Source organism: Ahaetulla prasina, chromosome 7 (genome assembly GCF_028640845.1).
Source record: "Ahaetulla prasina isolate Xishuangbanna chromosome 7, ASM2864084v1, whole genome shotgun sequence".
NCBI lineage: Eukaryota > Metazoa > Chordata > Lepidosauria > Squamata > Colubridae > Ahaetulla > Ahaetulla prasina.
The window spans coordinates 41,286,374-41,426,754 of record NC_080545.1 but is presented as its reverse complement, the minus strand read 5'-3'; the positions used below and the strand labels follow the sequence as shown (position 1 = coordinate 41,426,754).

General features: G+C 43.4%; 3 protein-coding genes across 7 annotated transcripts; all 3 read left to right on the top strand.

The window, feature by feature from the left end:
• Nucleotides 1-18,436: 18,436 nt before the first annotated feature.
• LOC131202510 (uncharacterized) lies at nucleotides 18,437-19,597 on the top strand. Its single transcript, XM_058191595.1, has one exon. The coding sequence runs from the start codon at nucleotides 18,437-18,439 to the stop codon at nucleotides 19,595-19,597; it is 1,161 nt and encodes a 386-aa protein (XP_058047578.1).
• Nucleotides 19,598-29,809: 10,212 nt separating this feature from the next.
• Nucleotides 29,810-115,056, top strand: SCAF11 (SR-related CTD associated factor 11). 5 transcript variants are annotated; one of them, XM_058191216.1, is made up of 15 exons: nucleotides 29,810-29,949; nucleotides 48,677-48,757; nucleotides 49,323-49,483; nucleotides 53,588-53,665; nucleotides 54,011-54,102; nucleotides 55,059-55,123; nucleotides 56,636-56,682; nucleotides 60,668-60,774; nucleotides 63,414-63,500; nucleotides 64,206-64,297; nucleotides 67,915-70,716; nucleotides 80,610-80,953; nucleotides 103,734-103,952; nucleotides 104,590-104,709; nucleotides 112,117-115,056. In XM_058191216.1, the coding sequence occupies exons 2-15, from the start codon at nucleotides 48,697-48,699 to the stop codon at nucleotides 112,243-112,245; spliced, it is 4,404 nt and encodes a 1,467-aa protein (XP_058047199.1). In that variant the 5' UTR covers nucleotides 29,810-29,949; nucleotides 48,677-48,696; the 3' UTR covers nucleotides 112,246-115,056. The 5 variants fall into 5 exon arrangements, with proteins under 5 accessions (XP_058047199.1, XP_058047198.1, XP_058047200.1 ...); XM_058191215.1 differs by lacking the exon at nucleotides 29,810-29,949 and adding an exon at nucleotides 29,957-30,270; XM_058191217.1 differs by lacking the exons at nucleotides 29,810-29,949; nucleotides 48,677-48,757; nucleotides 49,323-49,483 and adding an exon at nucleotides 29,957-30,270.
• Nucleotides 115,057-127,573: 12,517 nt separating this feature from the next.
• Nucleotides 127,574-129,103, top strand: LOC131202535 (endogenous retrovirus group 3 member 1 Env polyprotein-like). The gene has a single exon (XM_058191643.1). The coding sequence runs from the start codon at nucleotides 127,574-127,576 to the stop codon at nucleotides 129,101-129,103; it is 1,530 nt and encodes a 509-aa protein (XP_058047626.1).
• The last annotated feature ends 11,278 nt before the right edge of the window (nucleotides 129,104-140,381 follow it).

The following is a 140,381-nucleotide window of genomic DNA, read 5'->3' as shown; positions in this document are numbered from 1 at the left end:
TTGCTGCTGATAGAAAAATAGGTCCGTAATAAGTTTGTATTCTAAAGTAATATAATAATATAGTGAATTAAGTTACCCAAATGGGTATTTCAAGAATCCTCAGTTGCATCTATCTTAGTTTAGAGTTATTTGAAGTTTACAGTCTTACAGTTGTTTGCTCTCCTACGTGTAGAGCACAAATTGGTAAACTGAAATACTGTGAGAAAAAGGAAACAATTGAGCATAGCTAACAAGATAGCTCTGCATGTCTGTTGATGAAATAGATGGAAGACTAGTTCTGTACTTTTTAATGAAACTTCCAGAATCACAGTCAGCCCCAAGAAAAGGCAAAGAACATGTCATTGAGATGTCATTGATGTCATTGAGAATATTCCACCCAAGCATTTGTTTACATTATATTAGATCTGAGCTTGTACTCTTATCACATACAAAACAATTTCTCTTACCAACACAGATTTTAATAATTAAAGCACATGATTTATTATTATTATTTATTGAATTTCTAGACCGCCCTTCTCCCGAAGGACTCAGGGCGGTGTACAGCCAGGCTAAAAACATACACAATATACAATATTAAAAACTGAATTAAAAAACTTATTACACAATTGGCCGAAAAATTAAAATAATTAAAATCTAAAAACCCCAATTTAAAATATAAATAGAATTTAAAATTTAGAAACTAAACAGTTTAAAAAGTTTAAGCTAGCCCCGCGCGAATAAACAAATATGTTTTCAATTCGCGGCAAAAGGTCCGAAGGTCAGGTATTTGGCGTAAACCAGGGGGAAGTTCATTCCAAAGAGTAGGAGCCCCCACAAAGAAGGATCTTCCCCTGGGGGCCGCCAGCCGACATTGTTTGGCGGACAGCACCCTGAGAAGTCCCTCTCTTTGAGAGCGTACGGGACGGTGGGAGGCATGAGGTAACAGCAGGCGGTCCCGTAAGTACCCAGGTCCCAAGCCATGGAGCACTTTAAAAGTGGTAACCAGAACCTTGAAATGCACCCGAAAGGCAACAGGTATCCAGTGCAGTCTGCGCAGGAGAGGTGTTACATGGGAGTTATGTGGAACTCCCTCTATCACCCGCGCAGCTGCATTCTGGACCAACTGAAGCCTCTGAGTGCATCTCAAGGGGAGCCCCATGTAGAGAGCATTGCAATAATCCAGGCGAGAGGTAACGAGAGCATGAGTGACCATGCATAAGGCATCCCGATCAAGAAAGGGGCGCAACTGGAGAACCAGGCGAACCTGGTGAAAGGCTCTCCTGGAGACGGCCGTCAGATGATCTTTAAACGACAGCCGTGCATCCAGGAGAACACCCAAGTTGCGCACCCTTTCCCTTGGGGCCAATAACTCGCCCCCAACAGCCAGCTGCGACTGCAGCTGACTGTATCGGGGTGCCGGCATCCACAGCCACTCCGTCTTGGAGGGATTGAGCTTGAGCCTGTTCCTCCCCATCCAGACCCGTACGGCCTCCAAACACCGGGACAGCACTTCGACAGCTTCGTTGGGGTGGCCCGGGGTGGAAAAGTACAGCTGAGTGTCATCAGCGTACAGCTGATATCTCACCCCGAAGCCACTGATGATCTCACCCAACGGCTTCATGTAGATGTTGAACAGGAGGGGCGAGAGAATCGACCTCTGCAGCACCCCACAAGTAAGGTGCCTCGCGGTCGACCTCTGCCCCCCTGTCATTATATAAATAAGCCATTTTGTTACTTGCACTTTTAAATAACTGAAAATCACCCAAAGGGTCCAACAGGAAATCCTAAGTCACCTCCTTATTTTGGATTAAATCACCTCCATTCATCTATAGCTGAGTCTTAAATAATTTTGTAGATAATATTACCCGTGATGGTGAACCTATGGCATGTGTGCCCAAAGTGGCACGTGAAACCATGCCGCGTGGCACACGGCGTCAGCCATTCTTCTGGGTTTCTGGCATGAATGCGATACTACAATCATCTGGCCTTTGTGCATGCAGCAGTGCCAGAAACCGGAAGAGCTGGTCTTCCATTTTCCAGCATGAGCATGTGCGTCGGCCAGCTGATCAGCACATGCGCATGCACAGCAGGAATCGGAAGATTTGCTGGCTGGAGTGCATGTGCGCGCCAGAAATCGGAAGTTCATTTTCTGGCACATGCATGTCACATGGGCAGCTCCTCTCCACTTCCTTGTCCAAGACAAGTGTGCATGTGCAAAGTGCTCCCTTTTCGGCACTTGGTGCTGTACCTGTGTGTGCACACGCTCCTTTTTTCGCACTCGGTGCTGAAAAGGTTCGCCATCACTGTATTACCCACATCCACTTTGTTATAGCTACACTGTGATGTAACTTGTTGTGACCCAGACCCAAATAGGTATTAGGAAACTCAGTCTGTGAAAAAACAAACTTTATTCGAACAGCTGAGAATTACTTCATTCCCAGCGTAGTTCAACTAAAATAAAACAAATTCCTCCTGATGCAAATTCCTCAGTCCTATTGCAAACCTTGGTCTAATTAGGCAAACTGCCAAAGGCCTTTCTTGGCAAACATTCAGAAGTCACAAAAACAAATGCAAGATGTAGACAAAGCAAAAGACGAAGCTACCAATGTTTTCTGGCAAAACCCAAATGCTGTTGCTGGTATGTTTTAAGCCGTATGGGAGGGGCCAATCATCTCTTGGCCCTACTCCCGAGTTGTCCTTTTTGCTTGAGCTGCTCTTGCCTTCTGGCAGCTCTTCTCATGCGTGCATTAAGAACAGGCTTCTCCTGTTCCTCTGCCTCATTACTATCAGTCTCTGGAGGCTCTGGAATCTGCAACTCATTCCCCGATGGCCCTGGCCTCACCTCAGCCTCATCGCTGTCCGACTCCGTTGCCAGCTACGCAGGCTGCTGGCGGACAACACCACTTGTTTGGGCATTAAGCGGAAGTCCAAAGTCATATTTTGTACTTCTGAAGTTACCCAATGGATGTCATAGGAATTTTAATATATCCCGTTTGTTTCTATTTTCATTTTTATACATTGCAACCTGAAGAAAGAATTATAAAAATTATTTTAATGGTTTGGTTAATCTAAAGGAAAACCCATTTGAATAGAATTTTTTTTTTTTATTGGCCAAGTGTGATTGGACACACAAGGAATTTGTCTTGGTGCACATGCTCTCAGTGTACATAAAAGAAAAGATACGTTCATCAAGGTACAACATTTACAACACAATTGATGGTCAATATATCAATATAAATCATAAGGATTGCCAGCAACAAGTTATAGTCATACAGTCATAAGTGGAAAGAGATTGGTGATAGGAACTATGAAACGATTAATAGTAGTGCAGATTCAGTAAATAGTCTGACAGTGTTGAGGGAATTATTTGTTTAGCAGAGTGATGGCCTTCGGGGAAAAACTGTTCTTGTGTCTAGTTGTTCTGGTGTGCAGTGCTCTATAGCGTCGTTTTGAGGGTAGGAGTTGAAACAGTTTATGTCCAGGATGTGAGGGATCTGCAAATATTTCCCGGCCCTCTTCTTGATTCGTGCAGTATACAGGTCCTCAATGGAAGGCAGATTGGTAGCAATTATTTTTTCTGCAGTTCTAATTATCCTCTGAAGTCTGTGTTTTTCTTGTTGGGTTGCAGAACCGAACCAGACAGTTATAGAGGTGCAAATGACAGACTCAATAATTCCTCTGTAGAATTGGATCAGCAGCTCCTTGGGCAGTTTGAGCTTACTGAGTTGGCGCAGAAAGAACATTCTTTGTTGTCCTTTTCTAATGATGTTTTTGATGTTAGCTGTCCATTTGAGATCTTGCGATATGATAGAACCCAGAAATTTGAAGGTTTCTACTGTTGATACTGTGTTGTCAAGTATTGTGAGAGGTGGAAGTATGGAAGGGTTTTTCCTAAAGTCTACCACCATTTCTACGGTTTTGAGTGTGTTCAGTTCCAGATTGTTTTGGTTGCACCACAAGGCTAGTCGTTCGACCTCTTGTCTATATGCGGATTCGTCATTGTCTTGAATGAGACCAATCACTGTTGTGTCATCTGCGAACTTCAGTAGCTTAACAGATGGATCATTGGAGATGCAGTCATTGGTATACAGAGAGAAGAGAAGTGGGGAGAGCACACAGCCTTGGGGGGCCCCTGTGCTAATTGTACAGGTATTTGATGTGATCTTGCTTAGCTTCACCTGCTGCTTCCTGTTTGTTAGGAAGCTTGTGATCCACTTACAAGTCTGTTCCGGTACCTGTAGCTGGTTTAGCTTAGTTAGAAGAATGTCTGGAATGATGGTATTGAATGCTGAACTAAAGTCTACAAAAAGGACCCTTGCATAGGTCTTTGGAGACTCAAGATGTTGTAGGATGTAGTGCAGAGCCATATTAACAGCATCATCTGTTGATCTATTTGCTCGGTATGCAAATTGCAAGGGGTCTAACAGCGGATCCGTGATGGTTTTCAGGTAGGAAAGCACTAGCCTTTCAAAGGTTTTCATGACTACAGATGTTAAAGCAACTGGTCTGTAGTCATTCAGTTCCTTGATGGTGGGCTTCTTGGCACTGGGATGATGGTAGGCGTTTGAAGCAAGAAGGAACATAACACATCTCTAGTGATTTATTGAAAATATGGGTGAAGATGGGGGCCAATTGGTCAGCACAGACTTTTAAGCAAAAAGGAGTTATCTTGTCTGGGCCTGGAGCTTTTCCTGGCTTTTGTCTGTGAAATAGGTCCTGCACTTCCTTTTCTGTGATCACTAGGGGTTGTGAACCCAATGAAATGGGGTCAGTTGTAGGAGGCTTGGCTGTTGTTGGTGTGTCTGAGATGGGGGTTGTGGAGATAGGTGGCTGTAGTTTCCTTTCAAACCTGCAGTAAAACTCATTCAGGTCATCTGCCAGTTGTTGATTACCTTCAGCCTGGGAAGGAGGTTTGCCATAGCCGGTGATATTTTCCACATGTTTGCTGGTTCATTTGCTGAAAACTGATTCTTTAGCTTTTCAGAGTAGCTTCTTTTTGCTGCTCTTATCTCCCTTGTTAGTGCATTTCTGGCCTGATTGTACAGCATTTTATCATCTTTTCTGTAGGCTTCCTCTTTGGAATGTCGTAGCTGCTTAAGTTTAGGTGTAAACCAAGGTTTGTTGTTACTGTGTATTCGCAAGTTCCTTGTAGGTACACATTGGTCTTCACAGAAGCTGACATATGATGTTACAGTATCTGTGAGTTCATCCAGGTCTGCAGAGGTATCTTTAAAAATATTCCAATCAGTGCAGTCAAAACATGACTGTAGCTTTAATTCTGATTCCTCCGTCCAGGTTTTCACTGATTTAATTATTGGTTTTGTGGTTTTAAGTCTTTGCCTGTAAGCAGGTACAAGGTGAATCATGCAATGATCAGAGTGTCCTACAGCTGCACGTGGTAAAGACCGATAGGCATCTTTTAGTGTTGTGTAGCAATGGTCTAGAGTATTCTTGCCTCTGGTGGGACAATTGACATGCTGAAAGTATTTTGGTAGCTTTTTCATTAAGTTTGCCTTGTTTAGATCTCCCAAAACAATGGCCAGTGAATCAGGGTGTTTGGCTTCAGCCTCCATGATTTGGTCAGCTAGAGTTCGTAATGCCTTGTTTACACAGGCTTGTGGTGGGACATAAACAGCAATTAGAAGAAATGAGGAAAATTCACGAGGCGAATAGTAAGGTTTGCAGTTGATAATTAGAGTCTCTAAATTGTTGTCACAGAATTTGTAAATTATGTTAAAATCTTGACACCAGTTTCTATTAATATATAGGCATAAGCCTCCTCCTTTCTTTTTACCAGATGTTTCTGGAATCCTGTCTGATCGTTCAATTTGAAATCCTGGAATGTTCAGGCTGCTATTTTCAATTGATTCATTTAACCAGGTTTCAGAGAAGCATAGGACTGCTGAATTGCGAAAATCAGAATAGTATTTGTTTAAGAGGAGTATTTCATCCATCTTATTTGCAAGTGAGCATATATTTGTTAGGAAAATTGAAGGCAGAGGAGTTTTAATGCGAGTTCTTAGCCTATACATGTGCACATAATTCATAAATAATTCAATTTTAAAAAGCAACAACTATTTTTCTGGCCTTTTACATGACCTAGTTGCATCTATTTACTTTATTTTTATCTTTTTTTTTTAAATTTGAATTTATATCCCGCCCTTCTCCGAAGACTCAGGGCGGCTTACATTGTGTAAGGCAATCTTGTAACTTAATATAGTTTTTAAAAACTATATTAAACTTTTTCAGCAATCTACCCTGCTGTTGGCAGTGTATAAAAAATACCTGGGTACGTAAATGAAATTTAAGTTTGTAAACTAAATATTTACTTTTATAAATTCTAAGCCTCTAAAACTTACCAATAACAGTAAATTCAATTGGGTTTTTTCTTAGAGAAATGCTGAGTTAGCTACTTTCAGTTCAGTTCTGCTTTTTTTGTTCTAATGCTGATTCTGATTGATTCTAGCAAATCTTACAAGATTATATTCATTTTGTATGGCCAACTATCTCAACAGGTGATGTGGGTGGTGTACAACATTAAAACAAAAAAATATTACAATAATACAAAAAATAAAATAGCTACCAAGAATGAGAAGATTAGTACAATAGAAATCAAAGAAGCAATATATCACCAATATTCTCTTTAATTATACATTTTTTCTCCAAGATCAAGGAGTTGCAGTGTGTGCTTGGCCTCCCTGGATCTCTATGTCCTAATAAAGTGTGCCTCCTTTGATACAGGAGTCTTGCATTTGAGATGTAATAATTTTACTTTCAGCAATTTAGAAAAAAGAAGTAATTTCTGAACATAGTTTTGCTGATATATCTAGTTGAGAAGAAATATTGTAGAATGACTGTGGAATGTGTACAGGTGATCCTTGACTTACGGCACAATTAGGACTGGAATTTCATCACTAAATATTATCTAATGAGTCATGCCTGATTTTGTGACCTTTTTGCTGTGGTGATGAAGTGAATTATGTGGTCATTAAGTGAATGTAGCTTCCCCCAGTGCTTTTGCTAATCAGAAGTCCTCTGGAATGGTTGCATATAGCAATCACAGGACCTAGGATGGTGCAACAATTATAAATACATGCCAGTCTTTTAATTTTTAAGGGTGCCTTTTTACATTTTTATAATGGTTATTTTCATGTATGGTTTTTATTGAATGTTGTATGCCACTGAGAATCACTTTTGCAAGATAGGCAGCCATATAAATGTGAAAAATAAATAAAAGCTGCCTGGAAATTTGAGAACTTGTAATCCTAATACATCTGGAGGACACCAGATTGGGGAATGATATTGAAGTTTATGTGATTTATTTTATCAAAGTGTTATACACTGCCATCTTGTGGCACTTTCATTATAACTGCACTTTAATAATGAAGTGGGAAAAAACCAGTCTAAAATTGGACTGTGTTAAAATCCCAAGAACACGATTTTATTTCAATACTGCATTGTTGAATCTACTGTACTAAATGCAAATATCTCCCTGGTTTCAATGGAGCCTGATTATTCTCTGGGGCCTACCATATGCTGACATCTTGATTTTAATGAAAGTAGTTAACCCATATAGAAGTTGGAATAGTTAGCGCTTCTGTTTTGGAACTTTTCATAATTTTCATAATCAAGGCCAATAGCACAGAATTTAACAAACCCACTGTAAATTCAGAAATCCAAAGGTGGCTATATAATCACCTTGTTTTGCATTTGAGGAAAATGCAAAAATTTTACAGAATTAGTGATGAAAACCATGTTCTCGAGGAGACTGTTGCTTTCAATAATCAATAACAATGCTCCATTATGATAGCTAGGCCTGCCCAAGTAAATCAGAAATTATCTACTAGCTAAATCCAACTTCTTAATGAGACTTTGTGGAATGATAAAAGTGCATTTTTAAAATTAGATTATATGAGAAGGCTCTTTTTGGACAAAAACTGAATGCTATCTATTCAGGCTTCTGAGCTTTCTCTAAGGTCCTATAACCAAACTTTGATTTGTCAAAGTGAATTAAAATGTACAGTGATACAAAGAGAAGACTTTAATCCATTCTCTTTCTTTTTTATTGCTTGAAAGTAAAATCTTCACTTTTAAGAAGTATATCTTGCTTTCAAACATCAGCTGGATTTTTCTCTAATAATATCACAATGAAATCTCATAGTATTGCTTTCATAAATACTATAGGCAGAAGGAAAAAGTGGCTGTTCCCTTAGACTTATACAGTACTGACTTAAATCTCAACCTAAAGAACTGCTTGCATTGCAGTGTCACATTGTTCAGGAGATTGCATCCTGTCAACATGAGTTCATTGGCTCCTTTTATGTTTGATGACCTACAAGCCTTGCCTGGTCTGAATGGGCAGAGCTTCTACAGTAAGTATGCTGGCAATATGGTTGCTGGGTTGCTATGTTCTGAATGGTGTGTACCCCTCTCTCCAACTGTACTCAGTGGGTGCATAAGGCAGAACAATCACTGGACTGCGGTGCTTAACTGGTCCTCACCTCTTCTTACTTAATTGGAATCTGGGGCTGTTTAGTTACTTTTTTTCTCCGAGGACATAGAGCCAATACATTTAGGATGGTGTACATTAAATGCCAAATTACAAAATGAAATCCTGATGTTTTAGTAATTAGGCAATAGTATCTGAAAAAGGGTTATTACACACCTCATTTTTCAATCATCATAAGTGCTTATTACATATATATTTTATTTCAGGTCTTTATCGCCCTAAAGACAAGAATGCCTTTCAAACGAAATATTATGCTTCTTAATAACAAAGTGCTTTGTTTTCAAGGACTCATCTATTTAATAGTATTTATTTAATAGAGTTTATAAATCTAGTGCAGGGGTCTGCAACCTTAAACACTCAAAGAGCCATTTGGATCCGTTTCCCACAGAAAACACTTTTGGAAGCCACAAAACCCTTTTTACATCTAAAATGAAGATAACACTGCATATATCATTTTTTACCTTTATGCTTATAGTCTAGTTAACTTAATACTATTTCTTCTGGGCCTTAGATGGAAAAAGAGCTTTCCTATCACTTGCTGGAAATGTCATGGGTTAATTTGGGAATTTCTGTGAGCAAATTCTAATTTACTGGAGTTGTGTCTTTGGCTTAACTGTAATGATATATTCAATTAAATTTGAAGCCTTTTATATAATTGTTTCTTCCACTTCAGGAATAATTATAAAAATGATGATTTCTCACTCATTTCTTTACTAGTAGTAGAAATAAAATAAGCAGCCATAAATGTCACCTAAAGTTGGAACCCTATATTTGGATTCTGATGGATATTTATTGTTGTGAATGCTTTTGCAAAACAGTGGCTGGGAAGACTTGGGAAGTCTGGGAAGATTATGTAAGAATACATAATCAAGAAATTATATTTGAAATAGGTGCTTTGTAAACTTATATAAGTTTACAAAGCACCTATTCAAATAAAATTTCTTGATTATGTATTCTTACTTGCCCCCTTGTACTGTACCACTGCATTTTGAATTCAAATGCAAAAAAAAAATATTTTGGAGAGCACAGAAAAAGAAATGCTACACTCGCTTGCAATTCTTTAAGGCAGCTGCATTTTTTTCCCCTGGGATTATGCAGTTGCCTTTCTTCCCCAAAAAAGGCCATATTTTGTTTAAAGAATTACAGACAAGTGCACCCCTGTCCACCATAGCAATACACAGCCCTACGCTTATAATTTTTCTACTTTTTCAAGACAGGTGGACGCACTTCTAAACAAAACACTGGCTTCAGATAGTTCTCTTTTTCACATTGTAGGAAAGTTCAGAAATGGCTCAGTGAGTTAACAACTGACGGGCTGATTTTGGGCCAGTCATTCCCTCTCTCAGCCCAGCCTACCTCACAAGACTGTGGTGGGGAAAATAGGAGGAGGAGGGATATTTCAAATGTCTGTGTCTTGAATTACTTATAAAAATAATGATGGAATATAAATAAAGAAATAAATGATTTTTGTGGAGGATGGTGTTTTGCTTTGTGGCAAGTCAGCTTCCCATTTTTTAAAAGGTTTAAACATATTTTAAAGAATATATAAATAAGGTGGAGTAGATAAATTGCCAAGCAACTAGCGAGATATGTATAGGCGTACATTGGCCCTCTGGGTGGTACAAATGGGTACCACAGGCCTCATAATTGGTAGAGCATATAGAGATCCAGTAGTCATTAAATCATCATTCTTTTTTAATACTGCAAATCCACCCTTCTCAGAAGACCCTATCTGTGGGGAGCCTGCGGGAAACCATCGGGACCCCTCCTCCCCGGGCGCCTCAAAGCAATGACACCCGCTTCCTTGGACTCACCCACTGTCCGCAAGAGCTTCACTTCCCAATTCAGCCTATTGCACAGAATGACAGTGAGCGGCCACAGTTCCACGCCCTTTCCCCACTTGGCTCGAGACCGGCTTGAGCCATACTCCAAGTCCCATCACCACAGCAACTGGCCCTTTTGGGCCAGGAAGGATAAAAAGATGAAGCACAGCACGGCCCACCAGGGAGAATTATGTGAGCTGACCTACAACTTTATGGCTGCCATCTGGGCCGGAACATGGTCACCTTTAGATCTAACCTGTGCTGGTTAGAGTAAATAGTTAGATTAGGAATTAAGAACTATACCCTTAAAGCAGGGGTGAAATGCTCCCGGATCGGACCGGCTCGCGCAATCCAGTAGCGATGGCGGCTGCTGGTTCGGAGGACCGGTAGCAAAAATCCCTGGCCCCGCCCCCCCTGCCTCTGTTGAGCCGCACCATCTGCAGAGGTTGTTTTTTTTTTACTTTTAAAAGTCAGTTTTGCTTCAGCCGAAACAGGCCTTTAAAAGTTAAAAAAAGTCTTTGAGGATCCCGCCCCTCAGCTGAGATCGGCAGAGACTTTAAACTTTTTTTAAAAAATTTAAGTCTCCTCTGGCAATCTCACCTGAGTTCCTCATCACTTGTACTCTTACTTGTAGAAAACATGTTTTCTACAAGTAAGAGTAGAGATTCTAAGGCACTTACCTGATTACTGATGAACGCATGGCTCTTTTTCCAGCCCGAAAGCAGTTTCACTTTCAGCCAGACAGAATCAATCGCTTAGCTAATCTATTTCCTCGGTGATCAACTGGCTGGCTTTGCTGGCTGAGGAACTCTGGGATTTGAAGTCCACAATAAAATAAAATAAAATAATAAAATAAAATATTTATCCAGCTTTCTGAGATTTGGTGTGTTTCTGTAGTGTTTCACTCTGACTACACAAACACACAAAATCTCAGAAAGCTGTATGTAGCATTTTGTGTGTGTGTGTGTGTGTGTGTGTTGTGTGTGTGTAAAGTGTGAAAGTTGGTTTTTGAGCTTTTTGTGGCTGTGTGAAGTGTGAAATGCAGCTACTTTTACATTGTGTGTGAGTCAGTTGTGTTTGTGTGTAAAGTGTGAAAGTTGGTTTTTGGTACCTCTTATTGTTTTTTATACTTTGTTAATTATTTTTATTATTTATTGTTATTGGCCACGCCCACCCAGTCATCTGACCACCAAGCCACAGCCACCAATTAAGCCATGCCCACAGAACCGGTAGGGGAAATTTTTAGATTTCACCCCTGCCTTAAGGGATTGTTTTCTGGGAAATGTAGTTTATGTCACATGGTCACATCTGTGTTTCTGATTGGCCACTGGATCAGACTTCTGATTGGCTGCGGGGCAAACTTGCTATATGTATGCTAGTGGGGCTTTTTGAATTCCAGCCCTACTGGGAGCTGCTTGCTTCCTCAACATGGGATAAACTACCTCGTTTCACCTGCGTGAATGGGAACAGATTATATGCACCTCAGAAGAATCTCTTCAGTGACTGTGAGTTATTGTTTTGAGAATGCCTGACAAATAAAAGTAATCTGCATGAAAGCTTTTCCGTGGAGTTTATCTGTCTGTGCCAAGCAGTCTGCCACTTGAAACAGAACAGTGAAACGAGAGATGTGTCAGCCTCCCCTCGCCTATCTTCACTGTGATTCTAAGTGTTTTAGAGTAGTAAAACAGCTAAGAGTGCTTAGCTGTTTTACTACTTTGTAGAGTGTTTATGATCTATTTCAATGTTTATTGCTATTTTACTGTCATCATGATTAATGGGGTTGGGGCTCTCTAAGAGCGTTGGCTGTCATTTGACAGGAGGAGGGAGTCATAAGGTTATTAGTTTAAGTGTTTAATTGCGTAGTAGGATGTTTAACTGTTTTATTACTTTGTTAAGTGTTATGCTAGATTAATGGGGGTTGTGGCTCTTTAAGCTTCGGCTGCCATGAGTCGTAAGATTCAAACTGTTAGATGCGCAAAACCCAGCAACGGACTCTGCATACCAGACAGAAGATAACACCGGAAGAAGAACCCCAAGTGATCCATGAGGAGAAAGGCATTGGCCTAAATCTGTCTGACTTTTGGAGGGAGGAGGGATGAGTGAGGGGAAATGTATCTGTAAGCCACACCTATTCAGTTCTAGCTTTCTTCTATTGCAATCAGACTGGCTCAGTAAAAGTACCTTTCTCCATAAACAAATGGAGTCACGGTTTTCCTTTCTTGACTATTGATTGGAGGCAATCTGACAATGTTTGCATCCTTCTCTTTGCAAAAAATAAGAAAGTCTCCATTTGAGTTTAACTGAGAGAATTGCCTTGATATTGAATGGAGAGAGGTCCCCAGGATTTGCATGATAAACCCAGCTTCTGCCACTAGGCTGGCTCACTCTGCATTCGAAAGCCAAGTTCCTGCAGGACGCATTTGCATTAGAATGCTCATAAGGCAAGACCAGAAATCCTAGCCAGCAGTTCAACTAAAATTACTATTAAGCTGTTTCCTTGACTCTTGCTTGAAGAACTGGCAAAGCAAACCCCCCTCAGAATTTGCACAGTCCAAGTTGGGACCCCAGTCATGGGAGAGTACCCCCTTAGGGACCCCAGAACCGGACAGCCAGCCCTGCAATCCTCATCAAAGGGAAATGCCAACACCCAGTTTAGTCTAGCTAAACAAGCATTAGTCTAGGCTGCAATGTCCTCTGGTGACGAATCTGCGAACGACAGGCCCGTATTCAAACTACTCGCAAGCAGTACACCCTAGTGGTTAAAGAATGAATTGCACCAATATCTCCTAAAGCATCCAGGAAATCCTTTTTGCCAATCTTAGGTATAAAGTTTTCTCCAGTCATGGCAGATGTCTCTAATGTGCTAGAAGAGCTGCCAACCCCAACCTCAACACAAATGTAGAATTTGATATCCAATACTCAGAAGAGGCAGAGGCATCTCAGAAACCCTATGACTTGAGGCAGCATAGAAAACTTACTGAAGCCATGCGGTCATGCCTGTGGGAGGATTGGGACAAACACTATCGACTGCAGCTCTGCAACACACTCAAAGATGAGTTTTCCCCTGAGTGCATCCGCTCATTAAAGGATGATATGGATGGGCTTTTTCATACAGGTTGTGAATTCTACCTCATCTACATCCAGTCCCAGCTAAGAGACCCAAGGCTCAAGAGACCATACAATGTCTCGAGATGATAAACAAAGAGCATGAGAAGCTCTTTCAAAGCAGTAAACAATCTCCAAGCCGATATTCAGTTGGAGGACACACTGAACGAGAAGGCCACCTCATCTACATCCAGTCCCAGCTACGAGGCCCAAGGCTCAAAGAGAACATACAATGCCTTGAGATGATAAACACAGAGTATGAGAAGCTCTTTCAAAGCAGTAAAGAATCTCTCCAAGCCGATCTTCAGGCGGAGGACACATCGAGCAAGAAGGCCAAATCCAAAGTCACCTATCATTCGTATGCGCCATCCCAGTGGTCACATGTGGCTGCCTTACCCTTCTAAGAAAGCCTCCTCCTTCCATCTCAAGCCACTCCGGTCTCAGGCGAATACCAGCGTTTCACAGCAATCTTCTGCCACAGGCTCCTCCGATTCTTCCAAAGCGTCTTCTTGTCACAGCCAGTCATCCTGGGCCTCAAGGGCAGAGAGTCTTGCCACCCAAGCTGCACAAGCACGAATTGAAGCTGCAATGACCACTGCAGCTCTACATGTGGGAAAGGCAGAACAAGTCCAAAGGGAAAAAATGGCCAAAGCTCAGGCCAGCCTTGAGTTTCTTCAGCGCAAACAGAAGGCAGTAGAAAGGACAGCACAGGCTGCAGCTTTACAGGTGGAGGCTGAAGGCACCAACCCCAGATACAATTCTGGAAAGCTAGAAAGAGAAACCTCGTACAGCTATGCCAAGGCCTATGTGGATGACTGGAACACACTATGGCATGAGCAGCAAGAAGTGGCACAATTGACCACAAAAGTCCCAAAACCAAATGAACGAGGAGTAGAATCTCAACCACCAGATCTGCAAAATAGTCAGAAAGTGACATTATACAATCCGGACCATGAGACACCCACCCTCAGATTTAGAGAACTTACCCCAACAAACCAAGACACATGGGGTAATCGGTTTAGCCCATCAGCAACAGCGAAGGCTCCTCAGCAGGTAGGCACACAAGAAGTCATGATTTCCAAGCTTTCCTGTGGTTCAGTGATGAACAGCACAACCAACTGATAGCAGAATACGGAGTGTGAGTGCATGTCTTTGGGAATGGCTCTTCCCCTGCAATCGCCAACTATGGTCTGCAACACACCGCTCGTGTGGGTGAAGCCAAATATGGCGCAGATGCCAGATGCTTCGTGGGACTTCTACATTGATGATGGTCTAAAATCTGTACCCACCCCAGCAAAAGGCATAGACTTATTAAAAAGAACATGTCAGATGTTAGCAGTAGCCAATCTCAGGTTGCACAAAATTGCATCCAACAGTGAAGAAATGCTAGAAGCCGTCAATCTTGAAGACCACACCAAGGGACTACAGGACCTCGATTTTAGCATCGATACCCCTCTTATCCAACGCAGTCTCAGTCTGTGTTGGGACTTGAAGAAGGGCATCTTTACCTTTAGAGCCCCAGCCCAGAAGACCCTCTTCACAAGGAGAGGAGTTCTGTCAACAGTGTTCAATCCTTTAGGGTTCGCTGCACCTGTAATGATCCAAGGAAGGCTCTTTCTGCGCACACTCTCCCAAAGCACCAAAGATTGGGACATTCTGATTCCACTAAAACAGAAGCAAGACTGGGAGATGTGGAGTACCTCCCTGAGTTGTCTCCAAAGCATCTGTGTGCAGCGCACATATGTTCTCATCTCACCTGCTGCCGCACCAAAGAAAGAATTGCATGTCTTCTCAGATGTTTCAACGAACGCAATAGCAGCCGTGGGATACATAAGGGTCTATGGCGGAGAGAGCGACATTCATGTCGACTTCGTCATGGGAAAGGCGAAACTAGCACCACAACAAGGTCACACCATACCAAGGTTGGAACTCTGCGGTGCCGTACTAGCTGTAGAACTCACAGACCTGATAACGAAAACGATAGACCTTGAGCTACAACCCACCACCTTCTACAGACAGCAAAGTGGTACTGGGCTACATTCACAACCAAAGCAAACGCTTCTATGTCTATGTAAGCAATAGAGTGGAAAGGATCAGAAGATCTTCAAGTCCGGAGCAGTGGCAGTATGTGCTAACAGACCAGAACCCAGCGGATCATGCTACATGCTCTATCTCTGCATTCCAGCTGGCAGAATCCACCTGGCTAAAAGCTCCTGAGTTCTTGGCTCGCCCAGACACCCTAATGTCACAGAGACCAGAACACCATGAGCTTCTAGATTCAGGTCAAGATACCAACATTTGACCTGAGGTGCCCAGCAAATCACTCAGACAGGATAAGGCAGCGACCGTCCAGGCCACCTGCTTGTCAACAATGGTCAAGGAGACAGAAAACAGCCCCTTAACCATCCCCTAGAACCAGCTCACTTCAAACACTTTGTTGTGACCCAGGTTCCTGGACCCGGACTCCTAGACTTGGATGATTCAGAAAGTGAGGGAGAAGACCTGGCAAACCCTGCTTCTCTTGGGCCCTCTCCCTCCCTGGCACCCACTCAAAGGGAGGAGGAGGGGCCGGCAAGGCCTGATTCTCTCGAGCCTTCTTCTGATTTGGCAACGCCCTAAGAACAGTTTTGGACTGATGCAAGACTGCGCAGACGTGACCGGCGCGCGCAGCAGAAGAAGCGTTGGGAAAAAGCCAAGGAATGATGGTCATGCAGTGACATCTGCAGAGACTATAAATAGGAGGCGGGACTTCCTGGTTTTTTTGTCTTGGACAAAGCAATGAATTTACGCGGGCAAACTGTATCAATGGAGGGAAGCATATATTCGTGAGTAATTCTGGCCTTATCTATAATTTCCTCGTTATCTCCAGAAACTTGGCAGGCCCGTGGGTAGACGTGGCCAGGACATTTATCTATGTAAATAAAGTAGAAGAGGAGGCCTTTGACTGACTCTTTGTTGGGAGTATTGGGGGAGGGAAACAGAACATTTTGTCCAAGACCCCGACTAAACCATCTTCCACCAAAGATGGACCAGCAGCAGATACAGCAGCAGTTACAGCAGCTACAAGCGGCTAATCAACAGCTCCAGCAGCAAGTGGCTCACTTGGCAGGCCAACTTGCTGCCGGGAATGTGCCTGCAGCCCCCCCCCCCCCGTCCTCCCACTCCTCCTCCTCGTCGCAAGTGCCCAATAACCATGCCGGATAAGTTTTCTGGGCAGCCTGAGATGTTCCCGACCTTCTTGGACAGTGCCAGCTCTATATGGCTATGTGGCCAGAGGATTTTCCAGATGACCGGGCTAAGGTGGCCTTCATGATTAACCTTCTTTCCGGCTCGGCTGCTCGATGGGCCACGCCCCTCTTGCTCCAGGACAGCCCCCTGCTGGCAGACCAACAGCGTTTTGGCAGCACCTATGCATCATGTACGAGGACCCCGTTCGGATGCTGACGGCAACCAGCCGCCTTAAGGAACTCCGTCAAGGGAAACGCCCCCTGCAGGAGTACATCGCCGAATTTTGTCTTTTGTGCCAGGACTCTGACTGGAATGATGCAACGCTGGTGGACGCATTCCAGGAAGGACTCTCAGAGAAACTGCAAGACGAGCTGGCCCGGGTGGAGGCGCCGCAGAGCCTCAACAACTTGGTGCCCCTTTGTCTCCGCCTCGATGCCCGTCTGCAACGGCGACTGTCCCGTCGCGTCCCCCGGGACCCGCCGTCGACATCTGCACCCCCACTTCCTGCGCCACCAGCACCCCGGGCTGCCCCAGGTTTTTTAACCGCTGCGGAAGAGCCCATGGAGTTGGGAGCGGCCAGACCTCGCCTGACAGCCCAAGAGCGGAACCGGAGGTGCCAAGGGGGATTGTGCCTGTACTGTGGGGAACCTGGCCACTTCGCCGCTTCTTGCCCCAGAAAGCGAAGTGGGGCACGCACGCCGGTCCCCGAATCACAGCATGACCAATCAGGAAACGGAGCAGGCCCGACCTCGGGGAAACCCTAGGTCGGGCACGTACTAAGCCCCCACTGGACGTTGCAGAAGTAGACTCTGGGCCCCCTCGGCATCTGATTCTGGACACACGGATATGGTTGGGGAACCAGTTGGACGGGCTCCAGGCGCATGCGCTGGTGGACTCAGGGGCCACAACAAACTTTATGGACCAGGCCTTTGTGACCCAGTTTGCGGTCCCCGTGGTTCCCGTGGACCCTCCGATGCGTGTAGAGACAATTGATGGACGAGAACTGGTGTCCGGCCCCATTAAATTCGCCACCCAGCCTTTGCGCCTGGCTATTGGGGACCATGAGGAGGCGATCCAGTTTTATGTCACGGCGGACCTTCATTTTCCCTTGGTCCTTGGGTTGGCCTGGCTTCGGATCCATGATCCTCAGGTGGCCTGGTCGCGGAACGCCATCTCTTTCCCAAGTCTGCAGTGCATGGACCACATCCGCCACACCTGTGCCGGCCAGAACGTCCCCACCGGTGCCATCACCTTGCCTCCTGAGCTGACGGACTTCGCCGACGTGTTCAGTGAGAAGGAGGCGGACCGACTACCCCCGCATCGGGCCTACGATTGCCCCATGGACCTTCTGCCCAACGCACCACTGCCTGTGGGACGCCTGTATTCCATGTCGGAGCCCGAGTTGGCCGCCCTCAGGGACTTCCTGGACAAAAATCTGGCCTGAGGGTTCATCCGGCCTTCAAAGTCCCCTCTCTCGGCCCCGGTCCTCTTCATGAAGAAGACAGGGGACTTGCGCCTGTGCTGTGATTACCGCCGGCTAAACGCCATTACGGTGCGAAATCGCTACCCCCTGCCGCTCATCCCGGAGCTGCTGGAGAGGTTGCGGGAGGCCACAATCTTCACCAAGCTCGATCTCCAGGGGGCCTACAACCTGGTGCGGATGCGAGAAGGAGACGAATGGAAGACAGCATTCGGCACCTGATACGGACACTACGAATACACTGTCATGCCATTTGGGTTGACCAACGCTCCTGCCGTTTTCCAGCACTTCATGAACGACGTGTTCTGAGACATGTTGGATCGGTTCGTTGTGATCTACATCCTGATTTACTCCCGGTCCAGGGAAAGCCACCTTCGATATGTCGGTCTGGTTCTGCAACGCTTGAGGGAGCAACAACTCAATGAGAAGCTGGAGAAATGCATCTTCTTCTGGACTTCCATAGAATTCCTTGGGCATATCATCTCGCCCGAGGGCATAGCCATGGACCCACGCAAAGTAGAAGCTTTGTGTAGCTGGGAAGCCCCTCGTCGGGTGAAGGATGTTCAGCGCCTGCTGGGCTTCGCCAACTACTACTGGACCTTCATCCCGGGCTTCGCCACACTGACGGCTCCACTTACCCAGCTCCTCAGGAAGAAGGTCGCGTTCCAGTGGGGTCCCCCGCAGCAAGAAGCATTCACAGCCCTCAAGAAAGCCTTCGTCACGGAACCCGTGATGAGGCATCCCGACCCTCCGGCCTTTTGTGGTGGAGACAGACGCGTCCAATGTGGCTCTGGGAGCAGTGCTGCTACAGGCTCCGACGAATGGCGGCACACTTTTTCCCTGCGCTTACTACTCCCGGAAACTCAATCCTTCCGAGCGCAACTACATCATCTGGGAAAAAGAGTTGCTGGCTATCAAGGCTGCATTCGAGGCTTGGTGACACCATCTGGAGGGGGCCCAACATCAGGTGGAGGTCCGAACGGACCATCGGAATCTCGAGCACCTCACCACAGCTCGGAAGTTGAACCAGCAGCAGATCCGGTGGTCATTGTTTTTTGCCCGGTTCAACTTCCGCGTGATCCACATTCCCAGCGGTCACAACCGGAGGGCGGATGCCCTGTCCCGCAAGCCAGAGTACCTCTGTGCCAAGGACCCCCTTCCTCCACGGACGGTGCTGCCGGCAGAAGCCTTGGCCGCAGCACGGGAACCAGTGGACTTGCAGGCCCAGGTGCGAGAGGCACAGCGCCAGGACGCCTGGTCGCAGCAAAGGAGAGCGGAGGTGGGCCCCGCGTCTCCTTGGACCTTGGAGGAGGACTTATTCAAGTTTCGGGGGCGATTATATGTGCCCACAGGACCACTCTGAGCCCTCGTCATGACCCAGTGCTACGACAACCCTGCAGCAGGACATTTTGGGTTCTTCAAGACCCTCCACCTGGTGACATGGACCTTTTGGTGGCCCCGAGTGCGGCATGATGTACATGCCTACATGACATGCTGCGTACCGTGCCGGCAAGCCAAGGCCGCCACGGGGGCCCCTCCCGGGCTCCTCCAGCCCTTGCCGACACCCGACAGACCCTGGGGGGCGATCTCCATGGACTTCCTGACGGACCTGCCGCCATCCTCTGGGTTCACCACGGTGCTGGTGGTGGTGGACATGATCACCAAGATGGCACACTTCATCCCATGCCGCGGACTGCCCACAGCCGCAAAAACGGCCCGTCTCTTCCTGCAGCACATCTTCCGCCTCCATGGTCTACCGGACAGGGTGGTTTCGGACCGCGGAGTTCAGTTCACAGCTCGCTTCTGGAAGAGCCTGATGGCCGCGTTGGAGGTGCAGGTGTGTCTGTCGTCATCGCATCATCCGGAGACTGACGGGGGTACAGAGAAGATCATCGGTATCCTGGAACAGTATCTCCGTTGCTTCATCAACCAGCAACAGGACAACTGGGCCGATTACCTGTCCCTGGCGGAGTTTGCTTTTAACAACTCTCATCACACCTCTACTCAGATGACCCCGTTCTTTGCCAATGTGGGGTACCATCCGCGGCTCTTCCCTCTGGCACCACTGGACTCTCCTGTTCCCGAAACGCAGACCTTCCTGACGGAATTGCATGCGGTCCAACAGTTGGTACGTCAGCAGCTGGATCGGGCAAAGGAGGACTACAAACGGTCCGCCGACCGCTCCTGACGGGCAATGCCCCTGCTGGCGGTTGGAGACCGGGTGTGGCTCTCCACCAAACACCTCCTGTCCGACCGCCCGGTAAAGAAGTTGGACCACCGATTCATCGGCCCGTTCCCTGTCGAGACAGTCATCAACCCAGTAATAATAATAATAATAATAATAATAATAATAATAATAATAATAATAATAATAATAATAATAATAATAATAATAATAATAATTTAATTTGTATACCGCCCTTCTCCCGAAGGACTCAGGGCGGTGAACAGGCAGATAAAATATAAATACACACAGTAATTAAAAACATCCCTTAAAAAACTAATTTAAATGCCCAAAATGTTAAAAAACGTACTCCCCCTTAAAATAACACAGTTTTAAAAACCCATCCAATAAAAATAAAAATCAGGCTAGTCCAGCCATATCGACTGACCCTGCCACGATCCATGCAGATCCACCCCGTCTTTCACTGGTCCCTTCTGGTTCCTGAGGCCACACCGAGTCCCCTTCGGTGCCCAACAGCACCCGTCACTGTCGTCGAGGACGGGTCGGAGGAATACGAAGTCCACAGCGTACGAGACTCCCGCTGGCTGAAGGGTCGTTTCCAATATTTGATTGCATGGAAGGGATACGGGACTGATTTCTCCTGGGTAGATGCCTCCGACGTTCATGCCCCTGACCTGGTACAGGCCTTCCATGAGCAGAATCCAGCCCGACCACATCCCAATCGTCAGCCTGGGGTAAGGGCCCTGCGGTGAGGGATAGTGTTGTGACCCAGGTTCCTGGACCCGGACTCCTGGACTCGGATGATTCAGAAAGTGAGGGAGAAGACCTGGCAAGCCCTGCTTCTCTTGGGCCCTCTCCCTCCCTGGCACCCACTCAAAGGGAGGAGGAGGGGCCTGCAAGGCCTGATTCTCTCGAGCCTTCTTCTGATTTGGCAACACCCCAAGAACAGTTATGGAGTGATGCAAGACTGCGCAGACGTGACCGGCGCGCGCAGCAGAAGAAGCGTTGGGAAAAAGCCAAGGAATGATGGTCATGCAGTGACATCTGCAGAGACTATAAATAGGAGGCGGGACTTCCTGGTTTTTTTGTCTTGGACAAAGCAATGAATTTGCGCGGGCAAACTGTATCAATGGAGGGAAGAATATATTCGTGAGTAATTCTGGCCTTATCTATAATTTCCTCGTTATCTCCAGAAACTTGGCAGGCCCGTGGGTAGACGTGGCCAGGACATTTATCTATGTAAATAAAGTAGAAGAGGAGGCCTTTGACTGACTCTTTGTTGGGAGTATTGGGGGAGGGAAACAGAACACACTTCTCCAGATGGAGACCTCTCGTATTGGGCATAGCAGTGATCATCCGTTTCCTGCTTCGTGAGACAAGCTTTCCAGATAGCTATCTCCAAGCAGAGAGAGGAATTCTACGAAGTGTGCAGCAAGATGCATACCTGGTAGTATTCGAGTGTCTAAAAGTTAAGAAGCCTATCCCAAAGTCTAGTGCACTTCTGAGGCTGAATCGTTCCTTCACAGCCATGACTTACTTCAAGTAGGGAGGTGTCTAGATAAAGCTAAAATAGCCCAAATATCAAGCACCCTGTCATCTTTCCCGCTCATCAACATGTGATGAACCTGCTGGTCCAACACCACCATGAAACCATCCACCATCAAGGCCGACACTTTGCAGAAGATGCCATCAGAGCTGCTGGACTCTGGATCATGGGAGCCAAGAGGCACATTGCTACTGTCTTACACAGGTGCCTGCATTGTCACAAACAACAGGGTGCGATACAACACCAACTGATGACTAACCTGCCACCCGAGTGTCTTAGTCCCGGACCATCATTCACCAATGTAGGTCTAGATGTCTTTGGTCCTTGGCCCATGACTGTCCATCGCATCAGAGGTGGTCAAGCTAGCAGCAAATGTTGGGCCGTTCTCTTCACATGTCTTAGCATTCGAGCTGTTCACACTGAAGTCATCAAATTCATGGACACCTCCTGATTTATCAACGCTCTAAGAAGGTTTCAAGCCAGTCAAGGTATTTAGCTCTGAATGGAATGAACTTTGTAGGAGCCTGCAAGGAACTACAGATCGATGAAGGCACCCACCTCAATTCAGCAATTGACTACTACTTAAAGGCCCATAATTGTGTATGGACATTTAATCCTCCACATACATCCCATATGGGAGGAGCATGGGAACATATGATCAGCATAGCCCACAAAATCCTGGATTCCATGTTGACGAAGACACCCAGGCTGATGCATGAGATCCTCACCACCCTCATGGCAGAAGTGGCAGCTATTATTAACGGTCGACCTTTGGTTCCAGTTTCCTCGGATCCTGAAAATCCAACTATCCTCACCCCAGCCATGTGACTGGCCAAGACAGGTGACTGGCTAGCACCATTAGGGAACTTCGTTCCCAAGGACGTGTATAAACAACAATGGAGACAAGTTCAACTGCTTGTCAACACCTTCTAGAAGTGCTGGAAGCAAGAATACTTGTCTACCCTTCAGGATCATCGCAAATGGAATCAAAGAGCCTAACCTCGAAGAAGGAGATCTTGTCATGTTAAGAGACAAGGATGCACATCGGAACTTGTGGTCCATGGGGCTTGTGCATTAAGTCCTACCCAGCTCTTATGAACTAGTTCGCCAAGTTGAAGTTCAGATCGCGAAGCCACAGGAGTCATGCCGTGACCCACAGACTTCCACCAAGAAGCTCTACACCAGGCCAATCACCAACCTGGTACTGCTGCTAAGGAAGAACAAACTTGAAGATTGAACCTCAAGCTACGCACGTCTTGTGTCTACCTCATTGTCACACTGTTTGATGCTATGCCTCTGTTTACTTTAATTAATAGTTAGTTAATAGTGGAAATTTTATAATTCCAGGCGGGGAGTGTGCTGGTTAGAGTAAATAGTTAGTTTAGGAATTAAGAACTATCCCCTTAAGGGATTGTTTTCTGGGAAATGTAGTTTATGGCACGTGGTCACATCTGTATTTCTGATTGGCCACTGGGTCAGACTTCTGATTGGCTGCGGGGCAAACTTGCTACATGTATGCTAGTGGGGCTTTTTGAATTCCAGTCCTTCTGGGAGCTGCTTGCTCCCTCAACATGGGACAAACTACCTCGTTTCACCTACATGAATGGGAGCAGATTATATGCACCTCAGAAGAATCTCTTCAGTGACTGTTAGTTATTGTTTTGAGAATGCCTGACAAATAAAAGTAATCTGCATGATACCCTTTCTGCGGAGTTTAGTTGTCTGTGCCAAGCAGTCTGCCGCTTGAAACAGAATATGGCCCACAGGGCTGGCCCGGAGACAGCGAGGGGCTACTCCCACTACCTTGGCCTTTGCCCTGGAGGTGGTGAGTGCATGGGGCCTGGAATCCCTTGTGACCATCTTGCCCCGTAGGCTGACCATGTTCAGAGTGCTTCTCTTTCACCCAGGACACCAGTCCCTGCACACTCGCTGCTTCCTGCACGAGCACCCAGGGGAAGCGTCCAGCCAGGCTGGGTTGGACCTGAGGCTGCAGGGGATGCCCCTTCGCCATCTCTAGGGTGGCCCGCAGGCCAGTTCTAACCATATCATGGGTCAGATCTTGTCCATGGGTCTTGTGTTTGACATGTCTGTTGTAGTCCACCAGCAGCCGGCGGACCTGGCAGTGGAGTCGGACAGTGAGGAGGCTGGGGAGGACAATGAGCCAGTCCTGGAGTCGGGAGCGCCCAGACGAGGGCTCTGCATTGGAGGCAGAGGTGGAGCCAGGGCCATCTGGGAGCAATGCGTGGACTCCGGAGCCTCCAGAGGTGGACAACAGAGAGGCAGAGGAACAGGAGGAGCCTGTTCCTAATGCTCACATGAGAAGAGCTGCCAGAAGGCAAGAGCAGCTGAAGCAAAAAGGATGATTTGGGAATAAGGCCAGAAGATGATTGGCCACTCCCATGAGGGTTAAAAGAGCAGCAACGAGCTGTTGGTTCTTTGTAGAAAAGCAATGTTGATTCCATTGCTTCTTGTCAGCATCTCTGGAACTTTGTGGAGGTTTTGCTAAGAAAGGCCTTTGGCAGGTTGCCAAAGACAACAAAGGTTGGTGATAAGGCCGAAGGACTATTTATGAAGAATTTGTTTTGGACTAAGCTGAGAATGGATTAATTCTCAGCTGTTTTAATAAAATAAGTCTGTTCAAAACTGAATTGTATTTGGTAATCGCTACTTGGGCCTCAGTCACAATGATGTCTGTGTTATAGCTTCCATTACCTCCAGCATTTAGGATATAGTTTTGACAGGTCTAAAAGTTTCTGAAATAGATTAAGTGACACCCTCAGGTGTTCATATGTTTTACACTGTAGAGAAAAAAAATGGCATGTTGGATAATTAAATAACAATGAAATACAAAAATTACAGACTGCCACTTGAAAAATAATTTGGAGTCTGTTTCTTTTCAAAGTAAGACTTAGACTCAGTGATCAAGCTAAAATATAATATCAATAGCTCTTAGACTTATATACCGCTTTACAAGTGCTTTACAGCCCTGAGCAATTCACAGAGTCAGCATATTGCCCAAAACAATTTGGGTCCTCATTTTACTCACCTCGGAAGGATGGCAGGCTGAGTCAACCTTGAGCCTGGTGAGATTTGAACTGCCAAATTGCAGGCAACCGGCAGTCAGCAGGAGTAGCCTGCAGTACTGCATTTTAACCACTGTGCCACTGTGGGTTCTGGTGGTTGACGGTTAATTTCATCTGGTGGTCAAGGCACCAAGCTAAAAAGCAAGAGACTGCGAGTTCAAGTTCCACCTTGACCATGAAAACCAGTTGGGTAACCTTGGGCAGTCACTCTTTCTCAGCCGAACTCACTTCACAGGTTTGTTGTTGTAAGGAAAATAAGAGGAGGAAGGAGTATTAGGTTTGTTCACTGCCTTAAGTTTTTTTTATAAACAATAAAAAAATAAAATAGCATTCAAAATAAATAAATATTAGCCTACCACTAGATTGGGAAGTTTTTCTTCCAATTTACTTGCATGTTTTTTAAACTGGGACAATTTTAAAAGACATTACTGGAACAATAATGAAACTTTCATCCACTTTTATAACTGGGGAAAGATTAGTTTATATGAAGTGTGATACATCTTCCCGCAATATTTTAAGCCTTTCATAGTTTGAATAATTACATTGAATCACAAAGAATTTTTCTACTGTTTTTCATTAACTTGACCCTAAAGCCCGTCCAGGGTTTAGGGAGCATTTAACCTAAGACATGGATCTAGACCAGGGGTGTCCAAAGTTTTTTGAGTGAGGGCCAAATACAGAAAAATAAGCAAAGGCCCGGGCCACGGGGGGGGGGGATTTTTGGTACCAGTTCTGTGGGCGTGGCTTATTTTGGGGTGTGGCTTGGTCATGTGACTGGTGGGCGTGGCTAACTCCTCATGTGACTGAGTGGATGTGGCTATGGGCATAGAAACTACTCAGAGGGCTAAAAAAAGTAATTTTTGACCAGTCCTCACACTTATGACCATCCTCACATTTATGCCCATTGCAGCATTTTTAACAACCATATCACTCATTTCACAACTGCTTCTCTTCACCACGGTTACAAGATAGGGTGCAAAATGTAAAGATAGTTGTAGGTGTGAGGACCAGTCAAAAGTGTGAGGACAGGTCAAAAATAACTTTTTCAGCCCTCTGAGTAGTCCCTATGCACAAAATGCTGCAACAGGCATAAATGATGACCGGTCATAAGTGTGAGGACTGGTCAAAAGTGCGATATAGTTTTTGTCTGGAGACATTCTGCACACTTCCCCCCACCAACGCTGTTCGGCCCCTCGCCGCCCTCACCTGTTTCTCGATGCCGGTCTTCTTCTTTTCCGCCAGGGGAGTCCCAGCTGCTTTCTATCAGTCTGCAGGGTGCAAAACTGTCACGCTGGGAGATCCTGCAGCATGCAAAGAAGCCCCCAAGGGTCCCTCGGTTTGGGCACAGGTTTGGGAGCAGAGCCCCCAAAGGGCTTTGAAGCTGCTCCGAGGGGCAGCTGGGGCCCATGTACAGAGTGCACACAATAGCCTCAAGCCACAAGAGTTTTGCAGCCAGCCAGTCCTTCTCAGAGGCAGACAAAATGAAACAGAAACAAGCCAAGCGGGTGAGAGACACCTTCAAAGGCAAACAAACAAAAAAACTTCCCTTTTGGGAAGAGGCAGCGCTGTGCTAGGAAGGCCGGCTGTTCTCCCCCTCCGAGGGCCTTGTGGGTCAGCCAGGAGGCTTTGGCCCCTTGGAGGAACGACCTGGCAATGCCCCATGGGGCACAGGGCCACCAGCCGCCAAGCTGCCTTGGGCCCAAAAGACTCTTTGCGAGGAAGGGCTTCATCCCCTTGGGCATCCCGGCATCCCAGGATGTTGCCATCTTCCCCAGCTGTGGCAACACTGCGGGGGTGGGTGGGTGGTGGGTCTCTTCGCCTCTCCCAGAGCCTCCTTGGTCACTCAGCTTCCCGGACAAGGCCCCAACTCAGCTGCGCCTCACCAGGCGCCGAGGGATTCCCACCAACTGAGCTGCATCGCTGGGAGGGGAGGCGGTGGCTGAGAGGACAACCCGCCCGCCGCCCCCACCCAGAGGTTCTCCGGGAGCAGAAGCGTCCCGTTCCGCCGGGACCTCGGCAGCCCGGCAGCGGGGCCCACTCAGCAGCTCAACCTCCCATCCTCCTCCGCTCCGCTCCCCGCCCGTCCAGCCCTGCTCTGCCGACCCGCCCGGAGAGCCTACCTGCGCGGGCGCCACGAGCCGAGGGCGCCCGAGCAGCGCCGAAGCTCTGCCGCCCGCCCGCCTCCTCCTCTGTCTGGTGGGCCGGGCTGGAGCCGTGGCGCCCGGCGCCTACAGCCCAGTGGCGGAATGGCCAGCCCGCAGCCCCGGGTGGGTGGGGGTCGCCTCAGCGGAACCTCCCCGCATCTGCAACCGGGCGAGCAGCGGCGTTGCCATCTTCCCCAGCTGTGGCAACACCGCGGGGGGCGGGGTGGGGTGGGTCTCTTCGGCTCTCTCCCAGAGCCTCCTTGGTCACTCAGCTTCCCGGACAAGCCCCCAACTCAGCTGCGCCCCCCCTTACCAGGCATTCCCACCAACTGAGCTGCATCGCCGGGGGAGGGGGGGAGGCGGTGGCTGGAGAGGGACAACCCGCCTTCGCCGCCCCCCACCCAGAGGTTCTCCGGGGAGCAGAAGCGTCCCGTTCCCGCCGGGACCCTCGGCAGCCCCGGCAGCGGGGCCCACTCAGCAGCTCAACCCTCCCATCCTCCTCCGCTCCGCTCCCCCGCCCGTCCAGCCCTGCTCTGCCGACCCGCCCGGAGAGCCTACCTGCGCGGCGCCGCGAGCCGAGGGCGCCCGGAGCAGCGGCAGGAGCTCTGCCGCCCGCCCGCCTCCTCCTCTGTCTGGTGGGCCGGGCTGGAGACATGGGCATCCCGGGCGCCCCCTACAGGCCAGTGGCGGAATGGCCGGCCCACAGCCCCGGGTGGGCGGGGGTAGCCTCAGCGGAGCCTCCCCGCATCTGCAACCGGGCGAGCGGCAGCGTTGCCATCTTCCCCAGCTGTGGCAACACCGCGGGGGTGGGTGGGTGGGTCTCTTCGCCTCTCCCAGAGCCTCCTTGGTCACTCAGCTTCCCGGACAAGCCCCCAACTCAGCTCGCCCCCTTACCAGGCATTCCCACCAACTGAGCTGCATCGCCGGGAGGGGAGGCGGTGGCTGAGAGGACAACCCGCCGCCCCCACCCAGAGGTTCTCCGGGAGCAAGCGTCCCGTTCCGCCGGGACCCTCGGCAGCCCGGCAGCGGGGCCCACTCAGCAGCTCAACCCTCCCATCCTCCTCCGCTCCACTCCCCCGCCCGTCCAGCCCTGCTCTGCCGACCCGCCCGGAGAGCCTACCTGCGCGGCGCCGCGAGCCGAGGGCGCCCGGAGCAGCACCGGAAGCTCTGCCGCCCGCCCGCCTCCTCCTCTGTCTGGTTGGCCGGGCTGGAGCCGTGTGGCGGAATGGCCGGCCCGCAGCCCCGGGTGGGCGGGGGTAGCCTCAGCGGAGCCTCCCCGCATCTGCAACCGGGCGAGCGGCGGCTTCCTTGGGGGCCAGGACGGGGGCCGCACCCCACTGTCCACCGAGAATTTGCTGCGGGCCAATAAAAACTGACCCGCGGGCCGCAGTTGGCCCGCGGGCCGTAGTTTGGACACCCCTGATCTAGACTAAGCCATGAATTTCTCATCTCTGACCTACAGATAACTTTCAAAACAGCCTGTAAAACATGCAGTAGTATAACATGAAATTCAGAATGTGATATTCAGAGTGTTTGTTGTGTTTTGTGTTCAAATCATTGTTTTAATTCCATTGCCATTTGCAAAGGTGTTAGGTAAGATGTCAGTTATATATATAGTAGTATGATTTCTCTCCTTATAACTACTGGAATGAGAATTGGTAGTTTGAAATCATGGCATGTGTCATACATTCATTTTCAAGGTACACAGCAATTTGTCAGATAAATACAGAATTATACTCCAAGATCTCAGTCTGAAACATGCTAATTTAGAGTAATTTCTTTGAACATAGTGGGATTTCTTGAAGAAAAAATACTTTGGCCAAATAAATTAGTTTTATACACTACGAGAACTCAATTTTTCAATCTAGGTAACTGTTTCTTTTGTTGGGATTGTCAGCTCTATCCTTGAACTAGTTTTTCAGTTCATCAGCTTCCTATTTTGGTATTTTGTAACTGGAAGTGGCAGCAACAATAGAAGCCTTGCTTCCTTAAAGCTAGCAGGGCAGACACACCCGCCTCACATTACAAAAGCACCAGTCTTTCCTGGGTAAAAAACATGGAACATGAAATTATTTGTTATGACAGCACCTAGTATTTTCTTCTCTCCCTATGAACTTGGAAGAGAAGGAAGGTTGGCAATGACTTCACAATGGAAATGTGTTGTTAGTTAAGGAATAGCATCACACATAGACACGGGAGACCCAAATGCAAAGTCATTCCTCCAAGGGTACAACGGTCACTTCCTTTCAGCTCAATTTCTCTCACTATCTTAAACTCCTGAAAGAAATAACTCTTTCAGTTGAAACAAGACATTAAACCTTGGTTAAAGCTTTGGAGCAGCATTTTTCTGCCGATGGTTCAAGCTACATGGCTACATGGCAATGATACCGGTCAGAGCCCAAACTAACTGTTGACATCAAGATTGGGGAAGATGAATTCGGTAACAGGTCAGATGAGAAAGTAAAACCTTCAATTCGGTATCAACCCCTGGGGGATTAGAGAGACCTGCCCGTGCCGTTTTTAAGGCTGCGAGAAGAAAGAGGTTTGCTGCTAACCCGAAGTCCGTAACCTAACCTTCACCCTTGGATCCCACCGATCCCGATACATTTTTCGAGATCAACTCAGGTCGGATGACCACCGGGTCACTTCCTAACTCGGAATTTACGGACACAGTCCTCTTCCCTTTGGGGGCGCTGGAGAGAACGCTCTACGCTCGCCGCTGCCCAAGTCTTCCGCATCCTCTCAGCCAGGAGCCTGGAGGACCTTCCCAGAATGCCTCTGGGTAGCAGGGGCTGGTTGGCTGTATCTCTTTGGCAGGTTGCGTCGCGCGCCTGCCAGCCGATTACGCTGTTCCTCTTCTTCTAAAGGTGATTGGGTGTTATCTCCGAGCGGCATTCTTTCCGTCAGGCCAGCGGGACGTTTTGCTCTCCGTTTATCGTTGCAACCGAGGGAGGGGTGACTGCGGGAGCGGGTTCTGCAGCGAACGGGCTGGGGAAGCGGCCTGCTTCCTTTTCCTGCTGCCTCGTGTGGCCTTTTTCCCCTGGAGATCGCAGGGCGCCACGGAGACACCGCGGCCCAGGCTCTCTATGTCGAGGCCGCACTAACGGAGACTGGCTGTTTGCTCCGCTGGATCTCTCGTTCGGAGGTGCCGTCTAATCAGACGGCCTCCGTGCTCGTGACAAGAAAAGGTAAGGGCTAGATGTGTCTGTGGGGGGGGGTGCGTGTATTCGTGTGCCGGAGTGAAAGGGAGACAAAGGTTTGTCCTGAGGCCTGCGATCTCGCCGCTTCTCGTGGACAGACTTGGGAGAAAGTAGACCCCGGGTCCACCCGGAAAGCCTCCGAGGCATGGAGAGTCGTCAGATAGTCTCGTTCGCGGGAGTTCCTTGAAAAACGCCGTTTCTGGACAACGGCATTGTTGGTAACATAGTCTTATAGTTTCGACGCAATCGGCGGAAATTTTGTTCGTTTGACGAACGTCTATAACAAAGTTACGCGCAGGCTTCCTGGGCAGATGGGTTCAATCAAATGCGAGACTCTGACCTCCGATACTTGAGAGCGACGGTGGTAAACTAGTTCTAGTGAAGTGTTTTAAGATAGCCTGAAATTTCTTTTGTTTACAACTGGTTGCGTGCAGTCGCCCTGATTTTGCACAACAGTAAGTTTGCGAAGATTGAGAGTCTGAAAATGGGTTCTGTGAGGTGGCTAAAGGAGAAAGTCTGTGGAGATTCTCAGTTATCTAGGCCACAGTTCTCTCAAAAGTGCTTTTTCAAAAGGCAACTGGCCTGTTTTTCTTTGAGGAAAAAGAACAGTCACAACTGATGAAGCTCCTTGGATAAGAAGTGAAACCTCTTACTCAAGGAAAAATAAGCCATTTGCCTTTGAAAAAAGACGTTTGCTTTTTAAGGGAGAAAGGTTAGGCAGATCCTTTAAATCTTAATTGTAAATCTGGAGGGAGAAATGCCTATCCATATTTTATCCCTTTCCGCATGGATGGCAGTTACTCAAGTCACAAGAAATGACTTCGGGTTTTGAAAGGACAATGAACGTTACACTTCAGAGAATACAGAATATATTCTTTTACCTTCATATAAAGAATTGCTTAATAATGTTTCCATTATTTGATGGGACAAAGTAAGTCAGTAAGCCTGAGAGGAAGATTCAGAAGGTAATGTTAAAGAATGACATTCAGGAGTTTTGACGGTTAAGGATATAAGAAAAGTGATAGTAAACTTTCGGTTTCTTTTTCTTGAAATACTTCTGTTAGAGGGAACTGATTCTTGACAATTAATGTAAATATTTGGCATATTTAAGCATATTTAACGCTGATGTGTAGGATGTGATTTGCATGACAATCCAAGAGTTTTTATTATAGCAAATTATAGAATACACAGTGACATTATTGATTTTGCTGTATTGACGATTATACTTGAAAGATGTCAGTTCATATATTTTGAGTCTTTCAGTGTAAGATAAGGGCAGCAAGGAATCATGGTTTGCTCAATTAATTTGTATACTGTAAGCATGCAAGCATTGTAAGCCACTTGAACTTTAATTGTCTAGTTCAAATAACAAAATTACATTTTCACTGGCTTTTTGGATGAGTGCAGTTTAATGGTATATATTTTTATGTTCAGAGTTATTTCCAAACATGTACAGATAGACTTTTTATAGACTATAGATTATCTACAGTGATAATTTCTGTGATAGGAATTACTGTTGCAGAATTCCCCAATTTGGTATATTTGATTTACATAGTCAGTATTTCTGGAGCTGTTCTAATTATATTCTTATCTGAATATCAGCAACAGAGCAAATATTGTTATGAATTCCTCTAACTATGGTAGCCACATGATAGCTGGTGGTAGGAATAAGTAAACTTTGTAAGTGAATAATTTGCCTCTTGTTGCAGATTTTTTCGGGGCGTTCAAAAGCCGCCCCAACTTTATTCTGGAATTTCGGGGTTGAAAAGTGGAGGAGTAGCACTGCATTTGTAGGCATCAGCTGTGCCTCCTGAAAAGCCGCCTGCTCCCCCCCACCACAGCTACCTCTTCCAGAGCCTTCCTGACTACAGTAGTAGCTCCAGCAAGTGTGGCTGACTCCTACAAACTTTCCCCCCCTCCTTTCCCCCCCTTCTCCAACTCAAGGCACTTTAAATAATGTAAAGCTAGTAAAGGAGTGAAACAAGGTATTAAGATCAGATCCTTCAATATTGCATTCCACATCATAAACATTATGTCAGCGTTCCAGAAAACCCCGCCTGCAGAAAACCAACACCTTTCAAAGTTCTTTTACAAGCATAGGTAAACTGGCACAGTTGGATGAAAACTGAAACTAGGGATTCCGGTTCCTCCCTCAGTAATAACAAATCCCAAAATCTCCACCCTCATGACCCCTCTGCCGGTCACATGCTCTAATCCTCAACCATCCCATGTCGAAACATCACTCCAGCCACTCCTTCTCCAGATGCGAACCCAACCTGACCTTGACTGGCAGGAAAAAGTAGTTATGACTAATCATCCCTTGCACTACCACCTTCCTCCCCTCCTTTCCCACAGAGGAGAATTGTGGCAGCATATGGAAGCCTTCGGCCTAGTATGGCTTCCAAAGCTGACAGGCATCTCCCCTCGCAGAAGAAAACACATCCTTGAAAACAAAACAAACAGAAGCAAAAAATGGGGTTAATCACCATTACGTCCCCTTCTAACCCCCTCCTCTCCCCCCCCCCCGGAGGACCTTTTGGTTTGTCAGGGAATTTATCATGAAATTTTTTGACTAGAGCATCGGCATTAACATCCCAGCTTTTTACCCAAGTAGCTTCAGACAATGGGTACCCTTTCCAGTGGACCAAATATTGTAAGCGACCTCTGTAAAGTCTAGAGTCAAGGATTTTTTTAATTTCGTAGTGAGTCTCCCCCTGGATTACCAAAGGAGTGGGGGGAGCAGCTGGTAAGGGTCTCAACCTAGATTCCCTAGCCAGTTTCAATAAGCTGCTGTGAAACATTGGATGTATTTTTCCTAATTTTCGGGGGAGGCTAAGTTGGATAGCTACCAGGTTAATTACCTTTACAATGGGGAAAGGACCTAAAAACTTAGGACCAAATATTTACTAGGTAATCATAATCTTAAATATTTAGTAGACAAAAACACTATCCCCCACCTGAAAAGGGGGTTGAAGGGTGTGGTGTTTGTCGGCTTGGGTTTTGTATTTTTCAGCTGCTTCAGCCGAAGCTTTTTTTGTGTCCTCCCACCCCTTTTTCAATGAGTTCAATGAGTTCAATGAAACGGAAGTGGGAGGTTGTATGGGGAGCTCAGGCATCGGCACAAAATCCATGCCGGTGGTTATCTGAAAAGGAGTTCACCCCGTGCTACTGTGTACCGCAATATTATATGTTACTTCTGCAAAAGGTAACAGGTCTGCCCAGTTTTCTTGCTGGTAGTTTACATAACACCAAATATACTGTTTGACCATCGAGTTCAATTTTTCTGCCGCCCCGTTAGTATGAGGATGAAAAGCAGAGCTAAGTCCCTGAGATGACCCAATGGACTGCAGGAACTCCTTCCAGAATTTAGCCCTAAATTGGACTCCGCGGTCTGATATTATCCTCTTTGGAATGCCATGTAGTGTGTAAATGTGCTTCACGAAGAGCTTTGCCAATTTCCTCGCCAACAGTAACCTGCTGCAGGCGGTGAAGTGGGCTTTTTGGAAAACAAATCAACTATCGTCCATATCACTGTATTCCCTCCGCTGGCAGGGAGCTTGACAATGAAATCAGTAGCAATTTCTTCCCAGGGTCTCGTGGGCTCGGCCACGGTTTGGAGAAGACCAGGCGTTTCCCTGGTCTGGATTTCATGGTGGCACAGCTCTTCATATAGTCTTCTACATCAATTTTCATTTTTGGCCACAGAATTGTCTCCTAGTTAAATGGAGGGTTTTCAAAAACCCTGTCGTGTCCCACTCCTCCGCTGACGGCCGGTTCAGGGAAATCCGAATCAGGCTTGCCTCTGCAGCTCTGCCCAAAGTCCTACCAAGGCCTCAGAGCAGGCAGGAGACCAGTAAGTGACTTCAGCAAGATAAGTTCGACTTTGCCTGACTCAGAGACTGCCAGAAAGCAGATCCTTTATATAGGCCATGGGGTGTGGCTCCATGACTCAGCACTCATTAAGGCCTGCCCCTCCCTTCCTTCTGTTGCCTCCGCCTATCCAATCTTCTGATGCGAGGGTCACTCCAATCAGCTGTTGTTGGAAGTAAACTTTCCTCAGGCTCACATGCTGTGGAGGAGGGGGAGGGGTCTAGCTGCTCCGTTTGCCTGGGCATGGAGCCAGGGCTGAGGCCGGGGGATGCTCCCTCCTCTGCAGCCTGCTTGGGCAGGGAGCCAGGGCTGGGACCGGAACCTCCTCTGCAACTTGTCTGGGCATGGAGCCAGAACTGGGGCCGGGAGGCATACATTCCTCCGTGTTCGGGAGCAGATAAGCAGACCCCGGCTGCGGTGAGAGCGGACAAGACACAACAAACCCGAAGTGGCCTCCAAGCCGAGAGTCATGACTTTTGTGCAGTACCATGAGCTGCATAATGGATGGTACATAAATCTTGCTCCCCTTCCAAGCTAGTCCTTCCCTTAGAGTCAAGTTCGTTAGGTTGTTTTTGAGCTAGGCATCTGCCGTAAGGGCTGATTTTAGTTCCGTCAATAACCTGCCCTCTGGGATGTTGGTACCATGGTGTGTTTGTGCCCGAACACGAGCTTGGCCCGCTGGTTAGGATTCAGGAATCATAGCATGGACTATCTCCTCTCGTTGGCTGTCAAATTGTGGCTTTCTCAAGAGGGCGTCATCTAGTAGGTTCTGTCCCCCTGGGATGTATTTGAGGTTGAAGTGAAACCGCTTGAAGTATTGAGCCCATCTTCCCACTTGATTGTGGGGCCCCATTTGTCGAGCCAGACTAGACCTAGTTTAATAGATTCTGACATTTTTGGAATTACTATGAATCTTATAAATTCATGATGTTTTCCAATTTCTAGGCCAATCAATTCTGTAATTTGGGTGGCTGGGACTCCGCCAATTAATGTTCCATCGACTTGGTGGAACTTTATTGGGTGTTTTAAGGGTAATGTTGTGATACCTAGTTGGTTTACAACTGACATCCCTATTAGACATCTGGTACAGCCAGTGTCTATAATGGCTTGTACCTCTTTCCTTTCCCCTCTTGTTGGAACTATTAAGTTTATTTTGATAGCGAAGGGGAGAATGGGTGCATTCACCATCGGGTCATCTTCTCCGGCAGAGTCGTCGGGAGGTGTCTTAGCTGACAGAAGTGCGTCGGTTTCTTCAGTGGGGAGGGGAAAGTCCAATGCTTGTCTTGCAAATCGACTGGTGTCTGGATTTCTTCTTGGAAGTTTTTTCCTTCGGGTCGCAGTTGCTGGATGCTGTTGTGGGATGAGTGCTGGAGCCAGGCAAGCTGAAGCTTGGTGTCCTAATTTTCCACAGTGGTAGCATTTTATAATCATTGGTGATTGATGGCTTGCAAGTTTTGAGAGGGGAGGCCTGGATGATGGTCTTCAGGGGGGGGTGTTCAGTCGAGGAGTGGGCGGGCCGGGGGTTCATTTCTCTGTCCAGAGCTATGGACATGTTGTACCAGTCTCGTAATTGTTCCGGCACTCCCCTTATGCTACAGGCTTTTCTGACCTCTTGATTGATTGCCTCTTTGAAGTAGTGGAGGAGAATGCGGTCTGGCCAATGGCCGAGGTTTCCTGCTACCCGCCTAAAGTCCCATACAAAATCTTTTAATGGTCTTGTTGTGACCCAGGTTCCTGGACCCGGACTCCTGGACTCGGATGATTCAGAAAGTGAGGGAGAAGACCTGGCAAGCCCTGCTTCTCTTGAGCCCTTTCCCTCCCTGGCACCCACTCAAAGGGAGGAGGAGGGGCCGGCAAGGCCTGATTCTCTGGAGCCTTCTTCTGATTTGGCAACGCCCCAAGAACAGTTTTGGAGTGATGCAAGACTGCGCAGACATGACTGGCATGCGCAGCAGAAGCAGCGTTGGGAAAAAGCCAAGGAATGATGGTCGTGCAGTGACATCTGCAGAGACTATAAATAGGAGGCGGGACTTCCTGGTTTTTTTGTCTTGGACAAAGCAATGAATTTGCGCGGGCAAACTGTATCAATGGAGGGAAGAATATATTCGTGAGTAATTCTGGCCTTATCTATAATTTCCTCATTATCTCCAGAAACTTGGCAGGCCCGTGGGTAGACGTGGCCAGGACATATATCTATGTAAATAAAAGGAGAAAAGGAGGCCTCTGACTGACTCTTTGCTGGGAGTATTGGGGGGAGGGAAACAGAACATTTTGTCCAAGACTCCAACTAAAACATCTTCCACCAAAGATGGACCAGCAGCAGGTACAGCAGCAGTTACAGCAGCTACAAGCGGCTAATCAACAGCTCCAGCAGCAAGTGGCTCACTTGGCAGGCCAACTTGCTGCCGGGAATGTGCCTGCAGCCCCCCCCCCATCCTCCCACTCCTCCTCCTCGTCGCAAGTGCCCGATAACCATGCCGGATAAGTTTTCTGGGCAGCCTGAGATGTTCCCGACCTTCTTGGGACAGTGCCAGCTCTACATGGCTATGAGGCCAGAGGATTTCCCAGACAACCGGGCTAAGGTGGCCTTCGTGATTAACCTTCTTTCCGGCTCGGCTGCTCGATGGGCCGCGCCCCTCTTGCTCCAGGACATCCCTCTGCTGGCGGACCAACAGCGTTTTTGGCAGCACCTGCGCACCATGTACGAGGATCCCGTTCGAATGCTGACGGCAACCAGGCGCCTTAAGGAACTCTGTCAAGGGAAACGCCCCCTGCAGGAGTACATCACCGAATTTCGTCTTTTGTGCCAGGACTCTGACTGGAATGATGCAGCACTGGTGGACGCGTTCCAGGAGGGACTGTCAGAGGAATTGCAAGACGAGCTGGCGCAGGTGGAGGCGCCGCGGACCCTCGACAACTTGGTGCCCCTTTATCTCCGCCTCGATGCCCGTCTGCAATGGCGACCGTCCCGTCGCATCCCCGGGACCCGCCGTCGACATCTGCACCCCCATTTCCTACACCACCAGCACCCCGGGTCGCCCCACGTTTTGTAACCGCTGCGGAAGAGCCCATGGAATTGTGAGCGGCCAGACCTTGCCTGACAGCCCAGGAGCGGAACCGGAGGCGCCAAGGGGGATTGTGCCTGTACTGTGGGGAGCCTGGCCACTTCGCCGCTTCTTGCCCCAGAAAGCGAAGTGGGGCACGCATGCCGGTCCCCGAATCACAGCGTGACAAATCGGGAAACGGAGCAGGCCCGACCTCGGGGAAACCCTAGCTCAGGCACGTACTAAGCCCCCACTGGACGTTGCGGAAGTAGACTCTGGGCCCCCTCGGCATCTGATTCTGAACACACGGATATGGTTGGGGAACCAGTCGGATGGGCTCCAGGCGCATTAGCTGGTGGACTCAGGGGCCACAACAAACTTTATGGACCAGGCCTTTGTGACCCAGTTTGCGGTCCCCGTGGTTCCCGTGGACCCTCCGATGCGGGTAGAAACAATTGATGGACGAGAACTGGTGTCCGGCCCCATTAAATTCGCCACCCAGCCTTTGCGCCTGGCTATTGGGGACCATGAGGAGGCGATCCAGTTTTATGTCACGGCGGACCTTCATTTTCCCTTGGTCCTTGGGTTGGCCTGGTTTCGGACCCACGATCCTCAGGTGCCTGGTCGCGGAACGCCATCTCTTTCCCGAGTCTGCAGTGCGTCGACCACATCCGCCACACCTGTGCCGGCCAGAACGTCCCCACCGCTGCCATCACCTTGCCTTCTGAGCTGACGGACTTCACCGACGTGTTCACCGAGAAGGAGGCGGACCGACTACCCCCGCATCGGCCCTACGATTGCCCCATGGACCTTCTGCCCAACGCACCACTGCCTGTGGGACGCCTGTATTCCATGTCGGAGCCCGAGTTGGCCGCCCTCAGGGACTTCCTGGACAAAAATCTGGCCCGAGGGTTCATCCGGCCTTCAAAGTCCCCTCTCTCGGCCCCGGTCCTCTTCGTGAAGAAGAAGACAGGGGACTTGCGCCTGTGCCGTGATTACTGCCGGCTAAACGCCATTAGAGTGCGGAATCGCTACCCCCTGCCGCTCATCCCGGAGCTGCTGGAGAGGTTGCGGGAAGCCACGATCTTCACCAAGCTCGATCTCCAGGGGGCCTACAACCTGGTGCGGATGCGAGAAGGAGGCGGACCGACTACCCCCGCATCGGCCCTACAATTGCCCCATGGACCTTCTGCCCAACGCACCACTGCCTGTGGGACGCCTGTATTCCATGTCGGAGCCCGAGTTGGCTGCCCTCAGGGACTTCCTGGACAAAAATCTGGCCCGAGGGTTCATCCGGCCTTCAAAGTCCCCTCTCTCGGCCCCGGTCCTCTTCGTGAAGAAGAAGACAGGGGACTTGCGCCTGTGCCGTGATTACTGCCGGCTAAACGCCATTAGAGTGCGGAATCGCTACCCCCTGCCGCTCATCCCGGAGCTGCTGGAGAGGTTGCGGGAAGCCACGATCTTCACCAAGCTCGATCTCCAGGGGGCCTACAACCTGGTGCGGATGCGAGAAGGAGACGAATGGAAGATGGCATTCGGCACCCGATACGGACACTACGAATACACTGTCATGCCATTTGGGTTGACCAACGCTCCCGCCGTTTTCCAGCACTTCATGAACGATGTGTTCCGAGACATGTTGGATCGGTTCGTAGTGATCTACCTGGCAACATCCTGATTTACTCCCGGTCCAGGGAAAGCCACCTTCGACACGTCGGTCTGGTTCTGCAACGCTTGCGGGAGCAACAACTCAATGTGAAGCTGGAGAAATGCGTCTTCTTCCGGACTTCCATACAATTCCTCGGGCATATCATCTCGCCCGAGGGCATAGCCATGGACCCACGCAAAGTAGAGGCTTTGTGTAGCTGGGAAGCCCCTCGTCGGGTGAAGGATGTTCAGCGCCTGCTGGGCTTTGCCAACTACTACCGGACCTTCATCCCGGGCTTTGCCACACTGACGGCTCCACTTACCCAGCTCCTCAGGAAGAAGGTTGCGTTCCGGTGGGGTCCCCCGCAGCAAGAAGCATTCACCGTCCTCAAGAAAGCCTTCATCACGGAACCTGTCCTGAGGCATCCCGACCCGCTCCGGCCTTTTGTGGTGGAAACGGACGCGTCCAATGTGGCTCTGGGAGCGGTGCTGCTACAGGCTCCGACGAATGGCGGCACACTTTTTCCCTGCGCTTACTACTCCCGGAAACTCAATCCTTCCGAGCGCAACTACACCATCTGGGAAAAAGAGTTGCTGGCTATCAAGGCTGCATTCGAGGCTTGGCGACACCATCTGGAGGGGGCCCAACATCAGGTGGAGGTCCGAACGGACCATCGGAATCTCGAGCACCTCACCACAGCTCGGAAGTTGAACCAGCGGCAGATCCGGTGGTCGTTGTTTTTTGCCCGGTTCAACTTCCGCGTGACCTACATTCCCAGCGGTCACAACCGGAGGGCGGATGCCCTGTCCCGCAAGCCAGAGTACCTCTGCGCCAAGGACCCCCTTCCTCCACGGACTGTGCTGCCGGCAGAAGCCTTGGCCGCAGCAGGAGAACCAGTGGACTTGCAGGCCCAGGTGCGAGAGGCACAGCGCCAGGACGCCTGGTCGCAGCAAAGGAGAGCGGAGGTGGGCCCCGCGTCTCCTTGGACCTTGGAGGAGGACTTATTCAAGTTTCGGGGGCGATTATATGTGCCCACAGGACCACTCTGAGCCCTCGTCATGACCCAGTGCTACGACAACCCTGCAGCAGGACATTTTGGGTTCTTCAAGACCCTCCACCTGGTGACACGGACCTTTTGGTGGCCCCGAGTGTGGCATGATGTACATGCCTACGTGACATGCTGCGTACCGTGCCGGCAAGCCAAGGCCGCCACAGGGGCCCCTCACGGGCTCCTCCAGCCCTTGCCGACACCCGACAGACCCTGGGGGGCGATCTCTATGGACTTCCTGACGGACCTGCCGCCGTCCTCTGGGTTCACCACGGAGCTGGTGGTGGTGGACATGCTCACCAAGATGGCACACTTCATCCCATGCCGCGGACTGCCCACAGCTGCAAAAACGGCCCGTCTCTTTCTGCAGCACATCTTCCGCCTCCATGGTCTACCGGACAGGGTGGTTTCGGACCGCGGAGTTCAGTTCACAGCTCGCTTCTGGAAGAGCCTGATGGCCGCGTTGGAGGTGCAGATGTGTCTGTCATCATCGCATCATCTGGAGACCGACGGGGGTACAGAGAAGGTCATCGGCATCCTGGAACAGTATCTCCATTGCTTCATCAACCAGCAACAGGACAACTGGGCCGATTACCTGTCCCTGGCGGAGTTTGCTTTTAACAACTCTCAGCACACCTCTACTCAGATGACCCCGTTCTTTGCCAATGTGGGGTACCATCCGCGGCTCTTCCCTCTGGCACCACCGGATTCTCCTGTTCCCGAAACACAGACCTTCCTGACGGAATTGCATGCGGTCCAACAGTTGGTACGTCAGCAGCTGAATCGGGCAAAGGAGGACTACAAACGATCTGCCGACCGCTCCCGACGGGCAACGCCCCCGCTGGCAGTTGGAGACCGGGTTTGGCTCTCCACCAAACACCTCCCGTCCGACCGCCCAGTAAAGAAGTTGGACCACCGATTCATCGGCCCATTCCCTGTCAAGGCAGTCATCAACCCGGTAGCCTACCGACTGACCCTGCCACGATCCATGCGGATCCACCCCATCTTTCACCGGTCCCTTCTGGTTCCTGAGGCCACACCGAGTCTCCTTCGGTGCCCAACAGCACCCGTCACTGTCGCCGAGGACGGGTCAGAGGAATACGAAGTCCACAGCGTACGAGACTCCCGCTGGCTGAAGGGTCGTTTCCAATATTTGATTGCATGGAAGGGATACGGGACTGATTTCTCCTGGGTAGATGCCTCCGACGTTCATGCCCCTGACCTGGTGCAGGCCTTCCATGAGCAGAACCCAGCCCGACCGCATCCCGATCGTCAGCCCCGGGGGAAGGGCCCTGCGGTGAGGGATAGTGTTGTGACCCAGGTTCCTGGACCCGGACTCCTGGACTCGGATGATTCAGAAAGTGAGGGAGAAGACCTGGCAAGCCCTGCTTCTCTTGAGCCCTTTCCCTCCCTGGCACCCACTCAAAGGGAGGAGGAGGGGCCGGCAAGGCCTGATTCTCTGGAGCCTTTTTCTGATTTGGCAACGCCCCAAGAACAGTTTTGGAGTGATGCAAGACTGCGCAGACGTGACTGGCGCGCGCAGCAGAAGCAGCGTTGGGAAAAAGCCAAGGAATGATGGTCGTGCAGTGACATCTGCAGAGACTATAAATAGGAGGCGGGACTTCCTGGTTTTTTGTCTTGGACAAAGCAATGAATTTGCGCGGGCAAACTGTATCAATGGAGGGAAGAATATATTCGTGAGTAATTCTGGCCTTATCTATAATTTCCTCGTTATCTCCAGAAACTTGGCAGGCCCGTGGGTAGACATGGCCAGGACATATATCTATGTAAATAAAAGGAGAAAAGGAGGCCTCTGACTGACTCTTTGCTGGGAGTATTGGGGGGAGGGAAACAGAACAGGTCTTTTGCCTTGTTTCATTGCTTTTAAGATTGTGTCGGTGTCTGCGATACGATCTTCATCTTCAAATCTGGTTCTGAGCAGTGCAACAAAACCTGCAGTGTCATTCAGTTCTGGAACATTTTTGTTGTGGAGCTGGGCAATTCATTCAGAGGCGTCTCCCTCATTCATCACCTCAGAAATGGCATTTATTAAGTGTCTTTCTGATTGGTATTGGTTTCTAAATTGATCTACGTGAGCCCAGATTCTGCTGAGGAAGTAAGCTAGTTTGTGTGGTGTGCCGTCAAAAGTTGCTCTGAAGAGGGGTGGGGTTGATCGGGGTGGTGGTGGAGAGGGTGGTGGTTGGGCTGCCGGCAGTTGGGGAGAAATTTGCGGGAAAGCCACTGCGGGTTGCTGGAAGAGGCGCCTGTTGAGGGGGGTTGCCGAGTGGGGTGGAATTCCCCCCGGCTGCTGGATCAAAGTTCCTTGTAAGGTATTGGCCGACGGGCCATATGAGAGCCAGGAAGATCCATGGAAAATAGGAGCAGAAACAGCTGGCTGACACTGGCATTGGACCCATCCTTCTCCGGGGTAGAATGCCCAGCCTGGGGGGATGAAAGCAGAAGGGGGGGAGGGCTTGGTCTGGGAGGCAGAAGGCATCTGGTGGGGGGGGTTGCGCCCCCCAAGCCATTTGTGTTGGGTGCATTCCAGTCATGTAAATTCCCTTCTGCACATGGGAGGTAATGGAATGCCCTCTGGCATCGACGGAATGGATTTAGCCTCCCTAATTTCCCCCTCTTTGCGAGGAGGAAAGGTGAACCTAGGTTGGGCTATGTTCCATTTTTCTTGAGGGAGGCAGGGGGGACTTACATGCCCCCCAACTTTCAACTGTTCAGACCTTTCCAGGAGACCTATAAGCGATTGGGATTTCAGGGGGGTGGACAGACTCCAATCCATTGAATCTCCCAATCCACCAGGTTTTCCAGTTCTCCATTGTGATTGGAAAGTAGGTTGGGAGAACTTCGCTCGGCCGGGAAACCCCACTCTTCCGGAGATCTCACCTCTGGTCCCCTTTCAGGAGTCGGGTCAGAATGGAAACTTCTCCAGGAATCAGATCCCTTGGGCCCTGCTTCTAGCTCTCGAGCAGTTTCTGCAGCTTCAAGGCTCCGCACCACCTCTTCCGATGGGGAGAATCTGATATCGATGAATTCCTGAGCCTCTAGGACTTCTTCTTTTCTTTCCATCTTTTCGCTGGAGTTTTGCACTGCCTCGGGGTTTTGGCGGATGCTGGGGCCCAGCACCCCTAACGGCCCCCCAGGGAGGGGGGTGCTGCCATGCTCAAAAGGCATTTTCGGTTTAATGTCAACGTTCCAGAAAACCCCTCCTGCAGAAAAGACTCCAAAACCGACATCTTTCAAAGTTATTTTACTAGCATAGGTAAACTGGCACAGTTGGATGAAAACCGAAACTAGGGATTCCGGTTCCTCCCTCAGTAATACAAATCCCAAAATCTCCACCCTCATGACCCCTCTGCCGATCACATGCTCCAATCCTCAAACATCCCATGTCAAAATATCACTCCAGCCACTCCTTCTCCAGATGCGAACCCAGCCTGATCTTGACTGGCAGGAAAAATATGTTGTTATGTCTAATCCCTTGCACTTCCACCCTCCTCTCCTCCTTTCCCACAGGAGAATTGTGGCAGCATATGGAAGCAGCATATGGCTTCCAAAGCTGACACATTGCAGAAGTAGGTCTATGGGCTGAATTATAAATATTCACTTTTTGTTCGAAGAAAGCATTGAGTTATATCCCACACTTGCTTTCTTGCCATGCCACAAATAGTTGCCAAAGTTATGATTGGTTTTTTTGAAATCTAGAAGTGAAACCATGAGCACCATGATACTATGGTCCAGTAGCACCGTGAGACTATGGTCCTATTGACCATTCTCATTCACATAGTTTTATTCCAAGCATTCTGTTCGATTTCAGGTTAAACAACATGCAGTATAGAAAAGAGGAAACAATAGTCAGCAAAATAATAGATAACAGTTCAAGTTATACTGGCCAGATCACTATTCCTCTCTATATATTATTATTATTCATGCTACTACAATACCCCTATATTGGTCATTTATGACAATCACAGCATCCTGTAGTCATTTGATCATCATTTGTGACCTTCCTAGGCAGCTTCTAACAAGCAAAGTCAATAAGGAAGCCAGCAAGAAATTGCAAGTCACAATCACATGATCTTTCACTTAATGACTCTGAATGATTTACTTAATGGCTATAACTAGGATTGTCTTTAGTAAGTGAAGTGTTCACTTGATGTTTTGCTTAACAACTACTTATTCACTAAATCAGTGGTGTCAAACTTAATTACATTGAGGGCCAGATCAGCATTGTGGTTGTTCCCAAGGGGGGAGGGGGGCATGGCCAAGGTGGTCACAGCTGATTGGGAGTGGCCCAGGGGCATGACCAGCTCAATGTCGCTCACATGAGGGGGTGCCTGTGGGGGTCGGGCAGAGTTGGGGACCGAATCCAGGGAACTCTGGCGGGTGGGGCAGTGGCCAGGGGGCTTGTTCCATGGGATAAGGTGAGGTAAGACGGGGTGGAGCGGCTGCATCCGAAAACCGTCAGCCATTGTGTGCTCGCTGCCCTTTGAACACACAGGCCAATGGTTTCCGGCTGCAATAGCAGCCTGTCAGCCCCTCAGCTAGCACACTCTGTGGCTCTGGAGCGCGCTGCCACCACCTGCTGGTCATCTTCTTGATCCCCTCACGGATCTTGTCCTTGGCCTGCATGTGGAGCGTGTTCCACTTCCTCACCTGATGCACCTCAGCCCCACTATGGACTGCTGCCGCCACCACTTGGCAGACCCGCCCAGCATGAAGGAGGCAAAGCGGCCAGCTAGAAAGGCCAAGTAGAAGCAGAGACGGGGGCGGTAGACATGCAATCCCACCTGGGCCTAGGCCAGGGGTCAGCAACCTGTGGCTCCAGAGCCGCATGCAACTCTTTGGGCCCTCTGCCGCGGCTCCCTGTCACCCTGCTGCGGCAATAGTGTGGTCGGACCCTTAGTGCGGGAGCAAAATGCCCCTGCATTTGCTTTTACCAGGCGCGGCAATAGCATTCTGCCTGGTGCATTTACTGCTGCCACCAGCAAAGACTGCTGGGAGAGAATGGCAGGTGTGGATCTTGCAGGGTGGAGGCCATCCCCAAGCCTGGCCTTATTCCTCCCTTATCAGCGGGGCCATGAGAAAGAAGGGGACAGCATGGGGAAGCGCTCCCCTGCCTGCCGAGCACAACAGCCCAGCCAAGGGGGTGGGGGGAGATGGTCTGGCAGAAGTGCCCCCATTGGCAAGTTGGACAGTGGAGAGGCGTGGTCCAGCTGTCACAGCAGAATGCGCCGCTTTCTATTTCCTGTGCCTTCTCCGATCTCAGCTCTTTTAGAAAGAGCTATATTTCTGTTTGCTTTCATTTCCCCAGGCAGCAATGGATGGCGCCATGAGGGGGGTGGTGAACAGAGGCATCAGGGCTGCTCCCCCCTCCTCAGCAAGAGAAGCTCCTCCACCTATTGGAGGAGCGCGGGGAAATGTGGGCAAGTGCTGGAGGGTCAGAAGACACGTTCCAAGATTGCCCCAACACACATATCCAGCGCGCACTCCTCTGTCCCGAAGTAGTATTGAGCAGGGTGAAGGGAGGAGGGAAGGAGAAGCCCAGCTGGCTCTCCTTTGGCGTGGGTGTGGGGGGGAGACCCAATACCACCTCCATGGCATGCAGCAAAAGCGCGCTTCACAATGAGGGAGACTGGATCCATTCCTCCTCCTGGAGCCCATTCCCTGCCCCACTCGCCCCTGGCAACTTTCTCTCTCTCTCTCTCTTTCTCTCTCTCTCTCTCAGTAGAGAGCAAACCCGAAAGTAGCTGCCCGCTGTTTCCCGCCAGTCAGGCAGCGAGAGGGGGGGGGGAGACCGATTGAGCGCAATTCAGCCCTCACCAAAGATGCTCACCCATCAGCCAGTCTCTCTTTCTGTGTGTGTGTATGTGTGTATGTGTGTCTCTGTCTGTGAGTGTGTGTGTGTGTGTGTGTCTCGCTCTCTCACTCCCTGTCCCTGTCTCTTCTCACTCTCGGAAAGCCCTGCAGCCTTGCGTGCTCTCTTTGGGCTTTTCACCAACTGGTTTTTTTTCGTCCTTTTGGAAAGCCAGGCTGGTGGAGCAATGAGCGCAACCTGCGGTGAAGACTTCCCTCCTCATCTCGTGCTCTTCTGACCAGCTGTGGTGGGGCCAGGAGGATGCACATGAGAGAAGGAGGGGGGAGGAGCAAAGCCTCTGCCGCAGGAGTTACCTATTTCCCATAGAAAACACGGAGTCACAAAACCTGGGTAGGCGTGGCTGGGGTAGTCATGTGACTGGGTGGGAGTGAGTGATATCAGTTGGCCACCCCCACCCAGGTTTTGTGGCTCCCAGTGTTTTGTTTACTGTGGGAAATCAGCCCAAGTAGCTCTTTGAGTGTTTAAGGTTGCCGACCCCTGGCCTAGGCGGCCATGGCACTGAGGGGATCTGGCTTTCCCCACTTGCGGTGACTGTGTTTTGCCTGCTGGGCCTGGGCGTGCTCTACCATCTCTATTCGCCCTTTCTAGCTGGCTGCTTCGCTTCCTTCGCGCTGGATTGGCCTGGTGCTCCAGGCAGCGGCCTAATAGACCTGCATGAGCTACTGGCAGCCTGGGTGGTGGCAGCGGCCCACAATGGTGCCGAGATGGACTGGATGCGAGAGGGGAATACGCTCCACATACAGGCCAAGAGCAAGACCCGCAAGGGGACCGAGGAGATGACCAGTGGTGATCTCTCCAACTGCAAACAAAAACAGACGGCATGGAGTAGGCGCGCTGATGCTGTCCGTCAGAAACCGCCCTATCCCCTGCCTTACTTTGTCTCGGCCCACAATGGCAGTAGCTGAAGGCAGAGGTAGTGTTTTGTCTGCCAGGCCTCCTGCCAGAAAGCTGGGCCTCCTGCAAAAAAGTGACTTGGAAAGTGAGGGGGAAGGGCCGTCAGGACTTACCTCGGGAGCACCAGCTTCCCTGGCTCAGCTCCAGGAGCCAGAGGCAGGCCAGGTGGAAGAGATAACGAGGCCTCCGTCCCCTGACTCTTCCCCCCCGGTCACGCCTCCAGACCCAGCTGATGGCAATCAGGCCTGGCTGGACCCTAGGTTTCGGAAGCAGGAGAGGTGGGAACAACAGAGGCAGGGGTGGGGCAGGCCGAGGAAGTGCTGAGTCATGGAGCCACACCCCCCAGGATATAAAGGCAGCAAGAGCTGCTGTACCTCTTCATAGCAGGCAAATGAACTGTTTAACTAAGAGCTGAAGTATTGTTTGTTCCTGGGTAACTCATCAGCGTCGAGGGAGATAACAGAGACAATTGGCATACGCTCGCTATTTTGCTGCCAGAGCTGATAGTGTCAACTAATTAAGCCATCGATCGGACAGAGGTGAGGGGGGACAGAACAGGTGGATTCACCGGGCAGCCACCTACCCTGTCCCAGCTACGTGGGATGGAACAGGCACGTCCGATGGTCCATACCACGTGCCTCTCCTCTGATTCTGCCTGATGCCAGTGCTACCACCACCACCATGCCTGCTTCTTGGAGGGTCAGCCCGTTGGGTTGCAGCAGGCTGCGAAATCCTTGCAGCTGGATATCTCCCCGCGCGCACACACGTACACACACATGTGAAAGGCCAGCAAGCGGGGCATGGAGACACTGGTGCGAGCACGGTGCTGATCTGCAACCTGGTGGTATCCATTCAGACAGTAAGCCTTAGATCTGCAGTGCCGCCTCAGCCCCCTCCTCTGGGCGTGCACATAGGAGGTGAGCATGTGAGGGCAGGCAGTCCTGGGTGAAAGAAAAGCACTCAGGGATGCCAGGCTCCATGCGCTTGCCACCTGTGCACACACCGAAGGGTTTCTAAGGCTGGCCGCGGTCCGGGCTGGATGTCATGCCACCAGGTTGCAAATCAGCACCACACCAAGGCCAAGCTGAGGCCCCACGGTCCAGGCCTTCGCTGTTTCTCAGGCAGCCCCGCTGTTTCTCAGGCAGCCCCGCAGGCCAGATTAACCACCTGCCTGTAGGTCTCGAGTTTGATATCCCTGCTCTAAATAAATAAAGTACATGTTTTTTTTTATATTTATACATTTCTCAATGACATGTTGAAGTATGTAATCAGTAAGCCCTGCTCACCCCCGAGATAAGGTATTTCTCAATTTATATTCATTGTCACCTTACTGCCCTTTCAATATGCTGTCTACCTAACTACTTTCCAGGTTTCTCAAGTTTAACAAATAAACTCCTGTAATTTTTGTATTCATTCCTATTGTATTTTTCTTTGTGGAACAGTACAGTAATGACATTCTTAGGCATTAAAGCCAGCTGGATGACTTTGGGACAGTCTCTCTCTCTTAGCCCACCCACCTCACGAGGTTGTTGTGGGGAAAATAGGAAGCAATAGTATTAAGTAGTCTCGCTGCTTTGAGTTACATATAAAAAAGGCAGGATAAAATATAATAATCATATTTTGTGAAAAATGGCACAATAGCACTTATACTGAAAGGAAATTTATCATGTGACTATAGTTTTAGCAAATTACACTTTAAGAGAGAATCTGAATCATTCTTATACCTTGGTAGTTTGGTAGGTAAATTTATATGGACTTGATGTACACATTTGTGTACACATATTCCTAAATCTATAGGAACAATGTGATTTATATATTTCTTACTCAGTATTAAAAAGTGTCATTATATTATAAATACAATAATTTGCTATAAAAATAATATCTGTAACATATGGTGTCAAATATGATTTGAAGTTGATTTTATAATTTAATATATGATGTTGGTCCATTTAAACCACTTTATCAGGAAGCATTTAACCTTTGGTGGCCCTATTTTGCAGGTAGTATTTCTTAAGCAGAAATGAAGAATAAAAAACAATCTGTTCAAAATGCAGACGATGACAAACATGAGGCTGCAAAAGGTAGCTAACTTATTATTTGATTTTCTGAAAGAAATGAGATTTGAAATGCTCCACTATATTTCTAGATCAAATATATGCATTATTTTATTGATATTAACATCTTTCTAAAACTTCTGGATTTAGCTATTTATTTCCTACAAGTCCCATTTTATAATTAACAATGTTGATAGGAACTGGAGGTATTATCTCAGTCAGATTCTAGTTGAGAAGTTTCCTGCTTCCCAAAATATTACAATTGTTGCTGTTATCACAGATTAACAATTGAAAAGGGCTATGTGTCACTAGGAAATAATTCAGTAAAAATATCTTGGACGTCTACATTTGGTGCTTATTCTAGAAACACAGTACATATTAACTAAAATAATTGGTTCTTCCTTAAATTTTCTGGAATTCCTCCTCCATGTAAAGATGTACTGTTATCTAAAAAAATCAAGTTCTGACCATAAATACATAGATACTCATTCTATATAGTGAATTTCAGATTAGCTGTTTAATTTTTTCTTTATTTTCCATATTTTTATTGTATAACTGTAATTTCAATCTACTTATATGCATTTCATAACAGGTGAGGAGAATGAAGAAAACTGTTCTTGCTCCTCTGACTTTTTATCTGATGAAAATGATCGCTGCCCAATCTGTCTAACTTGTTTGGCAGAGCAGGAAGTTGGCTTTCCTGAAAATTGCAACCACATCTTCTGCATGGCCTGTATTCTTAAATGGGCTGAAGTAAGTCTTAGGAGCTGCAAACAAAATTTAAAAATAGTTTACTTAACTTTAAAAAAAAAATATAAAAATAATAAATGGGGGTTTTTTTGCTTGACATCCAAACAAATACTCCTGAATTTACAACCATTTCTTTAACAACCATTTGAAGTTACAACAGCACTGAAAAAAATGAGTTACGACCAGTCCTCACATTTAGGAGTGTCATAAAGGCCCTGCAGTCACATGATCAAAATTTGATCAGTTGTTGAAATTTGCACTCAGCATATACTTAAGATGGTAGCAATGTCCTGAGGTCACATGATCACCATTTGGAACCTTTCCAGGGAGCTTCCACCAAGCAAAGTCTATGGGGGCAGGCAGATTCACTTAATAACTGCAGTAAAAATCATAAAATCCAATTAATATATGCATATACTATATTGCTATATATATTGCTTAGTAACAATTATGGTTGAAAATTGAGGACCACCTATACTCATGCATAGTATTTTGTAAGCATTAAATTTCGATATATCTTGAAAGGCTGCTTTGGAATATAAAAAATATTTCAAAAGCAGTATAGACAATATATTGAAAGATCAAGTCCAGTTTTTAAAACAGCTTCTCATACCCAGCATTCTTAAAATAGCTCTTTGAAGAGTAGCGTGAACATAAATTGTGCCACACTCTTTGCATACAGCTATAAAAGGGCCTTAATCTCTTAAGGCAATTCTTGTAAACCATAGTATCACATCTTCCTCTGTTCTGAAAAATATTATAATACTTTTTACTGATCCCTCGTCACTTTTTTTTCCCATTGCTTAAAATAAGCTCTCATTGATCCAGTAGGACAATTCTGTTTTATACATATAATTTTTATTAAAGATATTTTACTAAGATAAAAATAATACCCATTTTAGAAAATAAAATAATGAATAGGTAAGAAAGTAAGAGAAAATTAGAAAATATAAAAGGGTGAAAGAAAAAGAATAAAAAAGCAGTTTCCGATCTTCTTAACAGAGGCTTATAAATGCATTTATATTTTATCCTCTCTATCCAAGATTACATCATAATTTCCTTCTTTTCATAATCTATTCTTAGTAGGATTTAATTCTGAATAAATATTCATATGATTGTATACTGTCCCTGCAGCTTGCCATGTATTTTTTATTCATTAATTTAAAATATTTACATGACTGCTCATTTACTCAAGATGTTCTGCTCTCATAAATACTAAATAGTGATTACCGTATATACTCGAATATAAGCCGATCCGAGTATAAGCCGAGGTCCCCAATTTTACCCCAAAAACTGGGGTAAACTGGGGACTCGAGTATAAGCCGAGGGTGGGAAATGAGGCACCTACCGGTTGGGGAAACCCTCCCTCCCTCAGCTGAGAAGGCTGGCGGCTCCCCCGCCCCGCCCTCTCACTGCACCGGCAGGGCTTCCCCGCGCCGTCCGGTAAAATGTGAAAAAAAAAAAAAAAAAACTCGAGTATAAGCCGTATATACTCGAGTATAAGCCGAGGGGCTTAAAAAAAAACTGAGTATAAGTCAGAGACCAGTATAAGTTTAGGACGTTTTTCAGCACAAAAAACGTGCTGAAAAACTCGGCTTATACTCGAGTATATACGGTAATACTTATTGTAAACACAAACACCAAACTCGTTCCTTTCTTTTGCTGTATAGCACTAAAGAAGTACTCTCTCTTCTTTATAGTTGGAGATTAAAATCCTGAGTTTCTATAATTATTTTAAATGCTGTTCCAAACAGAAATATAGCAGATACATAACTGATATCTAGCTTGTACAAAGGATTGATGTAATGGAAAAATATTGAGCCATGTGACACACATCCTCTTTATTGCCAAAAAACAGCTAGATACAGGTGTATCATTGTCCCATTAAAAATTACATTGGATCATAATATTCTTTATAATATTTTGGATTAATCTGCAAGTTAAATAAGATGCTAGAGCAATACTTTCATTTGTATAGAACAAATAATAATTTTTAGTTGTTAGCAAAAAACATAAGCTTCAATCTAAGCATTCTCTAACTGCAGCAACAGCAAAACTGTTCCATTTAGTCTTTAGCTGTCATTTAGAATAGAATTTTTTTTTTATTTTTTATTGGCCAAGTGTGATTGGACACACAAGGAATTTGTCTTGGTGCATATGCTCTCAGTGTTACATAAAAGAAAAGATACGTTCATCAAGGTATAATTTCCATAATTTATCCAGAACACTTCAAAAGTGTTTCCCTTTCAATACTACTGTAAAAGTATTTCTGTTCAGAAATAAATCTTTTTTAATTTGAGTTTATTTTTGAGCAACCATGTATTTTTTTCAATCCCACTAGGTAGACCAGACTAGAAAATCAACTCCATAGGAAGATTATATTTTATTGAAACAGGTTGAAATAACAGAATCTCTTGCAAACATGGTTCTGTTTTACACCACCACTACTTCTTAAGCCACAGTGAATCAGAGAGGAAACTGCCTGAGTCGTTTCCCAATGCTCTTGTGCTCTCAGGATTTAAAGAATATTTCAGCCCTCTTTCCTTATGGAACAGTTCTTGTGTAACTCTGTCAAGGTACTCTCCCTTATTCTTTACAATTAATTGCAGCCAAATTGATGCTGCAATCTATGCCGGATCCCATATTCAATCTGGAGTTAGGTGCCACAACACTCAAATAAATAAATTGTTTGTGGTTATGTACGTATGTTCTTTAATTTTAATTTTTTTTACTAATTAGAAAAGCAATAGAAAAAACAAAAAAGGAAATGAATATGTACATACATTAAAAGCATACATTAATTCCTAACTCATAAGTTGTTATTTATTCTTGTGAGGAGTTAGTATTGTTGTGTAACTTCTGTAAGCAAAAGGATGAAATAAAAATTAAAATATGAAGGACTCCATAGGAAAAAGCATTCAAGTAAACCTACTTTTAGTTCTTTCATTTTTTCTTCTTTTTCCTAATCACTGACTCCTTTTTATATATTTTTATACTATGCTTTAAACATCTACAATTCTATTTAAGTTATTTTAATTATTTTTTTAACAGTTTCTTCAAAAACCATATTTTAAGTGCCATAGTTTGCCTTGCCATGTAATATATTTTTATATAAGGAATCCATTTCTGCTTGAATTAAATAAGTAAATAAATAAGTAAATAAGTAAATAAATAAATTCTATTGCTCTTACCTAGTGATGAGTGGATTAACATGTATGTAGTTCTTGCTTCTGTATGTTATCTTCATCCAGTTTCAATCAAGCCTAGACAATTAATGAGCATATTAATGTTTCCATGTAAAACATTTGGTTAATTACTTCTTTTTTGAAATTACTTGATTTTAAATTTAAATAAAATAAATCTGCTTGTGTTAAAAAGATTTGCAATGTGCAGGTTCACATTGTGTACTTCACAGGACTGTGAAGTATGAACTTTATATTATTTAATCAACTTTCCATATTTAATAGAGGTATTATATCTATATGTATGAGAATCTAACAAAATCTAACAAAAAAATATCCATTTTTCCTAGAAGGAAAAGTTACTTAAACTTTCCAAAATAATAAAAATGAAACAACTATTGACTTCCACCTGCTCAAAAGAAATTTTGTAACTGCTGAACATTTGAGGGAATTATATTGTTATTCTGCTCATGGAATGGTTCTTAATTTTGCGCATTCTGTGTTAAATCAATTCAAGGATCATCCAAGTATTTGTGGGTTATCTGTGTGGGTAAATAATAGGTGCATTGCTCAAGCAGGAGTCTGTTCATGTAAAGTAGCATGTTAGTATATGTAAATGATAATATTTATTTTATACCTTTGTGAACCGCCTCTATCTCTATCAAGGAGGGACTCTGGGCAGTGTACTATTAAACTTCAGAATATAAAAACAGTATATAACAGTATATAAAAACTAAAATGTAGACATTAAATGTGAAAAATAAATAAATGATATTACTTAGAGCTCTTAAGTGGATACCAGGATAATACGATGCAAATTTATGTTTTATATCCCTCATGAATTATAACCAAAACTTGTACTTATAATTTTAAAAAAATTCAAATATTCATTTTAAAATTCTGAATACTAATTTAAATCTTTTAGACAAGGGCTTCGTGCCCAGTGGACCGCAAACAGTTCAAGGCTGTGTATAAACTAAATACTTCAGAAGATTCTGTAAAGGTACGTTCTGAGATTTAATTAATAAAATTAGTTTTTCTAGTGTTTGTTTTCAGTAACAAAAGCAGATGTAGCAGCTATAGTTTTAATTCACATGAAGCCTTCCCTGTTTTTTCCTCTTCTGCTTTGAAACTTAGTATATCAGATTTTTCTGAGATTGACAATACATTCTTACCTTGACTTTAAGTTCATTTGGAAAATAATACATTGAATATGTAGTAGTAATTTTAAATAATGTTTAAACAGGTGAATATTATTATAGGTTCATTAATAATTTATTCCTAAAAACAAACATTAGAATAAATTATTGGAAAACTTATACTAATTTTAATATTAATTTCTTTGCAGGTTCAAATAAAGCAACAAATAAGCAAAAAAGATGACATCATCAGTAGTAATAAGGGCACGAATTGCCCTATAACTATGAAAACTTGCAAAAGGTTAGCAATACCGCATGTAAACAGTCTTTACAATATAAAGTAAATTTCACATTTGAAATACTTCAATTTTAATATATTTTTGCATATGAAGTAGCCAATCAATGTGGAATTTGCAGTTTAGCCCGATGAGACAACGGAAACAAGCTCCATATTGATTGGCTGCTGCCATTGCTTTCACATCCCAATCCCTGAAGCAGCTTATTCAAACCAGCCAGTAAGCATCAAGCAGGAGCCTGCTGCCGCTTGCCTAAACTGGGCCGAAACAAAGCCTTCAGGGACACTGGCCTCATGGTAGAAAAGCCAAAGTCTTTTATTCAGATGCTGGCAAAGCTGTTTTCCTTAGATCTCACATTCTTACAGCTTCGCCAGAATCTGAATAAATGACTTTGGCTTTTCTGCCACGTGGGTCAATCGACACTAGAACTCTGGAGATCTTCGAAAAATAAGTAAGTGATGGGATATGGGATGGGGATGAACAGAATCTGAGAGGCTAGCACAGCAGGCCCAGTGCTTATGGAGACCCAGCAGGGCAGGATTGGGGGGAGAAGGCAGGAGGCATTTTGCAGTGTCTCTGCGATAGGGTGAACCACCAGTATATTGTTGCAACATATGTAAGTTCAGGACCAGGTTGTAAGAACTTTTTGGGGGTCCTATTTTGAACAGATGCTAATTGAACTGTTGTAACTTGATGAATTCCTAATTAGATGTACTATCAACCTTCATGTTGCTCAGAACAAATGTAGAACAAATTTGCTTATTTTTTAACGGAGTGGGTCACTGATTGTGGGGTTTGTGTTTTTTTGACAATATTATTCTGGATTATAGTTTTGTTAAGATATCTTCAGATTTTTTTAAAAAGGCGCTCAGATTCATTATTACAAACATAATATCAATAATATACACAAACATAAAATTAACTGTAATTACAAGTAATCTTTGGTATGTTTTTTTTCCAGAAAACAGGAAAATGCTGGCATAAGTTTTTTACCAGTAATCTATAAAAGCTGGAACCCAAAATACAGTAAGTGAGTCATTTTGGTTAACTTCTTGGGCTTCTTTTGACATTTTCACAAACCATGTGTCATTTGTTCTTTGGATATATTTGCTATTCTAACTAATTAACTATCTTGGGGAGTTCTGGGGAATGCTTTGAGTCTATTTGTTTTTCTGCCAAATTCACTACCTTAAAGTTTCTAAAAGTCTTCCTGTATTAGCCTGTTGAAGCAAAAAGTTAACAGAAATTGTAAGTAATTATCTTATGGCTTAATCTTTTATGAGTTATAGTTTAGTACAAATTTCTCCAAAGCACAAAAATCTTTGTAAAATCAAAACCCTTTGTTCACACAAGTCTGTTCATACTCATATTTTAGTGTTTTAAGGTTGTTTTTGCATGTACAATTGTGTTTGTACTTCAGTTAACAGATCTAAGTGCAGACAGACATATCAGGCAAAGTCCATTCTTCATAAATTGCATGAAGTCCAGTTTTGTGATTCAAAAAGCCTATTTGGTTTTAAAATACTATCAATATACTATTGTAACCTGTTTCCTGTATTTTAAAATTCAAGGAACAGGATTTTTTTTGTTTTAATAGAGTGGTACAGATGGGAGGCGGATCAGATATTTCTCTAATGATAAATTTTAAATGAATGGCCAAATACATACCATGGCATCATTTAAATCCATGTTTAATTCCATTAAAATGAATTTGAACTTTTATAAATCAGCTATGTTTTGTAGCCTTTAAAAATCAAAGCATGGAAGACAATATAAATATATATAATTATTGTATAGAGGCCATATAATTATTCAGATAGAGAAAGGTTTTCATAATTTGATATTTGGGGAAAATTTCTCTCATAATTTGACATCTGGGGTCAATCAATTAAGTTTAAGTTTAATTGTTTGAAGTTATAAAAAGAATGACTCTTCCTCACATTCCATAGCTCATGTAATTGATGGTTTACATCAATGCTGATTTTAAAAGAAATTGAAACAATGTATGCCAAATATTTCTATATAGCTAGCATTCATAATGGTAACATTTCTAGTACTGGGAGAAGTATCCTGTTAATATCAGTTGCTGGGGAACTTGGATGTTCCTGTTGTACATATGGACTTGCCATAGACATCTGCCATGGCAATGTGGAAACAAGTTGATGGATTAGGTTAGCTTTATATGGTATCCAGCAGAATTCTTATTATGGTTTTAAGTGCTATGGCATTTAATGCTGTGTGATGGGGACATGAAAGTTTGCCTTGCAGAAAACTTTCCTTGCAATTGCTGCATTACTGAATTGTAGCTTGCTTATTGAATTAACTAAGAGGTTAAGAAAGAAATACATATTTTATGTGTCATTCTAGATAACTTTCAAAGACGCTTGGAATAAGGTTTTTTCCCTGCATTTCAAGTTCTTTCAGTAGTTAAATACTTGCAACAGAATTTCTTTAAAATTAATTAGGATTGATAATTATATTTGCCTTAGGGCTTAAAAGATCAAGTTGAATATTTCCTTTTTTGTTTTAAATATAAAGATCCTTCAAACAAGGAAGAAGTTACAAATTCAGTGAAGAAAAATAAGGTTTGTTCATATTATATATTTAAAATAATGAAGATTTCAAATTATTTCATTTTAAAATCCTTCACTTTTAATATGTTCCTAGATAAAGTTTTCTTCTCCTTCATATGTTTTAGCTATTGCATTTTCTGTTTTGTTAACATTTAAACTAATCATTGTGAAGTTAACTTATCATACTTTTGAAAGAATTTAGAAATCTTAACTTTGAAAAATGTGCTGTTATATAATAATTAATCTAAAGCACAGGTGTCAAACTTGCTGCGTCACACTGCCGTCATGTGACCTTTTGCGATGTTCTCCCATTCGTGGTGCTGGGGTGGGGGTGACCTATCCTTGACGCATCCAGCCCATGGGCGGCCAGTTTGACACCCCGAACGTATTTTTTGGAGTATAAGACATACTTTTCCCCCCTAAAAGTGTATGAAAATTTCAGTGTGTCTTATAAGATCAAAATACAGGAATTTTTTGGCCTCCTGAATCCTCATGTGTCATATTTTTGCCTTCCCTGGACCCCAGAAGCACTCTGCAGTGCTCCGCACATCCTGTTTTTGCCCAAAAAAAAAAAAAAATGGGCCCGTTTTCACCAAAAATGGGCCCGTTTTTGGCCTGCAAAGTGCTTTTGGAGGCCGGGGAAAACGGGACACGTGAAGGCCAAAAACTATTTTTTTTTCTTGGTTTCCTCCTCTAAATCTAGGTGTGTCTTATAGTCCAAAAAATATGTAATATAAGTAGAATTGGGCAATTGAAATAAATGCATCTATGATTTGTTTTAAACACAAATTTATAATATATTTGTTTTGGATAACTGTTTCTATAAAGTCATGTCATTTTTAAGCATGGTAAAATTAAATATTTTAAACATTTTCAATTTCTTAAACTGCTGTTTAAAATAGCATACGTTACAAGAAAGTCTCGCTGAAATCTTATTAAAACCAAAAGTATACCTGCATAAAACAGCTCGTAAATTGTACTTAAATAAATACAAATGCCTACATGCTAACTGATTTGTCATAATTTAAACCATTGAATGGCTTATTTAAAAAAGTACAGTTCTTGAAAAGAAAAGTGGATTTATTTAATATGACATTTAATTTCCTGCATCCAGTTTTGGTTACCATACTATTAAAAAAATGTTGAGACTCTAGAAAAAGTGCAGAGAAGAGCGACAAAGATGATTAGGGGACTGGAAGCTAAAACATACAATGAACGGTTGCAAGTACTCAGCATGGCTAGTCTAGTGAAGAGAAGGACTGGGGAAATATGATAGCAGTGTTCCAATATTTGAGGGGCCACCACATAGAAGAGGGAGTCAAGCAATTTTCCAAAGCACCCGAAAGCCAGACAAGGAATAATGAACAGAAACTGATCAAGGAGAGACTCTATCTAGAAATAAGGAGAAATTTTCTGATAGTGAGAACCATCAACCAGTGGAACAGCTTGCCTTCAGAAGTTGTGGAAGCTTCATCACTGGAAACTTTCAAGAAGAGACTGTTCAGCCATCTGTCAGAAATGGTGTAGGGTCTCCTGCTTGGGTGAGGTGTTGGATTAGAAGACCTTCAAGGTCCCTTCCAACTCTGTTAAACTACAGTATACACTATTACATTCATCTCCCTAATGTTTTTATCATTATGCAGTATAAGAGCCGAAGGGGCGCAGTGGTTAGAGTGCAGTATTGTAAGCTACTTCAGCTGACTGCTAGCAGCAGTTTGGCAGTTCAAATCTTGACTCAGCCTTCCATCCTTCGAGATGGGTAAAATGAGGAGCCAGATTGTTGGGGGCAATATGCTGACTGTAAAACCGCTTAGGCTGTAAAAGCACTATGAAGTGGTATATAAGTCTAAGTGCTATTGCTATTGCTATGCACGTGATACCCAAGTTAGACATCTCTATCGCAGATTAAATGAAGGATATATTATAGTGGAATTCATGATCAAAATCAATCTAAGCAAGACAGAGTGGCTTTACATTTAAAATCCTATTCAGGGATTATTTCATCTTTGACACTCAGTGGGATGGTGTTGCCCCATGGAGAGGTGATCTGCAATCTAGGAATCATCTTTGGCTCACATTTCCTGCTAGAAAGCAGCGGCCAACAGGACCTTTGGCCAGGTTAGGTTAGGCTGTGCACCAACTGTTCCATTATGTGGAACAGGAAACGCTAAAATTGATCACGCATGTCCTTCAACCTTCCTTATGGATTTCTGTAATTTGCTTGATATCGGCAAGCCCTTGGAGACCACTCAGAAGCTTCAAATGTTGCAAAGAGCATAGTCCATATACTTACTGAAAATAGTTCTAGATAATCCCATTGCTGCAGAAACTGCATTGACACCAACATGTTTCTGACTGAACTTCAAAGTGCTTGTTATCACTTAACAAAACTTTCTAAGGCTCAGTGCCTAGATGTCACTGAAACACCCTTCTCTATTGATTCTGTTTGCTTAATTTGAAACATAAAGTTAGCTGTTTTGAAAGGCTATTGAAATTTGAGTGCTGTAGAATTCCTGGTGCTGATAATTTCTAACTGGCAGTTCAACAACCAATGTATCATTCTGTCATTAAAAAGCTATTATTTGATAATATTGCAGTTTTATGCAAAGTCGGAAGTAAATTCCATAAGTTCAATGAAATCTTTTTCTTCGGTAACTTGAGATCTAGATGAACATATAGAACACAGAAGATCAGGATAATTCTGATACATAGTTTGACAATGATGAGGAAAGAAATGAAATCTACAAATATCAAGTTAAAACAGTATCTTTAACTTACAGTCTATGCTATTCAGCAAAGTCCATGCCATTCTACCTTGAGAGGGCCTTTTGGTTAGTGAAATAGTTAAATCCAGATTGTATCTTTAGCTTGTATATAGTCATTGTGTAGCTTTCAGGCCACAGCATCTTGCTGATAATGTTAATATTCTGTAAAATTAATAATTAAACAAATTGTTAGATCTATGCAGCTACTTAATAATAAAGAGATAAATAATATTTCAGAAATATAACTCAAATTTTAAAATATTGTTCAGAACTTTAAGAGAAGATTGAACTAAGATTCATGAAATGAGACACATTTGCAACTCCTGCTTGAGGGATAGTAGCAGCTGTGGCCAAGAGGTCATTGTGCAGTTTCTGCTTATATGCCAATTGCAATCTTTCCTGGAATAGAGTACATTACTCACTGTAACTCATATCTTAGTCACTTCTTTATTGGACTGTGATAAGAGAAGACCATTCAGAAGCTACATGTGATTCCAACTTCGATAGTTCAAATAGTTAAGGAGACCTTTGAGGCACCCACAAAACATCTCTACTACAAGAACTGCATTAGTTACCAACCCGCTTCTGGGTTCAAATTAAGGGTTTAGTTGTCATTTTTAATACCTTTTGGAGTCAGGACCTGCATCACCTTCTGAATATCTGACTGCCCAACATGATCTGATAGGATAGTTTCTCTTTATGTTACTTGAATTGCCATCCATAAGGGGATACAAAAGTATGCCTTTTCAGTTACTGTTCCTTTCCTTTGATGTTTGAATGGCCTCCTCATTCCTGGTTTTGGTTATTCTATTAAGCCTTGAAATGTGGTTATTGCAACTCTTCCTCTGCATGATGCATCGTTATTTGGTTTTGATAGTTCAGTTTCTGGTTTTTATCTATGGTGAATTTGGATTTATGCTTTTTAATCCAATTATTGATTATATTGTTGATTATTTATTTAGAATAGAATAGAATAACAGAGTTGGAAGGGAACTTGGGGGTCTTCTAGTTCAACCCCCTGTTTTGTGCTTGTTTTTAACCAGAGGCATATTTAAGAAATTGTGTACCATTCAGATTGGTTTGATTACAGCAATTTATAAACAAATATATTTCCATGAGTACAATATAAAGAAAATACTTTTCCATTTCAAGTTGGAAAGATTTGTGTGTATGTAAGATTTTGAGGGGAAAAAACTATGGTGGATGTCCAATATAAATACTTTATCTTATAGCCTAGAAGACAGACCTGCTTGAACAGATTCTTCCAAAGTAATTGGTGTGATAGATTTTCTTCTAATAGTAGTTTCTCTGATGTATCTCCTAATTATCAAAGTGAAAGGTCAGTATAAATCTATTTTTAATCCAAAATTTTGTAATATTGTAAATACTAGTATAGTTCCCTTTGCTTTTGGGAGAAATTGTGTTATTAGCTTTCATCCCAAACTGCCATATGTTATCGTAGAGAGGTAACTAGAAAACAAATCCTTTAAAAATAAGATTTCTGGAATTCTTTCCAACCCTTAATAATAGCTCTTCTTTGGATCATGAGAACAGAAGGAAGGGAATTTAGTTAGAAACATTTCAGTTCACTGCCCAATTCCATTAGGAAAATGTGTTCCATTTCTATAGCCCCCTTCCCCGCTCCACACACAGTTTCTAACCTAGCCTATTTTCAAGTTCAGTTTTTCTTTTGCCAGACAGGTTCTCCCTGTCTCCCTATCAAATTTGTTCTGTTCGGTTTTTAGATAATTATCCTGCTTGCTGTCTAACATTCTATTGGATTAGAAAAATAAACTTGGTATATGGACTTTAATATTAGAGTACATGATTTGGATGCTTGGCAACATTGTGCACATTTATGACAGTTGTCACATTTTCAGGTGACTGATCACCACTTGCAACTTTCACAGCTAACTTGCATCAATCAAAGTCAATGGGGAAACCAGTAGGAAGTCACAGGTTGTGGTCACATTATTATTTTTTTATTTACATTTATATCCCGCCCTTCTCCGAAGACTCAGGGTGGCTTACAGTGTATAATATACAGTGTATATTGTGCTTAAGACCACAGATGATTCATTTAATAGCTGCAGAAGAACTTGACATTGAGTGACAAGTTAGGTGCAGTCACATATTTCACTTAACAACCACATTGTTTAGCAATGGAGTTGCCAGCCCAGATGTGTTTGGACTACCCTGTAAATGTAGGCTTGTGAAGCCATAATGGGATTTTAGTAAGCCAGAACCTGTCAATAAGAAGCTATAAGATATAAAAAGGAAAAGTCATTGCATATTCTCGATTAGGGGCAATAGCCAATTTTGGGCTATAAGATGTAAATAGTCTTACACAGCATGCACTCAAAACAATAGAATAGAATAGAATTTTTTATTGGCCAAGTGTGATTGGACACACAAGGAATTTGTCTTGGTGCATATGCTCTCAGTGTACATAAAAGAAAAGATACCTTCATCAAGGTACAACACTTAATGATAGTCATAGGGTACTAATTTAACAATGATACAACACTTAATGATAGTCATAGGCTACAATTAAGCAATCAGGAAACAATAAATCGTAAGGATATAAACAACAAAGTTACAATCATAAGTGGAAGGAGATGGGTGATGGGAACGATGAAAGATTAATGATAGTGCCGATTTAGTAAATAGTGACAGCGTTGAGGGAATTATTTGTTTAGCAGAGTGATGGCGTTCGGGAAAAAACTGTTCTTGTGTCTAATTGTTCTCGTATGCAGTGCTCTATAACATTGTTTTTAGGGTAGGAGTTGAAACAGTTTATGTCCAGGATGTGAGGGATCTGTAAAGTAGGTATGATTAGAAAAAGTAGACAGACCTAATGAAGGAAGGGCAGATGTAACTAGAGAGGAAAAAGAATAGCATTCCTATAAATCACATGAAGAAATGAAATATTCTCTCTTCAGAAGTGCCTGGCCAGATTCTTCCAAGAGAGTCAGAAGAAGGGCAGTATAATCATAATAAACAATTACATGAATTGCTCAACATTGTCTTTTAAGCTTAGAAAATAAGGTATTCTAAACCAGAATATTGAACTTGTACATTCTAACTTTTTTTTAATGAAGTGAAAATCTGGAAAAAATGAAAGCATAAATAACCACAATTGGTACTGGTATTGGTACTCCATCACTAAGATACATGGTTATATAGGTGAAAAAGCACCAATTTACAACAGCAATTCCAGTTAAGCAAATCACACACAAGAGGATGACATCACATGATCACAACTTACAAGTTCATGTTGGCTTCCCCTTGATTTCAATTGTTGGAAGCTTGCGGAGAAGATTACAGATTGTGATCCTGTGATTGCAGGATGCTGCAACTATCATATTTAGGGCTAGTTTCCAAGAGTTGCCAAATTGGTTGCAACTTCAAGAACCAGGCATAAGTTTTCTCATTTAGTACCATTGTAACTCTGAATAGTTGCTGAACATGCAGTTCCTAAGCAAGAACTATCTGTATTTTGGATATTTTATTTTTTAAATAATTGAAAGGTTCAATGAACATAAGGATGACATGCCCTTATGTACACTGAACCTTAGTGTCCCAGTTTCTAAACTGTACAAAGCCAGAGCGCCCCCCCCCCAGTGAACATCCAACAGCAGTGCATGCTATTTTAGTACTTAATAAGTAGAATTGTTCAATTGCTGCCTTAGCACACAGTTTGGGAATCACTAGGAGGGCCATGAAAAAATTACTGAGGCGTTTAAAATATTATGAACTAGGAAAGTTTGAGAATCTCTGGCTTACTGTTACTTTTGTATATGATTGGTATATAATGCTGTCAATATATTGACGGGATTATTGAAAAAGTATTACTATAGGTCATCTTGAATTTTGATATGTAGTATTAAAATGTTCATTAAAATGAAGTGCCTGTAATTATTTTAAATTATTTGAATTATAATTTGAATTATTTTCAAATGTTTCCAATTATTCCAGTATAGAGATCAGCAAAATTGACACAATTACCAGACACAAGAGAAGAGAATTGGAGCTGTCTTGTTCTGTATTAGCAAGAGTGGCAAGGTAAAATAGATGCCTAGTTAGAACCTTGTTATTAAAAAATTTTTGAGTTAGTAATAAATCTATATCATCTGGTAACAATATCTTAAATCAAGGAATATTTGGGTTTCCTCCATTTTTAACAGAGTGCTTTCGGAAATATTTGGCTTTGATTAAGTATGATTCATTCCCACCCAAAAAAACAGCCATGGTTAACATCAGTTAGGATTAATTTCAGAAGAAACAAACTTTTAATTTCAAAAGAAGCAAGTATCTTTCATATATGCATTTTTTCCATATATGTACAGACTGTTTTTGTTCTTTTTCATTTTTCTTTTCATCCTCTGTGAATGAGGTCTGTGTTGTTTTGTTTTGTTTTTGGTTTATAATCATACAGCAAATTAAATCAATAACTCAGAACCAAAACAAGAAGAAATTACATGAATTAAATTCCATTTACACGATGCTGTGTTTTTAGGGACATTTCATAAATTCAATGTTAAGATATTTTGGAGATTAGATGATGATTGCTAAAGATTGCATAATTTATCAGAATATAAAATATTGGGGTTTCTTAATTTGGGGAAAGTGTTTCCTAAATCTTATGTGTTTACAGATGCCGAAGTTTTTGACACCACCAAGGAATTTGACTACATAGCAAAGATTTTTTTAAAAATTGGTTCATGTAATGCTTGTTTTTTTTTGGCGGATTCATTTTTTTTTTTACAGAATTCCTTCCATATCTTCTGAAGCAGAAATAGCACCTTGTCTTGTTCTGGAAACAGTTTTTTCAATAAGTACTTCACCTTTGGAAAACTTTGGTAAATTATTTTTGTAAGTTTTATTTAGTTTATATAAAGCATTGTAAAAATTAAATCATCTTCATCTAATAGCTGTACTGCTATTATAATTATTATAAAAATATTTCAGCAGTGTGTTATAATGGTATAAAAATATCTTCTTATTTTGCATGTGTGTGAACATTTTAATATGAAAAACTGGGTAAGTCTTTATTAGAATGAAAACTTGAGATGAAGATAGAACAGAATGTTCTATCTTTGGGTCTAGAGCCCAATTTAACAACATTCTACTTTTTAAGAATAAAATAATTTGTACCAAATGCCATACATTGGTGCAACATTAGTAGAGATAAATGTGAAATGTATTTGAATATTAGTAGATTGGGTTGGAAGTTAGGCTGTTGGTTTGAGCTCCGAGCTTGGCAATATGGTTGCAAACATTTCATCACCATTTGAGGAGACATCATCAGTGCATTTTGAATTGTGCTTGTCTGTCAGAACACAGGTCTTTAAATACTTTTTTATGAGATGCAATTAGTCTGAATGTTGTTTGTTCGGATAATTCTGAGTCATGGTCTGATTTCAGACTGCATCAATAAACAGACACTTTGATATCGACCCAGTCTACCAATCACTGAGAATGAAAAAACTGTATCAACCACAATCTCGAAGATAGCATTTAAAACAAACAAACAGATACCTCACTATGCAGCAACAAAATTATAATCCGTTGGCTCACAAGAAATCGGTCCACATCTCAGTAACAACAGGCAGCCACTCAAACTATCAAGCCAAAACCAGACCATGATTTAGAAGCACTCAGATAACAGACTAATCCTAATCTGCATCACACAGACAGTACTTAACTACAGCCCAGCAACAAAAGCCAACCAATCAAAGAGTCTGAAATCAGATCATGACTCAGAAATATCCGAACAAACAACATTCTGACTAATTTGCATTTCATAAAAAGATATTTGAAGACCTGTGTTCTGACAGAGGAGCACAATTCAAAACGCACTGACAATGTCTCCTCGAATGGTGACAAAACATTTGCAACCAAATTGCCAAGCTCAGAGCTCCAACTAACAGCCTAGAGATAAATGTGTTTTCACATATTTGAGATTCTTTCCATAGGATATGAGAATAAATGGCTTCATGAAAGAAGCAGCTTTTGAAATTGGGGTTGAAAACATCAGTATTACAGATGATTAGAATGAAGTTCCATGAAGATAAAAGGAAAAATGGATAGATTCTTGAGTGAATTGAATACAGTATATTTGGAGAATCATATAATTCCTGGGAGCAAGTTGTGGGTTTTTGTTGTTCTCAGATATTAGGAATGCTCCTGACACAGTCCAAGTTTTTGTCATAAATGTGCAAAGTGCTTGGTATTAGCTGCTCAGATAGTTTTATAGTAAACCAGTGCAAATCTTCTATATACTGATAGACCTTGAGTTAAGAATGTAATGGAGCCTGCCCATTTCATTTGTAACCCGAGGATTCATGGGAGTCAATCTCTTGAACGTGATCACTCCCTCCTTTCACCCATGCATTTACTAACCGAATGCGAGGCTCACTAAGTGCACATGAGGTATCTCAGGGTGGGAAGGCCATGGGGTGGGAGGCTAGTGATAGAACAGTCCACCTGCTTCAGACCATCCAAGGCTTCCCCCTACTCACTGAAATACCTTGTGCTCCCCACAATTGCTTCCCGCCCCCTCAACCTGCCATGCCAGGTCACTTACCTTGTGAAGATCTGTCTCCTCTCCAGTGTCTCTGTTTCTTTGCCTGGGTATGGCGAGAACAGAGGGGAGAGCAAGACAAGCATGCCTGCTTGGCTTCTCTGATCACCGAAACTGCCTGCCACTTCTGGAGCAGCGGGCAGCCTCAGTGAGTCTCCTCCGAAGGCTTCCAGGCTCCGTGCGGAAAAGCATTTGCCCAAAGTGAGGCTTTGAGGCAGTGAACTCACATTGCTCTAACCTCCTCATTAACGTGCAACCACTTTTCCCACGGGACGTCAGATACCCATTCTCTGCAAAAGCGGATGGGTGCATGAAATCGTGTGAGACCATACACTCCAGAAGTTTCCAGTCTTTTGGGCATCAGTGAATTGCTCTATTTCCCACTGCCCTAAGGTCACTCAAACAATTTTTAGCCTGATGGAGACGCCAAGCTTCATCTGCATGGAAATAGGGCGCTTGAAATTGGAGTGAAAAGCTCAGTTTTCAGGCACCCTGTTTCCATGCAGATGAAGTTTGCAGACTCCATCAAGGGCGACAAGTGTTTAAGTGACCTAGGACAATTGGAAACGGAGCAATCTGTCGAGGGCTGCTCAAACACTTGTTGCCCTGACAGAGACTGCAAACTTCATCTGCATGGAAACGAGGTGCTTGAAAACAGTTTTTCACTCCAATTTCAAGCGCCCTATTTCCATGCAGATGAAGTTTCCAGTCTCCGTCAGTTCTCTGTCAGGGCACCAAGTGTTTGAGCAACTCTGGGGCAGTTAGAAACAGAGCAAATTGCTCCGTTTCCAACCTCCCCAGGGTCTCTCAAACATTTGGTGCCCTAAAGCAGACTGGAAACTTTGTCTGCATGGAAATGAGGCACTTGAAAATGGAACTTCTCTTCAGCAGAGGCCTTGAGGAAAGGCCTTTCTTGGCAAAAATGGAGCTCCAGAGCAATGTGCGCTCCCTCCGGATGCTCCGTTCTCGGCAGCAAAGGGTTTTGCAAAGATGGCAAAAGGCTTTGCAAACAGAGGGAAAGCTTTGATGTTTCAGGCTTTCCCTCCATTTGCAAAGCCTTTTGCTGTAGCTCTCATCCAGACCTTCATTTACATAGAACAGAGGCCTAAAGTACCATGAGATCATGCGAGATCAACAGTGTGGGTTCTCACACTACTGATCTAGTGTGATTTTGCGGTACTTTAGGCTTCCATTCTCTATATACACACCAAAGGCCAAAAAAGTGAAGGCTCTCTAGATCTTCATAAGGTGACTATTCACAGGCCTCTGCAGTTGTTCGTAAGAGCGAACAACTGTCGTGGTACTGCAATATTCATAGTTTTGGGACTTGTTCATAAATGCTAAGGGGTGCTTATCACATAACTTCATACATTCACTAACAGAATATTTATAACTCATTGATTATCTGTATTTACATTTGTGATTGATTTATAATGTGGTGGTGAGTTAGAATGCAGTATTGCAGACTAATTCTGCTGACTGCCATTAGTTCAATCCTGACCAGCTCAAGATTGACTCAGCCTTCCATCTTTTCGAGGTTGGTAAAATGAGGACCCAGATTGTTGAGGGCAATATGCTGACTGTAAGCAGCTCAGAGAGAGCTGTAAAGCAGTATGGAGCAGTACATAAGTCTAAGTGCTATTGCTATTGCTACGCATGTGAGAGGAGCTCAAAGGATAGGAGTTAACATCAGCTGAAGTGATGTTTAGTGACTTTGTTGATTGTACATTAAATTGTAATATAACTTTTCTGTGGGGGGGAAGACTACAAAATAACCAACTTACAGCAATGATAAAATAATTGAATTTGTTCTCACTGAATAATTTGTCAGTATTTCTAAAATAATAATTGTTTTTACTGTGTCACAACAAAGTGTTTTTATTTAAATATTAGGATCTTCTAAATCAGGACATGTTGTTACATGTGTCTATGAAGGAGAAGAAAAAAAACAGATTTCCAGTACTACTGGCACAAGAGGAACAAAAAGGAAGGTTTCAGATACTACTCCCAGAAGACGATCTACACGAAATATTAAAACAGAAACTTCATATCAGTGTCAGAGTTCTCCAAAATCCAGCAACACTGGATATGAGGCCAGTGGTGATGGTAGCTCATTTGTGAATGCTTCTTTTACAGAATTGGATAAATTAGCTTCCAAACAGAAAGCTAAAAGAAATGTTAAACAGCAGGAACCTTTGGCTAAAAAGAAACTAAGAAGTTCTGGGCGTTACAGAAAAGCATCTAGTAATATAGATTTTGATGAACCTGATGAGACAGAGATAACCTTGCTATTAGACGAAGGCAATTTAGCAGACAGTGAAAATAGCACCTCTGACCTTACTCATAAAAATGATGTTGACACTGAATCTTCTAATGGCTTTGAAAACTCATATGTAGCATATAAGAAGAAACCTAAGGAATGCTGCTGTGAAGGGCAAGATACGTTGGATATCTTAGAAACTGGTTCCTATGTTCAAGATCCTCCACTTGCCTTGGAAAAAGCTGCTGGTTCTTGTGTTGAGGATCTTCCTTTGCTCACTCTAGAGGGAAACACTGAAAAATGTGAAGAAAAAGTTGACACAGAAACCGAAAACAAGTTTTATTATAAAAATACTGCTGATCAGCATTTAAATATTTCTGGAGAACAATTGTATGATGATAATATCGCATTTACTCATCAGTTTCCAGAACTAGGTATCCCCACCATAGAATTGCCAGCAAAATTGGATCCTCTGGCAGTGACACATCAAATAGTAGAAAGTTCTGGGAAAGAATTAGGGAAAACAGAATGCATGTTAATAGTAGATGATATTTCAGCTGTTTCTAGACATGAGTTGCTAGGAGGAACAGAATCTGTTCCAGTAGTAGATAATTTATTGGCTAGTACTAGAAATGAATTCCAGGAAAAACTGGAATCTGAAGCAATAGCAAATAAACTAGTGTCTTGTCACATAAATGAATTAAGAAAACCAGAATCTTCAGCAATAGATGGAATATTGGAGAAACCCATAACTGAATTTGGAGAAGAAATAGTCAAGGAGCCGCTAGATAATATCTCAAGTGAAGTACCGTTGTATTCTTTAGGTGTGCAAGATGTTGAAATTGAAAAAAAAGAATCAAATGTATATATAACCAATGAATATCTAAATAATAATGACTTATTAATAAATGTTTCCTCAGTGAATAAAATTAATCTGTCTTTTGAAAATGATAAAGCAGAAACTGAAGCTAATGCATCACCCAAGATATGTACTGAAAATATTAAACACTTTAACAAAGATGGCAGTGAGATAGTATCTATAGAATACGACTCATTTAATAGCAATCGGAATGCATCTCAGCTTGACCAACCATTAGCAAATGACAATGTAGAGCAGCAAGCAAATTTCTTACAAAATGATAGTAAACATTCTGTATCATTTTCAAATTCTGGTAAAAAAACAAAAGAAAGTTTCACAGATAAAAAGACACGAACCCGAAGATCACGATTTCATTCTCCATCAACCACTTGGTCCCCATCCAAGCGAGAGGGGAAAAAATCTCAATCCCCATCACCTAACAGGGAAACTGTGGGGGAAGATAGAATCTCTCGATCTCCCAAAAGGGATATTTTCAAAGAAAGTCAGAGATCTTTATCCAAATCTCCTAAAAGAAATCCTGTAACATCTCCATCCAGTTCTCCCAGAACAGATAGCCTGAAAGAAGAGAAACATTTACTGCTGAGTTCTCCCAGAAAAGATCATTTAAGAGAAGGAAGGGATTCTCCAACCAACTCTCCAAAAAAGGATTATATCAAAGATGGAGTAAGATCTTCTCGGACACAAGCTAAGGAAACGCTTCCATGGCAGAAATGTAGGTCTCCCAGTAGGGACAGAGCTAATGATAAAAATGAATTTAGAAGAGATAATGAAAGAGGGAGAAGTAGGAGGAGATGGTCACAGTCACGATCAAGATCTCGATCCAGGTCCAGATCTAGGCCAAGAAGTAAAGGGCCTTCATTCCCTAGAAATGAGAGGGATGGCTATTCACCACCTCGATGGAAGGAACGATGGACAAATGATAATTGGAGAAGCCCCAGAGGAAGTGATAGATACAAAAGAAATGAACAGCAAAAACAAACAGAGTGTATGAAAAGTGAAAGAGATAGTGTAAATAAAGATGCAGATATGCAGAGTTCTTCCGATCAGTACAGAAAGGATTATCCAGACTGGGTGATGGAAAGAATGAATTCAATTCCAGAAACAAGGAATAGAGAAAGAGAGAATTTTAAAAATCAGCAACGGGAAGAAAATAGGCACAATGATTCAGGGGCATTGTGGAGTGGAAATTATGGATCAAGTTGGAATTCAAATCATAGCAGAGGCAGCCGTGGCAGAGGCAGCCGTGGCAGAGGTGGTTTCACATATGGAGAGCAGGCTGAAAGTCGCTGGCAAAATAGGAGAGCTCACTCAAGTAATGCAAATAGTTCTGGTAATGAAAGTTCTAGATTTACAGAAGATCACCCATTCAAACGTAAAGCAGAACAAGATTTCACTTTTGATACACCTGCTGATAGGTCTGGGTGGACATCTGCATCAAGCTGGGCTGTAAGAAAGACTTTACCAGCTGATGTACAGAATTACTATTCAAGAAGAGGTAGAAATTCTTCAAGCCCACAGTCTATATGGACAAAAGAAGAAGTAGCATCTGAGCAAGGTAATTATTTCTCCTATGCCTCTTAACTCCTAGGTTGAAATCTACATATAGCCCCCAAGTCCCATTTTTACAAACACTTATTTGTAAACAGTATACAAATATATCCTGTGTGCACAATTATTAGTCAAGTTGTATTTTGTGGGATTATTTTTTTTTTATAAAAAAGTTTTATTTTTACATTCATATCCAACAACTCATCCAACGTACAGTCATATACAATTAGTCGGGCTTGCCCGGTCACCACCCCCTCCTTTTAACTCTCTTCCCTCTTCTACCTTCTTCTACTTTCCAGACCTTTCTCCCTTTCTCTTATCTACATCCTCTCCTCCCTCCACCCTATACCTTCCTTCTCCCTCTTCTACCCCTCTTCCTTCCTTTTCTCCCTCTTCTGCCCCTCTTCTCCTCTTTCCTACCTCCTACTCTCTCCTTCTTTCTCCCTCCCCACCATTCTAAAACGATAGCTGGGCAAACCCGACCCTACATTAATTATATTTATACAACTTCAATAATCCCTGTACATTAACCATCACTCCATCCTCTACCCTCAACCCCCCCAGTTCCCTTCCCCCCTCTCCCCTGCCCCCCCCACCCCCCGGACTTCCCAGAACAAAATGCAGGGTATCAAAACTAACAATCATAATCCAAAATAAATCTTAAATTATAATCTCTAGTCACTCTACACATAATCACACTCTCAATTCCCCTCTCCTTCAAAAATATATCTAATACAAAATATTTCCTAAATTTATTCATATACTATTCGATATTTTTTTATCCGATACTTATTTTGAATATAATCAATCCACATTTTCCATTCTAAAATATGTTTTTCTTGTGTATAGTCTTTCAAATAAGCAGAAATTTTTGCCATTTCTGCCAGATTTGATACTTTGAGTGTCCATTCTTCAATTGTAGGTAATTCTTCTTTCTTCCAATATTGAGCAATCAAGTCTTGCGGCTGTTATTAAGTTCAAAATCAATTTAGTTTTTATAGCTGTACAATCCATAATTATTCCTAGTAGAAAGAACTGTGGAGTAAACTTAATCTTCTTTTTCAGAATGTTCTGCATGATCCACCATACTTTAATCCAAAATGCTTTAACTTTTTTACAAGTCCACCATATATGGTAATAAGTGGCATCTTCACAATCACATCTCCAACATTTAGCCTGTACATTAGGATACATACATGACAACTTTTTGGGGTCTAAATGCCATCTATAAAACATCTTATAAAAATTTTCTCTCATATTTTGCGCTTGTGTAAATTTAACATTCCTCACCCAAATTCTTTCTCAAGTTTCCAACATTATTGGTTGCTGAAAATTTTGTGCCCACTTAATCATACAATCCTTAACCAATTCAGTCTCTGAGTCTATTTCTACTAATACATTATACAACCTCTTAATATGCTGTTGACCTTGATCTCTCATTTGTTTTAACAAATTATCCTCAGTTTGCTTAATACCTATTTTTTGATCTAATTTCCATCTAGCTCGTAATTGTCCATATTGAAACAATGTATAATTTTTCCCTTCTTCCCCCATCTTTTCTCTGGATTTTAATTGTAATTCCCCCTTTTCCATACAAAGGAGTTCTTTATAAGTAACTACCTCCATCTTTTGATATATATTTATATTTTCTATTATGTGTCTCGGGATTGCCCATATTGGAATCTTTCCATCTAATTTATATTGATATTTCCTCCAGACCCTCAATAATGCATTTCTGATTATATTATTTTTAAATATCTTATCAGCTTTCTTATCATATAATAAATAGGCATGCCACCCATATAACAAACCATAATCTTCTATATTCAAAACTCTTTCCTCAGTTAAATTAATCCAATCAGTAATTAATGATAAGACAACTGCTTCATAATACAATTTTAAATTAGGCATTTTAAGACACACACACCCTTTCCCTTGTATCCTGCATTATTTTTAATTTTATTCTTGGTTTTTTGCCCATCCATACAAAATTATTAACCCCTTTTTGCCATTCCTGTAATTTGATATCGTTCTTAAGTATCATTTGAAACAAAAATAGAAACCTGGGCAAAACATTCATTTTTATAGCTGCTATTGTTCCCAGCAAGGATAGTTGTAACTTCTTCCAATTCTCCATTTCTTTCCATACCTTCTGCCACAATACCTCATAATTATTTTTGTATAATTTGACATTTGAAGCTGTAATATATATTCCTAAATATTTAATCTTTCTAACGATTTCAAAACCCGTAGTTCTTTCTAACTCTTCTTTTCGTTGTATATTCATATTTTTAGTTATCATCTTTGTCTTTTGCTGATTCACCTTAAATCCAGATACTTTACCATACTGACCAATTATTTCTTTTAAATCAGTAGCTGAATATATTGGTTGAGATACAGTAACAACCAAGTCATCTGCAAAGGCTCTTGATCTATAATCTTGATGTTTAATTCTAATTCCCTTTATTCGATCGGAACCACATATTTTATTCAAAAGAATTTCTAAAGTTAAAATAAAAAGTAATGGAGACAAGGGGCATCCCTGTCTTGTCCCTTTCCCAATTTTAAAAGTTTCTGTTAACCCACCATTTACTATTATTTGTGCTGTTTGCCTCTGATATATTGCTTTAATTGCATGGATAAAATAATCCCCAAATTGCATTTTTTCTATTACTTTAAACAAAAACTGCCAATCTTGAAGACCATTTGACGGCCGTCGCCAGGGGGGCTTTTTATCAGGTTCGCCTGATCCGCCAGTTGCGTCCCTTTCTGGACCGGGTTTCCCTGCGCACAGTCACCCATGCCCTCGTTACATCTCGCCTGGACTACTGCAATGCTCTCTACATGGGGCTCCCCTTGAAGAGCACCCGGAAGCTCCAACTGGTCCAGAATGCGGCCGCGCGGGTGACAGAGGGAGCACCTCGTGGCTCCCGTATAACACCTCTCCTGCGCGGACTGCACTGGCTTCCTGTGGTCTTTCGGGTGCAATTCAAGGTGTTGGTTACCACCTTTAAAGTGCTCCATGGCTTAGGACCGGACTATTTACGGGACTGCCTACTGCCACAAACAGCCTCCCATCGACCTGTGCGCTCCCACAGGGAGGGCCTCCTTGGGGTGCCATCGGTGGAACAATGTCGACTGGTGACCCCCAGGGGCAGGGCCTTCTCTGTGGGGGCTCCTGCCCTCTGGAATGAGCTGCCTCCGGGGCTCCGCCAACTCCCCGATCTTCGGACCTTCCGCCGTGAGCTGAAGACTCTTTTATTCCATCGAGCTGGGCTAGCCTGAATAAGTAATTTTAAATGGGTTTTTAGTTTTTATATTGCTTAGTTTTTTAATATTTTGGCCACTATTTATATAAATTTTAGTCTGTTTTTAAATTTGTATTTATTGTATTTTTTAACTGGCTGTGAACCGCCCTGAGTCCTTCGGGAGAAGGGCGGTATACAAATGTAATTATAAATAAAAATAAATAAATAAAATCCAATCTGTCAAAAGCTTTTTCAGCATCCAGACAAAAGAGTGCCGCTGAGACTTGGTTGTTTCGTTCAAATATTCAAGTAAATTTACAATTTACCTCACATTATATCTCATCTGCCTACCCTTAATAAATCCTGATTGATCATTATGAATTATTTGATTCATCACTGGCATTAATCTATTAGCAAGTATCTTGGCAAATATCTTGTAATCAGTATTTAAAAGTGATATAGGCCTATAATTCTCTGCTTTAATACCATCTCGGTCTTCCTTCGGTATTAACGAAATAAAAGCTGTCCTCCATGAAGGGGGAACATCCCCTCCCATTTGAATTTTATTAAATAACTCTTTAAGTGGTTCAACCATCTCATTTTGTAAATTTTTATAATAAACAGCTGTTAAACCATCTGTACCTGGTGCTTTACTGATTTTAAGCTGCTTAATTGCTAACAAAATTTCCTCTGAAGTAATTAATTGATTCAATTCTTCCCTTTGATTTTCTGTAAGCTCACAAATACCTTGTTGTTGTAAGTATCTTTCTATCTCTGTATCATCAATCATATCCCTAGTATATAACTTTGTATAATACTCTAAAAACGCTTTTTTAATCAAATTCTTTTGATACACTTCCTTGCCCCTATATTCTATTTTATCAATCGCTCATGATTTCTGTTTTTTCCTTATTAAATAGGCAAGCCATCTTCCTGGCTTGTTAGCATTATTGAACGTATTATGTTTTACATATGGTAAATTAATTGCTACTTGATCTGCCATCAACATGTTAAACTGACCTTTTAATATATTTATTGATTCTTTTATTTTACTATTTCCTGGGCTATTTATCAATAACTGTTCTTTTTTTTTAATTTCCTCTTCCAATTCCTTTTTCTTTTTCTGCAGTTTATTTTTATATTTAATGTTCATTTGTATAAGATTTCCTCTCATAAGCTTTACTAGCATCCCAAATCATCTCTATAGATGTCTCTTTTTTCATATTCATAATAAAAAATTCTTTCATTTGCTTTTTACATTCATTTACATTTTGTTCATATTTAAACTAATTCTCATTCAACCTCCATGATCTCCTAGCCTCCTTTTCCTGATCAAATTCAATCCAAACCGGACTATGATCAGATAGAGTTCTTGAACAAATCTTCGTCTTCTTCACTCTGGAATACAAGTCATTAGAAATCAAAATAAAATCAATCCTCAAAAATGATTGATGCCTGTCAGAAAAGAAGGTAAAATCCCTCTCTTCTGTATTATGTTCTCTCCAAATAAATTCCAAGTCCTCCATCATTTCCAAAAAAGCCTTTGGTAATTTCGTCCGGCTTGAAATCTTCCTTAAACTTTTTTTGTCTTTTTGAGTATCCAACACACCATTCCAATCACCCATTAATATATATGATTTATAATCCCAAAATACTATTCTTTTATGTAAAAACTTGAAAAAAATTTCTTGTTGTTGATTCAGAGCATAAACTCCTATTAATAATGTCTTCTTTCCCTCCAACAAAATTTCAATAGGAATATATCTTCCTTGCTTATCCACCTCAATTAATTTTGCTGATATATCCTTCTTTATATATATAACTAAACCATTTTTTTCCCCAAAGCGGAGGCAACAAAATGTACTCCCAGTTTTGAGTTTATCAAATATTTCTAGTCTAAAGATCTAATATGTGTTTCTTGTAAACAGATAATGTCATTTTTAAATTGTTTCAAATAATGAAATACTTTCCTTCTCTTCTGTGGTAAATTCAAATGATTAACATTCCAAGATAATAGTTTAATTGCCATTATCGGCCAAAGGAAACTTTTGGAACACCAGCTGCAGATCACATTTTGCTTTAGGCCTTGCTCCTCCCACTGTTTACGTTGTAGTAGTCGCCAATTGTTGTTGTGCCTTTACATCTTGTTCCTTGCGTTTAGCAGCAGCTCTTGTCAACCTTTGGTCCTTTGGATCTGAACCTGTCATAGGTATTTCCAACACTTGTAATAAATCTTCTTCCATCACAATCTTTTCTTGTACCTGCTTCACTTCTCTTTCCTTCACTTCAACCTCCCTTCTTCTGGCTTCCAATGGGGGAAGACTTCCAACTTTTAATGCCTCAACATAAAATTCTCTTGCTTTTCCAACTGTATTGAGACTATGTGCTTTCCCTGCATAATATACTATTATACCTGTTGGAATATCCCATCTGTATTTGATCTGGGTTTTTTTAAGTTCATTCACCAGGAAGGCAAATTCCTTCCTAGCCCTTAACATTTTTGGTGGAATTTCCTTTAATATTAAAATATCTTGACCAGCAACCTGAATCTTCTCCCCCTTGTATGAAGCTTGCAGAATCTGATTTCTCACTGTTCTATTTGTAAAGTAAATAACAACATCCCTTGGCAACTTTTTTTGCCTTGCTATCCAAGAGTTCACACAATATATTTTGTCAATTTGATAAGCCACATCTGCTGGACGGGCTACTAATATCTCAGCAAATGCTTCAGAAAATTTTTTCCTTAAATTCTCTTGTTTATTCTCCTGCAAGCCACGGATTCTTAAAGCAAATTCTATATTCCTATATTGTATCAAAACTATTTCATCATCTGTTTTTTCCATTTTACTTTGAAATTCATCCATTTTATTTTCTAATTTTGAATTAAATTACTTGATTTCTTCAACTTCCTCTTCTAATATAATCACATTTGTTGCCAAACTTTGTACTGCAATTACAAATCCTTCTTTAACTAATTTATTTCCAGCTTGAATTTCTAATATCTGCTCTTTCATTTCAGACATCTCATCAGTTATTACTTTAACTTTTTCTTGTATAAAATCCTTCAAGTTCTCCTGTAATGCCTCCAAGTTCAATGTTTTAGTATCTGCTGTATGAGCTGGAGAGGCGCCAGCTGAAGAAATTCCAGAGCCCTTTGTTACAGTAGACTTTAATTGTTTGGCTGCCATCTTCTATAAAATTATTTATTTATTTATTTATTTCCAACTTAATATTCACTTTAAATCTTCTTAACCTCTGAAAAACACAGTCTTTTAAAACAATATTTAAAAATCTCCCATAGAATCTATCTGCAGGCAGCAAGGAGTTAAAGTAGCAAACAGCATGCAATTTACCAGCGGCAGACGGCAAGCAGTAAAAGTTCTGTCACTTTTGCTTTCCACTCGTTAGCTTGTTAACAATTCGCCTCCATTTTCTTGCTATTTTCAAGCTTGTTACAAAGTAACAGGGAATTGGCTTGGCTACTTGCATAAAGTTCTCCCACTTTCGTTCTGTCCGGTATAATCCTTTATTGTCCAAAATAGATCTCTGTGTTTGGTCGTGGTGATTGAATCCGCCAAAGCAGAAAAATCCTTGAATCTGGAGCACTTCGGGTTGCTGGAGGGAACTTAACCCTTCAAGCCCCTTTTTTCTCAGGGGTTTTAGGGAAGTTCTACCTCTACCCTGCAGCTCACCTCCTCTTCTTCTCCCGAAGAGGGGTTTTTTCGAACCGCTGGACGGCAGATTTAAGCTGTCCTAGCGATTCCACATAATCCAGAGGTTGGCGATCGTAAAGATCACCGCCATCACCTACGGTGCCAAACCGGAAGCCTCAGGGGATTAATTTTATTATTGAACAACTATATGTTCTTGGTCAATCCAAAATATTAATAAACCTCAAACCTAAATATTTAAGAAAATAAAAGTGAGGTTTTGGCTTTTTTAGGAGAATATCTATCTATGCACAATTATTGGGCAACTATTAGTATGCAGAATTATTATGCAACTAAATGAAAAACGAACATTTGCCCATCTTACTCGTTTATTTGCATCTGTTAAAGTGAGAATAATAAACAACTCAAAATGTGCAAATAAACATTTCTGACATTTTATTTAGTTATTTATTTATTGTTCAAATTTTTATACCCCCCTTCTCCGAAGACTCAGGTATGTACAGCATAGATAAAAAACATACAAAAAATTTAAAATACAATATACAATTAAAAATCTAATTCCATGAGCTGAATATTTAAAATACGTAGATAAAATTATAGAATAGAATAACCCCACTAAAACCTCACTAAAGCCTCACTAAAACCCCACTAAAGCCTCGATTAAAATTTATCATTAGGCCAGCCCTGCTTGATGAAAGAAGAAAGTCTTAAGCTCACGCTTAAAGGTCAGGGAGTAGGGGTAGCCCCACGGGTAGTTCATTCCACAGGGCAGGGGCCCCCACAGAGAACGCTCTTCCCCTGGGGGCCGCCAGCCGACATTGTTTGGCCGACAGCACCCCAAGAAGGCCTTCCCTGTGAGAGTGCACAGGTCGATGGGAGGCTACTGGTGGCAGCAGGCAGTCCCGTAAATATCCCGGTCCCATGCCATTTTAAAAAAATCTGACCAATATAGCTACCCTTCTTTTCAATTACAGTCATAAGCCTTCCATTCATGAAGTCTGACAGTTTCTTGATCTGTTGACAATCAACTTTTTGTGCAGCAGCAATCACAGCCTCCCAGACACTGTTCAGAGTGGTGTGCTGTTTCCCTTTACTGTAAATCTCCCATTTAAGAAGGTCTCACAAGTTTGCCATTATTTTTTCATCTTTAAGGCTGGCTAGCCACGCAGTGGAGTACTTCGATGCATGTGATGGAGTATTGTCCTGCATAAAAATCATGATCTTTTTGAAAGCTGCAGACTTTTTCCTGTACCACTGCTTGAAGTCTTCTTGTCTTCTAAAAACTGGCAGTATGTTTGGGAGTTTATTTTGAATCCATCTTCAACCTGAAAAAGTCCAACTAGCTCACCTTTAATAATACCAGCCTATACCAGTATCCCACCTCCACTTTGCTGGTGTCTGAGTCGAAGTGGGGCTCTGTGCCTGTTATTGATCCAGCCACGGGCCCATCCATCTAGTCCTTCAAGAGTCATTCTCATCTCATCAGTCCATAAAACCATAAAAAGCTATCTTGGCCTAGACTTGCCGTTTCAACTTATATGTCTTGTTCAGTGGTGGTCGGGTTTCAGCCTTCCTTACCTTGACCATGTCTCTGAGTACTGAACACCTTGTACTTCTGTCCATTCCAGGTAGGTTGCAGTTCTGGAATATGACAGCAGTGGAGGATTTTTGGTAGCTTCATGTTTGATTCTTCTCAAATCTTTGGCAGTTAATGTGCATATTTTTTCTCAGCATGTTTCTTGCGACTCTTGATTATTTGCAACAAAATGTTTGATGGTTCTGTGATCAAGCCCCAATATCTTAGCAATTTCAAGAGTGTTGCATCCCTCTGAAAGGCCTTTTACAAGTTAAATCTCTTTTTTGGCCCATTTTGCCTGAAGAAAAGAAGCTGCCTAATAATTATGCACACCTTGATATAGAGTGTTAGGACACTCTTTACACAATATGTATCAGCTGATATGCTTATATCCACAAGTTTGTACAGCTTGGAGGTGGAAAATATGTATAAAAATGATGATATGGTCAAAATACTTACTTGCCTAACTATTGTGCATACAGTGTACTGTTGATGGTTGGTGGAAAGCTGGGTTTTGCTTATTTAATTTCCTTTTATGATGCAACAGAACTGTCAAGTCCCTAAGACACTTAATTTCCAGTAGAGTCTTTAAACTGCCTGATGACCTGTCCCAAACTAGTTTTGATTCTTAGAGTTTCAATATATATATTCAATTACCAACTTTAAAAAACTTGATAGCCTTATCTATTATAAACCTATGTATATGCATAAAACTTGAATGAATCTTGAATAAATCAGATTGATTCTAACAGATCCTGGATTTGTCCCAAACAAAACAAAAAAATGGATCTGAATTATTGATATAGCTTAATACAGGTAATCCTTGATTAATGACTGCTCTGTTTAGCGACCATTCAAACTTATAAAAGTGCTAAAATAAGTTGTACAACTAGTCCTTAAAGTTATGACCTTTGTAGCATCCCTGTGGTCACATAATCACCAGCTGCAAGCTTCACAGCCCATTTCCAACAAGCAAAGTCAATGGAGAAAGTAGCAGTAAAATCAAAGTCATGGTCATGTGATGATGTACTTAATGATCATGGGTGATGCACTTAATGACCACATTGGACTGATATAAGCATGTCATGATCATGTAATGTTTCACTTAATGATTGCATTGCGTAGTGATAGAATATTAAAGTTATTGAGGTTATTAAGTGAGGACTACCTATAAGTGATTTGGTGTGGAATCGCCAATTAATGCCACGATAAATATTATTTCATTTTAATGTGCTAAAGCACTTGATATATTGGGACTATTTTTAATAGTATGTGGGGAGTGTGAGTGAAAGAGACAGATCTGGTATAAGATTCTCTTCGTTCATGGACACCGTTTTACTTTTTGGAAAGGAAGGATAATGTTTTGTATACCTTCTTTTTAAAAATGTCTGTTCCTCTCTGATAGATCCAAACTTCAAAGAACAAACCAGCCAACAAAGTGATGCTTCTCAGCTACCAGTAAATGTGTTGCAATCTCAGATGAATGTACTGACATCAGTAAACACACAGCATCAACCAATGAGTATCTTCCCGTATACAATGGGTGTTCCTACTCCTATTATGAACATTCAACACAATCCATTTAACCTTCCTCCACCAGTGCCCATGCACCTTCATTCAGGACTGCCTCTTGTCCAGGTAGCAGCTTCATCCAGTATGTCTCAGGGACCACCTCCTCCACCACCACCACCACCTCCATCCCAGCAAATTAACTTCATTGCTTCCCAACTTGACGGACCGCAGTTGCAGGTACCTATTTTAGTTGTTAAAAAACCCTTCAAACTGTTAATATATGTAGAAGTAGGTACCTTGTTTTTAATGCCAAATATCGTATGTTTGTATGGCTATTATATTAGGAATACCCTTGTTTATTAATTTGGAAGCTCACTGAAAAATATTTGCTTGTATTCCAAGATACTTGAGCTCTAGATAAACAACATGTATATATGTTGATTTGTTTGCATATGCCTAAAAGCATCAATTTCTGGAGATGTATTTTAGTAAGCAATTATTTTTAGTATATCTTCCAATTTTGGAGTCAAGACATCTTGTAATGGGTGTTTCTGAGCCCGAATTAAAATTCTAATTCTGCTTCTATTGCCCCTTTCTGCATTCTGGCCTTGTGTTGCTCAACATGGCTGCTTTCCAGCTTCTCCATGGCTAAACCAAGTTATAGTAAACATAAATCCCTCCTCACTTTTCTTTCCTTTTTTATTTTCACTTGCCCCACAGCCAGCACTGTTTGTCTATAGATGTCTCAGAGGTTGTTGCTAATGTTTTGAGACAAACTGAGTAGACTTAAGCCCTAGAAATGTGCCAGTGTACCCTTCAATTCTCCACCATGGTTTCTCCAGGGGGATGCAAATAACACAAACAATACCTGGATACCATCTGCAACTGTCAGCAGGGCTGTTTCCAGTTTTCTGGGAATGTGAATACTGTGAGCGCTGAAGAGGAAAGACACTTGAGAGAACCAGATACCCAATCCCTCATTTGCCCTTCATCAAGTGAATCTTCTTGATTGACTCCACTGGGAACTATGCCATAGAATCCTCACTCTATCCTATGCTTCAAGAAGTCCCAGGGATAGCCATGGTTTCTTCAACTGTATCACAGCTATCCTGGTCAAAACTGCTGTACCCCTTATCCATCCTAGTGGACGAAAAATACTGCCTTGTGCTCTCCTTGTAGGGAAGTGACAGGCCTCCATACTCTTCCTGAAATTCCTCTCCCCAGGCCCTTACTGCAGAGAACAAACTTGATTCCACCACTCGGGGAAACTGTCAGGCAAGGAGAGAGACTTGGGTAACACGATTGAAGACATCACTGCAGAATTTCATGTTTTCCAAAGCATTAATAAGACCCTTGAGTCTGACTCATATAACATCAAACCTATGGACCCATATAATGTCAGATGCATGATTCATAGGGCTACATCAGATGGATGGCTCCTCCAAGATAAGCTTATTTCATCCCTAGCTAACCAAACACTAAATGTTGTTGAAGGTCATAAATCGCTTCCTTAATATGTAGATGACTACACAACATGAACAGTTTTCAGGTTCACACTCTGTATTCTTCATTCTTCCTGAGAAGAACAAAGATAGATATGCCATCTTTGATCAGAAGCAGGTGAACATTTAAGTATTGTTAAGTTCCAGATGGAAACCTTGAGATCCATTGTGTAACCCTGAGCATGCGCAAGATGGCGGCGTAATGTGAACGGAGTGGAGGACTGACGGACTGTTCCTGGACGGGCTGGACGGGGGGGGGGGGTTTGTCAGCATGACCCGGTTGAAGAAACATCTCGTCGGCCCGACAAGGGGTTTTTCGCCCTTGGGAAAGGGTCGGGCCGACAGGAGCGGAGCTATGATGTGGACGGCTGCAGACGGTGGTTCCGGGTATGGCGTTTTCAGGCGCAGCGGGCCTGATTGGGGCGGTGGCTGGCCGCCGGCGTTTCTCTGGCCGGTCCGGCGCCGGCGGCAGCTTGTTTTTATCTGTCAGCGGTGGCGGAGTGACTGGGCAGCTGAGGCGGCAAGAGAATGGTGGTGAGCTGAGGCGACGCGCTGAGGCGGTGAGCTGAGGCAACGAGCTGAAGCGGTGAGAACGGAAGGTCAGGACACAGAGGGCGGCTGCGGGCTCGGCTGGCCCGACTGGGGTGGCGGCTGCTGGTGTTTTTTTCAGGTCGTTTCGGCCCCGGGACGGCATGTCTGTCGGTGGTGGCTGAGGCGACTGGGGCGGCGGTCTTTACCCTTTTTGGGGAACCAGCGGAGCTTGCAGCCTGAGTGGAACGCGCTTGGAACCTGGATACATCTTTTGGAGTTTGGGAGCCCTGCAGTGTTCTGAAGCCCAGCGGAGCCCTTTTGGGCCTTCAGAGCTCTTTGCTGTCGGGGGGGTTGTTGCTTTGGGGGTGATGGCTGCTGTCTTTGACCGCCTACGACGCCGACGCCGGCAGCACCTTTAATGAGGCGGTGACGGTAGCGGGGCTGTTTCCCCTCCCCCCTCCATGGGGCTCTGTGGTCCCTTGGGGGCCCTGCTTGAAGGCTCCTGTGGGCTCCAGGAGCAGTTGCTGGATGCCGAGGCGGTGGCAATGGCGGTGACGCCTTCTGGCGGCTGCACTATCGTGGATGACATCCCGCGGCGGCGATGGTTGCTGCTCTTTCTCCTCCCTCCTGGAACTTTAGGGGGAGCCCGGGTGGTGGTTCATACCATCTACATTGTGCACTATTAAGAACTTTTCGTTCCCAGCTGGTGGTCTGTCTAGCCTATGTATTGTCATTCAACATCTTGACAAACCAGGATTCCGCCATTCCTTAAGACTCATGACATATTCGTCGAACCAGCTTCTTGCACTGCAAGATGCCCCCCTTTCACGGGTGTGGCCCTCCTCTCTATTGAGGGCCTACCTCGATGACGGATTTTGGAATCCCGAGAGGTGGCATGCATCTAAGAAAGGGTTAAGGGGGTTTTTAAATCTGTTTTTTTGAAAACTTTTAATTAAATCAAACAAAGGGTTATTAAGGGGTGGGTTGGGTGGGGGGGGTCACCCAAAGGGGGTTAGACTGGTCCCTTCTAAGGTTCACGATTTGGAGGTCTGTAAAGCAGAGGTATCTGAGGAGGTTAGGACTCGACCGACTACGGGCATTTCCATCTGCACGGTACGAGGGAGGGGCAGATATGGCGGAAGCGGGGGCTCATAACATGCTCGGGGAGTGCGCTCTCGCTGTTTGCGAGCGATTGCGCACTCCGGGCCCCCAGACTTCACTCGTGCCCCGAGTGGCTGTATTCCTTGGTCCCTGGGCCTCTGGTTGATGCTATGCAATGCCAGGTCCGTTATGAATAAGGCCCCCCTCATAGCTGATCTTATTCAAGAGGGGGGTGCGGACCTGATGGGCATTTCATAGACCTGGTTGGGCACAGAAGGGGGGGTTCCCCTTACTGAGATGTGCCCACCAGGCTTCCGAGCATTCCATCAGCCGAGGGTCCAGGGTAGGGGTGGGGGGGTAGCAGTTGTTGTCAATGAGAGTCTGGAACCGAGGGAGGTCGCTGTCCCGCAGATAGCCGGTTGTGAAACCCTCCTTGTGAAGTGGGGCCAAGGGGTGCAGGTGGGCTTGCTGATCACGTACCTGGCTCCCTGCTACGTGACAGCAGCCCTGCCCGAGCTGTTGGAGATGATAGCCGGGACGGCGGTTGAGATCCCCAGACTTATGGTTATGGGGGATTTCAACTTGCCATCAGCGGGCGAATCATCAACGGCAGCTCAGGAGTTCATGGCTTCCATGACGGCCTTGGACCTGACCCAGGTAGTTAATGGTCCCACCCACACTGGGGGTAACACACTGGACCTGATTTTTGTCTCGGGACAGTGGCTAAATGATCTGAAGCTAGGGGAGTTAATATCTAAACCCCTGTCATGGTCAGATCATTTACTCCTTCAGCTAGACTTTCGAACCGCTGCACCGCACCACAGGGAGACGGAACCGGTTCGATGGTTCCGTCCCAGGCGCCTGATGGACCCAGAGAGGTTTCTGACGGAGCTTGGGCTGTTTCCGAGGGACTTAGCCCACGGCTCAGTGGAAGAACTGGTCGCCGCCTGGGAGGAGGAGGCGGCCGAGGCTTTGGACCGCGTCGTGCCTTTGCGGCCTCTGACCCAGCGACGAACTCGACCAGCTCATTGGTATAACGAGGAGCTGAGAGAGATGAAGTGCCGGAAAAGACGCCTAGAGAGTGCTTGGATGTCCAGCCGCTCCGAACCCGACCGATCACTAGTGAGGTCGCATATTCAGACCTACCTAGTGGCGATGAGAGCGGCGAAACATAATTATTTTTCCACTCTTATCGCATCGGCAGATAATCGCCCAGCCAGGGTGACCCGCTCCCTGCTTATGCAGGAAGCCCGGGAGGACCCCTTGCAGGGGTGTGCTGAGGATTTTGTACAGTATCTGTCCGATAAAATAGCTCGGATCCGGGACAGACTGGACACTGATTGGATAGATCCGGGTGGGATGGCGAGGACAGGTCTTGAGGATATTATCTGGACTGAGTTCAATCCTGTGACTCCCGATGATATGGACAGGTTGTTGGGTAGGCTGAATCCCACCACATGTTTATTGACCCGTGTCTCTCCTGGATGGTACTGGCCACACGGGAGGTTACACGAGGCTGGCTCTTGGGAGTTACCAACACTTCTTTGTTGGGGAGCATTTTCCCCACTGCCTTGAAAGAGGCGGTGGTGAGGCCCCTCCTCAAGAAGCCCTCCCTGGACCCAGCTGTGTTAGCGAACTATCGTCCAGTCTCCAACCTTCGCTTTTTGGCGAAGGTTGTTGAGAGTGTGGTGGCATATCAGCTTCATCAATACCTGGAGGAAACTGTCTATCTGGACCCATTCCAGTCTGGTTTCAGATACAGCACCGAGACGGCTTTGGTCGCGTTGGTGGATGACCTCTGGAGGATGTTCCTCTGTCCTGATCCTGTTAGATCTCTCGGTGGCTTTTGATACCATCGACCATGGTATCCTGCTGCGGCAGTTAGAGGGATTGGGGATGGGAGGCACCATTTATCGGTGGTTCTCCTCCTATCTCTCTGACCGTATGCAGACGGTGTTGGCAGGGGGGCAGAGATCGACCTCAAGGTGCCTCACTTGTGGGGTGCCTCAGGGGTCGGTTCTCTCGCCTCTCCTGTTCAACATCTACATGAAGCCGCTGGGTGACATTATCCGTGGCTTCGGGGTGGATTACCATCTGTACGCTGATGATACTCAGCTGTACATTTCCACCCCGAACCACCCCAACGAAGCCGTCGAGGTGATGGGCTGGTGTCTAGAAGCCGTGTGGGTCTGGATGGGGAGGAACAGGCTCCAGCTCAACCCTTCCAAGACAGAGTGGCTGTGGGTTCCGGCGTCCCGGTACAGTTAGCTTATGCCATCGCTGACTGTTGGGGGGGAAGTATTGACCCCAGGGGAAGAGTGCGCGTTCTCCTGGACGATCGGCTGTCTTTAGAAGAACACTTGACGGCCGTCGCCAGGGGAGCATTTTATCAGGTTCGCCTGATTCACCAGTTGCGCCCCTTCCTTGACCGGGACTCCTTACGCACGGTCACTCACGCCCTCGTTACTTCCCACCTGGACTATTGCAATGCTCTCTACATGGGGCTCCCCTTGAAGAGCACCAGGAGGCTCCAGCTAGTCCAGAATGCGGCCGCACGGGTGATAGAGGGAGCACCGCGTTGCTCCCATATAACACGTATCCTGTGCGGCCTGCACTGGCTGCCGGTAGCCTTCCGGGTGCAATTCAAGGTGTTGGTTACCACCTTTAAAGCGCTCCATGGCTTAGGGCCGGGCTATCTACGAGACTGCCTTCTGCCACTGATAGCCTCCCAACGACCTGTGCGCTCCCACAGAGCGGGCCTCCTCAGGGTGCCGTCGACCAAACAATGTCGGTTGGCGACCCCCAGGGGGAGGGCCTTCTCTGTGGCAGCACCGGCCCTATGAAACGAGCTGCCTCCAGGGTTACGACAACTCCCCGACCTCCGGGCCTTCAAACGTGAACTGAAGACTTTACTATTTCATCATGCGAGACTAGCCTAAGAAATATTTTATTGTAATTTTAAACGGGTTTTAAATCGGTCTTTGACCGTTTTAGTGTTTTGGCCATTAAATATTTGGTTTTAATTTGTTTTTAAATATTGCTATTTATATTTGTATTTTAATATGGCTGTAAACCGTCCTGAGTCCTTCAGGAGAAGGGCGGGATAAAAATGTAATTATAAATAAATAAATAACATAAAGAACATATCCAGAAAAAGGATGTTAGTCTAACTAGACTTAGAGGAGTTAATCTTTAGGCCAATTTTTGCATTCCAGTTCACCCAACAAGCACAATTCTTGAGATTCAAATATGACGATGCTGATTGCCAATATATTCTATTTGGCCTGTTCCTTACGCCCATGGTATGCATGAATATGATGGTAACCACCGTAGCCCCTTGCTGGCCCTTGAGTATATATGTTATCCCTATATTTTGGTCCAATTCTCATTAACTGAATATACAAGAAGGATGTCTGAATCATAGTGCATAACCTTGACAATTTGGAGTTTCTGTTCAATAAAGACATATCCTGTTAGTTTACAACTTACAATACCTGTCTATAGGTTTGATCCTAAAGGCCTGTTTTCTTTGTCAAAGAAGAGGAAATAAGCAACTAATCACATAAATTATGCAGATTGCCCAATCTGATCTCTTGATTTGCCATCTTCCAAGGCTAGATGATCACTTAAATAATTTTAATACCATAGCCAGAATTCCAATTACAGTATCTGTTCCTCTCCTTTCTGAAGCTAATAGCCCAGAGATCCTAGATACGAGTGATGACTCTGTCAAAAATAATAGGAGTTGTGACTTTTGAAAATCCTTACGAGGAACAGGAATCCTTGAACACCAGGTTGAAAGTTACTGTAAAGCCAGTATCAGATACATTGCTTGGCCAATTTGCTCAGGAATCTTTGGCAAAAGAAGCTGCAGCATAAACTTTGTTGAGCTGAAGCAGCATGAAAAGCTTTGAGCAATTTTCAGGCTTTAAAAAAATTGAAGTATTATTCCTCTAACAGAAAATGTAACCACCAAAGTTTGCTTCAAGAGAAAGGAAGGGAGGTTTGCATATCCTTTGGTGCAAACTTTGGTGGTTACATTACCTATTAGGCAATTGATAAAGGAAGCAACTGGTCTGTCTTCTGGACTGAAGAAAACCTGTAAGAAACCTTCAGCATAGTGGCAAATGTGGTTCAGTGATGAATATCCTTTGTTTAGAACAAGTTTTTATTGATTTTTTAGTTGTCCCCCCCACACACACACATACATGATTTATGAACAGAATATTGGCCATATCATATCTTATACAATTCAATATATTTAAATATATTTTACTTACAGTTTTTGCCAGAATATTCTTTTTTCATAGTTTTTATTCATTTCCTAATATTTCCTTGCTCATTTTATTAAGTCACATCTTCTTTCGCCCTCAAATTCTAATTTCTCCATTTTTATTTGTGTTCATTCTCTTTCATTCTTTTTTTTAACTATTTCAATTTTTATCATAATATATTGAAATATATTCGGGGTTGCCTTTCTTCCATTTCATCTTTTCCTTTTCACAGCAATCCTTTCTTCTCCTTTCACTCCTTTCCCTCCCTCCTTTCATCCTACCTACTTTCTTCTCTCCTCTCCTACTCCTTCTCTACTTTTCCTTCCTTTCTCCCCCTCGGTCCTACTTCCTCCCTATCTAACCTTCTCTCCTACTCTTATTTCCCCTCCATTTCCTCCTCTCCTCTCCTCTTCCCTTTCTTCTTTCTCTCTCCCTCCTTCTCCCTTTCCATTTCTCTCCTTCTTTGTATCTCTCTCCATTGCTGTATTTTTTTTCATATCAATAGTTCTGGTGTCCAGACAACCCCAATTTTCTCATTTATTATGCATATTTCTCAAACCTCCCCTCCTATATTTTAGTTATTAACATTGTCTTCATCTTATTCCATTTATATCATACAATCAACTGATGCAACTTTTCACCTCTTATTTTCTTAAAGAGTTTTTGTTCAAAATTCAATACTTATTATTTTCTTCCAATAGTGTACATCATTTACTAACATTTCAATTTTATTCCCTTTTACATCTTAATTTCAATCATTTTTACTTATAAATCATACTATCTTTCACATTTCATCTGCTGGATTTTCCATTTTATATATTTAAAATTTATTTCCTTACCATCAACTATAATTCTCTCTCATTCCATGCATTCTCAGACACAAACAGAAAAAGAAAACATATATCCCATTATATCTTCCACATTTAATTTACTTCTCCTCTTTCTCTCTTTTTTAATTTCCTTCATTTCATTTCAACTTTTTTTACTACCTTTTTACAATAATCTATATATTTCTTCTAATTTCCATTATTCTCAAAAAAAAGTTTCTACCACTATTTTAGTTTCTTTTCTACTATTTATTTTTCTCCTTCTTTTAACCATTTTCTTTCAGTCTGTCCCAGATCTCATCTCTTAATATTTTTCTCCCTTTCTCCCGTTTTTATCTTCCTCTTTCTCCCTTTCTTGCATTCTCTTTTCCACCTTCTTTCTCTGACTTTTATTCTTTTAATTTTCCCCATCAATTTTCTCTCTTTATTTCCTCCTCTTCTCTTTATTCTGTCACTGCTAATCCCAGTGTAATCATCTATTTTTTTCACTCTTTTAATTTTCCCCCTCAATCTTTTCTTCTTTTCTTTTTTCCCTTTCTTTTTTAAAATATCTTTCCCCCTCTCCATTTTTATTCTTTCCCTATTAATCCCAGTATGATCCTCTGTATTATCCTCACTCATTTCTTTTTCAACATTTTTGTTGTTCTTGTTTTCTCATAATTTTTTTTATTTTTAAGCCACAGTTCTGCTTGTTTGTTCCCATTAAAGGACTCTCGCACCATTTGAAGCATCTCCCATAGTTCCTCCCAGTTCTCCATGTTTTCGATGTGAGGAGAAAAACTTTTTAGATTTATTTATCTTAACTTATGTATAGTCCAAATTCAAGTCCAAAATATTGTCTTTCTCCCCCCCCCCTTTTTTTTTTCTGTTTCCAATTGCAAGCCAGTTCAAATGTGTTTATTTTTTCCTAGGTCGTCCAAATTCCAATCTTGATTTATCCAGTTTTTACCACAGCTGTTCAAACAAGTACTCCTTCAATGTTCCTTTCCTCTTAGTCTAAACAATGCAATGTTATTTTTTTTCTCTTCTCCAGCAATGATTCTCTCCAATCCAGAACTCCTGGCAACAAAATGTCACTAGTTAATCCACAAAAGCAGTTTCTTTTTCTTCCTCTATTAAATCCTTTTGTTAGTAGAAGACACTTTGTCTCAATCTTCTTCTCCCTTTAATATTTATATTTTCTTCCAAAACCAATTTTAAATCCAGATGTAATGTTGTTTCTTTTAGGGCTTTTGTCTTATAAATCGTCTTTACTGTTTGTTTCCTCTCACTTTAAGTTTCCGCCGCTAACTTCAAGCCGGAAAGTTTTTGAACTTTAAAGATTTTTTTCTTCTTACCTGTGAGTTGGCCAATCGCTCGCCCGGTAACAATACTCTGTTCAGATCTTGCCTCCTGCTCAAACTTCTTGTGTGGCCGCCCCGACTTTGGCAGTTTCTGATGGCTGCCTTTCCTGTCGTTGGTTTGAAGGCTGGGTGCCGGTGCTGCAGGGATTTGCAACTTCCCTGTTCGTGCCAGCCAGTGCCTTCTTTCTTCGCTGTCCCTCCAGGACAGCTATGGTTCATTGAGAACCCCCAAAATGGCAGTAATTTCGGCACGCTCCCCGGGGTTCACATCATCCCATTGCGACGCTGGCTATGCCCTCAGCCTCAGTGACAAATATTTGAACTCAAGTGAATGGAGCTTTAATCTCAGTGTATTCAATCAAATCACTTCGATCTTAAGAAGGCCAGGCTAACCTCTGAACTCTAAGGTGGGGTACTTCTCATGTTTTCTAACACAAGGAGCAAAATATTCAGTACGTGGCCCAAAGACTTGGTTTTATACTTCCCTGTATTTAATAATAACAGAGTTGGAAGGGACCTTGGAGGCCTTCTAGTCCAACCCCCTGCCCAGGCAGGAGACCCTACACCATTTCAGACAAATGCTTATTCAACATTTTCTTAAAAATTTCCAGTGTTGGAGCATTCACAACTTCTGCAGGCAAGTTGTTCCACTGATTAATTGTTCTAACTGTCAGGAAATTTCTCCTTAGTTCTGAGTTGCTTCTCTCCTTGATTAGTTTCCACCCATTGCTTCTTGTTCTACCCTCAAGTGCTTTGGAGAATAGTTTAACTCCTTCTTCTTTGTGGCAACCCCTGAGATATTGGAACACTGCTATCATGTCTCCCCTAGTCCTTCTTTTCATTTAAAACTAGACATACTGAGTTCCTGCAACCGTTCTTCAGATGTTTTAGCCTCCAGTCCCCTAATCATCTTTGTTGCTCTTCTCTGCACTCTTTCTAAGTCTCAACATCTTTTTTACATTGTGGCGACCAAAACTAAATGCAATATTCCAAGTGTGGCCTTACCAAGACATTATAAAGTGGTATTAACACTTCACGTGTTCTTGATTCTATCCCTCTGTTTATGCAGCCCAGAACTGTGTTGGCTTTTTTGGCAGCTGCTGCACACTGCTGGCTCATATCTAAATGGTTGTCCACTAGGAGTCCAAGATCCCTCTCACAGTTACTACTGTTGAGCAAGGTACCATATATACGGTACCTGTGCATTTTGTTTTTTGTTTTTGCCTAAATGTAGAACCTTATTTCTGAATTTCATTTTGTTAGATAGCGCCCAATGTTCTAGTCTGTCAAGATCCTTCAGTATCTTGAGCCTATCTTCTGGAGTGTTAGCTATTCCTGCCAGCTTGGTGTCATCTGCAGATTTGATGAGTTCCCCATCTATCCCCTCGTCCAAGTCATTGATGAAGATGTTGAAGAGTACTGGGCCTAAAACAGAGCCTTGGGCTACTCCACTGCATACTTCTTTCCATGTGGATGTAGTTCCGTTAAGGACTACACGTTGAGTAAGGTTGGTCAGCCAGTTACGAATCCATCTGGTGGTGGTGCTGTCTAACCCACATTTTTCTACTTTATCTAGTAATAGGTTATGGTCTACTTTATCAAATGCTTTACTGAAGTCCAAGTAAATTATATCAGTAGCATTCCTCTGGTCCGCTAATTTTGTCACTTTGTGAAAGAATGCAATAAGATTAGTCTGGCATGATCTGTTTTTGACAAACCCATGTTGGCTTTTGGTTATTACTTTGTTTGCTTCTAAGTGTTTGGTGATTCGTTGCTTGATTATCTTTTCCAAAATCTTCCCTGGTATTGAGGTCAGGCTGATAGATCTGTAGTTTCTTGAATCTATTGTTTTTTCCTTTTTTGAAGATGGGAACTACATCAGCTCTTTTCCAGTCCTCTGGCAATTCCCCTGTGCTCCAGGATCTTTGAAAGATATAGTTCAGTGGGTCTGAGATCTCGTCTGCCAATTCCTTCAGAACTGTCGTGTCCCACTCCTCCGCTGACGGCTGGGTCAGGGAAATCCGAATCAGGCTTGCCTCTGCAGCTCTGCCCAAAGTCCTAGCAAAGTCCTCAGAGCAGGCAGGAGACCAGTAAGTGACTTCAGCAAGATAAGTTCGACTTTTGCCTGACTCAGAGACTGCCAGAAAGTAGATCCTTTATATAGGCCATGGGGTGTGGCTCCATGACTCAGCACTCATTAAGGCCTGCCCCTCCCTTCCTTCTGTTGCCTCCGCCTCTCCAATCTTCTGATGCGAGGGTCACTCCAATCAGCTGTTGTTGGGAGTAAACCCTCCTCAGGCTCACCTGCTGTGGAGGAGGGGGAGGGGTCTAGCTGCTCCGTTTGCCTGGGCATGGAGTCAGGGCTGGGGCAGGGAGATGCTCCTTCTTCTGCAGTTTGTGTGGGCATGGAGCCAGGACTTGGGCCGGGAGGCATACATTCCTCAGTGTTCGGGAGCAGGTAAGAAGGCCCCGGCTGCTCTGAGGGCGGGCAAGACACAACAAGAACCTTGGCATCTGATCCTTGTGATTTGAACTCGTTTAGGGTAGACAGGTGTTCAGTTACCATTTTCTTCCCTATTTTAACTTGTGTTCCTAATCTGTTTTTTGTGGTGCTGTTTTTGATAGGTGGGATTGTTTTGTTTTTGTGTAAAGACAGATGCAAAAAATGAGTTAAGTAGATCTGCTTTCTTCCTGTTGCTCATCACCTTCTTGCCACTTTCTATCAGGAATGGGCCAATTGTTTCCTTGACTGTTTTCTTGTTTTTAACGTGTTGGAAGAAGCTTTTTTTGTTATTTTTTACTTTTGTCGCTAGCCTTTGTTCATTGTGAGCCTTAGCTTTTCTCACTTCATCTTTATCGGTTCAGGCTATTTGCTGATACTCTGCCTTAGTTATTTGCCCCTCTTTCCACTTTTTTATACTTGTCCTTTTTGTCTTTCAATTTGTCAGATAGTTCTTTATGCATCCATGCTGGTTTCTTTTGAGATCTATTGTTTTTCTCCTTCATTGATATTGTGCTACACTGGGCTTTTATAATCTCACTTTTCAAAATTTCCCACACTTCTTGAGTTGTTTTCCCCTTGAGGATTCTCATCCATGGAATCCTTTTCAAGCTCTCTCTAAGTTTATTGAAATTAGCTCTCTTAAAGTCCAAGACACTAGTTTGACTTTGTTCTACTACTTGTGTTTGCATAATGTTGAATTCCAACCTTGCCCCCACGGTTCCTGTAGCTTCAACATTTACTTAATCTCAGATTCCTATGACTAATGAAAAAATTGGCCTGACAAGTTCAGTATATCATTTTTGTAACATGGTTCCATATAATTGATTTTTTTTTTATTGAAAAGGTTTTACAAAATTTCTCCCCCCCTTTCCCCCCCTCTCCTCTTCCCCCCCTCCCTTCCCAAACCCCTCTCCCCCCCGACTTCCCGGAACAAACACAAGGTATAGTAAAAATAAAGCAAACATATACTAAAAATTTTTCCTTCCTATCTAAATTATAATCCTACAATTCTCATCAATTCCTAACTTCCCCCTAAACCATAAAAAAAAATACATCCTAATCATTCAAAGGCAGTCTGATAACTCTTAGTCTGAGATCTGTTTTGAATATAGTCAATCCATTTTTTCCATTCACTTAAATACCTTTCTTCCATATTGTCTTTCAAAAAGGCTGAGATTTTTGCCATCTCAGCCAAATTGGCAACTTTCAATATCCATTCTCCTATTGTAGGTACTTCGTTTTTCTTCCAATACGGTCCTATTAGTAATCTTGCCACTGTTATTAAATTTAAAATCCACTTAGTCTCAATTATCGTACAGTCCGTGATAATTCCCAGCACAAAAACTTGCGGCAGGAACTTTATCTTCTTTTTCAGAACATTTTGTAGAATCCACCAAATTCTTATCCAAAAAGCCTTAATATTTTTGCAAGTCCACCAAATATGAAAATATGTAGCGTCATCACAATTACATCTCCAACATTTTGCTTGCATATCTGGATATATACACAATAATTTCTTAGGATCTAAATGCCATCTGTAAAACATTTTATAAAAATTTTCCCTTAAATTCTGTGCCTGTGTAAATTTAACATTTCTGTTCTGTTTCCCTTCCCCCAATACTCCCAGCAAAGAGTCAGTCAGAGGCCTCTTTTCTGATTTATTTACATATATATAAATGTCCTGGCTACGTCTACCCACGGGCCTGCCAAGTTTCTGGAGATAACAAGGAAATTACAGATAAGGCCAGAATTACTCACGAATATATTCTTCCCTCCGTTGATACAGATTGCCACAAGAAATTCATTACTTTGTCCAAGACAAAAAACCAGGAAGTCCCGCCTCCTATTTATAGTCTCTGCAGATGTCACTGCATGACAATTATGACTTGGCTTTGTCCCAACTCTTCCGCTGCTGCGCACGCCGATCACGTCTTCGTAATCTTGCATCACTCCAAAACTGTTCTTGGGGCGTTGCCAAATCAGAAGGAGGCTCCATGGAATCAGGCTTTGCCGGCCCCTCCTCCTCCCTTTGAGTGGGTGCCAGGGAGGGAAAGGGCTCACGAGAAGCAGGGCTGGCCAGGTCTTCTCCCTCACTTTCTGAATCATCCGAGTCCAGGAGTCTGGGTCCAGGAACTTGGGTCACAACAATTTCTAACCCAAATTTTTTTCCAAGTTTCCAATAATATTGGCTCCTGAAAATTTTGTGCCCATTTTATCATACAGCCCTTTACCAAATCCCTTTCAGAGTCTATTTCAAGTAACACATTATACAATCTCTTTATATGTTCCTGAGATTGATTTCTAATTTGCTTTACCAAATTTTCCTCATTCTGGACTATACCAATTTTCTGATCTTCCTTCCATTTAGCATGTAATTGCCCATATTGGAACCAAGTATAATTTTTCCCTTTTCTTCTTTTAATACATGCAAAGATTTTGATTGCAAACTACCGCTTTCAGTATACAAAAGATCTTTATATGTAGTCATTTTCTGAGTCTGTTCTAAATTTATGTTTTCTATTGTATGTCTAGGACTTGCCCACATGGGAACCTTATAATTTAATTTATAAAAATATTTCTTCCAGACACGCAAGAGAGCAATTCTTAACACATGGTTTTTAAAAGCCTTATCCACTTTTTTATCATAAATTAAATATGCATGCCATCAATATAATAAATCATAACCTTCTATATTCAAAATTCTCTCCTCCGTTAGAGTAAACCAATCACTTATCGCAGAGAGAACAGCTGCTTCATAATATAATTTAAAATTAGGCATTTTTAAGCCTCTCCTTTCCCGTGAATTTTGAATTATTTTCATTTTAACCCTGGCCTTTTTACCTTCCCATATATATTTGTTAATTCCAGTCTGCCATTCCTCCAAATTTTTGTCTTTCTTAATTATTGGTATCATAAGACGCCTAGAGAGTACCTGGAGGTCCAGCTGTTCCGAGGCTGATCGGACACTAGTGAGGTCTTTTACTAAGACCTACCTAGTGACAATGAGGGAGGCGAAACGTTCCTACGTTTCCACCCTCATTGCATCGGCAGATAACCGCCCGGCCGCCCTGTTTCGGGTGACCCGTTCCCTCCTTCATCAGGAGGGACGGGATGACCCCCTACAGGGACGGGCTGAGGAGTTTAACGGTTATCTATACGATAAAATCATTCAGCTTCGGGATAGCTTGGACCAAGATTGCGATGATCCAACCGAGATGGCGGAGACACGTCTTGTTGAGGTTATTTGGGATGAGTTTGATTCTGTGGCTCTCGAGGACGTGGACAGGTTGCTGGGGAGGTTGCATGCAACTACATGTTTACTGGACCCGTGTCCTTCCTGGCTAGTGCTGGCTGCTCAGGAAGTGACACGAGGCTGGCTCCAGGGGATTATAAACGCTTCTTTGGTTGAAGGGGTTTTCCCCGCCGCCTTGAAAGAGGCGGTGGTGAGACCTCTCCTGAAGAAGCCTTCCTTGGACCCAGCTATTTTGGGAAAATACCGTCCAGTCTCCAACCTTCGCTTTGTGGCGAAGGTTGTAGAAAGTGTGGTTGCGTGGCAGCTCCCCCGGCACCTGGAGGAAGCTGTCTATCTAGACCCGTTCCAGTCCGGCTTCCGACCCGGTTACAGCATGGAGACGGCTTTGGTCGCGTTGGTGGATGACCTCTGGAGGGCCAGGGACAGGGGTTGTTCCTCTGCCTTGGTCCTATTAGATCTCTCAGCGGCTTTTGATACCATCGACCATGGTATCTTGCTCCGCTGGTTGGAGAGATTGGGAGTGGGAGGCACCGTTTATCGGTGGTTCTCCTCCTATCTCTCCGACCGGTCACAGACGGTGTTGACAGGGGGGCAGAGGTCGTCCGCGAGGCGCCTCACTTGTGGGGTGCCCCAGGGGTCGATTCTCTCGCCTACCCTGTTCAACATCTATATGAAGCCGCTGGGTGAGGTCATCAGTGGTTTCGGGGTGAGTTATCATCTGTACGCTGATGATACTCAGCTGTACTTTTCCACCCCAGACCACCCCAACGAAGCGGTCGAAGTGCTGTCCCGGTGCCTGGAAGCTGTACGGGTCTGGATGGGGAGAAACAGACTCAAGTTCAATCCCTCCAAGACAGAGTGGCTGTGGATGCCGGCACCCCGGTACAGTCAGCTGCATCCGCTGTGGCCCCAAAGGAGGTGGTTCGCAACTTGGGCGTCCTCCTGGATGGACGGCTGTCCTTTGATGAACATCTGGCGGCCGTCTCCAGGAGAGCCTTTTACCAAGTCCGCTTGGTCCGCCAGTTGCGTCCCTTCCTTGACCGGGATGCCTTATGCACAGTCACTCACGCTCTGGTTACGTCTCGGGTGGATTACTGCAATGCTCTTTACATGGGGCTGCCCTTGAGGTGCACCCGGAGGCTGCAGTTAGTCCAGAATGCGGCTGCGCGAGTAGTAATGGGAGCCGCTCGTAACACCACTGCTCCGTAGTCTGCACTGGCTTCCTGTGGTCTTTTGGGTGCGCTTCAAGATTTTGGTTACCACCTTTAAAGCGCTCCATGGCTTAGGACCCGGGTACTTACGAGACCGCCTGCTGTTACCCTATGCCTCCCACCCACCCGTACGCTCTCATAGAGAGGGTCTCCTCAGGGTGTCGTCCGCCAAACAGTGTCAGCTGGCGGTCCCCAGGGGTAGGGCCTTCTCTGTGGGAGCATCGACGCTCTGGAATGAACTCCCCCCTGGCCTACGTCAAGTGCCTGATCTTCGGACCTTCCGTCGTGAGCTAAAAACATACTTATTTATTCAAGCGGGACTGGCATAATAGTTTGATTTTAAATTGGGGTTTTATTAATATTCTTAAATATTTTAAATTTAATTTTAATTATTAGCAGTTTTTGTAATTTTGCTATGTTTTAATTTGTTTTAATTGTACATATTCTGTATTTTATCTCCGGCTGTACACCGCCCTGAGTCCTTAAACCCTGAAACCTTTCCATATCGATCAATTATGTCGAACAGAGATACACTTGAATTTATAGGATTTGTTAGAGTAATCACCAAATCATCTGCAAAGGCTCTCACTTTATATTCATGTTGTCTAACTCTAATTCCCTCTGTCTCCTTTGATTCTCGTATTTTATCCAATAGTGGCTCCAGAGTTAAAATGAACAATAATGGTGATAAAGGACATTCCTGTCTTGTTCCTTTTGCAATCTTAAAAGCTTCTATTAAGTTACCATTAATTATTATCTGGGCTGTTTGCTCTCCATAAATTGCTCTAATTATTCTTACAAAACCATCTCCAAAATGCTTTTTTTTTTTTGTTTACATTTATACCCCGCCCTTCTCCGAAGACTCAGGGCGGCTTACAGTGTATAAGGCAATAGTCTCATTCTATTTGTATATTTTTTACAAAGTCAACTTATTGCCCCCCCAACAATCTGGGTCCTCATTTTACCTACCTTATAAAGGATGGAAGGCTGAGTCAACCTTGGGCCGGGCTCGAACCTGCAGTAATTGCAGGCTTTGTGTTCTTAATAACAGGCTGTTCTTAATAACAGGCCTTACCAGCCTGCGCCATTCACCGGCCCTATTAACTTAACTATTTTTCTATTAACTTAAATAAAAAGTCCCAATGCAATTGATCAAAAGCTTTCTCTGCATCCAAAAAGATAAATGCTGCTGATATAAAAAATTTCTTTTCTAAATATTCCAATAAGTTAACAATCTGCCTAACATTATTCCTCATCTGTCTCCCTTTTATAAATCCAGATTGATCAGTATGAATTCTATGTTGTAAAACTAACATTAATCTGTTTGCTATTATTTTAACAAAAATCTTATCATTATTTAAAAGTGAAATTGGCCTATAATTCGCAGGTTTAGAACAATCTTGTTCCTCTTTTGGTATCAATGAAATAAAAGAAGTTCTCCATGAAGGGGGAATTCCCCCTCCTAATTGTATTTGATTAAATAATTCCTTAAGTGGACCTAACATCTCATCCTATAAGTTCCTATAATAACTTACTGTAAGCCCATCTGTACCAGGAGTTTCCCCCATTTTTAATTGTTTAATTGCCAAAATAATTTCTTCAGAAGTTATAGGCCGATTTAATTCTTCCCTTTCTTCTAAAGTTAAACTTTTAACCTTGTAATCTTTCAAATAATTATCAATATCCATATTCAATATTTTATCTTTAGCATATAAATTTGTGTAATATTCTAAGAAGGCTTTCTTAATTATATCCTGTTGATATCTCTCTTTACCTTTATATTCTATTTTTTCTATAATACGTTAGTTTCTGTTTTTTCCTTAAAATGTATGCTAACCACCTACCAGGTCTTTTTGCATTACAAAAGGTATTATATTTGTTGCCACTTGGTCAGCCATTATCATATTAAATTGACTCTGTAATATCTTTATTGCATCCTTAATCTTTTGGTCCTGCGGGTTATGTATTAGTAATTGTTGTTTCTTATAAATCTCCTCTTCTAAGTACCTACGCTGTCTTTGTTGCTTATTTCTCTGTCTATTGTTAATATATATTAATACACCTCTCATAAAGGCCTTACTGGCATCCCAAACCATTTCTATCGATGTTTTCTTATTCAAATTATAAACAAAAAATTCTTTCATCTGCTTTTTACGTTGATTTACATTTTCCTGATATCTAAACAAATTTTCATTTAATCTCCATGTTCTTCTGCCTTCTTTTCCATATTGCAATTCCATCCAGACAGGACTATGATCAGACAAACATCTTGGAAATATCTTAATTTTCTTCACCCTAGAAAGCAAATCATTAAAAGTTAAAATAAAGTCAATACGTGAGAAGGATTGATGCCTATCAGAGAAAAAAGTATAATTTCTTTCCTCCAAGTTCCTCAGTCTCCATACATCTCTCAACTCAAAATCTTCTATCATCTCAAAAAAAGATTTAGGCAGCTTTGCATGTGCAGGTATCTTCTTAGAAGAAATTCTCTTGTCCTTTCGTGTATCTATTACTCCATTACAATCTCCTAATATAATACACGATTTATAATCCCATAGAATCAACTTGTCATACAACATTCTGTAAAAATTTTCTTGTTGCTGATTGGGTGCATAAATACCAAGCGAAAGAATCTTTTTTGTTTCTAATATAAGTTCGATGGCAATATATCTTCCGTGAATATCTGCCTCTATTAACTTGGCTGGTATATCTTTTCTCAAATATACGACTATACCGTGTTTTTTGTCCAAAACAGAGGCAGCAAAATGTTTACCTAACTTTGAATTTATTAAGTATTTTTGATCTGATAATTTAATATGTGTTTCTTGTAAGCAAATCACATCATTTCTAAATTGTTTCGAATAATGAAATATTTTTCTTCTCTTTTGAGCTGAATTCAAACCATTAACATTCCAAGTCAAAATTTTATTTGCCATTACTGGCCTGCTGAAGCCTTTGAGCGATCAGCTGAAGATCATCCTCCCGTATCTTCAGCCTTGCTCCTCCCACCGCTTCTGTAGCAGAATCCTGAGCTTTACTTTGAGTTTGTTGCTCCTTTTCCTTACGCTTGAGGGCTCCCCTCGTCACTCTTTGTTCTTGTGGTTGGTCCTCAGATGGTTACATCACTGGGATCACCTCAGCTTCCACACCAATTTGAGTCTCTTGAATTCTTTTTTCTATTACTTCTATTTCAACTTTCAGCACAGTAGAAAGAAAATCTTTGACCTTAAGCACAGTTTCAATACGATATCTTCTTCCTTGATAATACACCGTAAAACCAACTGGAACTTCCCATCTAAATTGAATCTGGTACTTCTTAAGTTCTTGTGTAAAAAATATAAAGTCTTTCCTATCCCTTAACATCTTGGGAGGAATCTCTTTCAAAACCTTCAGCTCCTATTTTCCTATTTTCAGGTTTTTCTGATATGCAACTTGTAAAATCTGATTTCTCACTGTCCGTTTCAAAAAATAAACCACAATGTCTCTAGGAAGTTTCTTCTGCCTGGCAATCCAAGAATTAACTCTGTAAATTTTATCAATTTGATAAGCAACCTCTTGTGGATCAAGTTCAATAAATTCAGCCATGGCTTCTGATAAAAAAATTTTTAGGTCTTCCCCCTTTTCTTCTTTAAACCCCCTAATTCTCAAAGCTCCTTCCATCATTCTATATTGCATCACCACTACTTGATCTTCATTTTTATCCAATTTTATTTGCATTCCTCCCATTCGATTATCTAGTTGCTGGTTTGACTGAACAATTTCTTGCACCTCCTCCTCCACCCCCTCCAGTCTTTTTGCCAAACCTTGAAAAGCGATCAAAATATCTTCTCTTATCTTTTTATTATTTTCTTTTATTTCTTTTATGTCCTCCATCATCTCCTTAAACTTCTCCTCAAACACTTTCCCTTGTTCTTTAATCAAATCTTCCAAAGCTACTTGAGAACCCCTTCTACCAGCAGTCTTAGGTGGTTTAGTAGACATTTCAATTTTTAAAACTCAGAGAATTTAAGTTTAAAAACTTCTTTCTCCTTTAAGTATAGGAGAGCTCAATTTGTTACAATCCACAAATAATGTTTCCTAGCTTCTTAGTTACGCAGCCTGCTCATTTTCACTTTACTTTCACTTCCTCTCATTTTAAACAGTCAGTTAAAGCAAGGGGAAAAAAGTTTCTCTTTTTAAAAGGTAGAAGTCAGGAAATCAAAGATAGTTGCAATCCAATAATTGTTCACTCGTGCTTCTTCCATCTGCATGTAGAAATCCACAAAAAGAAATCAATTGAACAGAGGTGGACACCTTCCTCTTTTCCTGCTTTTGCAGGAGCGCTCTGAAGACCGGAGATTAGCAGGATTCAATGGGATTCAACCCTTCGGGACTCTGCATAACAAAAACAAAGCCCCTGGGGGAATCTACCACTCCCCTGCTTCTCTGTTCTCTCTCTTTCTCCCAGAGAGGGAAATTGAAGCCGGGAACAGCTGTTCTTCGCTGTTTTCACTGGCTTTTATGATATCCAGTGCGAAGCGCCTTAATTAGGCACCCAGCGAGGAAGGTGACGCCAACCAGAAGCCCATATAACTGAATTCTTGATTCTAGAAAAAGAAACATAGGTTTCTGTGTGATGGGGATAACTGTTAGAAGTTTTCTTCACAAAAGGTTCCTTTTACATTCCTATTTCCAAATGATTAAGAATCAAGTGTTTAGTTTTGCAGTTACTATGTTTAATTTCCTGATTAAATTTTCTAGAATTAAAACAATAAGCAAGGCAATTTTAAACCAGGTCATAATAGCCACATAGAATTTTTGAACTGAACTGAACATATTCATCGAAGCAATAAATAAATGAATCAGTAGAATAAACTATTTTCTTGAGAAAACCTGGCCCTGGTATTTGCAGAATAATTTCTCAAGAAGTTGCTAAAATCGATTTTTACATTTAATTCTTTTATGTTAAAAAACAATACTGTCAAGCTATTCACTTGTAATGCTGTCACCTATATAGGCCTTTCAACAGTTATCGAGTCTTAGCCTGGAGGTACAATAGGGAAAATATCCATTCACCTGTTGTCTCCTCTTCTGTCACAAGAGTTTAAGAGTTGTGGTGGGCGAATAGGGAGAGTCTTGATACAGGCTGGAGTTCATCCAGATTCTTCTATTTTCTTTTCAAGAACAGACATGGAAAAATGTTTGTGATTTTGTTTTTCTTATAATTGATGTGTTGTAAATCGTAACGTGCCTTCAGGAATCCAAGGCAGGGTGGCATGCATCTGTTTTATCTGTATAGCAGTAAACCTGAGAGATAGATTGGGCTGAGGCATGTGATTGATCCAAAACCATATGGAAACTGCTGTAACTGAGTGAAGCTGACTCAGGAATTCTGGAAGTCCACAGGTTGTCAAGGGGACATAGTTGCTCAGCCCTGCACTACAACTTATTTCTGCTTGCTAGTGCTTATTCTGCCATATCATAAACATTTTTGGGAGGGGCACTATCTAAGCCATCTTGGGAAACGGGTCTAAATGTTTGCTATAATGCTGTTGTCTCAAGGACTCGTAAGACAGTAAAGTCAAAAAATAAGGTTCTTCCAACTTCAGCTAACTGATCTAGGTATAAAATCAAGTTCATAACACTTACTGCTCATCACATTGCCTTGTAGTGATGTTTTATGAGCAGTTCAGCTAGCTGCTACTACATCAAGAATCAGCCTCATCACTAGATTTCTTCTTTCTTTATAATTGTCCATAATGGTGCATAATTGATTTTCTCCCTAAACAAGGCCATTACTTATTAGGCCACCATTAAAAATGCCTGAAATGATTGAAATGAGGAAAAGAGAAATAATGTAAAAATGATCCTCTATAATTTACAATTTATATATATTACATATATATATATATATATATATATATATATATATATATATATATATATATATATGTATGTATGTATGTATGTATGTATGTATGTATGTATGTATGTATGTATGTATGTTTTCTGAGGTTTTCGCGGGTGTTTGTATGTATGAAAAACCCCATCCAATCAGAGCACAGCCAAGCTCCCACCCAATCAGTTCAAACCCCCACTAGCAGTTAAAAAGGAAGAAACAGCTGCAATCACACATTGCTCCCAGAAGCACGAAGCTGAAGCCTGAAGATGACGAATGAGACTTCGTCGAAACGTCACCAAGACACTTCCAATTTTACGTGGGAGAAAACCCGAATAACCAAAGACCTACATATATATATATATAAATATAATGTACAATTTGCTGAACATCACCCTTCTTCGCACATATTATGTTCTCTTTCAACTTGAATAATGTAAGGGGTTTTTCCTTACCCATTAATTGTATGTTCTGCAAGTTGCATATTTATTAGAGATAACAGCATCTCTTTAATTCATTTTCAGTTTAGAATTCTGTGCAATGGTACTGCATATATCTAGTTGGATGCTTAATTCTCTTAACTTTTCAAAACAGGCTACTCCAATTACGTCCCATGTTGCTAACAGCGTGAATACAACACACTTGTCTGCTCCAACAGCAGCTCTGGGAACTGTGGAATCTATTCAGGGATCGAGTTCGGGTAACACAGCATCATCAAATAACATCAAATCCTCAAATGCTGCTGTAAAATTGATGGAAAAGAAAGTAAATGTCACAGTGGAAGCCAGCGCAGATAGTTCCAAAAAAGACCAGGTAAATTCAAAGCAAAGAATAACGTGAATAATTTTGAATAACTAAAAATAGGAATAAATTGCCTTGAAAATAATGTTTGCATCAGTCATTTTTATAATCTGTTATTTTTCCATGGGATTTAAGAATTTTACAGTTTGTATACTGATAAGAAAAATACATAACATCGTATCTATTTTGATAATATGTTCTCAAGCCGCTCTTCTACCTATATTAGCTGGGGGTTTTTTAAAGAGGAAAAGATGGAGGTATGGTAAAAGTAGTTTTACTAAATTGTTGGAACCTGCACCTATGCAGACAATAGCATATTAACAAGCTTCTTTAGACAAACAAATGTTTTGTTTCAGTCAATTATTGAATAATCTTTAGCTACTTATAGCTAGATGTGACATGAACAATCTAATATCCATAATAAATTTCCCCACCAAGTAAATATATTTTTGTTAATTGTTATATATCTCTTCTAGCTTTAATGTTATATTTTAGAAAGTACAGGGGGATGTGTGCTTTGAGGTTAGAGATTGCACTGCTGTGGAGAGTAGCATTTATGCATATTTGAATTGGGTATTAATCACTTCAAAAATGTTGATGTGTGTCTGTGACCTTTCCCTAAATAAGATGCACCCTTTATTTTTTCTAGAAATTATTAATTCAAGAAAAAGCTGCCCAAGAAGTAAAACTTGCTATTAAGCCTTTCTATCAAAATAAAGATATTTCTAAAGAAGAGTATAAAGAGATAGTTAGAAAAGCAGTAGATAAGGTAAGTAATATACTATCAATGATTAGTAGTCTAGTTTTATTAATACTTTCAGGCTTTTGGACATAGGTAATAGCTTCAGCTCTATAATATAGCTGAAGCTGTTACAGGCATTTAGTGTATCAGATATTGTTTCTCACATATTATACTGATCATGTTCTTCATTTTTAGACTAAGTAATTAGAGCACAGCAAAGTATGTGGTGCAAAAGGAGGTGTGAAGGCAAAATTGTATCCTTGTGAATTATTCTTGTTTTTACCTCATCCATGTACTATTTCCTACATAGTTTTTCATTCTTAAACTTTTCTCTCTTATTAACTCCATCCAACCACTATTTTCCTGGTCTTTCTTTTATCTCAGTGTCAGGGTTTCAAGTAATAGATCCATTGCAAGCAAGAACTCCGAGGCAGGTGAATTCCTCAAAGAATAGCTTTATTGGAAATATCAGGGTGCTTCAGAACCGGTTCTGCATTTCAGTTCAGACCGGCCTGCAGTGCCTCTGCCAGCGAGCTCCTGAGCTCTGTTTTTGCTGGCAGAGGGTTACAGGAGGCCATCACAGCTGGCCACCCTGGCCATGCCCACCCCAAGGTCAAACACAACCCTGATGCAGCCCTCAATGAAATCAAGTTTGACACCCCTGGTATAAATGCACATGCAGGACTTCATTTATTAGTTGCATGAATATGGCAGGAATCCCCTGCAGCCCAAAGGGCATTACTCGGAATTGGTAGCAGCCCAAGGGGCAACTGAATGCGGTTTTCCACTTGTGCCCCTCTTTAATCTTCACTCGATAGTACGCCTCTCTCAAGTCCACTTTAGTGAAGATTTTCCCCCTTATCAAATAACCCAGCATGTCCCTCTTCAGGGAGAGACAGTACAGGAGAGGGGGTACATGTTCTTCACACATAAACAGTTTAGCCCTCTATAATCCATGCACAGCCTAAGGGACCCATCCTGCTTTTCCTTGAATAACACAATCCCTATAGTGCAGTCAGTGAGGTGAGAACATGACTGATTCCTTCTCACTGAAAACCTCAGCTAGGTTGTGATACTCTCCTGGAATCAGAGGCTCTAATCCATCACTTCCTAGTGTATTTGCAGTTTCCACTTTTACTTTCCTAACTGCAGGCACATGGCCAGCTCGCTACACTGTCCCTAGCTCTTGCTAGTTAGCAGTTTTTCTTCACATCCACCACCTCTCTGTCCCAACTCACAGAGGGGCTCCACTTTTTCCACCACACCAATCCCAGGTCTATGGGTTTAGTCATCCCAGAGACCACAATGAATCTAATAGTCTCTATGTGGATCCCCACTTTGAGCTTGGTCAGGCAGATAGCTGGCATACACCCTGTTATTGATCCATCCAGTTGGGAAAATGCTATGGGTCGCCAGTTCCTCCTCCACCTGGGGCTGACTATGCACCATGTGCACTCTGAGTTCTGCAATGTTGTGATAGTTTCCCTCATCCCCAAGAAGGGCACCAGGATCCCAACCCTGGCTGTCCTAGGGGTGATGGTGCCACTTACCATTGGGTTGTCTTCCCCTATGCTGTTGCTCTCATAGAACGCTGGACCCACTTGGGTGGTGGTCGGAGTTCCCTCTTCCTCACTGGACAGGAGAGAGAACTCAATGACTGCCACCCTATATGTGTCTTCTCCTTAGGCTTCGCGTGGGACCTCCTTTGGGCTGACTGGCAGGTGGAGAAGCAGATGCTGGCTATGGTGCGAGGCATTTGGCTGCTTAATGGCCCTCCTTCCCATAGAGGAAATAGGTTCCCTGGTTCTAGTAAGGCTTGCTTCCTCTGGCCAGGGTTGCATTCTCTTTGCCTGCTCTGGGACCCGGCATTCTGCAGGGTTGACTCTCATGCACGGTGTGCTCTCAGAACTCCATCAGGTAGATCTCTACCTCGCTGGCTATTCGGAACTCTTGTAGATTGTGTGGCACCCCTCAGGGTATGCAGTTTTAATATAGCTCTTGGTTCAGCCTTTCTCTGAAGTAGGAAACCAGCATACATTTGGGCAGTCCCTCCAGTGGTTAGCTAGACTGCAGAAGTCTTGGATGTACTCTATCACCAGCCTCTTTCCCTGCTTCAAGGTGCAGATACAGGATTCCGCACAACAAGCCGCCATGGGCTCCTCAAATCACCCACGTAGTGTTGTGTCTCGTCCAATCTCACCTCAGCCGGGTTCTTCTTATCTGCTTCCGAACACGGAGGAATGTCCTAGTATGCCTCCCGGCCCCAGCCCTGGCTCCATGCCCAGACAGGCTGAAGAGGAGGAAATACCTCCAGCCCCCAGCTCTGGCTCCATGCCCAGGCAAACGGAGCAACTAGACCCTCCCTCCTCCACAGCATGTGAGCCTGAGGGAGGTCAATTACCAACAGCTGCAGACTGGAGTGACCCTCGCGTCAGAAGACTTGATAGGCGGAGGCAACAGAAGGAAGGGAGGGGCAGGCCTGGATAAGTGCTGAGTCATGGAGCCACACCCCATGGCCTATATAAAGGATCTGCTTTCTGGCATTCTCCGAGTCAGGCAAAGTCTAAACATATCTTGCTGAAGTCACTTTCTGGTCTCCTGCCTGCCCTGAGGACATTGCTAGGACTTTGGCAGAGCTGCAGAGGCACGCCTGATTCGGATTTCCCTGACCCGGCCGTCAGCGGAAGAGTGGGACACGACACGTAGGATCTGCATGAAAGTATGCAGATTGCCTAGGTCTGGTGCTCTGCTATCATGCAGGGACACTAGCCATCCGGTAGCACTGCCTTCCAGCTTGGATACCACTGTGTGAACCCGGGTTGCATCATCTAGGTACATCCCCCCATAGTGCTACATGTGGTGCCACATCTGGGCCAAGAAGTGGGCCAGCTTGTCCAGATCCCCATAAAAATGGACCGTGGGGGGGGTTGTTTGTCTCTGCTGCTGCCACCTGTGGAGGATGAGGAATCCCAGTTGCTGTCGGGGCCATTCACTACCATGCTGGGGGAAGGGTGGGGGAGCCTGCTGCCACTGCTGCTTGCACCGGGGATCCAATCATCCTGGCAGATCACCAGCTGCAGGAGGGAAAGAGACTGGGTGGTTAGAGTTTTCACTTACTCTGTCCCAGCCACCGCAGCACCCAGTGACCCCGCTCCTTTGATCTATGGCCCGCCAAACTTTTCCTTCCTATCGATGGGCTGCAGGTTGCTGCTGGAAATTTCCACTCAGATGGCTCATCCCACTCGACCGGCTGCTTTGCCTTCCACTTGCTCCTTCTGATCACGTTAACTCCTTCAGGGATTAGGGGGTCCTTAACTTCCGTCGCCTTCCCTAGGTTCGCTACCCAGCAGCTCTTTGGCCCCTGGTTGGGGCATCTCTCAGCTGCTCCCTTAAGCTCACTCACCTTAAGCTCCAGCTTCTCAGCTCTCTGGAATGTGCACCTTCTGGCTGAGTCCCTATCTTGGTCTGCAACACCGCCGGGGCTTCTCCAGCCAAGATTTCTCCCAACTTCTTGTCCTCCAGCTCCTTGTCTACTGCTGACATCTTGGAGTTTCTGATCTCCTGCTGGGGTCCAAATAGTCACTATTGTGAAAGCTGATTTAATATCATATGTCCCATTTGGCACATCCAAAAAAAAGAAACTTCTGGTATATAGGAACTACCAAGAATAAAACTTTATTAAAAAGTCCATTTAGGCATAGCAGAAGCAAAGTCAGTTCTGAGATTTTCCCATGAAAACCCACATAGGTAAAAACCCCTTTTCATCCCTGGGTTTCCCACAGTTTATTGACCACCAATTACACTCAGTAGTTTTGTTTGGGAAAACCTAATCTACCTAGTCTGCACTGGCTGGTAGTTCCAAGAACTTGGCTTTGGTGATATCTCCTCTCAAGGCAGCAGAAGGCACTCATGCATTCCTTAGCCCTCCCCCCACCCTAGGAATTTACAAACCCCCCTCCCATTTCTGTTTGGCAGACTGTGAGCTGGAAGTTGATGCAGGTAATGATGAAAGCAAGTCACCTTTGACAATTTCTCTTGTCAACCTTGGTTTTTGATATATTAATTATAAGACCCATCTCATTGTATCATACTAAAAATCTTTAGGTTTTTCAGCCAATAAAATATCATTTTAATAAATAAATAAATAAATAAATTTCTATATAAAAATATAGTATGCTTTCTTTTCCTTGATGAACACATTTCCAACATTATTTGATTTAATTTGATTTGGAAGGCTGCCTGACCAAATGAATCTAGACATTTTACATAGGTAAAAAAAATAGGGAGGAAACGGACATGTGGGTCCAGACAAAATTATCCATTACCTTATAGAAAACCCACCAGGGGATCAGCAAATAATTTAACTCCATGCCTGGGAGCAAAGCCTCATCTTCAAAGACTTGCAGAATCCTTGTAAGATGGGAGCCATGGGAATCGGGGAGAGGGAAACTTATCTTCAGTGCTGAATAATTTATTTTCATACATGATTTACTTTCCTGATACTCAGCTCCTAACCCATTTAACCTCCAACTTTTGCTCAAAACCTTCCATAATTAAACAAAATTCAGTTTATTAGGTCTTGACAAACTTGACAGATCTTGACAAACTTGAACAATGGGCCCTATCCAATAAAATGAATTTTAATGTGGAAAAAAGCAGAGTTTTACATTTAGATAGGAAAAATCAAAGGTATAAATACAGATTAGGTGAGACCTGGCTCAAAAGCAGTAACTGTGAGAGGGACCTTGGAGTTCTAGTGGATGATTTTTGAATATGAGCCAGCAATGTGCAGCAGCAGCCAAAAAAGCTAATACAATCCTGGGTTGTATAAACAGAGCATAGAATCAAGATCATATGAAATATTAGTGCAGCTTTACAAAACCCTAGTAAGACCACATCTGGAATACTGCAACCAGGTCACCATACTACAAAAAAGATGTGGAGACTAGAAAAAGTTCAGAGAAGAGCAGCTAAGATGATCAAAGGCCTGGAGTCTAAAGCATATGAAGAATGGTTGCAGATTTTGGGTCTGGCTAGTCTGAAGGAAAGAAGAATTAGGGGTGACATGATAGCAGTATTCCAGTATTTGAGGGGCTGCCCCAAAGAAGAGGGGGTCAAATTATTCTCCAAAGTACCAGAGGGCAGGACAAGAAATAATAGTTGGAAACTGATCAAATAGAGAAGCAACCTGGAATTGAGGAGAAATTTCCTAACAGTAAGGACAATTAATCAGTGGAACAGCTTGCTTTCAGACATCATGGGTGGTGCTCCATCACTAGAGGTTTTTAAGAACAGACTAGACAGTAACTTATCTTGAGATTGTATAGTTTCTCCTGCTTGAGCAGGTGGCTGGACTAGAAGACCTCCAAGGTCCCTTCCAGCTCTATTCTATTATAAAATGTAGCTAAAGTTTGAATGTGTAATAGTGTGTTTCTCCATTCATGCCTTTCTTAGTGATCTATATATAAAGAGCAAAAATCTGATCTGTATATTTATCCTGTGCATTACCAAAATTTGCTCATTGTCACTTTTCATACCATTTCAATCAGAATTCTGCCAAACTGTCAGGACTGCCTCTGATCAATCCCTAGGAAAGAAGACCCTTGACCCCATAGATTCAGAAAAAGAGTACTTTTACTAGGAAAGAATTGATTGTAGCAAACGTCAGTCAAGGTCTGAAGCAAAACACATGCAAAGAGACAAATTGAAACTAATCCCAGAGCCCACTCCCAACAGTTAGGCAACCAGAGTTCAAACATCAGCCAGGAAGATATTTTTTGAGTGTCTGGTCCAAGTGCATAGCTCCTCCTTTATGCATGCCATTCCCAGGACGGTTAGCCTTGGAGGTGTTAAACAAATCAAACTAGCCTCTCTGAGTGAAGGCTTCCCCATTGCTTCTCGGAAATCCGAGTTTTACCTCCTACATACTTCCTCTCTCAAATACCATGCTTGAAGGAAAGTGATGATTGCCAGGCTGTGTTTTTCAAGGCAATTGGAACAAACTAATCCCTCTCCAGTTTTTTCAGTCACTTACTGTCTTTCACTTAGTATAAGAGAAGCATTCTTCTAAAGGTCACACATAGATATAGCCTTTGTACAGGTGCAATGTACAAAATTGCACAGCTACTCCATAAACAACTGCACTATTTAATATACATCTATGTCCTTGCCATTTATCAACATACTATTTTCCTTTTCATTAATATTTGTAAATACAAACGTTTATAGCATTCTTTTAATTTCACTGTTTAATATATAATTCCTCATTTCTATACAAATTTTTAAAAATACTTCCAGCATTCCCAACTACTACTTCATTCAAATTTTTAAAATTGTATTCGCTATTGGAAGCACTTTCTTTAGTTCTCCTTGGTCACTTCCAAAACAGTTTTTTAAAATTGTATTGTCTAAATGGTTTTGAATTCTCTCTCATTTAATTTTAAACCTGTTTTCCTTGACTCCCTTCTTTGTAACTGTTTTATCTTTATGTTGTATTTTTCTCTCATTCTTAGTTTTGTAGGATTCTCTTATACACAGTTTTCCAAGCTCTTTCAGTTCATTCAAAGAAGCATCTGTTTTCAGCATCGCCTCAGTGTAACCTGAAAGATTTCTTTCCCAATTTGTAACATACTTTTTTCAAAGCAAATTTCACATTTTATATTTATGTCCACTCTTACCTTCTAATACTTTTTATATAATTTTCTTCCTGCACTAATTCTGCTCTTACTCTTGTTTCACTCTTTCTTTTCTTCCATGTCCATTTTTCTCCATAAATCACTCTTGGCACTACCAAAGATTGTCCATCCCACATTAAGAGCTCTTGCCATACTTATATCTCATGCTGTGCCTAATCAGATCAGTTGTGTTTTGATTCATTTATTTCCTACATATGCATATGTTTTTGTGTGTATTTGTGTACATGTATACATGCAACACACACATACATACTCTATGTATTTGAAATAAACTTTTTCCTAAGCAGATGTTCATCAAAATCAATATTCTCATTCATTCTTGGATGTAGGAATAGTCTAATTACGTATTTGGCGTTCTCTCATCTCATTTCAAGCTTTCACTATGTTTTTTTTTTTCTGGATTATATTCTATCAACATTATATAGAACAGGGATCCCCAGGCTGCAGCCCACTAATGGTCTGTGAGCTGTTTGGAACTAGGCTGCAAAAGCAAATGGAGCTGCGTATGTTCTTGCCGGTTGCTTGTGCGGAATCACCCCTCTCCCCCCACCCACCCCGCCAGTCCGCAAAGCCAGAAAGGTTCGAGAACTCTGATATAGAATATTTCCAGAAATCACTCTAGTTTTGTTCGAGCCTGATATTCAATAGTCATCAGATTAGGAATTACTATCTTCATCTGTACCCACAATGAGATATATTAAATAATACTTTAACTTTTGTTTTTCAATTTTTCATTTAGGTCTGCCATAGCAAAAGTGGGGAAGTTAATTCTGCAAAAGTGGCAAATCTGGTAAAAGCTTATGTGGACAAATACAAACATTCACGAAAGAAAAATCCAGATGAAACTCTTTCTGTGGAAAGAAAATAAATCCAGAATGAAAAAAATGCCATCAGGATGACTGCGAAGTGCAATTTTGACTTGGACTTTTAATTAGAAATAGTAGTTGAAATCTGATTTTGATAAGATTATTTTTCAATATAGTGTATAATGTTTTCATATAAATAAATATAGATTAGTGCTTAAACTTTATCCTTTTGCAAAACGTTATGTAAAAAGAAAATGAAAGGAATAAAAGACACCACCCACCACTCCCAATTAGTTTGTTGAATGCCACGTACAGTATTTTTGATTCACACAATCTGTCAGAATTTTGGGCAGGATAATAAAATACATGTGAGTCAGGGAAAAGACGAGTAGATTTTTCTTTGATTTTCTTGCCACTCTTTTAAACCATAGTAAATGTTTTTAAAATGTCTCACTTCATAGGCTCAGTGTGTGTGTGTTGTCTTTTCATTTCTCCTCTTGAGGATTTGCTAGTGTTAAATCCAATATAGTTCTGAAAGGCATAGTGTAGATTTTAATTTAGCACTTCATCTTTGAAGAACCAAACCATTAATATATTACACAAAAGTATTTTGCATTACATTTAACATTGGATTATTCCTTGCCTAATTTAATTTGTGTTTAATATGTTTCAGTACAGCATACTTCTAATCTTCCAACCATTCGAAACATCTAAGGGAATATAAGAGGTGGATTGTGTAAGCAACAATCTTAGTCAAGTTACCTATGACAAAGTATTGACATTGATTTTAAAGCAAGCAGTTGTCTGAGGCCTGTGAAATAAAAGAATATTCTAGCAAGGATTATACTATGAGCAGGCCAAATTCATAACACCATGTCATTATGACCTTGTATTAGTTAATTGCATGAAGTCCAAGTGGAGAATGTTATTCTGATGTATATGTAGCGGGTAGTGAGGAAAGTTACTACCTAAAAGTAATTCATTAAGCATATTGCACCTATATTTCCGTCTCTTGCTACCAGCTTTTTTTTTCATAAATGAAGAGCTAAGGAAATAACAGTCTTTGATTATTCCTTGCAAGGAAATGTAACCCTCATGCAGTAATTGCCTTGCATTTCATTGCAGGTGTTATACCTAGGTCAATTAAAGGTGTAACCAGGAGAGGCAAACTAATTAAACATGTCTTCTTGAGAGCACTTCTGGCAGGCTCCACAGAAAGGCCCAAGACAAAGGGATCACCCAGAAAGTTAAAGCAGAACACTATCACAGTTATTAATTCACATTCTATTTCAGACAGTGAACTCTTTGTCTATATTGTTTGTATAACTAAAGATAATATATAGAGTCTTTAGTGTAGATATTGTTTTTATTTACAGTCAGATGCTATGCTTAGTCTTCTGAAGAGAGTTTTGTTAGAATAGCATATATGCTAATTTTCAATATAAACTGGCTGCTGACACTTAAAGTCTGTAGAATGCAATTTCGTTTAAACTCTTAATTTGCATTTTATAATTAAGTGTATTTCTCAACCATTTAAGATGGGATGGGAATTCATAGGTATACTATGTGTTGATTTGGTGCATCTGTGTTATTTTCTCTGTGTTTCTGAATTTAGGTCTACTTTAGAAGTTCATGAAATTTCTCAGACTTATGTGCTCATTATTAATTTTTCTTTTCCCTTTGCTGAGTATATCTCTTTTGTCTGCATAAGATTTCATATTCACAAATCAGACTTTAAAAATCTATGTTTGACCATGGAGTTAGTTTACTTCTTGATGCAAAACTAATTAGGAACCCAGTACAGTACTGAAAAGGAGAAAGAAGATTCCTGTTGAGGTTGAGACAATCTTCATAATTATTATTATTGGTCAGATGATGGATTAGGAAATATGCTTAATATCTTATTCCCATATCTCTCCAGTATAGTAGCAGCAGATTGTAGCAAACTTCCACTGCATTTCCAGACTGAATGAAGGGATATTGACTAGCGTGCTATTGTCCTGTTTCCTTAAATATTTTTAAAAGTCATTCCCTAATATGCAGCCTTTTAAATGATGGTACAGGCACACATCACTGAATTGAAAGATATTTTCTTTATGTGACAAGCACTTCAACTAACAGTGAATGGAAGTACTGTGTAGTTGTTCGCTCAAGATGCATTTCTGAATTAAACACTGCAAACATAAGTCAGCATACTTTGCTTGAGGTATTTCTGAGGCTGGTCACTTAGGGCAGAGTGCTTGCATCCAACGTTTTTTCCTTTTCTGATGACTTTGTCAGTACTGAAATGCTGATTCTTGCTGGACAGCTTTATGAAGTATGTTTATGACTAAATTTGGCCAATCTATACTATTTTTTTAATTACAACACTAGTCTTACCATAAATATACAGGGAAAGCTTGTAACCAAGTTTAGGAACATTTTTTCAGTATAATAAGATTGCAGTCTAGCCCACAAAGAGAGGAATTTCAATTGGTTAATTCATTAGGGCATCTGGAATAGACAAGATTAGTCAGAATAGCCAAGTTATTTTTGTAATTCCTGTGTCTATTGACTGAAATATTTATTTCTTGGTAGTACATTGTAAGAATTTCAGTAATAACAAAACCAACTGCTTTAAATTATTATGAAAAATTGATAATTGATATTTCTTGAAATGGTGCACTGAGCACTCATTCCAGTCTTTTGGTGTGCATGTGGCTTAAATGTGTTAAAAATTTAAATATAAGAAAATTAAAATCAGGATCGCAGTGGCTGATGTAATCCAGACTCTGGTGTCTGTAGCATAGGGCTGGAATAAAATATACTGAAAACAATATTCTAAAGAGTTTTATGTAATTCAGAATATTTTCTAATAAATTCTTTTGACTAAGCTGGAATGAGTCTGCCTCTTCTTAAATTGTGCTGATTTAGAAAACTCTGTTATGTGCATACCACTTCACATTCAACGACTGGGTGGTTCACTATAATTACTACATTGGAAACTGCCTTTTCTAAGAAGCAAGCATGGAAACCTAATGTCAGGTCCACATGGTGTCCTGCCATTGTTGGGGTGGGTGGGAGGATGGCTTGCTGGCACTTTTTCATACTTTTGCTTTTCCTGTAAGTTCTTGGGAATTAGGGAAGGGGATTGTCTTTGGAAACGGAGCAGACTCCCAGCCGGTTGCAAGCCTGGTTTCAAGGCCATCATGCCCTGAGAGTGAACCATTATCTGCCTAGCACCTCGGAGTTCTCAAAACAACTGTGCAGCATCCCATTGGCTGCCAGTGAACTGGTCAGGGGGGGTTGGGTTTGAGGATGAAAGAATTGCTTTATGCAGGCTTTTTTAGATTTTGCCTGATTTTACTGCAACCACACAATAAAAGTTCTTTTGATTCAACTCAAAAGTCTTGCTTTTCTGAGGGACCAACTGGGACAGGTCCTTACATTAGGTGAAATCTGCAGTTGGTCAACCTGGAGGCATATTGCCCTACCATGGGGACCGTGCACGTAATGCTAGCCAAATGACCAGGAGGAAGCTGAGTGCTGGAGGTGAAGCATTGACTAGGCCTCCCCCTGGGTTGGATGTCTCTGAGTGGATGGATGAGGTTGGGAACCTGGAAGATTCATCAATATCCAGGTGGTCCATTGGAATCGGAAAGAAGGAAGACTGGGAAGGAAGAAACAGAGGAGTGACCATCATGTGATGAAGCTGAGGCAGCTGACAACTAGAAAGGCAACCAGAGCTGGAAGAGTTGAGGATGAGGACAAGGAAGGCAATCTGGCCATAGCAACCTACTGATGAAGCAAGTAATATGATTCATGATGCATGCCTTCCAAACCCTGAAGGCACATGAGCCATATGCTATGATTGCCACCAATGAGGCCCAACAGACCCAGGAGGAAGATGGGGGCCGAGTGTCAGTGCTAGACACCACGATGGGAGGCTGCAGTGAGGGACCGCATCAAAACTGCGCCAGGTCTGCAGAGTGGTGGCTGTTCTGTCTCCTTCCCCACTTCAGAGCAACGAGCTGGCCTTCAGCCAGTGGATTCACGGCTCTTATCAGTCCTGGCAGAGAAATCACAGCTGTCTGCCAAAGTTCCAACAAATGACTCACAGAGTAAGACTTTCAGCTCTCTTTGAAACAGTTCAGCTAATTTTTGCTTCCTGTGGAATGAGAACAGTCCCAAAGCTCCTTATATATCCTTCCCTTTGATGACACCACCTCTCTAATCTTCTGAAGCGCGGATCGATCGAAGCTTGCTTTTTATTATTATCAGCTGGGTCTGAAGGCTTAGCCTGGGGAAGGGATGAATCGGGATGACGGCCTCATTACGTCCTCCGACTGATCTGGTTCTGGCTCCTGGAGCCAGGCCAAAAGAATCGGTGCTCCTGAGGTAAGCCTTACTGGCCCTTCCCCCTCACTTTCGGAGTCACTTTTGGGCATGGGGCCAGGTTCGGGGGCTGTAGTCACAACAGTGGCAGAATACACTGAGGAATTCTGTGACCTGGTATGCCGACTCAACGAATGGCTGGAGGACATCCTCATCAGCTGTTTCAAACATGAACTGAACAACGACCTGTACAATGCCTGCTTTTTGAGGGGACCCCTGTTGCAATATTAGCCATATGGATTCCTTTGAGAGATTGCTTATGTGCAAAATCAGCATAAGTAACTTTGGCAAATTTTATCATGTACAAAGGAAATAAGCAGAAACTTGTTTGATGTCAGTCAGATCAAGGCTGCAGGATGATGGTGTGAAATGTATCAACACTTTTGTGATTAACCACAGGACATTCCTTTTCTGATAAGGTTCCTCTCACAAAGTTTCTTAGAAGTTTCTCCTACACACAATTATATGAGATTTATTAACATGCAGGGTAAGGATGTTAAAAGATGTATTTCTGTGTGCTACATGATTGCTACACAAGTCTCTTGATGTGCCTATGTTGCTATGTGATTGATGTATGCAAGCCATTGCCTTTGATGTAAATGCCTTCTGATAAGAATCCTAATAAAAAGAGAGGCTCAAATTCTGTTCGGAGCACTCTCATCCCGAGGAAAACCCTGTGTTTGACTCATTCCTTCATGAGAGATCGCCGCAAATGGTGACCCCGACATGATTCTGCCAAAAGAATACCTCCCCTCACGTGATCGTACAGAAGACGATATGTCCCTCAACATGATTCTACCAAGAATACATTCCCCGGCATGATTCTGCAAAGAATACGTCCCTCAATGTGATCAAAACGATACGTTCCCCGGCGTGATCTGCTAAGGCGATACGTCTCTTGGACCTCCCGTGCTCATCACCCAGTCGTGGTCTGCACGCTCAGGAATCGTTGGTGAAGACGCTTTCCTTTTGTGAGTATGGGAGGAGGGCTCTCTAAGAAGCAGGCCGTGCATTTGCAGGAACTTAGGGAGTTGACCAAGACTAATATTTTTATATTAAAAAATAATGGAAAAACACTTCCATTATTGTCCAAAAAAGATATTGCTAAATTGCTCTGTTATATTTGGAAACAATATCCGGCTTATCCCGAGGGGGCCTCGTTAAAAGTGAGCACTTGGAGACGATTGGGTACGTTTCTCCATGGGTCTCCCAGAGCCCCCCCCAAAATTCTGTCCACATGGCGACTTATCATGGAATGTTTTTTAATCCATGAAAAGGTTCTGCCGGACACATCACCTACAAATTCTGCTCAAAATTCTCAGTCACCCCCCGCCCTCCGTATCTGCATCATCACGGAGGGTAATGAAAGAAAAAAAACTGACTTACACCCCCTCTCCGTTCCTTCAGCCTCTATGCCTGTTTTTTTCTCCCCCTCCTCCTCCTCCTCTTCCCCCCACTCTGCACCTTCAAAGCATACTGAGCTAGAAATCAACCCTGTGCCTGCTGTTCCTTCAGCCCCTTGCCTTCCACCTTCAAAACATATTGAACCTGCTTCTTCCATCCCTGCCTCCCTCCCCCTGCCTGCCTCCCCCCCCCAGTGTGCCCCTCCCCTTCCCCCATGGGTGCGGTCGCTCAGGCTATAGCCCAAGCTCGCCAGCAAGGTATTTTGGAAACGGATGAACTTGATCAATGCTCTCTCTGTCCTGTTGAATATGTCCCAAATGGCACCGGAGGGATGCAGCCTCGATTAGAAGCGCTCCCCATTAAACTAATTAGAAATTTGAAAACTGCTGTATCCATGTACGGCATACAGGCTCCATATGTGAGGGGCCTTATTCAAACCATATCAGGATCCTTTTTTATATTACCCCAGGACTGGAAGGACTTGTTCAGAATGGTCCTTACAGGCCCCCAATACGTGGTCTGGGAGTCTGACTTTCGTAAAGAAGCAGATCAAACTGCTCGCCGCCTGGGAGGCACTGTAACATCAGACCACATCTTCGGTGCTGGTCAATTTGCAAACATGGCAAATCAGGCGCACCTAGCCCAGCACCTCTTTGCACATGTCAGTTTGGCGGCTCTTCGTGCCTTGGAAAAGGTCGATGATGCCCAGGGAACCCCACTAAGCTCCTTCTCCATTTATTTTTTTTTACCAAGGCCCAAATCAACCCTATACTGACTTCATCGATGACCTTCAAAAGGCTGTCGAGCGGCAGATCTCTAACCACATGGCTCGCTCTGAACTGCTTCTTAAACTTGCTTATGAAAATGCGAATGCAGATTGCAGGCGCATTCTTCAACCTCTTGCTGCTAAATCAGATGCAACTCTTTCTGATTTCTTAAAGGCTTGCCGAATAGTTGGGACAAATACATACAGTATGGAAACCCTTGCCATGGCGCTACAGCAAAATGGTAAATCTACCGGCAATTGCTTTAATTGTGGAAAGCCTGGTCGTTTCAAGGCGCAATGCCGAGCCCCGGGTGGGGGGAGCATTTCAAAATAACCAACCAGGGATAAAACCAAAAACAGCTTGCCCCCAGTGCAAGAAAGGTTTCCACTGGGCTAGCAAATGCCCTGCTAATCTGCCTACCCAATTGGGAAACTAGATATGGGGCCCACAGTTAGCCCCGCCTCAAAGGCTGTGCAACAACCGCCGCCATTTCCTGCTTCTTCTCCGGCTTCAATCTCTCTTATCGCTGACATAGGCCTTGATGCAGATTTTCCTAACAAACCCTACTCCATCCCCGCCTCCTTACTGCAACCCCTCCCCTTTTCTACATCCACCCTTGTGATGCCTCATGAGTCATTTACCCTCCGGGGCAGTTCCTTCCTTCCTGCGCTTTTAACATGCTCTGATACTGTCACAATTGACATTGAATTTATTCCAAACTGCCCAATTTCAATACAAAAAGGGGAAGTAATCGGTAAAGTATTAGTTCTTTTTTATTTTTATTATTATTATTATTATTTATTTGATTTTTATACCGCCCTTCTCCCGAAGGACTCGGGGCGGTGTACAGGCAGAATAAAACAAGCAATACAAAATACAATTAAAATGCAATTTAAAAAATTTATTAAATTAGCCTGAGAATTTAAAAAATTACCTTACACTAAAAACCCCATTTAAAATTAATAAAAATTTACCATTTAAAATTCAATTCAAACCAGCCCCGCGCGAATAAAAAGGTGTGTCTTCAGTTCACGGCGGAAAGTCCGAAGGTCAGGTATTTGGCGTAAGCCTGGGGGAAGCTCGTTCCAGAGTGTGGGAGCCCCCACAGAGAAGGCCCTTCCCCTGGGGGCCGCCAGCCGACATTGTTTGGCGGACGGCACCCTGAGAAGTCCCTCTCTGTGAGAGCGTACGGGTCGGTGGGAGGCATGTGGTAACAGCAGGCGGTCCCGTAAGTATCCGGGCCCTGAGCCATGGAGCGCTTTAAAGATCGTAACCAACACCTTAAAGTGCACCCGGAAGGCCACAGGTAGCCAGTGCAGTCTGCGCAGGAGCGGTGTTACATGGGAGCTACGCGGAGCTCCCTCTATCACCCGCGCAGCTGCATTCTGGACTAACTGAAGCCTCCGAGTGCACTTCAGGGGGAGCCCCATGTAGAGAGCATTACAATAATCCAAGCGAGAGGTAACGAGCGCATGAGTGACTGTGCACAAGGCATCCCGATCAAGGAAGGGGCGCAACTGCCGAACCAGGCGAACCTGGTGGAAGGCCCTCCTGGAAATGGCCGTCAAATGATCTTCAAACGACAGCCGATCATCCAGGAGGACACCCAAGTTGCGCACCCTGTCCTTTGGGGCCAATAACTCGCCTCCAACAGTCAACTGCGGCTGCAGTTGACTGAATCGAGATGCCGGCATCCACAGCCACTCCGTCTTGGAGGGATTAAGCTTGAGCCTGTTTCTCCCCATCCAGACCCGTACGGCTTCCAAACACCGGGACAGCACTTCAACAACTTCATTGGGGTGGCCCGGGGTGGAAAAGTACAGCTGGGTGTCATCAGCGTACTGTTGATATCTCACCCCGAAGCCACTGATGATCTCACCCAACGGCTTCATGTAGATGTTGAACAGCAGGGGCGAGAGAATCGACCCCTGCGGTACCCCACAAGTGAGGCACCTCACGGCCGACCTCTGCCCCCCTGTCAACACCGTCTGCGACCAGTCGGAGAGGTAGGAGGAGAACCACCGATACACGGTGCCTCCCACTCCCAATCCCCCCAACCGGCGCAGCAAGATACCATGGTCGATGGTATCAAAAGCCGCTGAGAGGTCTAATAGGACCAGGGCAGAGGAGTACCCCCTGTCCCTGGCCCACCAGAGATCATCCACCAATGCGACCAAAGCTGTCTCCGTGCTGTATCCGGGTCGAAAGCCGGACTGGAACGGGTCTAGATAGACGGCTTCATCCAGGTATTGGGGTAGCTGTCGCGCCACAGCACTCTCTACAACCTTCGCAACGAAGCGAAGGTTGGAGACTGGACGATAATTTCCCAAAATAGCTGGGTCCAGGGAGGGCTTCTTGAGGAGGGGTCTCACCACCGCCTCTTTCAAGGCGGCAGGGAAAACCCCTTCCAGCAAAGAAGCGTTGATAATCCTCTGGAGCCAGCCTCGTGTCACCTCCTGAGTGGCCAGTACCAGCCAGGAAGGACACGGGTCCAGTAAACATGTCGTGGCGTGAAGCCTCCCCAACAACCTGTCCACGTCCTCGGGAGCCACAGGGTCAAACTCATCCCAAACCGGCTCAACAAGACGTGTCTCCTCTCCCTCGCTTGGATTATCCCAATTTCGGTCCAGACCGTCCCGGAGCTGAGCGATTTTATCGTATAGATAACCACTAAACTCCTCGGCTCGTCCCTGCAACGGGTCATCCCGTACCTCCTGATGAAGGAGGGAGCGGGTCACCCGAAACAGGGCGGCCGGGCGGTTATCTGCCGACGCAATGAGGGTGGAGGCGTAGGAACGCCTCGCCTCCCTCATTGCCACTAGGTAGGTCCTAGAATAGGACCTAACTAGTGTCCGATCAGCCTCGGAACGACTGGACCTCCAAGTGCTCTCTAGGCGTCTTCTCCGGCGTTTCATCTCCCTCAGCCCCTCGGAGAACCAAGGGGCCGGGCGAGATCTGCGCCGGGTCAGAGGCCGCAAAGGCGCGACACGGTCCAAGGCCCCAGCCGCGGCCTGTTCCCAGGCCACAACTAGTTCCTCAGTCGTGCCGTGGGTCAGATCCTCAGGAAATGGCCCAAGCTCCGTCAGGAACCTCTCAGGGTCCATCAGGTGCCTGGGACGGAACCAACGTATAGGTTCCGTCTCCCTGTGATGGTGAGTGGCGGTTCGGAAGTCTAGGCGAAGGAGAAAATGATCGGACCATGACATTGGTTCTGTTACTAAATCATCTAATTCCAGATCATTTAACCACTGTCCAGAGATAAAAATCAAGTCCAGCGTGCCTCCCCCCGTGTGCGTAGGGCCATCATTTACTCGAATCAGGTCCAAGGCCGTCATGGAAGCCTGGAACTCCTGAGCTGCCGTCGATGACAAGCCGACTGATGGCAGGTTGAAATCCCCCATGACTACAAGTCTGGGGGTCTCAACCGCCACCGCGGCAAGCACCTCCAACAGCTCAGGCAGGGCTGTGGTCACGCAGCAAGGAGCCAGGTACGCGATCAACAAGCCCAACTGATTCCTATGGCCCCACCGCACATAGAGGGATTCACAGCCGGCAATCTGAGGAACAGTGGCCTCCCTCGGCTCTAGATCTTCCTTAATAACAACCGCCACCCCCCCACCCCTACCTTGGGCCCTCGGCTGATGAAATGCTCGGAAACCTGGAGGGCACAACTCAACAAGGGGGACCCCCCCCTCTGGCCCCAACCAGGTCTCCGTAATGCCCATCAGGTCCGCGGACTCCCCCTGAATAAGGTCGCAAATCAGGGGAGCTTTATTAGCCACGGACCGGGCATTACACAACATCAGCCGAAGATCCAAGCTCTGAGGATCATGGCCGCCCGAGGAACGGGTAGGGACTGGGGGGCCGGAGCACGTGATCGCTTTCAGACATCGAACACGTGCTCCCAGATCTCGATACGCCCCCCCCCTCCGCCATATCTGCCTCTCCCACTTACCGTACTGATTGAAAGTCCCTCTAATCCTGGAACTGAGCCCTCCCCCCCTGCCTTCAGACCAGATGGAGTAGTGCCGCGAACAAGCACAGGGGCTGGATCCCTCCCCGACGGGTTCTCTCCCCACCCGTCAGATCCCTCCCTCCCACCCTCCCCTTAAAATTCCCATTAAAATTCCCCTTAAAAAATCTATTAAAACAATTAATTAAAAAACCCCTGAGTCTCCTATTCTTGGCATGCCAACTCTCGGGGTTCCAAAACCCGTCCTCAAGATGGGCCCTCGATAGTGTGGAGGGCCAAACCCGCGAGAGAGGGGAATCTCGCAGGGCAAGAAGGTCAGCCGCTGTAAATGTCCGCATGATGAGAGTCCGGCAAGCAGACCCATCCTGGACCTGTCAAGATGGAAATTGACACACCAGTAATCCGGGTGGAAGACAGACGAGATAGTTCTTTGGCGGTGGGTGAAAAGCCGCCATGATTAAGTCAGAGCACCAACCCCTCCTATCCCGAGGGGTGGACTATGGACGAGGGGAAGGGGGAAAAGGATGAAGTCCTACAATAGTCAAGCTAGGATTGTCCAGGACCAACCTCAGTTCCCCCACTGGGGCCAAAGATCTTCAGAAGGTCCCCTTGCAGTCAGCCCTTAGGCGTCCTCTAAGATGGTAAAAAAGGCGCCCACACGGCCCGTGATCGTCCTATAAGTTGGCAAAAAGGCCGAAACACGTGCCTAATGGACCAGCCGCTCCACCGACGAGACGCCCCTCTCCCAATATCCGGGGGGGGGGGGCAAAGGACTCACAAGAGCCCCCACAGACGGCCATAGACGCCCTCAAGATGATAGGGAGGGCGTCCCCTAGGCCCGTAGATAACCCTCAGAGTGGTAGAGAAGGTAACCATCGGGTCTCTTCATGGCCGCTGAGCCAGGCCACCAGCTGGAGTAGGCCACTCACCCGCCGGGCCTGCTGGGTCATGCCACCGCCGGACCCAGCCGCCCACCGACAGGCTAGGCCCCCACAGACCGGACCAGCCAGGCCGCCGCCACTGCCGCCACTGCTGCCACTGCCGACAGCACCCCCATCGTCGCCGCCGCCGGGGAGAGAGAGCTCCAAGGCTGCTCCCGGAGCAACGCCAGGCCAGGCCGCCGCTGCCGCCGCAAACTCAGCCGCCGCCGTTGGAAGAGGCCAGGCTGCCCCCACCACCGACACCGCAGACAAAGGGGCGAAGAGGAGAGGGCTCTAAGGCCCATCCTAAGGCAGAGCCGAGCCCGGCCGCCGCTGCCGCCATCGAAAAACCGGTCGCCGCCGCCGCCGCTGGAAAAGGCCAGGCCGCTGCCGCTGCCACTACCGCCGCCGGCCATCTCACCACCGGAGGGAGGGAAAGTGCTCCGGGACTTCTCCCAAAGGAACCCAGAGGCGCCTCGCTTCCATCCGCCCATCCTCCGAATCGTCGTGCTGTCCTCCACCCGGGCGGGGGGTCAAAGCTGTCAGAAAGACCCCCCCCAACCCGGTCGGGTCCAAGATAGGCCCGTCGCCGCAACAGCTGTTCAGCGGCGCGGCGCCATCTTGGACATGCGCTCCGTCAGATTCTTCCCCCTGCAGAGCCACTGCCAGCTTCCACTGAATTACTGGCTATAACAAAAACAATGCAAGACAGCTGCCCAGCCATGGAGTTCCATATTAAAGGCCTCCGTTTTTCTGGCATTTTAGATACTGGCGCGGATGTGTCAGTAATCCGAACTGCTGAATGGCCTGCACAATGGCCACTTGAACCGGCTCCAGCAGTCCGATGGGTGGGCGGAACTCAAGCTGCACAAATCAGCAAAGATTGGCTATCTGTGACTTCTCTGCAGACATCTGCAATTGCACACATCAAACCAGTCATCCTCCCCCTCCATATCAATTTGTGGGGACGTGATCTCATGTACCAATTTAGTGCTAAACTTAGTTTGGAATAATGTCTCTTTCTACTCCTCTCCGCCTTTCTCTAAAGTCTGATACTCCAGTTTGGATTGATCAATGGCCTCTTACCTCTGAAAAACTTTCCGCTTTACACTCTTGTGTCTGAACAACTTGCCTTACAACATATCGAACCTTCTTTAAGTCCTTACAACGCTCCAGTCTTGTAATAAAAAAGAAATCTGGCAAATGGCGCCTCCTACAGGATCTTAGATCCGTCAATACTATTATTTGGCCAATGGGGGCGCTACAATCCGGCCTTCCAAATCCTAACGTCATCCCAAAGAGCTATGACCTCATGATCATAGATCTTAAAGACTGTTTCTTTTCCATACCACTGCACCCCGATGATATGTCTTTATTCGCCTTTTCTGTTCCTGAAATAAATATGCAAAAACCCACTTCTCGCTATCAGTGGCGTGTCCTCCCTCAAGGCATGCTAAATAGCCCCACCATGTGTCAGTTCTATGTCAATGCAATCTTGCAACCCTATCGCACAATGTTTCCTCATTTTCTTGTCTATCATTACATGGATGACATTCTCATTGCTGCGCCAGGGCCTGCTGGCACTGTCAGTGCCACTTTATCCATACTCACCTCTCTACTCTCACAAGGGGGTCTTAAAGTGGCTCCTGAAAAAATACAACACAAAGAGCCATTCTCATACCCTGGCCACAAATTGCTTTCTTCTCATGCAGCCCCAACATTTCCTTCGTTACATCTCCCTCACAAAACTACTTTAGTGAAACTTCAACAATACCTGGGAACCATCAATTGGATTCATCCATATTTTGGCATCACCACGACCCAATTGACATCTCTATTTTCTGCCCTCACGAAAGGCAAATCTCCTTCTGATCTTATTGTTCTCAAACCAGCGCAGATTGAGACCTTGTCCCAAATAGAACAAGCTATGCATGCTCAATGGGTGGACCGTTGTGTCCCAAATGAACCTCTTTCAATCATAATTATTAACACTCTGCACCTTCCAACAGCAGCTATTGCCCAAAACCCAGGCTCTGTGCGCATCCTGGAATGGCTGCACTTACCTCACACCCCTAGAAACACCATTAGTCAAAAATCCTCTCAAATGGCATTTCTCATTACCAAAGGGAGACTCAGATCCAAAACCTTGACTGGAACTGAGTCTTCCACACTCTATATTCCCTGTGCCTTATCTACATGGGAAGTCATGTATACCAACTCTGAGCTTCTTCAATCTGCGCTCACTGAATGGCCTGGGGTTATCTCTTGCCACCCTCCGCCAGACCCCCGCTTTCAGCTCCTCAGACAAGTTCCGGTGGAATGGGACACACAACAAAAATCAGGGGCCATTCCCCAGGCTATCACTGTTTTTGCAGATGGTAGCAAAACACTAGGTGCCTGTGCATGGTACCTCAACAATCAATGGAACACAAAAACCACCCCACCTCAAACCTCTGCTCAATGCTCTGAACTGGCCGTGGCCATTCTCGCCTTTCAACATTTCTCTAAAGAACCTTTTAACCTAATCCTTGACAGTCTATACGTTACTCAAATAGTAAAAACTATTTTTCAATCTCACTTGTCTCCTTCTCTTGATCCTAATCTCACTTCTCTTTTCACAACCTTGCAATCTCTCATTAACAAACATACACATCCCTATTTTGTTACACATATACGGAGCCATCAACCTTTTCCTGGTTTTCTCCAGGAGGGGAACGATGTAGCAGACGCTGTGGCCTCTGCCTCCTCTCTTTTGACACTTTCACCTGTCTCTCCTTGGGACAATCACTCCTATTTTCATCAAAACAAAAAAGCGCTAATTAAACAATTTCGCATTTCAGCTTCAGAAGCCTCTGCTATTGTCCAACAATGTTCCTCTTGTAGCAAACAGACTCATTCCCTCCCAATGGGGGTGAACCCCAGAGGAACGGAATGCTGCCAAATTTGGCAAATGGACGTCACATACTATCCTCCATTTGCCCCTTGGAAATATTTGCATGTTTCCATTGATAACTTCTCTGGCTTCATTATGGCCACCCCCCAAAGGGGGGAGACTACAAAACATGTAATCAATCATTGTATTCGGTCTTTCGCAACGCTGGGATGCCCAAAAGAACTAAAAATAGACAATGGCCCTGCTTATATTAGTGCACCTTTTGCGACATTTTGTAACCAATGGTCCATTATACACAAATTTGGCATTCCATACAACTCCAAGGGTCAGGCATTAGTAGAGCGCGCTAATAGCACATTGAAAACAGCCCTGGATAGATATAATCAGACACAAGGGAAAATTTCCCCTAGCCTCCCACCTTTGCAAAACAGGCTTAACCTGTGTTCATATACCATCAACTTCCTGAACCTGACGGGCACTCCTCCATTGTCTGCAGCATTTTGTCACTTCTCTGCTTCCCCTGCTGCGGCAGCATCCAGACCGCTGGTGTATTTCAAGTGACTCCCTGACCCCACCTGGAGAGGCCCTGCAGAACTCATCACCTGGGGAAGAGGCTACACTGCAGTACAACATGACGGTACGACATTTTGGGTTCCCGGATGACACATTCGACCTTTTCACCCAAAGCCTCACGCCACAAAAGCTTCTTCAAACACCCCCTGCTAAGGCATACCGGCAATTGCCTTTCCACGCACAGGCATCATGAACTGCATAATGAACTTTCTTGTTTTTATAATGTTATACTACACTATGGACATAACCCTTACCCAGCCATCAGTCGTTACCTCCCGGATTACAAACACAGCTTCTGAACAACCGCATGACTTCCAGGAGAAAGGAGATATTATGCAACCTCCTATTCCTCGATCAAAACACCGCATCCAGGTTCGAGTACAATGACAAGCTACAGCCACAGACGATGCAAAGCATTGCAAACCGTGTTTGCAAACCACCAAGCAAGGTACACGAACCATTAAGACTCTTTTATATCATTCCAACATGATTTGCAAGAATAAAGATCCTCAAACCTGCACCATAAATGGTACTACTTATAGCATCTGCAAGGACAGAGATAAAATGCAATGCTATGATCTCACCGGTCCTACGCACAGATACAACATTAAAATCCTTGCTGGAGAAGGACAAAATAAAAAGATTATGGTTTATAAGGACTTTTACAATCCCAACAATGCTCAATCCATAATATTTGATGCCTGTGAAGCAATGGACCTAGGTACATCAAAATGTGGAAGCCTCAACTGGCGCAGAACATATTCCCAGAACGAAAAATACATCTGTGCGTGCATCTCGAACCGACAGGATCCTTGTGGCAGAGGCACGTATTGCGGAGAATGGAAGTGTGTGGACTTTCAGTCACAAGGGACTACGGTGCGTACTGACACCATAGCGAAAAATGACAAATTTAAAAAACTATACATCACACGAGGGACACCTCCCTCCCTCTGTTATCAACATACCTGTAACCCCGTAAACCTGACTTTTCCCATGCCAAATAATTGGCTACAATCCCAAACTTGGAAAGGTTACAACGATGACTATGGACTGGGTATCAATGGTAAAGGAAGTGACCCTTCTGTTAAAATCAAGATTCTTGTTACAAAAATCTCACTCAACCCCACCACACACTCCCTTTTTCATTCATCCTACGAGGAGTTTCAAAAGCTAAAAGAATTACCAGTTCCAGCAGCGGCAAAAAACACATTCCTCACTCTTGCCGAAACAATAGCAAAGACTTTGCAAATAAAAAATTGCTTTGTATGTGGGGGGACAATGATGCGCGAGCAATGGCCATGGCAGGCACAAGAAGTAGAACACAGTCATATCGCGAGTTCCTGGTCAAACTTCTCAAAACCTGCTGACAGAAATGAGACATGGGCGCTTACCACCAATCTCATCGGAAAGATCTGTTATCAAAGATCCAACACTTCTTCCCGAACTTTCAATGCCGGCTCTTTGCTTTGTCTAGGCACCTGGGAAAACAACACCTGGTGGTCTGGATCCAACACCTCTGCTCCCCCTTGTCCGCTCCAAGACTATTTGATCTTTTTAAATGACACTGAAAATGACACCATCAGCTGGGTGGCCCCCTCTGGACTTTACTGGATCTGTGGACGCTTTGCCTACAGCATTCTGCCAGCAGCCTGGTTTGGTTCTTGTGTATTAGGCACCATCAGATCTGGCTTCTTCTTGCTTCCACTACAACAACGCCAATATTTGGGACACCCTGTCTATGAAGAAATAGGGCATATCCAGCGCAAACGGCGAGAAATACCCAGCTTCAACACAAAAGATATCCATAAAGGAAATTGGAAAGACAACGAATGGCCCCCACAATGCATAATTTCATATTATGGTCCAGCGACGTGGACAGAAGATGACACGTGGGGATATCAGGCTCCTATTTATATGCTCAATCATATTATCCGTCTGCAAGCAGTTGTTGAACTTATTACTGATGAAACATTGATCACTATGAAAAAATTAGCTGCAGAAAGTGTCAAATCATGAACTTATATTATGCAGAATTGCCTTGCTTTAGATTATTTGTTAGCAAAGGAAGGGGGGGTATGTGGGAAATTTAATCTGACTAACTGTTGTATAGAAATAGATCAGAGTGGCAAGGTAGTAGAGGAGGCAGCGATAAATATGATTAAACTTGCACACGTTCCAGTACAGACATGGAAGGGATTTAACCTTGAAGATGCCTTTTCAGGATGGTTGCCTAAATTACCTGGTTTACAAGCTATTATAGTTGTAATTGGTATGATTGCATTAGGATGTATAATTTTACCTTGTATTCTACCTATTTTTGTTAAAACAATTTCTAAAAGTTTATCTTTACTAGTAGAAAAGAAAGCAACTGCACAAGTCATGGCATTGTGGCATAAGCATGAACCTGTCCGGTATCAACTACTGGCTGTGGAGGAACTCGAAGATGATTACATCCTGCTTGCACCTAACAATTTCTGCCTGGCTGACGAATAAGAAATAGACAAGGATAGTATAGCTAATATCCGTGTTTACACCAATGATGAAACCGACTGATTGTCTGGTTCTAAAAAAATAAAAACAGAGGAGATGTTGCAATATTAGCCATATGGATTCCTTTGAGAGATTGCTTATGTGCAAAATCAGCATAAGTAACCTTTGAGAGATTGCTTATGTGCAAGATCAGCATAAGTAACTTTGGCAAATTTTATCACGTACAAAGGAAATAAGCAGAAACTTGTTTGATGTCAGTCACATCGAGGCTGCAGGATGATGGTGTGAATGTATCAACGCTTTTGTGATTAACCACAGGACATTCCTTTTCTGATAAGGTTCCTCTCACAAAGTTTCTTAGAAGTTTCTCCTACACACAATTATATGAGATTTATTAACATGCAGGGTCAGGATGTTACAAGATGTATTTCTGTGTGCTACGTGATTGCTACACAAGTCTCTTGATGTGCCTATGTTGCTATGTGATTGATGTATGCAAGCCATTGCCTTTGATGTAAATGCCTTCTGATAAGAATCCTAATAAAAAGCACTCTCATCCCGAGGAAAACCCTGTGTTTGACTCATTCCTTCATGAGAGACCGCCGCAGACTCCAACCACTCTCCACAATTGGCATGTCCTGGTCAAAGAGGTGGAAATTGACAAAACATGAAATAAGTATTACACAGATTTCATGGAAGAAATTACTCCCGGAGAAGAGAGAGACGGCGAAGCCGCACAATCTGCAGACACATTCCATTGCCTGCTTCAAGTGTGGCCAGGAGGGGCTGAGCTGCAAAACTGTATGCCAAACTTTCCAAGTGTGAGTTGCATCAGACCAAAATAGACTATTTGGGTTATCGCATCTTACATGAGAGAATTGAGATGGACCCAGGGGTGAAATCTACTTACCTTCCCTACCAGTTCGGAAGTGCATGCAGTTTTGGAAGGCTTTTCTTAACCTGCTTGGTACTGACTAGGAATGCAGCTCAAGTCACCACTTCCAAACAAATGGGAGGTGTGAACATATGAATTCAGATTGGAACAGTATCTTAGGTGTTAATCAATTATCAGCAACATAACTGAACTGATTAGTTGCCTTTTGCGGAAGTAGCATATAATAAATTCTGTGCACAGTAGCACGGGGTTCACTCCTTTTAGAGTGGCTACAGGACAAGACTAATCCAATGCCTGAACTACTCCCTAAGGATCCACCAATATTGTAGCTGAAAGTGGGTTACCCAACCAAAATATATGGCCGGTGGTGAGAAAGGCTCTGGCGGTGCATATAAGAAGCAGGATGAAAAGAAGCATGAGGAACCCAAACAAGTCAAGATTGGTGAGCCTGTCTACCTCTCCACCCATTACCGTGAGATTCTACAGCCATCAAAGAAATTAGGGCCCAAGTTTGTGGGGCCCTTCCATATTAAGTGCATCAATCCAGTGATGGTAGAGCTAGACAGTGGGTTCACCCTGTGTTTCACTTCATCTTATTTAAACTTGAAACCATTGCTCCCCTTGGACCTAAACTTCCATCAACCCCTGAGCCATTGATGATAGAAAGGAAGCATCAGGCTCAAGTTACAGAAAGATCTTGACAGACTTGAACATTGGGTGCTATCTAACAAAATGAAATTCAAGAGTGAAAAAAGTAAGGTTCTACATTCAGGCCAAAAAAACAAAATGCACCAGTACCGTATATGTGGTACCTTGCTCAATAGTAGTACCTGTGAGAGGGATCTTGGAGTCCTAGTGGATAACCATTTAGATATGAGCCAGCAGTGTGCAGCAGCTTTTAAAAAAGCCAACACAGTTCTGGGCTGCATAAACAGAGGGATAGAATCAAGATCACGTGAAGTGTTAGTGCCACTTTATAATGCCTTGGTAAGGCCACACTTGGAATATTGCATCCAGTTTTGGTCACCACGATGTAAAAAAGATGTTGAGACTCTAGAAAGAGTGCAGAGAAGAGCAACAAAGATGATTAGGGGACTGGAGGATAAAACATATGAAGAATGGTTGCAGGAACTGGGTATGTCTAGTTTAACAAAAAGAAGGACTAGGGGAGACATGATAGCTGTGTTCCAATATCTTAGGGGCTGCCACAAAGAAGAGGGAGTCAGGCTGTTCACCAAAGCACCTGAGGGTAGAACAAGAAGCAATGGGTGGAAACTGGTCAAAGAAAGAAGCAACTTAGAACTAAGGAGAAATTTCCTGACAGTTAGAACAATTAATAAGTGGAACGACTTGCCTTCAGAAGTTGTGAATGCTCCAACACTGGAAATTTTTAAGAAAATGTTGGATAACCATCTGACTGAGATGGTGTAGGGTTTCCTGCCTGGGCAGGGGGTTGGACTAGAAGGCCTCCAAGGTCCCTTCCAACTCTGATGTTATGTTATGTTATGTTAAATCCTAGATTCCCATAAGCATAGGGGGACCCTTCAATACTTAGTGGCCTGGAAAGATTTCCCAACTGCTCAGAATGAGTGGTTTGACTATCACATGTTAAAACTCCTAAACTTTTAAAACACTTCCATAATCAGTATTCTAACAAACCCAAACGATACTTCTCCTATTTTATGCTTCTTCTCTCCCTGTTATTCTTTTTCAAGACTAACATCACTGTTCAGGGGGGCAGCATGTCAGGTCCACATCGTGTCCTGCCATTCTGTTTGAAGGTGGGAGGGACGGACGGCTTGCTGATAGTTTTCACATGCTTTTGCTTTTGCTGTAGCTGCTTGGGACTTAGGGAAGGGGGATTGTCTTCAGAGATGGAGCAGATTCCCTTCCAGTCAGTTCCAGCCTGGTTTCAAGGCCATCTGCCAGTGCATATAGTTCATGACTGGGAGGACATGGTAACAAAGTCAGCCAATGAGGGCTATTTGGAAACTGAAACAATTTAGCGCCTGAGCATGGCTTAGCAAACAAGTCTGGTCTAATCTGTCTGCTGAATTGAAACTGGAGATTGTACTTACAATCTCTCCTCTCTATCACATTGGAAGAATCAGCCATTGGTATTGTATATTTATCTTCATGTGTTATATTGTATATAAAGAAAAGTTAATGAATCCTGCTGCATCAGTTACCTGTGTGTGCTTTCTGGATGTTTGATTTCTGCAACAAACTCTGCCACCATCATGCCCTGAGAGTGAACTGTTATCTGCCTAGCACCTCGGAGTTCTCAAAACAACCTTTCAGCATCACATTGACTGCTGATGGACTGGTCAGGAGGGTTGGGTTTGGGGATGAAAGAATTGCTTTGTACTTTGCATGGGCGTTTTCAGATTTCGCCTGACTTTACAGCAACCATACTCTCTCAGCAAAAGTTATTTTGATTCAATTCAATGGAGTCGAGACTTGCTTTCCGAGGGACCAGCTGAAGCAGGTCCTTACACATAATTTCATAGGGTTTGGAGTATGGGGAAACATTTCAAAAATTAACATAAATGACATTGGTTATTTTAATAGTGCTGTGTTAATGGCAATGAAGAAATGTGTTGCATGTAGTAACACATTAATGTGTTACACATTAACTTACAGCCATAATGAACACTGTTTTCCAGAAAAAGCATAGATCATGGTCTGATGACTGGAGGCAGCAAACAGCCTTAAATGCAGATTAGTTGATGAGGGCACAAAATGATTGTGATTATGGAGGGTGGCCATTGGAACCTTTTGGAGGATCCATCAGAACTTCAAGCAGTTTCTATATGACTAGTCATAAGTCAAAACCATCTGTACTTCGCTATAATTGTGGTTCTTGCATGTAAATAACACATTTGTAATACTTAAAAAGCCTGAGTTTAAAAAAAAATAGTTTTTTTTTAGATAAGCATTAACAATGTTGGGCACAGCGTGACCATCCTGGTTTTGTCATTTTCATACATATTTTTAACATAACAAATAGTTACTATTTATCATACATTACTACTTGGATCTTATAAACATATCCCTTGTCCTCATTTGTATTTTTGTCTAAATATTGTCCATTTTCAGTTCTACAAACCCTAAATCTTTTCTGCATCGACTCCTTTTCCTCCTTTCCAACCATTGATAGTTTGTTCCAGATTTCATAGTATTCTGTCTCACCCTTATTTTTGAGTTCTAGTGTCAGCCTGTTCATTTCTGCGCAGGCCAAGATTTTCTTTATTATTTCCTCTTCTGGGGGTGGGTTCCTTCATTTTTCCAGTATTGTGCATAAACCAATCTTGCTGCTGTTATGACATGCATGCATTAAGTATATCAATCCTTTGACTTATTTCTCTTCTGTTATTCCTAGTAGAAATGATTCTAGTTTCAGATCTATGTTTTGTTCCAGCATCTCTTCCAACCATGTCTTTATCTGATGCCAAAATTCCCTAGCTTTTGTACATAACCACCACATGTGATAAAAAATCCTAACACTGAGTTACATTTCAAACCCTGCGGTGATAAGTTCCTGTTCATTTTTGCTAACTTTGTAGGCGGTGCCACCTGTAAAACATTTTATATAGATTTTCTTTGTATGCGGTGGCTAACGTTAGTTTCCTGTTTCTCTCCCATAAATGTTGCCCTTTTTCCAGATCAATATTATACCCAAAATTTTGGGCACACATTATCATGGTTTCCTTCACTTGTTCTTCCGCCATTTTATATTCCAATAAGTATTGATAAGTTTTCTTTATCGCCTTGTCATCCGTTCCTAATAAAATTTTATCTAGCGCCGTTAATGCTTTCTTAATACCCCATTTCTTTTTAGCTTTCATATGGCGTGATTTAATCTGTAAATATGCCCACCATTCCAATTCTACCCCTTCTTCTTGTAGTTCTTTTCTAGATTTTAATCCCCCCCTTCGTTTAAGATATCCTTATGTGTAACTACTTTCCCCAAATTCATGAAGTTTGGATGCACCAATACCTCTAACATAGACAGCCAAGCCGGGATTTCCATATAGTTGTTGCTTAACTTTTGTCCAAACTTCGAAAAAGCCTGAGAGTTTTGAGGGCAGCCCCAATCCCCTTGGATTAGGCCCCTCAATTCTCTTCTCAGTACCATTGGGTTATATTTTCTTCTTTTTTTGTAGTCTAGCATAGGTTTTTAGAAGTCTTCAGAATCTGCCAGAATATACTGCCTGTGGACAGCCACTCGAACTTTCTTTAGATGACGTAGTACTGAAAACCTGTTACTTTCAGGCTTTCATGGCTCAAATTCATGAAATATGAAAGAAGTTGGGAATTGGAGGTACTATGTCATTTATCTAACAAGTGAGATTCCAGTTATCATGTGAGAGACAGGTCAGATTTAATCCATTACTTTATTTCCTAATCTACTTAAAAGCTACAGAGAAGGGTTTTTTCCCTCCCCCCCCCTCTGTTTGGGGAATCTCCAATTCAATTTTTAAAAAAGCCAATTTCCTTTCAGGTCTTAGGGTAGATAGTTCCATTTTTTTATTTCTTGCTGTGTTTATGTTCCTCTCTCAGTTTAGCTGCTATTCTACTGCCAATTTTTTCCCCTCAATTACAAATTAAGATCTTTTCTTGTGAGTTGGTGTTCACTCACCCAGCTTCAACATTCCATCCAAATCACTGCTCCTGCTCAAAATTGTTCTGTCTCCATCCTCACTTTGGAGTAACGAGTTGGCCTACAGCCAGTGGGTTCACGGCTCCTATCAGTCCTGGCTGAGAAAACGCAGCTGTCTGCCAAAAAGTTCAAACAGATTAAGACTTCAGCTCACTTCGACATGGTTCAGCTAATTTGCTTCCCGTGGAACTGAGAGCAGTCCCAAAGCTCCTTATATATCCTGTGGGGTGGGGCTCCTACCCCACCCTTCCCTTTGATGATGCTGCCTCTCTAATCTTCTGAAGTGTGGGTCAATCCAGGCTTGATTAGTATGATTATCAGCTACATCTGAAGGCATAGCCTGAGGAAGGGAGGAATCAGGGGATGTCAGCCTCATTACGTCCTCCGACTGGCCTGGTTCTGGCTCCTGGAGCTGGACCAAAGGAATCGGTGCTTCTGAGGTAAGCCTTACCGGCCCTTCCCCCTCACTCTCGGAGTCACTTTCAAGCATGGGGCCAGGTTCGGGGGCTGGAGTCACAACACTAATCTTAGTCCGGTTGCCCCGGATGGCTGCTATGGCCACCTCCCCTGCCGCCAAGTCAAAGAGCTTTCTTCTGACCTCTGAGGAACTTGCCAGTTCCTCTTGGTCATCCAAGGTGCCTCTCCTTCTTCACCGTCCCTACAGGACAGATCTGGTCCGAAGATCTCTCAACAGCAGTTTGTCAGCTTGACGGAGCTCGCTCTTCCCCGACTGTCTTGCCTTGACACTTCCTGTCAAATCTCTTAATGACTTTTCTTAATGTTTTTCCTAAAGGCAGTTTTCATATCATATTTATATTTCACATTCAGATAAATTCATGTCATTTTATTCTTCTGATTGATGATGAATCATATTATTCTATGTCTTTCACTATCAGTAAGTGCATCATCTGTATTTCTTTAATAATTCTTGAAATTTTGATTTGTTACATCTTAGTTGCTAATTGGTCCTACAAAGTAGATCACATCAGTTAAATTACCTCCACAGAAAGACTAGAATGATATATTACTGAGAGGAGCTATAGCAGAATCATGTAAATCTGCCTGTTTTCCCTTCCTTGTAAGCACTAGGAGTCTTTTTCTAATTTTTGTCAGTCTCCCTGGGCTGAACGTATGTTTCTGCAATGTTTGTTGTCTGAACAGTTCCTAGATTGCTTCTCCAAACTAATCTCCATGAATCACTATATAAACAGTTCTAATGCCAGTAGAAATAAAGGGGAGACTGCCATATTTTGTATTTTTAATTATAGTACTTTTTAATACAAAAGTCCATTTACCATTGATGTTTCTTTTTATTTAAGAAAACCTAAACCACAATTTGTATTTTTCAAAGTCTTAAGAAAATTAATGCTAAGTAACCAAAAGCTGGATCAATAAAATAATAGCTGCTTTCTTTTTCTGATTTATATTATCTACAGCATTCAAAATATATGTAACAAAAACTTTCCAGCATCTCTGATCAGGATGTATTAATTCAGTTAGAAGGCCATACCATCTTTGCAACTATTGCTATAGAAAGCTTATAATCCTCATTCAATAAAGAAATAAAACTATATAAGTCTGATTTAATTGAGTTGTTCCTTTTTAAAAATACAATAGAGCTTCCTGGCATGAAGAAGGAAATATTTGACATTGCTGATGCTCTTAATATCTTAGTTAATGGTTTAATAAAAATTTCCTGGAAAGTCTTAACAGAGCCATATGGAAGAACATGTCCAATTGTTGTTGACAGAAGCTACATTTGATACAGAATGCAGCAGATTCCTAATCAGGGAACTCCATTATGGCAGAGTCAATCAATGTTACCATGATTACATTAGTTGTCAACAAGCTTTTAGTCCCAATACAAAATGTTGATTATTATCTATAACACCTTTATAATACTGTCTTGTTATATCATGGACTATTTGGGAAAATGTAACTGGCCCATTTGGTTATCTAGAGAGCTTGTTGAAGGTTCCACAGCCAAGTGAAACTGCAAGAGAAGAGACAAGATGACAGACCTATTTGGTAACAGCACTTACTTTCCTATTATTCTGACATTTTGAAAAGGCACTTAAATTTTGTTTCTTTGTCCCAAGATGAAGATTCTGAAAGTGCATTTACCATTTTATGAAATATTATTTTAATTGTTCTTTAATTATACACGCTCTTATACGTACATCGGTCTATATGGCTGGAAAGTGATATAACTTTGGTCCAACTGGAAATATTGCCTTTAGTTAATGAAGCTGTATAAAAAACACTTTCAATGAAATTACTTTTCCAACTAATCCAACACTATATTGAATGTTAACCATCCCACACTAGCCTATATATTGTATCAGCTGATTCATTTTCATTAAAGATGCCCGGCGTACAACTTACTGATTATACTTAGGATGAAATTGTTTTCAGATCAGTATTGTTGCTTTACTAATAAACTGACTGTAACAATGTCAGTGTTCCAAGTAATACCCCAATGAAAGAAAACTCAGAGGCTTGGTTATCCTCAAAGTTACATTTTATTAGAGATGTCATATTGGCACATCTGGGGAAACCTGAATCTGAAAGCTTCCAGGATTTTCCCCACCCAAAGGAAAGTTCAAGTCCCTGCCCAACACCCACAAGTTCATGACATGGTCCAATCAGCACTGTCCCAATTGGAGATGCCTCCCAGTTCCAGGGCAAAATGTCCTTGAACCCAAGAAAGGAATGTTATTATGACTATATATCCCTCTTCTCTACCCAATCCTGCCTCCCAATTTCCCACAGTAGTAAATGTGGCAGGTCTGAAAGCCCAATACAAAATGGCTTCCAGTCCTTACAAATGTAAGTAAATAAAGGTGCCAATATCAAAACTGCATTTCTCCCAGATGTGAACTTAATTCAAGAGAAATCAGAGAACTGAAATCCTCACTAAGGCACAAGACTGTTCAAGCTGTATACTTCTTGATGTTCCTTCTCTGACATAGCTTTTTGAAAGAAATAGGTTATGAGATTCTGGAATACAACTATTTCATCCATTTTCTGCAAACTATCCAGTTGTAGTTTTCTTTTACAGCAAGGCTTTAACATTTTGTCCTCATTCCAAATAAGAATCCTCACAGAAAACATTTTTTTTTTCCCTTTTAGGTCAGGGGTGTCAAACTCATTTTGTCCTGGCCGCGTCACATAACATATTGGGACTTCCCCCCCCTTCACTAAACTGGGCATGGGCGTGGCCAGTACATGATGCAGCTGGCCTGCAAGTTTGACAGCCCTGTTTTAGGTCCTACATATTCTACATTTACTTGCAACATCAGCACAGTCAATCAAACCAAAATGTATATTTTGTTTATGTTATTATTTATGTTTTTAATTTTTTTACAGACATATCAATGCATGAACAGTGTGACACCTGGGTGTCATACATTCTAATACAAATAAAACTAGTAGAATTAATCAGAGTTATTACATTCAATCAACTTATATATTTCTAATAATAATACACATTTATATTACGTTGCAGTCTGTCATTATTCAATTATTTCATGTTTTCTCATTGCTTTTATTTTATTATATAAAAGTGTATAAGCTAACATTCTCCCTTCTTATGTCTATCTCTTATTCTAACTTTTAATCATGTCACCCTTTATTAAAAGACGTTACCTACTGTAACTTCTAGTCATGTCACCTACCTAAAAAAAGAAAAGAGAGAGAAAAGGAAAAGCAAATCAGAAAAAAGAGAAATCATCTATCCGTTGTCTCTTGCTCACTTCAATACTTTAATTGCTGTGCTTTTTTTGGCTTGCCTTCCTTATTTCTCTCTTGGATCTTTGTCTGCATCTGCTTCTTGGCTGTTCAATCTAGGTATTTCTCCCATCTCTTCCGTCTTTCACTGCCTAGTTTCCATAATTTCTGCCCAGGCCCCTATCTCCCTTTCAAAAGTATCTTCCAACTCTCTTAATATATTTTTCCCTGATTTAATTCATGTCACTGTTATTTTCATTGTTGTCTCCTCTTTGTCTTCTTCCTCCATTTCTTCTGTTGACTCCTTCCTTTCCTGGGCATCTTGGTCTTTACTCATCATCCCTTGTATGGTATGTTCCATTTTTCCCATAACCTCCTTAAATCCTTTTTCCCTGATGTATTTTGTTTTGAAAAAGTAACACCATCTCCTTCGAAGTTCCACTCATTTCTTCCTTATAAAGCATCTTATTTTGTTTTTAAAAATTCAACTTTTGTCCAGTAGTCCAAGAACTATTTATTCAGTCCTTAAGTTGCCCTTCAAGTGTGGGGATAATTACTTACTCAGTAGCTGGCAAACCACGCTGAGGAATGCAATGTCAACATGATAATTCCTCCTCAGGAAGTGTAAGACAGGAGTTTTGTCACGTAGACCCCTTGCATTGTTCTCAGCAGTTAATCATTAACTATCCATATGTATGGCATGGCTATACCATGAGCTGTCCACATGGATAGCATAGCCATAGCATAAGCCTTGTTTAGCCAATCAGTGCAAGTGTACTTTGATCGATAAACCAGCTTCTGCAAACTGGGAATGACAATAAAAGGGAGCTCCCATCAGTTGTTTGGGGTGTCTTCCTGCAAACCTGATTCCTGCCTATGCGTCTTTCTTCATCACAACATCAAGGAGTGCACTAGTCCCAGTTTTTTATATCTCATAGATATAAAATCAGTTCCATTTAGATAATCTGAGAGGTTATCAAAAGCCTCTTTGTGTTCGCTTTACAGGTTTAATTTTCTAGCATAACATTCAGTGGTCCCTTTAATAGCTTCCTTATTTTCATATTTGAGTCTCCAGTAGTCATGGGGTAGTTAAGAATAATCATATAGGTATTCCCAGGCTTGTAATTTTTCCTTTCATCAGCAGGTGGTACTCTCAACTGAAATTTCAGTATTGCCACTAGTCAATCATCATTTTAGTTTTAAATCAATTATAAAAGCAGAGTAAGTTTTGTAAGTAAATGATTCCAGCATTTTGAAATGCTTTCCCAGTACCATGTCTTTTCAATTTAAGAGTCCAATTTTCTGTATATTTCAAAATTTATTATTTTTCTCTCTTGCGCCCTCCCCTTCTGGTCTGGTATTTTTTCAGATAAATAATTCTGAGCAAATAGTTCTACATTATTCCTTGGAGTTAAATTTAAGGCAAAAAGAAATCCTCTCCCCCAGTTCCAGCACTGTTCACTTACTTCGATCCAGCACCAGTCTTAGTTGTTCCTTGGTTGTCCCAGCTTTATGGC

Bases quoted from the DNA above. Each gene is read 5' to 3' on its own strand.
- LOC131202535 (XM_058191643.1), top strand. From the start codon at position 127,574: ATGATTTGCAAGAATAAAGATCCTCAAACCTGCACCATAAATGGTACT.
- LOC131202510 (XM_058191595.1), top strand. From the start codon at position 18,437: ATGTTGGATCGGTTCGTTGTGATCTACATCCTGATTTACTCCCGGTCC.
- SCAF11 (XM_058191216.1), top strand. From the start codon at position 48,697: ATGAAGAATAAAAAACAATCTGTTCAAAATGCAGACGATGACAAACAT. The intron at 53,666-54,010 runs GTACGTTCTGAG...ATTTCTTTGCAG, and splicing joins CTTCAGAAGATTCTGTAAAG to GTTCAAATAAAGCAACAAAT. The intron at 103,953-104,589 runs GTAAATTCAAAG...TATTTTTTCTAG, and splicing joins ATAGTTCCAAAAAAGACCAG to AAATTATTAATTCAAGAAAA.